We start from the raw sequence: 144,179 nt of genomic DNA on the forward strand, positions 1-144,179 counted from the left end.
CCCTTGGGACTGCATGGAAGACAAGAGGAAATTGAGACGTGAAACAGGATGTGAACCAGGAGGACAACCTTCCAGGCTCAGACTTTGTTTGCCTCCCATGCCGGCTGAACCTAGCTGATGCCGCACGCTCTGCACATGCGGGAAGCTGAGGGCAGGATGAGGTCCGTCCTTGCCTGCCCAGTCCCTCTGGCCCCTGGGTCGGTGGTGGCAGGGGAAACCGAGAGAGAGTACCACGGGACTCCCTTCCTCCTCTTCCTCCTGAAGCTCTCTCAGTCCGGGAAGCCCCTCTGAGCCTGGTGTCCTTCCAGCCCACCTCACTGGGGCTCCAGCAGGATGCTGCCGCGTCCGGGGCCATTGTACCGATGGCGGGCACAGGCTTGGGTTGTTGCGGTGGTTGGAAGGGACACTCCTGGCATTTGGTGAATGCAGAGCAGGAAAGCTGGCTGGCTAGCGCTCTGCACAATGAAGCTCGCAGATCCACCCCTGACAGTCACGGAGGAGACCTCGTTCCCCAGAACCTCCTCGAGGCCTGCTGACTGCCCTCATCTCACTTACCGCTCAACTCTGCTCTTTGATTTTCCTGTTTGGTTAGGAATTGCTCCGGTCCTCTCTCTTCCCTGAAGTCCAAACTAGAAACTCCCTGCCGACTTCGTTACAGCCCCTCACGCGGTCCTGCCTTAGCCGTCACAATTTGAAATAGGTGCAGTACAATGTTACTTTCTTCTCATTTCTCCGTTCTCTTTCAGCTGGGGCATTAAATTGCTTTTGTGTTTGTTTGTTTGTTTGTTGTTTTTAAAAACATGGTATGTAAGTGGATCATTTTGGGTCATTTTGGGATAAAAAAAAAAGGAGCCTCAAGTATGTTAAGGTTGTGGCCTACTGACCTGTACTTGCTGTTGATGTGTAAACTCTGAGAGAAAATCCAGCGGGAATAAAGTGAAGCCAAAGGGAAGCTGTTCCCGTTCAGCACCAGGGGGTCACTGGCCCCTGGGCCCTTAGTCCCTTAGGTTTTGGCAGAAATCCCAGATAAATCCTGGATCCTACAGCCATTGCATAACTCTTAATGTGTTTTTCGTTGTAGTGTTACCCATTTTTATGGACTTTGCTGCAGCCAGGATATGACTTAATTTTCTATTTCTGTCTCTTTCTATCATTCCAGGACTGAGTTGGCTGGTAGTGTGTAGCCATAAACCTAGTGGAAGTCATTGGGGGATAGAGAGTAGAACACGAGGACAGCCCTGACCCCAACACTGGCCACCATGGCCTGAGGCTCTGGTCTCAGTCCTGTTTCATTTTGAAAGAACATCGGACCCAAGTGATTCACTTTGTCTTTATTGCTCTGCCAAAGGAGAACACTAGCCGGACTCCTCACTAGTCACTGATGGTCAGTCTGCCAGGAGGCCAGAACCATGCTGGGCTTTGTGAGGGTTTCACAGAAATTGGCAGGCTCTGCCCCAAGACTACAGGATAGTAGGAGGGAATGTATGCAGAGGGAAATGAAAGTGAGAGTCAGGTAGCTTTAGAAGATGAGGATACCTAAGACCCAAATCAGTGCTGGTGATTCCAGGTGATGGAGACTCAAACTGACTTAAGGAGAAATGTGGTTTTTTTTTTTAAATTTTTTAATTTTTTATAAACATATATTTTTATCCCCAGGGGTACAGGTCACCCACAGGGTGAATCGCCAGGTTTACACACTTCACAGCACTCACCAAAGCACCTACCCTCCCCAGTGTCCATAACCCCACCCCCCTTCTCCCAACCCCCCTCCCCCCAGCAACCCTCAGTTTGTTTTGTGAGAATAAGAGTCACTTATGGTTTGTCTCCCTCCCAATCCCATCTTGTTAAGGAGAAATGGTTTTTGATTAGTTCTTATCCCTTAATAAAGTTCATCAGCTTCAGGTACAGCTGGATCCAGGGATTTGAAGGATTTCATTCAAACATGGACTCCCTGGCCCTCCTGCCCTCTGTGTTGACAATAAGACAGCTACCAGCATCCTGGAGTTTCATCATATGAATTCAGTGACCCCTGGAAAGAGGGGGCTTCAAGCTAATTGGCCAAAAAAACTCCCATAGAGATCCAGGGAAGGTTCTCAGTCACTCATTTGGGTCACATGCCCATTCTTGAACCAATCCCTGATCAACAAATGCAATGACTCAGTAGGCCAGCCTAGGTCACATGGTACCCCTCCCCTCTTGCTGGGCTCAGCCTGGAGCTATCAGAAGGGGCAAAGTGCTGAGTTTGTTCAGGGATGGTGCTCAGGAGTTTTCTATATCCTTTGCCCCAAATGACATCTTAAGCCAAAGAGGTGAGACTGGGGCTAGGTTCTTTCCCTGCCTCAGCCCTGCACCTCTCTCCCTGCTTTTGCTGGGGCTGTAGGACTGCTCCTCCTCTGCAGTTTGGCTATTAAAGTAAGAATTTGGACTGATCTTGGTGTCAGGGAAGGCATACGGTCCTGGAGTAAGAGAGGGTATATGTGTGCATCTGTGTATACATGCTCATGCATGCATGTATACGTGTGTATTGTCTGTGCATGGGGGAGTATGTACATGCGTGTGTGGATGTGTATTATGTGTGTGCACGTGTAGGTGTGAGTGTGTATCTGTGTTGTGTGCATGGGGTGTGTATTGTGTGTGTGCATGTGTATGTACATTGTGTATATGTGTGCATGGGGTGTGCATGGGATAGTGTGCACATGCTTGTGTGGATGTGTAGGTGTGTGTGTGTTTGCCAGATGGGGAGGACACTGCTTAGAAGGCAGGACGGACTTCCTCCCCTGACCTGGTTTTCTTCCCTTCACTCCAGGTCCCTGTCATTTCTCTGGAGTTCCCAATACCTGGCCTTCCTCACAGGGTTAGCTTGTTAAACCCACAGCCAACTTCAGTTTCTAGGTCCTGTGCAGCCCTTGATGTGGAGACTGAAGACAGAACCGTGTCCCTCACAGTCAGGACAGACAGCCCAAGGGGGGTTCTGTTGCTCAGCAGTGGACAGCCTTTGGGCGGCAGCAGCTGGACTCCACCAGCTCCTGGCGGAGTTCCCGGTGCCAACTGGGCACCCTGAGGGCTCAGGGATCGTGGACAGGGTATGGGATTGGGGTCCTATACCTCCAGTTGAAACTCTGGCCCTGCCTCTTCTCAGCCATGGGACTCGCCACTCTGCTAACCTGGCGGAGCCTGTTTCCTTGCCTGGGAGATGGGGACGCCACCGCTTGCTTTGCAGGGTGGTCTGGAAAGGGACGAGGTGTGCCGAGCTCAGTGGCAATAGCTGTTCAGCGCTGGGAGAGGCTGCGTCCTCCCTGAAGGAAACTCCTTTGGGGGGCGGTACTCAACCGCTTGTCACGGGACCTCTCCAGGTGCCGATGAGCCGAGCCTCAGGTGCCACAGTGATGGTGCGAGCTCTTTCCCGAAGCTCCCCCTTCCTTCATCCTTCAGCTCAGCTCCTCCACCCCTTCCGCAGGGGGGTTTCTCCTCACCCTCAGCTCAGGCCAGATCCCGCCACCCCTCCTCTTGATGCTGGGACCTCAGCAGAAATTACAAGCCTTTTCCAGGTTTTGACTTGTATCCGTCCCCACGCCGGTCCACCCAGCGATTCTGTGGGCAGGACGGGGTTTTGCTTGTCACTGGTTGTCCCAAGTGCCCTTAGTAAATACTACCAAGTGTGACTCAGTGACTGAGAGAAGGTTTAGAATACGGATGTAACACAAGGAATATTTAATTCCAGTCACCAGCAGCTGTGTGGTGCTGAGTAAGTCCTTTTCTCTCTTGGGCTTCAGTTTGCTTTTCGTACCATGGAGAGTTGGTTAGATCCCTTTTTCCTTTTCTTTTTTACGGCACCCTTTCCTTCTCCCCCAGATAAGATCTTACATGGGGCCCAGATATTTAAACTCAGCTCACACATCAAGTGGAGTTGCTGTGACTGAGGTGTGGGTCGGGACCCAGAGCCGCCCCTGGTGCCTGCCCCCTCCTCACCATGAGCCTCCAGGGCCTTGACACCCACTTGAACATGGCCAGGCCAGAGTCTCTCACGATGTTCTGGGAGATGGTCTGCATCCCTAACGGACCACAGGACACTCCTGGAAACTTTTGTTTGTTTTGTTTTTAAGAGAATTAAACCCTTGATGGGAGCTTATATTCTGATGATTTCTTGGAGTAAAAAATGTAGATAGGCAAGAAAGCACTACGAATATTCTGTCTACTGGTACTCTAGCCAGTTGATAATTCTTCTGTATTTTGTCTGGAGCAGAAGGGCCATGCGACATTCAGATTTAAGGGGTCTCCTCTATCTACCTTTGTCCCTAAGCTAGAAGAAAGGGTTGCTACTTGTCTTTATGTCTTCAAGCCTGGGGGATTCTCTGCTTTCCCCCCCATTCAGCTAACTGAGATTTTCAGTTAAAGGTGTGAGTTGGATATACAGATCTGATATTTTAGGCCAAATTTAGCCACTGTCATTTTAGTAACAATAGTTTTTGTCCCATGGTCAGAGAGTCAGGCATGATTTTCAGGGGGATGGGACACAGGGTGGGGCTCCTGTCGGGGAGATAGCACAGTGTTGACAAAGCCACATGGTGTGGCCTCTGTGGTCACAGCCTGGGATTCCCATTCTGGCTCAGCTACAGTTCATCCCTGTGGGCTTGTGGACCTTTGCTTGCCCAGAGGTCCCATGTGTCAGATGGATGCACTGGGCACTGACCGCTAGGACTGTGGGAGACAAAATGAATTGTGCATATCGTTTGTATGGCGTATGAGTCCTTAATGGTGTGAGAGGTTAGTATGAGTATATACAGGAAGAGGCAACTGTTGGGAGGAAGAGATCAGACCCTTTGCTTGCGGGGTAGATCAGAAGGAGGGTGCTATTGACTGAGTGAAGATTTGTATCCCCTCAAAATTCATACAAGATCCCTAAACCCTGAATGTGATGCTGTTTGGAGATGTGACCTTTGGAAGATAATTAGGTCCTAAGGGTAGAGCCCTCATCAATGGCAGAAGAGTGCCCTTACAGAAGAGACAGGGAGCTCCTTTGCCATGGGAGGGATATAATGAGAAGACCACTGTCTATGAGCTAAGAAGCACACTGGTCTTCCAGCCCCTTGATCTTGGACTTTCAGGCTCCAGAAATATGAGACATTACAATTTCTTTTGTTTCTAAGCCTCCCAATCTGTGGTGCTCTGTGACAGCCTCCCAGACTAAGGCAGTGGGTGTCTAAGTACAGAATCTGAGGCTGTACCCTGTGATACAGGGCAGCGATTTCCAAACGCTGGTCCGAGTGTTGGGACCTGACTGTACCAGCATCCACTAGAAAGTCTGTCAAAGATCCAGGTTCCCAGTCTCATCCCTAGATATTCAGGCTCTTGATGGCTGAGATCCTGTAGCCTTAACCAATGCCCCAGAACGATTCTTGTGCACGGTCAGAACAGGAAATTGACTTTTGGAGTAAAAATGATTGGGCTTTGGAACCAAAATTTTCCACCTTAAATTTCAGTTGTTAACTCTCTGTGGACTTACCTTTTCTAAACCTCAGCTTCTTCTGTGAAATGGGGACAGTCCATGCCCTACTTACCTCCAGTGTTGTTGGAAGGTTCATATGAGACACGGAGTGTGAATGTACTTTGCAAACAAGCACACCACATATATCTATCTCTTTTTTACCACCAGTGGAAAAGACAACTTTGATGTTTTCCAAAGCTTCGTGCTGCTCTCGACCCTGTCCACCAGGGGGCAGCAGGTGCACACACAGGAACCTTTGGAACAGTTTCCCCCAGCAGTAAGCTCCTTGTCTGGTGAAATCAGGCTCCAGGAAGACTGTTCTCAGCAGTTTCGGGGCCATGGAGATGCTTGCATGGCCCGGGCCTCAGGGAAATCAAGGTATCTCCAGAAAGTTCTTCAGAGATGCATTTAGTATATTTATACTAAATGTTCAGAGGCTCCTTCCAGAAGGACGTCGTATGACTGACATTGAGGAAGTCAGGCTTGAGATGCCAAACTGGAAGCTAATGGTCCAGGTCAACACATTAGCTCTTGAATCCAATTCATTCATTCACTCACTGACTCATCCGTTCATTCATTCAACAGACAGGAACTGACACCTGGGCTGTGCTGGGTACTAACTAGGCCAGGCACAGGGGAAACGAAGGAGAATCAGGCACTGAGCGAGCCTTGAGGACTGTTCTCAAGATAATGGTGAACATTACTGGAGCATCACCCATGTGTCACGTGCTGTCCTCGGTTCTTCCTATGTGTTAACTCATAGGAGTCCTGCCAGGGAGGTGTTCTTATTACCTCTACTGGACAGAGGAGGGAACTCAGGTCCGGAGAAATTCAATCAAGGTCCCATGGGGCACCTGGGTGGCTCAGTCAGTTCAACATCTGCCTTCGGCTCAGGTCATGATCCCAGAGTCTTGGGATGGAGCTGGCGTCAGGCTCTCTGCTCAGCGGGGAGTCTGCTTCTCCCCCCTCATGTGCTCTCTCATTCTCTCTCAAATAAACAAGTAAAATCTTAAAAAGAATAAATCAAGGTCCCACTTTGAGGGGAGGAGCAAGGATTTGAACATGGGCAGTCTGACTCCAGAGCCCATGATCCGGCTGGTTTAGCAGGGGAGGCAGACATGATGATGATTTAACAGTGAGCGCTATAAGAGACTTGTGCTTTAGTCCCTCCATGTTCCCCGGGCAGGCAGATGATGTCTCACTGAGCTAGGCAGTGGTTGGGGAGAGGATGCCCCCAGGAGGTTTGGGGATTGGAGGATAAATACCCCTGCTCCCTAGGGTGGGACAGTTCTGAGCTGTGTCTGTATCGCCCTCTGGTGCTCCCCAGTGGGACTGTGCTCAGAGTGGTCCCAGCCATAGCCGCTCAACAATGCGTGCTCCCTGCCTTCCTACCTGCTCTGTCTCATTTCTCCACACTCCTCCTGGTTGCTGGGATTGTCTTCCAACTAAACTATCTCCATTGAAGCCCTTGGCTCAGGACCTGCTCTGGAGGGAGCCCTGTCCGGGACACCTATCTCCCTGAAGTTTGCTCCTTTAAGGAGCAGAGAGTTGGATCCAGTTCACAGCTGTAGCCCCAGCCCAGAACCTGCCAGGGCCAAGTGGCGGGGACCTGGAGGCTGTGGAGACATGGCAAACATCGCTTTGGCCCCATGGGAAGCAGTAAAGGCCCCTGGGAAGAGATGACATTTGAACTGCAGAATCTGGATCCCCTCTACCCGACTTATCTCATTATTAAAGTGCATTCTCCCTCATTGATTTCCTCCTGACTTTTGGTACCCACAAGCTTCCCTGAGGTCTCCTAGAGCCGTGATCCACCCCCCCATGCCCCCAAGATTCCAGGGCCCCGCTAAGCCCTGCATTATCACCTCAAAGCATTTTCTTCCCATGGATTTATCAGCACTGTGAGCCAATCAATAGCTTCTGCTTAGCTTTCTTTAGCCATCTGGGACCCCAGGTCACTTTGGGGGCCTCAGTTTCCATATCTGTAAAATAGGGATGGTAATGCTCCCTCAGCAGGTGCTTGGGAGTCTCAGTGGGGTAAGGTGAGGACAGGCTGTTGGCTCCAGGGCTTCCCTGGGAAGTCCTAGCACAGCGCTGTCATCTTGTGCATGAAGGTGACTCAGTTCCCACCTGCTTATCTACTCCCGGGTCCCCGGATGCCAGACAGTCTTTCAGTCTGAACTTTGCCCTCCCTCATGATGTGCTGGGTTCCCGGAAGAAATCGGAAGGAGAGATGCTCTACTGCTTGCTTGTTTCTCTTGGATGCCCCCCATACTCAGTAGAAATCCAGGCATCTCCTATTAGGGACACACGGCCAAATTAGCAATCCTCCAGACTCTGTCCAGGAGACCCAGCCCTACATCTGGACCTGATTATGCTAATAGAGCCCTCATCTCCTCCCACTGAAGTATACTACCAAGCTCTGTGGGGTTCCTCTAACCTGGCCTTGGGAAGGCATCATGATTTCTTCTGATTCCTATTTCCCCTTTTCACTGAATGAAACAACTAATAACCATGGAGAACATTTATTAAGCCTTTACTAAGGGCCAGGTGCTGTTCTTACCATTTTAAGTGTGTTTGGCCCTACATCTTCTGAAGGATCTTGTGAAGGAAGGATGGTTTTTAATCCTCATTTTACAGATAAGCAGACTGAGGCCTAGAGAGTTTAAATCGCTTGTGTAAAGTCACAGAGCAGAGAAGGGCAGAGCCCTCCTGTCCGGCTATCCATCTTGGGTGGAAAGGCTGTGTGCCAGGATAGATGGTGAGCTGATGTGTGCGTGGAAGAGGGGGAGGGGTGAAGTGTGCTGAGCAGCTGACAGCCTGAGGTGGGTGGGCAGAGCAGCGTGCCCGCCCATGGGTGGCTGGAACAGCTGTGGCTTTTGGGAGGCCCCAGCCTGGCAGCTGCTGAAAGGAAGTGCATTGTTCTTCTTGGATAGAAATTTGGGGCCCAACTTTCTCTGTGGCCAAAGCTGACTTGGCCTCTTCTTGAGGTGGGTTGGTCCCAGGTCACCTCTTTAGCCACACCCGAAAGCAGGAACTTTGTTTTGGAATGCAAGTAGCTGTCCTGCCCTTGGCTTCCTGTTATGTGTCACAGTGGGTGGGTGGGTGGGGGGAGTCACGGAGCCCTGTGTGGTCCTTTTTGCTGCCAATAATGCACAGGGCTAGAGTTACTCATACATTATGTGATATATGATATATGTAGTACACACACATGACATATATATGAAAAACTGTAAAATCACCCCCACGTTTGAATCAATCCCAACTATACTCTTTCTAGCCTGAAGACCTTGGCTCATCAGTTTCTGTGAACTCAGTCTGCCCATCTGCAGAATGGGATATTAGTAGTAGCTCCTCCTCCTGGAGCTATTTGAGCACTAAGGGTATGGAATGCCTGGAAAGCCCTGAGAATGGGGTCTAGCAGCCACTCCATCACGATTACTATTATTAATCCAGTGTCCGTGATCATGATTGTTTTTCCTGTTACTTCCATGTGGAAATCATTGTGGGGCTTAAATGACTTAATGCATGGCACACCGTAAGTTCTCACTAAAGGGCAGTAATTTTTTTGTTAATTTCTTTTACTACGTTGTTTTACCCTCATTTGGTCCTCACTCTGGATCTAGGGGAAAGCCTTTACTCATTTGAAAAATATTCAAAGAGATGAGTGAAAAAGCGAAATATCTTGTTCCGGCTTTCTTAAAGAGTAAGGGTCAAAGTCATGCCTGAAATTCAAAATATTTGGGCTCAAAACCCTACATCCTTATTAGGCATCAAAGACTCCTTTAAACTATCATCTGGTTATATTGAAAACCACTGTTTAAACCAGCTCAGCTCCTACCTGTTTATTTAGGAAACACCCTCCTACCTACAGTCTCAGTGTGATGTACTTAGTCCTTTGAGGCCCATTTCTTGGGAGACCCATTTCAAAGATGGGAAAACTGAAGCTCAGAGAGGTTGCACTTCCTGCCCAAAGTCATGCGGTGGGTTGGACCAGAGTCAGGATCTTCTGGCTTCTCCATCTCCAGCACAGAATTGAAGAACATTCCTTTAAGACCAGAAGAGGCTCAGGTGTCCTAGGAAGCTCATATTAACACAGGCGTGGTCCTTCCGTCCTTGCCTATCTTGATCACCCTTGCCACTGATTCTGGCTCTATCTCCTCTTGTAACTAATGACTCCTGTGGAGCTGTGTCCTAGAACCCAAGCCTGCCCCAATTCCCACCGCACAGACCACGTTTGGACATCCCGAACCTCCTGTCCCACCATCTTATTGCTGGCCATCCTTACGTTCAGCTTCCAGGCTCTTCTCCCAGGTCTGGGAGATCTTGCTACCACCTGTCCACATGTGGCTGAGCTGGGATGCTCACCCCTCACCTACTGCCTTCCCCAGACCAAGGCAGGACACTCAAAGACAGAAGAGGAAAGGGTGTGGAGGGAAGATGTTGCTGACGCCACCAGCAGAGTGACTCAGGTCCAACAGAAAGACAGCCTGGGTGTATGTGTGGGGACCGGGACACTTAGCTGTGGGCATCAGAAGCCTGGCTCACCCTGGCAGAAGCAGCCTGTTGGCCTGCAGAATCGGAAAGCCTCAGGAGTTTTCTGGCCGGGGGGGCCTGGCTGTACCCAGAGGTTCATTTTTTTTAATGTATCTATTTGACAGAGAGAAATCACAAGTAGATAGAGAGGCAGGCAGAGAGAGAGAGGAAGGGAAGCCGGCTCCCTGCTGAGCAGAGAGCCCGATGCGGGACTCGATCCCAGGACCCTGAGATCATGACCTGAGCCGAAGGCAGCGGCTCAACCCACTGAGCCACCCAGCGCCCAGTGCCGTGGGGAACCTGTGTCTCTCCACCTCTTGTCCAGTTGGGTGGCACGCTGCCCACCTTTGTTCCAGGCTTGGGCTGACTCTCTCAGCAATTCTTGCAGCCAAAAACTCATGGGTTTCCTGGTTGCTCCAGAAAATGTTCCAGTTCTGAGACCAATGTGGCCAAATAACCCCGTTTGGGCCAGCTTAGTGCCGATGGCTGTGGCCTGGTGATGAAATGAGCTGATGAGCCAAGCCTTGATCTGGGGAGGGCACCAGCCCCATGAAGCCTGCCTGGATCCAGGAGAGAAGGAGAGAAGGCCGGTCCCATTAGTATCGTCTGGTGCTGTTCCCAGAAGGGGAGGGGACTCTGGGCAGCCAAATAAGAAATGACCAGGGCAGCATTTGTGTACACAATCTCGATGTGGGCCATTCCCCACCCAACCTCTTTCATCCTGGCGTGGTGAGGTTGGACTTGTTCAGTGCCACACGTGATAGGAACCTGGCTACACAGTTTCCTTGGAAGGTGCAGGGGCTGGGCTGGAACTCTCTGTCTCTAGCAGCCTGAGTTCAGTCTGGAGCTGGGTGGCCAAGGGGAGAGCCCCTCACTCTCCCTCCTTTGCATGGTGCACTGCTCATGAAGGACCACCCTGTCTCATAGCTGGGAGCTGGTTCAGGAGAGAAAAATCCAGTTGCTTCCAAGGGACCTACGCTGTCTTCAGATGGTACCGAATGCACCCTCCTCCCTTAGAACAATGGAGTGAATGAGCACAGGCTGGGCACCTGGGGCCGGCGCGGGCTGGCTAGGACAGCGATGGGCAGACTGGGCAGGTGGCCTTGAGTCTGTGGTGGCTGGTAAGCAGGAGGGAATTTAGTTTCTTGCAGGGGACCAGACCAGATCCCGTGATGCAGCCATGAACATCCTCCTGGCATTGACTCTTCTTTCTCATCCCTTCAGCTCAGCTCTGAGACAATTTTCTCATAGAAAGAGTCACTCAGAGGCTGCCCATACAGCTGCGGAAAAGCCTCCTTCGCTTTTGCGCTGGAGCAGAGAGCTGGAGATGCTCTGGGAGAGAGACACTCCAGCAGAGAGCTGGATCCGCGAAGGGATGAGATCTGCATGGACAGACACATGTTTATCCAGATGAATTAGGGAGGATGATTGTGTGTGTGTGTGCGCGCGCAACATTGTCCCAATAAGGTTTTGCAGCTAATAGTGAGCCGGAGGGCACAAGAGGAATGACAAAAACGTGAGCTGAGCTGAGAAACTGATCTGCCAGGCTGCTTCTGGGAGAGGGCCCTGTGCGGCCAGGAAGGAATGCTGTGATGCCCTCTTGCAACAGCGAGCGGGGCAGCTCCCCAGCAGCCCTGCGTAATTAAGGAGGGAAGAAGTTTGATGTTGAAGTTGAGGAGGGAGTGGCTAGTTTGGAAAGCTGACCGCTGGGGCAGAGGAAGGCCGACAGACAGGCAGACAGGGAGAATAGCAGCACAGAGAAGGAACTGAGGAATGCTGGGGTGTCGGGGGGGGGCTTTGCAAGGAAAACTCAGGGTGCTGACGGATGGGAGCCTTTCCTGGGAACATACACAGAGCCAAGTAGAAATTACTAAGAAGTCCCCAAATGCTTGGTGGGCTGAATCTCTTCTCTTTGCTCCTCTGGCTCTGGGAGGCCATCTGGGATAGGCTCTCTGGCCCTCTGGCTTCCTTTGGGTTTGGTCAATGGAGAGCTGCGGGTTTGGCCAATGAGGAGCTTCTCTTTACGTCTGGTCAGGGCACCGGAGGGAATGAAGAGAGTGACATGTGGGACTGCTTGTTCCCCTGCTTCCCGCTTTCATATCGCCTTCAGTTGGCTATTGCTACTGCAGGGAACCCACACCCTGCCCGCACTTTTATGGATTTTTTTCTATTAAACACTCTCTAAATTGTCCTGATTTGATTGTGCTGGCTGTTCCCCGCCAGGACCCTGACTACCCACCTGGGGTGAGTGCGTTTCTCACGGAAGCCTGAGAGGGTTGGGTCCAGTGTCCTGGGCAAGAGGCTGAGGCAGCGGTGCACTCAGACAAAAGACCCCTGACATTGGGTTGTCACAAACAGGTGCTTTCGGGGAGCTCCCGGCAGCTCTGGTGGCTCAGAAGTAACAAATGTGAGTTCCCAAAGAATCAGGCTGGTGCACCTGGGGCCATCAGGGTGTGGCCCTCTTTTGACTGAGGGTGGGGACATCCAGGATCTTGAGACACCGGGAGTGTGGAATCCGAGAATTGCTGGGTGTGATCATTTCCTTGATGTGAAAACTGAGGCTGTAGGTGACTCAAGGTTCCAAGTTAAGGTCAAGTAGAGGGCAGTGTTGAAAGAGCTGTAGGGGAGCAAAAACAGGGTTTGGTTGAAGATAAGTTCACAATGTCAAGCAGAGGATACAGAGTGGAGTTGGCCGGACCGATGAGGGGGCAGAGCTGGAGCATTTCCGTGATGGTGCTGGCAGGGCAGCTAGGACACATCTGCGTGTGGACATTGAAAAGATGCTCCCTAGTTTTGTCACTACACTTTTATAATTCAAGTTCATTGCAGGGCATTTGAAAACTACGCCATAAAATAGAAACACCCAGATTCTTCTTAGGACTTAGAACTCAGTTGCTACTCAAGCATATTTCCTTCCGAGTTGTCTTCTGCAATATAGTAGTCATTCTGTTCCTCTAGCTTTGCATTCTACTTTCTTCTCCTAGCAATAGGAGTGAACATTACAGATAAACATGATTTTAAAAACTTTCTGTTTTTTATATTATAGAGATTGTCAGTTTGTTTTTTGTAACTATTCTTAATGATAGTGAACATTTAATTTTTTTCCAATTTCTTTTGCTATTGTAGTTAAAGACACATGTATATGATATATATAATACATATATGTAATGATACATATACAATATATAATTATATAAAATGATATAATGTATATAATAATGGTATATATATATATATATATATACACACACACATATATAATGTATATTGTTCAATATATATTATATGTATGTGTGTTTCTGTCCTTTCAGGCCATGATCCCACTTTTAAAATTCTGAATGAAGGAAAGAATCAGAGATGAACATAAAATTGTGAGTACAAAGTTTGTGTGTGACATTTTATATACATACCTTTTTAAAAACTCCGGTTCTATGCAGATGGATTGCGGAAGCTGTACTGGTCCCATTTCTCCGACCAGTCACCTAGGAAAGCACAAGCGTCAACATAGCTCTGCCTGTATGGGGTTGGGTAGAGGCTCATTTAAAGGCCTTGCCCTACCCCACGTTCCACCTCCACCTCTGTTAGTCTCAAAGGTGAGCCCCCTGGTAGGGAGGCTGTGGAGTGGTTCCAAGAGTAATATATATCCACTTTCTACTTTCCAGATGTTTCTTCTCTCTGGGACCATGTCCAGAGCTCCCTGGAAGGTGATATGATGACCTTGGGCTTGAACCCAAAGAGTACAGGCAATTTTTGGCAGGTGGATGATGGGTTGGGGCCAACCTACTTAGAAGGAAAACACTGTATTTTGGGCTCATGTGGAGGAAGGCTTCTGCCTCTGCCTCCCATGGAGGCCACTGCAGGCTCCTCTAGGAGACTGCCTGAGCAGTTGGATCCCCTGGAGGGAAGCAAGCAGGATGTATTTAGAAAGGGTTTGTGTACGGGGAGTTGGTGGAAGACTAGGCATGCACTAGATGTGGAATCAGGAGACGTGAGCCTTGAGAGACCATTGGTAAAAAATCAGCAGCAGTACAAGGAGCAGATATTTAGCCTCTCTGGATCTGTTTCTTCATTGTGTGGTTAGTGTCGGAAAGATTTCAAGGGCCTTCCCCATGAGCTCATGCACACTTGAGCACATACACACACACACGTATGTACACACGCATACACAATATACATTTTATTGCATCCTCTACTGTTGGATGGTGAATCACAAATCCTTCATCTTTAATATTCAGCTTCTTCCAGCTTACCCTAATGCTGGAAATGCATTTAGTACGGTTGGGCGACTGGGTGGCTCAGTCAGTTAAGCAGCTGCCTTTGGCTCAGGTCATGATCCCAGGATCCTGGGATGGAGCCCCACATCGGACTCCCTGCTCAGCGGGGAGGCTGCTTCCCCCGTCTCCCTCTGCCTGCTGCTCCCCCTGCTTGTGCTCTCTCTTTCCCCCTCTCACTGTCAAATACATAAATCAATCTTTAAAAAAAACCCACAAAAACCTGGGGCTGCCTTGCCCCTGACAAGGCCCTCTTCCCATCACTACCATTGTGGCCCCATCATGTCCTGTGGCTGGGTAGAGTTCATTTTGTTATTAACACGCACACACAAAATGATTAAGAAGCCTGATCTGCAGAGCTTGTGTGTGGTCTTATGCAGCATGTGGACCGTCACGCTGCATCACTTTCTCCCTGAGTGTGGGTAACACAGAGATGCTGGAGTGACCGTCTTGTAGATTTAGAAGCTGAGGCTGAGAGAGCCAGCATGTGTAGCGAGAATGCCCACCCAGGGCGCCCTGGAGCCAGGATTAGAGCATCAGTCACCAGGTTCCAGGCTGGTCCTTTATTTCACCTGTCATTTTGTCAAAGTAGAACTCTTCAAGTATGAGTCTGATGCAAGTCCTCTCAATTCCTAAACAGACAGTTAGTGAGGAGGGGTTATGTGGGGCCCAGAGCCCCATCCACCAGCGGCTTTTGGAGTAATTCCATGGCTCTTTACAGCTCTACTTAGAAACCAAGCAACCTGCCCCGTTCATTTACTTAGTTTCTCATTCATCTATCTACTCCACAAACTTGAGATGAGCACTCATCATATCTTCAGCTCCATGCTTAAGTGACTTACCTCTTGTCCTTTAAATAAATTCTCTGCCCTTGCCTTTTTTATACATTAAGTTATTCAGATTTGTTTCTGTTGCTTTTCATTAATGAGCCCTAATGGGTACAAGGAGTTTCTATTATCTAGGCGGTGGGGATGCTTTGAGAGAGAGAGAGTCTCTGGGACATGTTTGAATGTTATATAGACCAAACTGGTGACTGAACAATGAATGGCTTGATTCTTGTGGGCGCTGGGGGAAGAGAGAGGCAAGAAGATTGTTTAAGCAGCAATGAAAGCCAGGAAGGAAATACTAAAAGCATAAGCTATATCAGTGTTTGCACCAAAGGCAGAAAAGTTCCTTTGATTAAGAGCTTGGACTTTGATGGTAGGTCTGGGTTTGTATCTTAACTATTCCACTTCCTTGTAAGTGTGAACATGGGCTAGTCATGTAACTTCCCCAAGGCTGTTTCATGATCCAGATCGGCTGGAAAAGAGTATTAATGCTAGTGGAGTGTTGGGAGGATTCACGGAAATAACTCAAGTGGAGCCTTCATGTTGCCTGGCCCATGGGGAGCCTTCAGTAGAGGCTGCTAACCATTGATGGTGAAGACGGTGGGGAGGTGATGGCGGTGATGACGGTGATGGTGATGATAGTGATGTCAGTGACTGTGAGGAGGAGGATGGTCGTGGTGGTGATGACGGCGATGGTGATGATCGCGATGATGATGGTGATGGTGATGATAGTGATGACAGTGACTGTGAGGAGGAGGATGGTCGTGGTGGTGATGACGGCGATGGTGACGATCGCGATGATGATGGTGATGGTGATGATAGTGAAGACAGTGACTGTGAGGAGGACGATGGTCATGGTGGTGATGACGGTGATGGTGACGATAGTGATGACAGTGACTGTGAGGAGGACGATGGTCATGGTGGTGATGATGGTGATGGTGACGATAGTGATGACAGTGACTGTGAGGAGGACGATGGTCGTGGTGGTGATGACGGTGATGGTGACGATCGCGATGATGATGGTGGTGGTGATGATAGTGATGATGGTGATGATAATCATGAAGGCGATGATGGTGATAGAGAAGATAATGATGGTGGTGATAATTATGGTGACAGCTATCAGGGATGGAGGTGACAAGTGGGATTTGAAGAAAAAAATCAAGGATGACTCCCGGAGTTCTAAGCCAGGTGACAGAGAGAGCACTTTTTAAAGAAAAAAAAAAATACCACTCAGAGTATATTCATATGGTTATATGCTTTTGTAGAATTTGAAAATTTGGGTATCAGGTGTCTTAACCCCACTTGGCTCTGACCACCTTTTCTGTCCGCTCTGACTTCCCCTCCTGTGTGTTATCTCTTGTGTTGGTAGGTTCTGGGGAAGCTTGAGGAAGCCTGTGGAAGCTTCATTAAATCGGTTTGATCATAGTTTGCAGAACACATGAATTATATTTACTTAATGTTTTTTAACCTTGTCTTCTGGCTGTACCTGGGAAGCCAGTGCCATTGCCATAAATAGAAGGTGGCTACAGAATTCAGTATGATGAAACACAATGTTAGTCAATGTTGGCTAGATGCTGCTGCCGGCAGGGACTCCAAACCCGAGGCTTATGCTCTGTTAAAAAGGGGGATCAGCCCATGAAACAAGATGGGATAGGGAGGGAGACAAACCATAAGTGACTCTTCATCTCACGAAACAAACTGTGGGTTGCTGGGGGGAAGGGGTTTGGAAGAAGGGGGGTAGGGTTATGGACATTGGGGAGGGTATGTGCTTTTGGGTAAATTGGAAGGGGTGGTGAACCATGAGAGACTATGGACTCTGAAAAACAATCTGAGGGGTTTGAAGTGGCGGAGGGGTGGGAGGTTGGGGTACCAGGTGGTGGGTATTATAGAGAGCATGGCTTGCATGGAGCACTGGGTGTGGTGAAAAAATAATGAATACTGTTTTTCTGAAAATAAATAAATTGGAAAAAAAAAAGGGGGATCAGCTTGTGTTGGAAAGGTGTTCAAGGCCCTGACATGAAAAGTGAGCCCTTGTCCTTATAGACACAGCAAGATTTAAAGAGACTTATGGCAGAACATGGTAAATTTTTTAATGTGTGTGTCAGTGTTATTTAGTCCCTGTGCTGTGGACACCCCCAGAGCCATTCCTGAGCTGCGGGTGGGACCCACTCTATACACCCTGGACAGTCCTGTCCCAAAGACAGCCTGTCACGTCACCATGTCACATGGCTGCACTACCCAGGACCTGTAGAAATTGACATCGACAGGTGCACACAGGTAAAAATTAGCTCTGGATTAATCAGCTTGGCTTTCCAGGCTGCTTTCCTCAAGCAGGCAAATGAAAGGCACCATCACACAAGACTTCTATTTAGAGAAGGCATCTGAGCAACTGGGTTTGGGATGGGCCAGGCTCTGCAGAACAGGTTGTTCAAATCTCTAAGGCAAGTTTGTTGATGACACCTCTGGAACCACGGCACGGCTGTCCAGCCTGGACACGATCATGAGTCACTGGAAGGGACCAGAAATCTTCTAGGAACTTCCCCAGGAGTACCCCCTTCCCAGGAAGGAGGCCAAAGCCAGCAAACTGATCTCCCAGAAAAGAAAAATGAGGATGAGCACTCTCTCTGCCATGTTTTTTATGAGCGTGCTTTTCTTGGTCCCTGCCCTGCTCAATAGTAATTTGCTCAAATGACTTCCAGAAAGACTAATAAGCGCTAATATAATCACGGACACCAAAACTGACCTTTGCAAACTATTTGCATCCTTTTAAAATTCTCTTTCTGGGCTGTAACCTAAGCAGGGATGCTCAAAATATTGGCAACATCTCCTTTTCAGATCTTTAATTATAGAAGATTTCAAACATACATGAGAATAGAGAGACTCGTATATATAGCGAGGCCCCTTGTACGCAGCTCCTGGGGGCAGCATTGTAAACTCACAGTCAGTCTTTTTTCATCGATGACCACCCCCCCCCATTACCCTGCTAGGGCATTTGGGAGGAAGTCCTAGAATTATGTTATCTCATCCTCAAGTGCTTCAGAGTGTGTTAGGTTGAACCTTATGCCGTTGCTAATAGACAAACATGTTTTTTTGAAGTTGGTTTTGGAGTGAAGATTCAAACGGAATCTACCCTATTCCGTTTCTTCGTGGGGCTGCTTCTCTTCCCCCCACCAACCTCCATCCTTTTCTGTCCCCTAGATGTATAGTCATCCCTTGGGGGAGCTTAGGGAGGGAGGTACATTTGTTTTTGGAACCCTTCAGCTCTTCTTGGGGTTGTCTGCTCTGTGGGGTTCCCACCCACCTCCTCTAGGCACTCAGAGATCGTCTATTTTCTACCTATTTAGGAATGTTGATTCTCCACAAATTCTGATTCCCTGAAAAAAGAAGTCCCAGAGATGAGAGAGCCAGTGGCTTGGGTGGTAGAAGGGTCTCCTTGGTACTTCTGGACCTGGTGGGGTTGGCATGTCTGTTTAAGAATTGACCGAAGCCTTACCACTGCTCTGTGACCCTGGCCTGATCACTCAACCTCTCTGGGCTTCAGTTTCTTCATATGCCACAAGAAAGGGTGTTTGTTCAGTTACCATTCCTTTCTTTTCCCGCCATTAAAATTGAGTCTGCCTTGTTCAGCACTGTAGCAAAATACCTAGCACGTTGTGAGCACTCATTCATCTGCTGGTCTAATGAATGGTGTGCTTTCAGGAACCCTTCCCCTCTGAAGCCCCAGTGTTCTCAGACACCCAGCGTGGCCGGTCCTGCCCACGTGGAGAGGTCTCCCAGCTCATCCCAGCGAGGGTGATCTTCTACCATTGTGGGCAGTGGTGAAGGAGAAATGGTCAGGGACATTGGAGGCCACTTCCCCAGTGTCCTTGACTGAATGACCCCCTCCTGGGTGACAGCCTGAGTCCCAGGGCTTAGCTCTATTTTGGTGGCCATTTGGCATGTGTCACCTTACAGAGGCCTGGGCCCTCAGGGACAAAAGGCCAAAATCTGCTACAAGAATGGTAATTTGAGGAAACTTGGCCCCCTGCCCCTGGGGCTTCGGTGTTCTTTGGGACCAGTTGAGTAATGATATCACAGACTAATTACTTTCGGGACTATGAAGGGCCTTGTTGCTGTGCTCAGCCGGAGCGAGGCCGCAGGGAGCCTAATTTAGGAAGAGGAATCAGTGGGATGGCAGCTGTTGAAAGTGCTTGGCTCTTGCCTTCAGCCAGAGAATTTAAGAAAAAGGCCGTTTGAGGCATCTCGCTCTAGGCAGGTCTTCCCCACTGAGGCCTCTCAGTTCGTTGAGATGAAAAGGCCCACAGAGGTCCTCCAGGCCCAAGAATACCTTTTCCAGCTCCCCTAAGAGGCAGTCATTCTGGCTGGGCTTGATTACTTCCAATGATGGGGAGCTCAGTCTTTTTGGAGGCCACCCATTTGATTATTGGACAGTTCTGACTGCTGGACAGTGCCAGCCTGACTTCTACATGGCCCAGTCTGCCTTGATACTCCTTCCATTACCCTGGTTTCAGCCTGTGGAGCCACAAAAAAACACATTTAAATTCAACTTCTTTGTGGCAACCCTTCAGATATTTGAAAGCAGCTCTCATGTCCTCCCTGAGTTTCTTCTCCAGGCTAAACTTAGCTCTTTCAGCCATTGCTCATATGACATGACTTCAGTCCATGCCACTGTCCTCATCACTTTCCACTGGATGGGCACCAGCTTCTCACTGTCCTTTAGTAGAGAGGAGTCAGATATTCCCTTTATTCCGACTCTCACACACCTACTATCACAGCTCTGCTTGGCAGACGCCCACACTCTTCACAGGCAACAAAACCCCCATGTCGTCCTCACACGTGCCGCCGTTAAGCCGTGCCACCCACTCTGGGATTTGGGCAGCTGCGTCTCAGGGCCCAAGCACAGGGCTTCCAACCATCTGTCCCCGTTAAAGTTTCGCCTTGTTGAATTTGTGCTATTGTTCCAGGCTGTCTGGGTATTTTTGGGTCCTAATTCTCTTCCTCACCGTTGGCAGCCCCTCCCAGCTCTGGACTGCCCGCACAGTTGACTGGGGTGCTGCCTGTGCTAGCGGGGTCACTGGGGAACACGACCAGTGGGAGTGTGCATGGGTGTCCCTTCCAGGCTCCTGCAAAGCCATTATTTAGCACCTGCTCAGGACGGGCATCAACGCCTTCCAGGTTTTAGGGTCCAATGGCTCCTTTCTTCACCCACTCCCAGGGCTGGTTAGGGAGGCCAGGGTGCAATCCTGTGTCCCAGATATTCCGTCTCTGAGCACAGTCCCTGGTAACTCGTACTGTTGAAGGCCATGAGGTGTGTCAGCAGTGTCTCCTGCACAGCAACCCCACACTGCTTCTAGTGTTCTCTACGATCTGGAGAACCCTGGAGGAACCCTCCACGCTGTCCTAGAAGCCAGAGGGAAGCAAGCATGGAGGTGGCAGACACCTATGTGGGGTCCTGGGGGCTGGTCAGTGAAGGCTTTAGGCTCCTGGCTGAGGACCACAGGAAGGACTGGGTTCTGGGTGACAGGTGCAGGGAATGGGGAGCCTCCCACCTTGCACTGGCCTACTCCCTGGGGAACCTTGTCCAGGGGCTAGGCTCAGTGGGTTTATAGCTAGAGGGACTGTAGGTCTTAACATTTCTCTAGTTTATTTTTCTTTCCATTTCCCTTCCTTTCCTTCTTTCTTACTTTCTCTGCCTTCTCCTTTTCCTCCTTTCTTTCAGCGGTGCCTCCCCACCCACTATCAGCGTCTGTCTTGGTATTCACCATTGCCTTGTGCCTCTGTCTGCCAGGTCACAGGCCAGGGGCAAGACACATGTCAATCACCAGCATCCGTCCTCCTGGTGGGAGGTGGGCCCACAGTGCACACTGGGTTCCTGGGTGAGCCCAATACTTCATGCTCTTCATAAGCCCTTGAACTCCCTGTGGAATCATCACACTTTGGGGTCCACATGACAGATGCCCAGATCAATTTTCACACTTGCATGGGAAAACTTGATATGTTTCTCTGTTAGATGTTGGGCTTATTTTTGGTTTGAAAAGTGTATCCCTGTAATAGGTGACTTTAAAGTTAGCTCAGGTTATTTTGGGATTCAGGATCCTTCTGAATTTGAGGATGGTGGTGGAAAGGCTGAGAGGGAGCACCTAACCATAGGTCAGTGTGATCTGCCGGAACCAGGACCACATGTGAGCTGGGAGCCTGGGAGAACCAGGAGCTCTTAGGACCTTCTGAAAAGTGTAGATTGTCACATCAGTCTTGGCTTTGTATGGTAGCCCTCCCTCTTGCTGTGTGTGTGATGTTGAGCCTCTTAACCCCTCTGAGCCTCACTTTTCTACATCTGTAAAATGGGGATAGTACTTTGCAGTGTCATTTGTGAGGATTCACTGAATTAGTTAAACACCTGGTAATAGCAGACATTGTATTTCTCACTGTTAGGTCTCTAAAGATACTATGAGCTCTTTTTAAAAATCTGTCACTCTTCTAAAAAGGAAAACAAACTGATGGAGAATATGAATAATGTAGTTTTCATAAGGGGCTTGAATTAGGGTTTCAAAATAGGTTCTAATATATGTCTCTCATGCATGTAATTTGGCATAAGTTTGCCTTTCTTTGCTGTTAAGTTTTGTTAGGAAGCCTTTGGAGAGGTGAAGTGCAGCTGCATTTCAAAAGAAAGATGCAGGGCTTGCCTTTGTTTGGGACAGCTGGGTCCCACAGAGCAAGGGTCTGTCCTGATGAACAATGACAGATGGGCCCAGGGCCTGCCCAGATCTATGTGGTGGGAACCCCGGGGCGCCCCCTGGGGCACTGAACTGGAAGCGCTGGCTCTTGCGTGGCTATGACAACAGGAGGGGACAGTGGCCTGGAGCATCGTTGTACAAGAGGGATGTCGGGAGGCTTGGCCACTCACTTCTCCTGGGCTCCTGGCTAGGGAATGGGGTCCAGGAGCATCAAAGTAGGGAAAATATCTCCTCCTCCCACATTTGCAAGACCAAGGTCTGAATTCCGTGTTCTCCATCTCAGCCCAGCCCTGCTGCCAGCTCCCTGCGGGTCGAACTGAACCTTGCCTGATGATCTTTCTTTACTGGGTGTGTCTCCCTTTCCCCTTCCTCCTGAGTCCCAACATAGCAGAGTGTCACTCGGATTTCCCAACTCTGAATTCTGTGACATGGCCAGCCCATGCCATTCCTCACAAAGTTAAGTCAGCAGATTTCATACTATTTATAGGATGACACAGCGGTTCAGACCTGGCGCCATGGGGGCTGGCCTGGCGGCCACAATAAACTTTATTTTCTTTTCTCTTTTTTCTTTATTCTCTAAGCTTTAAAGATAATTATTCTCGGGGTGCCTGGGTGTCGGTTAAGCAGCTGCTTTCGATTCAGGTCATGATCCCAGGGTCCTGGGATTGAGCCCCGCATCAGGCTCTCTGCTCAGTGGAGAGCTTGCTTGTTGCTCTCTCTCTGCCTCCTTGTGTTCTCTATCTCTCTGTCCAATAAATAAATAAAATCTTTTTAAAAATTTAAAGATAATTATGCTCATGGAGAAAGACTTACAAAATAGAGAAATATAGAAAGAGTGTTTAGAGTAAAATATTTATGTTCTACTTCATTCCGTTCTGACAATTAACAGCTTGGTATGTTTCTTTCCATTCTTCTCTGCATTTAAATACGTGTCTGTGTAAATATAAATGCAAACACATAGGTGTCTATGCAGTAGAGAATTTAACCTTGCTCAGAAGGACATCTGGCCTTAGCCCTCAGCTCCAGGGAGGAGACCTTCATTTGCCAAGTGGTGCTGGGCCAGCCAGATAGTAACAGTGTGCTTTAGGGTGAGGCTGACCATGCCAGAGAGACCAACAGTGTGACGTGGGGGCGGGGGGGGTGGTTTGGGTCATGCTTAGTTGACCTCCAGATGAGACCAGCCAAGTAATCAGTCATGCCTCTGTAATGAGCGCCAGTGAACACTGTGAACACTGAAACCTAGGTGAGCTTCTCTCCTTGGTGATACTCTGTGCATGTTGTCACACAAGGATGTGGGGAGATTAGCATGTCCGTGACTCGATGCGGGAGGGCGGGGGGGACAATGGGAGTTCCATGTCTGGCCCCCCTTCCTGGACTCTGCCCTCCATGCCTTTTCTCTTGGCTGCTTATAATCTGTATCCTTTCTCTGTAATAAACCGTAACCGGGAGCACAAGAGTTTTCATGAGTTCTGTGAGTTTTCCTAGCAACGTATTGACCCTGAGGGTTTGGGGGCCGCCCCCTGAATTTGCATTTGGGGTCAGAATTGAAGGTCATTTTAGGGACAGTGCCCTTTGACGTTATAGTTGGCCTAAATTCATCACTGTGTGAATTTACATGCGTGTGTGTGTGTGTGTTTAAAAATACATAATTGGGAATTCTTGTCATGGTTCTGGCACTTAAATTATTTCAACTTTCATGTTCTTGGAAACCATCTTTTAAGGTTTCTGTGCATTAGTTTCCTTGGGCATGAAATGGAGTTAGTAGTACTACCTGTATCTATAGGGTTGTTATGAGGAGTAAATGAATGGATATTTTTAAAAAGTTCTTAGTGCCTGGCATGGAGTTAGGGCTAACTAAGTGATGAGGATGATGATGGTGATTTCCACACCAGACCACCGAAGTCTTAATAGCTGATTAAAGGCTATCACTTCTGTAAGTTCCCTTTGGTTTTCCCACAAAGAGAACCGTAGGTTGGGGTCTGGAGTACTATATGGGAAATGACTCTCTGCTGCACTACAAGGTCAGATAAATTAGCCAGTGGATCTAGAACAAGCATTTATTGGGTACCGGTTATTTATTGAGGTAAACATTAATGTGGCACACACTATGTATGGAAGCCCTGTCCTGAAAACTGTGGCATTATCAAGTAAACGGACTTTCAGGGAAAGGGAAAGAAGAGAATGAGCAACCATTGGGTCACATTGTGAATCTGTTCTATCATTTTACCCGCACTGTACCTCTACAAGGGAAATATTAGGACCCCCTTTTCCAGAAGAGAAAACTGAGTCTCAGGTTCAGGAACTTGCCCACCTTGACCCTGAAAGGATGTGCTGCGGCTGACCTGAAGGCCAGATGGGCTGTTTTCCACAACGCTGCTGCACAAGGCCTGACTTTCGCCTGGGCACCTCAGGATTCTCTGGACAAGAATCCTGCCAATAGTCTTTTCTGCCAGTAGTGGCAGGAAAGACTGGGCATGACACAATGAAAGAAAGTTCCAACTCCTAGAAGCACGTCCCCGTTTGTAAAGTTACTCTGTCAACCAACGTGGCATTGGAGTTTTCAGAACGACTCTGCCATAGGCAGGCATCATCATTCCCATTTGTGGATGAGAAAACCGAGGCTCAGAGGGGCTCGGTGACTTATCCAGTGTAAACATCTAATAAGGAGCAGACTGGGGTGAAGCCACATGCTTCAGGGAGTGGGCATAATAGCAGTACTGCGAGTGATGGTCTCCGTGACCAGAGGGGATGGGCTCCTGCGGACAGGGAGCTCTTGTTCCAAACCCAGGACCTCACCCCACTGTCCCCGGAGGGTGTCTGAGTCTTCTCGGATTCCTAACTCTTTTCTTTTCTGGGCTAGCTGCGTGAGTCCCTGGGACCCTGAAAGCACATTCCTTCAGGCTCTTGGTAATGGAGCATTTCAAAATTGAACCTAAATTAAAAATAAAAGCCTTAATTAGTTTCCTTTGCAGTTTTATCTGCAAACAAATAAATGGCTGCCTCTGGAGAGGTTTCTTCATTTTTCCGGGCATGATTCATTGCCAGATACGCTTCCTCCAAGATACAGCAGAAAACTAATGAGAGTTTAATCTCTGCTGAGCAGAGGAGGAAAAGCGCAAGTCGAGTGCAGGGATGGCCACAGGGCAGGTGGTGAGTAACTTGGAATGCTCTGGCTGCTCTAGCGGGGCCTTCAAAAGGGTGGCTGAGCTCTGAACCACCAAATTAAGGTCATGAATGAAATTGGCATTTATTTTCTATGTGAGCTTCAGCTTATGAGACACTCCCAGTGCTTGACCCTCCCTGTGGCAGGGGGGCAAACCTCCCCCCTTTCCCCACCGGCCTCTGCAAAGATACCAGTTCTTCCTCCCCCTGGTCCAGCCACCCTGGAACAAAGCTGTCCCCACCCCTCCTGGAACCTGTCTGTGGATCCTCTCAGGCTCTGAGGACCACAGCATTCCTAGGATTTGGGGAATTACTCAGGAAACTTCTACTCTGAGAAACCTTTGTTCGGTGGAAGCAAAAAGCCATTCATTTGCCCATTCGTCTAGCTACTTCTGATTGAACCCTACTGTGACCCTTCTAAAGGGCGAGGAACAGAGGGCACAGCCAGGAGCAGAACAAACATAGACCTCCCCTCCCCCCCGAGAAGCTGAAATACTGTGTGGTCGTGACCAAGTGTTTTCACCCCCAGCCTCAGCTCGGACCCACCACAAGTATGCGGACGAGGCAAGGATTAGTCATTCCCACCTTCCAGGTGACGAAACCCTGGTTGGAGAAGGGAAAGTGACTGGTGACTGTTGCAAACCAGTGTTGGAACCAGGGCTTCCCAGGCACAGCTTTTTCTACCCTCCCCCTGCACTTCCAAACCAACACACTTGGCAAACTTCGGGCAAGTTACTTCCTGTTTCAGAGCCTCAGTTTCCCCTCCTTTAAGGTGGGGCTAAAGACATCTACTCTGCAGACTTGCTGAGGTGGTTGAGTAAGATGATGTAGATGAATATTAATAGGTAGATGTCTGTCTGTAGAAATAGATAAAATAGATAATAAGATGCTTAAAGCACTTGGCATTCTACCCAGAGCATGGGACCAATCACCACGACAGCATTAATACCAGCTAATCTTTACTGAGTGCTCACGATGTTTCCGGCAAGTTCTATTACTATCTCCGTTCTGTACTCGAGAAAACCTAAGCATGCAGAAGGGAGGTGATTTGCTTGGTGTTACCCAGCTTACTGCTGATGGTGATAAGGGAAGTACTCAAGGCTACAGTACAGGCACATATTCCATTATGATTCTGGGAACAATATCCCCTTTCCTTTCACTAGTGGAGACAAAAAGCGATTATTTTGGACCCCACAGAGGAGAGGCTGAAAAGCTTCCCCCACATAGCTTATACCTGGACTTTCCAGAGTTAGGTGTAGACTCCTGGAGGAAAATTGGGGCCTCACCTGACCGATGGGGATGGTGGTAATTCTCTCTAGCTTATTGTGAATACTGAATGAAGAGTCTGAAATGCGTTGCCCTTGAAGTGCTGCCCTCAATAAGAGTGGACTGTCCTGTGTGGAACTCAGAGATCCATGACATTATGTGCTCTGTGTGATGCTATGCTATTTGATACAGAGATAAATCATTTTTCTAAGTCTCCAGCCCAGAGGATGGTATATTATTGGGACAAAGGATAGACAGCCAGCTGACTCTTGGAAATTGCAAGTAAATTATTTAAATTAAGTGCCTGGATTATTAATGACCTGTTGTTTCAACTTAAAATCTGACTTCAATGTCTTTTTTTTTTTTAAGTAAGAGAGAGTGCATGCACAAGGGTAAGTAGAGGCGGAGGGGCAGGGGCAGAGGGAGAGGGAATTGCATCCTTATAAGCATGCTCCACACCCAGCATGGAGCCCAACATGGGGCTCAATCTCCACCTGAGATCATGACCTAAGCTGAAATCAAGAGTCAGATGTTTAACCAACTCAGCCAACCAGGCACCCCTAATCTCATTTTTTAATGGTCTTGTTCAGAAGCTGTTTCCTAGTTCTCATTTCTCCTTTAATAACCTGCCTCTTGTCTTAAAATAATGGTTGGTGTCACTGTATTGAGGTGCATAATTCAAAGGGGGAAAAAACACCAGAAAACTGAAACTTCTTTTATCAGTAAGTAAGAAACTAGAAATATGCTGTGCTACTCCACCAATATTTAGATGTGGCGAAGAAACTTAAGCTAATAATTTCTTTTTGTAGATTTTTCTTTGCAAAAGTATACTTTCCTATTGTGCTAAAAATATATAACAAAATGTGCTGTTTTAACCATTTTAAGGGTATAACTCAGTGGCATTAAGCACATTCACAGTGTTGTACAGCCATCACCACCATCAATTTCCAGTACTTTTTCCTCACCCCAAATAGAAACTCTATAATGCGTCAGCACTGAATTTCCATTTCCTCCTTCCTGGCCTGTTAGCCTCTATCCCACCTTCTGTCTCTATGAATTTTACTACTCTTAGTACCTCATCTGAGTGGAATCACATAATATTTGTCTTTTTGTGCCTGACTTTTTCGCTTAGCTTAATGTTTTCCAGGTTCATCCTGGAATTATGAGCTGAATTGTGTCCCCTGCCCAGCTAGAATTCATATGTTGAAGTTCTAACCCCCCAGGACCTCAAAGTATAACTGTATTTGGAGACAGGGTCTTTACAGAGGTGATTAAGTTGAAATGAGGTTGTAGGACTGGGCCCTAATCCAATACGACTTGTGTCCTTATAAGAAGAGAACGTTTGCACAGAGACACATACAGAGGGAAGACCATATAAAGACACAGGGAGAATATGACCATCTAAAAGCCAAGGGGAGAGGCCTGGAATGGATCCTTCCCTCATGGCCCTCTGAAAGAACCAACCCTACCAACATCTTGATCTTGGACTTCTAGCCTCCAGAACGGAAGAAAATAAGTTTCTGTTGTGTAAGCCATCCAGTTTGTGGTACTGTGTTATGACAGTCCTAGAAAACAGCATGTACCAGAAATTCCTTCCTTTTTATGGCTGAAAAACATTTCACTGGATGTATAGACTACATTTTTTTTATGCATCTGTCAATGGACACTTGGGTTATTTACATCTATTGCTTGTTGTGAATAATGCTGCTTTGAAAAGTGGTGTATAAGTATTTGCTTGAGTGTCTTCTTTCAGTTCTCTTGGGTATATGCCCAGAAGGAGAATTGTTGGATCTTATGGTAATTCTGTTTAACATTTTGAGGAGTTGCCAAACCATTTTCCAAAGTGGCTGCATCATTTTAATTCCTACCAGCAAAGCACAAGCATTCTAATTTCTTCACATCTTTGCCAACACTTGTTATTTTACTTTCTGGGGGGTATGTTTGTTTTTTAATATTTGTTCAACCAGAGGCGTCAAAATCAACAACAAGGAGTTACACTTCCAGGATGGCAGAGTAGGCTCCGAATAGGCTATCCTCCCTCAGAGAACAACAGTGAATGTTGGATAAAATACAAAAATCAGTACCTGGAGCCTCTGGATAGTGCACTAAAGTGAGCAGATTTTGAAGAGGGTCAAAACCTGAAAGAAGGGACCAGTATTAAGTCGTTTTCAGTTTTTGTGGCTTCAGCTTGAAGGTGCAGTGCAGTCATGGCAAAATGAATAGTAGCTAAAACTCTAGTGGAAATCCTGCCATATTTCTGGCCTGGGAACTGGAACTTAGTTCTGTGGAGCTATTATGACCACTGAAGAACAATGGTAGAGTCCCAGACAGGAAAGAGCTAGAGAAGGGGGATGCCCCCCAGTTCTTCTTATTCTCTAAAATGTCTCTGGCTGAACATAGAAAACACATGTGCAGGGCAGATGTAAGTAGCTTCCAGCTAAGGTTAAACAAAATCATATGTGTCTTTATATGTTAGAAGTAACAAATTGGAAAATAAAATTTTTAGACATTACAATATCATCAACAATTTAGGAATACACTTAATCAAGGATATCTGGGACTTTTCAATGGAGACATTTGCAGTAAGAGAAATAAGATTTACATAAATGAAATGATATACCATATTCATGGATTGGATAACTCAATATTGTTGAGATGACAATTTTCCCCAAATTGATGTACAGATTCAACACAATCCTAGTCAAATCCCAGAAGACACTTTGATAGAAACTGATGAGCTGATTCTAATGTTTATGTGGAAAAGCATATGAACTAGAGTCAACCAAAACAATTTCAAAAAAGAATAAATTTGGAAAATGTTCACTATCTTATATAGTAACTACTATTTCAAGACTTACTGTAAAATCATAGCAATCAAGAGAGGGTAGTATTGGTGAAGGACAGACATATAGATCAGTGGAACAGAAGAGAGTCCAAAATAGACTTGCGCATACATGATCAATTGATTTCTAGCAAAGGTGCTGAAGCAATTGGAAAAGGAAAGAATAGGCTTTGTGTTCTTTGGGACAAAGCTATTCCCAAAGCCATTCCAGAATCAAGGAACAGGGAAATAAACTCTACCTCTTGATGGAATGGGAGGCAAAGTCACATGGCAAGGGCTTTGGAGTTAGGGAGCCAGGGAGGACTGGGTTTATTTTGGAATCTACCACTCTAAAGCAACCTGAATGAGCCTTTGGGACCATTCATCAGACAACTCTGTTTGTCTGCCTAGGCTTCAGCTCAAAGGACACCTCCTCTGAGAGACCTGTGCAGATGGCTTGACCTCAAGGTGACCCACCCACGACTATTTATCACACTGTTCTATGCAGCTTTGTCATAGCTCTTCAACAGTCTTGTTTCTTCATTTGTTCATTGGTCTGTCTTCCCCATTAGGATACGATTATAGTTTAATATGACTTTGAATTAGGTGGAAAGAATTGAGGCTGGAAGGGTAGCCAGAGGCCAGGCTGGGGCTGCAGTATTCCAGTAGGGAGTTTGGTCATTAGGTTGTAGAAAGGGTCAGGAGTTTAGAGCAAGGGTGTAACCTGATTAAATGGATATTTTCTAACAAGACTCCTGTGGCTAGGGCACCACAGTAGAATTCCTTGCAAGGTGGGGTGAAGGGAGAATGGGAAGGGGTGAGAACAGGGGCAGAGTGTGATCTATCCAGAGGTGGCTATGTCAGTTGAAGTGAGAGTGAATGGCCTGGGCACAGGGTCAGTGGGGATGGGGAGGCAGGTCCCTGAAGGTGGATATGGCCAGGCTTTCTGATTTTTCAATAGAGTACAGGTATTTAGATGTTCTATGTGGAATCTCAACATATTTTATTGTTGGCAAAAAATAAAAACGTTTAAGCTATGTTGGATGGTGGGGTGTGGCCTGAGCCCCACTGCTAACCTCTCTGGCAGGTATCATAATTAGAATTACATGGGTATAGTTTTAATTTGAATGCCTGGAATCCAGTCATTGCTCTGAATGGCCTGCATGGGTAACCCATGATGCAGCACCTAGGAGACAAGGTCAGAAGGTGGAGGGCACAGAGCAAGGGAACATGATGAGACCCACAGGTGGAAGGAGGCTCAGTTCTCTACCATCACTGGGAAGATTCCAATACCTGATGAGTGCTCATGGACCAACTCCGCCATTTTTCTTTTTAGTTTCTTCCTCTTCAAAGTGGGAACTGCTCTGTACCTCTCAGAGTTGGTTGATGGAAAAAGCGAGATCATGTGATCACTCGTGTGATGATAACCATGCACCACCCCCAGTTCTGCACCCTTTGCCTAAATGGATTCCCATAACATGAACAGCAACTCTGTGAAGCTTTGGTATATGTATTTGATACTTTCAATACCTACCATATAGATGGGTACCCACCATTCTATAGAGGGGAGAGGGGCTGGAAATTGAGTCTGTAATGGATCATATTTACGTGATGAAGCCTCCACACACATTCCTAATGTACAGGTTTCAGAGAGCTTCCAGGTGGGTGGGCCCATATATACATGGTGGAAAATGAGCACACCCCCCCCAACTCCACGAGGATGGAAACTCCAGAACTTGGAACCCTCTCAGACCTTGCCCTATATGTCTCTTTATCATGTTCTTCCTAATGAACCTGTAAACATCAACGTTTCCCTGAGTTCTTTGAGCCATTTTGAAACCCGAGCCATTTTGAAACCCAAGCCATTTGGGTTCTGTGAGGCATTTGAAACCCAAGTTGGGGATTGTGAGAAACTGATTTATATCCAGTTGGTTGGAAGTACAGGTGACAGCCTTGGATGGATGATGATGTCTGGGTTGGGGGAAGTCTGGTGGGACTGAGCCCTTATCTTGTGAGGTCTGTACGAACTCTGGTTAGTGTCAGAACTGAGCTAAATTGTAGGATGCCCAACTGGTGTCAGAGAGTTGGTCAGTGTGGGGTAAAAGCCATCCACCTGGTCCCAGAAGCATTGTGTGAGTAATGAGCATACCGAGTTGGAGAAAAAGAGTTTTCCTTTAGTTGGTATAGAGGAGTTTATCTCTTACAGGACTATAATAACTGGGGATAATAATAACTATAATAACTACAGAATAACTGGGGATGGGCCTTTCAGATAGGGTGGTGACCACAGGTGGCCTCCATGAAGAGGTGAAAGGTGATTGGGTGCCATAGCCAGCCATGTGACCATCTGGAGAAGGAAGGAGCATCCCTTGGCACAACCAGTGCAGTTCCTGAGACTGGAATAGGCTTTGTGTGTTACATCTCAGACAGATGTGGCAAGGCCTGGATGGCTGGAGCATGGTGAGCGGGGGAGGGAGTCACATCCCAGATCTTACAGACTGGGTTTTATGCTATAGAGAGACATCATAAGGCTGTAAGTAGGGAATGACTTAAGCTGATGCATGTTGATGCTTGGGGAGACATGCGTCATGGGGGGAGGGTAGGAGTAGAGATCAGTTGGGACAGAACTGAAGTCTACCAGGTGAGCGAGGACAGAGCAACTGTCACTATGCTGGGCAAAGAAGGGGCCACAGGCTTCAGGGGCTCACAGTGTAGAGAGCAGACCACCAAGGAATAGACACTTACATATTCGGGACAAAGATGAGCAGCTCAAGTCTCCCCAAAATGCCTGTTTTGTGAGCCTTGTCTTCCTCACTGGGCCATCAGGTTGTCAAAGTGTCCAGCTTTCTCTCCCGCATTGCTCTCCTGCTGGCTGAAACCAGTAGAACCTCTTGTAAAGTAGCCACTCCCTGGAAAAGCACATAACAGGATGTTCTAGGCCCCTAACTTTCCTCTCCGCTGTGGTCTCCGGCAAGTGCCTTGCATGAGGGTGGGCTCACTGGGGTCACTGGCTGTTTTTTCTGCCTTTTGTTACATGCTCTTCTTGAAGCATATGATTTAGAAGTGTGTCCCCAGGCCAGTCAGTATTTTAGTATGGATTTAGTATGCATGCTGTGAGGGTGGAGGTCATGTTTGTCTGTCATGGTTCATTGCACTGTACTCACACTGGCTAACACAGGGAGTCTATCCACTGGCAGGGACTAGGCTCCGTGTGGATTAAACTAATTGGGGTGGCTAGATTTTTGTTTGCTTTTAAATTGAGAAGGGAGGCCCAAACTACATTACAGGGAGAGTCTAGTGAAGAATGACAATAGAACAAGAAAAACGAGTGATATTTCTTGTTTTTTGTTTTAGGGTTCATTCTTCCTTTGCCAGCCTACCCAAATTCTCTGAACTTTGGTCAAAAAAAATCATGAGGGGGCACCTGGGTGGCTCAGGAGGTTGGGTGTGACTCTTGATCTCTGCTCAGGTATTGATCTTAGAGTCGTGAGTTCAAGCTTCATGCTGGGCATGGAGCCTACTCAAAAAATAAAAAAAAAAAAATTTAAAAATGAGATAAACAGTAACAAAAATGGTGACAACAATATCCTTAATAATTGCTTCTTGTTGCCTGAGTTGCTACCACCATTTTTAAAGAGGGTAGAAAGATCTCAAGAGCAGGAACCAGGAAAATAGGTTCTAGTCCCACTTCTGCTACACTCTAGCCACACGGTTTTGATCAAGTCACATTTCTCTCAGCCTCCTCATGTGTAAAGTTCCTACGATACATTTTCTCATCTATGAAATGCAGTGATCCTATCCTGCTTTGCCAGCCATCTGCCAAGTGACCCTGGGCTTGTTCCCTAACCTTCCTGAGCAAGAGTTTCCCCATTGGCACAGAAGAATTAGTAACACCTACTCTAGTGTAGGCAAAACCCGAGGTTCATAGCTAGGGTTCCTGGACACATGATTTCTAGGCTCTATGACTGACGTAATGTCTTTCTATTCAACTGTCTGACATTTTCCGTTAAAACATTCCTTTGCTCCACACTTAATATCCTATGATCTATAAAGACACAGTCATGGAAAAACGAACACAAATGTTTTGAGCTTGTTTTTCTAGGTGCTGGAGGGTCTGTCAGTTTGGGGGAAGAACAGGACTGAGCAAGTCCTCACCAGTTACATGAGGCCGGGAGCTGGGATTGATTCTTTCTTTCTTTCATTAATTAATTAAAAATTTTTAAAAAATTAATTAAAATTAAAATTAATTAAAAATTTACAATTATTATAATGTTCAATTATGTTTTATGTGTAGGCTCTGTTATCTATTGTTCTGGGGTGGAGGTTTGTCACTCCCAGGTTAGCTCTGGGCTATGCCATTTTCAAAGCTGGTTTCCTTATTGACGCTGCCATCTTGGGTGGGATAGCAACTCCAACCCATTACCAGAAAGACCCCCAAACTGGTCTGGCAGCCAGCAGCTCCAGGGCCAAAATGTGGCTCCAACTGGTTAGTTGGTTAAGAGAAACAAATGTGGAGAAATTTCCTTTAGTTCTGCTATTCATCACCCTATGGATTGCTTGGTCAAATTGTCTTCTGTGCCTTCCACCCTCCCTCTATGTTCCTCTTCAAGAAGCTTCCAGAAGGAGCTGCAACAAGTGGCAACCCAGGACACAGGGGACTTTAGCTCCTGCCTATTTGTGAAGTGGTCACTAGCCAGGGGGGAGCCTGATGGTGAGGCCTAGTCCGTAGCTTTCCTCCTGGTTCCTGGGAACCCTGGGGTCTGTGAGGAGACCTCAGATGTGGCCATCAGTTTGAGGTCTAAGCTAAATGGGGAATAGGGGGGTCTCCATCTCCCCTTCCCCTGCTAATCCTTGTACTCCTGCTTTCATTTATTTCATATGCAAGGAGGTTGTATAAAATTTCATCAATATTAATAGTTCAAAAATGTTTGAACATGCCTGAGCTAGCCCATTGGGTGTTTCTGAAAGAGTGTTCATCTCAAACTGCATTAGGAGAAAGCTGATATTTTTTCTGGGACTATCAACTCTGCAGGCCATACACGAATTGGGCTCTTAATCATTTTTCACAAGCTCTTTCTTATCTGTTGTCCCATTCAATTCACAATAATCTCACCAGGTGGGCGGGATGGATTTTACAGGTGATCCTTGAGGTTTAGATGGATCTCATGACTTGCCAGGGAGCCGGAAAGCTCAGACCTGAGCTCGGCCTTTCTGCTTTGTTGGCCAGTGCTTCCTTTGTTTCATATCTAGAACTGGGAGCCCCAGTGCTGAAAGGGAACCCTGGTGAGGAAAAAACCTTTGGCTAGTGACCTGTACCAGCAGGGGCATCACTCAAATGAGCTATCAGCCAGTGAGAACAAGTGGATGCCTGACATGGTGTTAAAACAGGGCACGAAAGGAAATCCACTTTTATAAAGTAAATTTGTATTTGTAAATGTATCTTTCTTTCCTGTAATAGGAAGAGAAGGGCTTAATAACTCTTATCAGGGGAGAAAGAGTGGACTTAATTCTGCATAACAAACTTTGCTAAACAATCCTTATTTAGTGTACTTTTTCTGATTTTCCATAATTTGCCTCTCCCTCCCAGAAGCCCCCAACCCCTTTTCTTTTGTTTAGACTAAGATGATCTAGAAGCCTCATTCATCTTGGCCACCTCCTTGAGCCACATTTTTCTTTGAAAACTGCTATTCATAGATATGTAATTGAAACTGGTCTTATCCTGCCCTCTTCTTATTTCTTTTTTTTTTTTTTTTTCCAGTTTGATTCGTTGGCCCCAGCCAATGAACCTAAGATGTATAACGGAGAAAGAATTTCCTCCCCTGCACTAGTCTGCCAGTGGGGCCCAGATATCAGGGCAGCATTGGCAGGGGTAGAGCGAGCAGAGTGTCAGAATGGCGTGTCCTCATCATTGGAAAGATCCTCTCTCTAAGTGACGACTGGGTCTGACTCCCTTGATGCTGAGTGTCTGCCTTTTTCCTCTTCCTTAACCTTTCCCTGCAACACTGCGGGTAGTGTTCTCAGAAGGGGAGAACCCGGGTGTCTGACCTCGAGTTAAGGCAGACATGGTAACCCCTCTTCATCCTCCATAGAAAGGAAGCCCAATTTAGCACAAGTCTCTAGTGTATTTTTTAGAATAACCATCTGGACTCCTCGCTGTCCACTTGCCTGCAGATGACTTAGCCTTTTGGAAAGAAGCCATCTAATTCTAAAGAATTAGAGAAAATAGCTCTGATATGTATTATATCAGCCAAGATCCAGATGAGCTCTGTTTCTTATTATCCCTTTCCTTTTCGAGAGTTTCCTAGCATGGAGGGTGCCACCTTTGTCATAAAACCTTTGTCTGGAACTGGGATTGCCTTTCAGCTTTGGGGTGGAAAGAGGCTTCAGAGAGGGAACAATGTACCAGCTACAAAGTGAAATTGGTCCCCAGGCCACTCTTGATATGAAACGGATGGGCGATAGAGCCGAGTGTGTGTCCCCGTGCAGGGGACCCCTTACCAAGATGACAGAGAGCAGTCACGGTTTGGGCAAAACCTGGAGACTCTCCCTCTGACTGGCAGGTTGACAACCAAATAACAGCATGACCAAAAGAAGTACCCATCAGAAGGCACTTTTGACTCAGAAAACAGAAGGAAAAAACCAAAGTCAGAAGCCAGCCGTGGGGCTGCCAGACACTTTGAGACTTGGGAATGTGGCTTCTCATTAGCTTATAAGTATTTCTGGAACCATGTAAACTGCTCTTTAGTTGTTCCAGAATGAGGTGTTTTCCTTTGCAATTGTGGGCATTTCATTTAGAATATTTGGCATTTTCTTCCAGCTCCCTATTTTGATACCCTTTCATTAAAAAGAAAAAAAAAAAAAAAAGCTTCCCTTAAAATACGTGAACATTTAGGTGCAGTCTCGGCTCATTCTCTCAGACCATAAGCTAATTTAGAACTCAGGATAATTTTCCAAACTGATTTCTTTTAGTGAAGTTACACTGGTTGTATGTGGTGTGAAAACCACCTGTGGGGGTGTGAGGTAGGGGGCGGGGGTGAGAATTTAACTTGGGAAAGGAAATGATAGTTTTTAAGCTCTGGCCCCAAGCGAATCCGAATCCGTACCATTCAGGGAAGCAAGCCATGAAGTTTTTCCTAGGTGGGAAGGCATGGGTTGCCCTGATTTAGAAATTCAACTTGTATACCCTCTCACATGGTAAAATGAGAAGCCAAGAACACTGTGTCTTCTCCGTCTCTGAGGTGGATTTTTTGGTATGAGTTGTTTCCAGTTGATCTGAGGTCTCCTATTACATGCATATTACTGTCCATACCACCCAGTTAGGTAACATCTTCATAAGGGGCTGGAGGTGGAGAGAGGGAGAAACTCTATCAAATTAAACAGACACTCTAAGGTGAATCCTGATTGTAGGAATGGAGTGCTTTCATTTAATGTGTGCTTTGGAAGTAAGGATACAAGACACTCAACTTCTGTCCTCCATTTCTACACACTCACAGAGGACAGCACTTGACTGATTTTGAAAGACCCAAGTTGCATTTTATACTGTTAAATAAATCACAGATTATATAAATAAAGACCAGCCACCCCCTCCATTGTCTAATCAGTTTGGTTGGTGGGGAGGGGGGAGGGTGGAGAGGCACTGGGCAAATCAGGCCTATCTCCTGATTTTGTAAATAAACTTTCACTGAAATCCAGGCATGCTAATTTGTTTACGCACTGTCTGTGGCTCTTTTCCCACCACAAGAGCAGAACTGAGTAGTTGTAACAGAGGCCATATGGCTTGCAAAGTCTAAACTATTTGCTATCTGGCTCTTTACAGAAAAAGTTAGCTGACCCTGGTCTAAGGTTATGCAAATTGCCCACCCACAGAGCAGCCAGAGCCCACAGGTATGTTTTGATAGGGTTTTAAAAAGTGAAGCAACAAACAGGCACACCAACTGCATGGCCCCTGCTGTTGGCACTGGGCCTCCTTCCTCTGTTATGCTCACTGCCTGACACCCGTAGGCCCTAGAGGCCACCATTGGATAGCGGACTCAGGAAGGGGCTTTACTTGGAAGTCTGGAGACCCGGTGTGCTGTCTTGCTCCTCTTTGAGCGTAATTACCCTGTGATCCTTCTAAAGCTACTTCTACTCCCTAGCCTCAGTTTCCCCATGTCTTACCTGGCTTCTAAGGGGCCCTTTCAACTCTAACATGCTCCAGCCTTGCTGCTCCAAGTGTGGTCCTCAGGCCAGCAGCCGTGACGTCACCCAGTGCTTGTTAGAAATGCACGGTCTCAGGCCTCAGCCCAGACCTGCTGAAACCGAACCTACATTTTAACAAGCCCTCAGGTGATTCTCATAAACACTAGGTGAGAGAAGTTCTTCTCTAGAATGTCACCTTCCTAATGTGATGTAGCGGCAAAGTAAATTAGAGGTGGCAGGGGATTTCCATTCTTGAAGTTGCCTGCCATCCTAAGGTGAGCTAAGTGAGACATAAAATGTGTGGTCTTATGGATGCAAGGTTTCCCTGGGCACTTGCTTAAGACATTGTGGGGCCCATTGGGAGTCTGAGGGTCAACAGAAGTGCTCACCATTCTTAAAGCACACATGCAGGACAGAGGCCGCCTGGCTTTGAATGGCAGCTTGACTTCACCAGTAAAGAAATTTACTATATTCACAACTCTGTGTGTGTGTGTGTGTGTGTGTGTGTAGCAAAATGTTGAAACCACCTCTGAGTGGTACACTGATTTTTAAAAAAAAATCTCTGCTTCCAAGAGTAGAGGAGATTGCATTTGAGTCCCCTTCTTCGGGTCCGATGTCTGCTAACGCAAACGACGATGGTAATGGCGATAGTAATGGTAGCAGCCAATCCTTACTGAGTGCTTACTCCATGCCAGGAGCTGTTCTCAGTCTTTTAACGTGCATAAACCCCTTTTATCCTCAGAGTAGCCCAATAAAGTAAACGCGATTACTATCCCATTTTATAATGGAGAAATTTGGGAAGGAAGTGAAATGCTTTATCTAAGGCGACCCAGAAGAGCGGGGATCAGAATGGAGGCATCTTGCTCCACACTGTCAGTGGCAATGTTATGCTGCCAGGCACGCTGAAGCTATTTGCTGGGTGACAGGGAAGGACCAGGCTGCCAGTGGCCTATTTGCAAGGAGCCCTGGGGATATTTTGGGAAGGGACATAGGCTGGATTCTGCTTGTCTGAATAGATAATTGTCCTGTTATTTGTTACTCCTCCCTGATAAATTTAACTCCTTCACAGCAGGACCTATGCCTCCTTTGTCTGCCATTGTCTTCTAATACCTCTTAGGACCAGGCTCGGGCCATAATAAGTGCTGAGTAAATGCCTGGTGAATGAATGAAGGCTGAACTAGTGAGTGAGTGGCCTCTTGCGTGGAGGACAAATCACAGAGTTTGACATAGATGCAGTCTGGTCAAGGGCTGAATCACTTAAACAATTGGCTGAGATTCTGAACCTCTGAAGAAATCACTGAGGGCTTCCTGAAAGAAGGAGTGCTTCTGCTGAGCCTGGAAGAAGAGTGGCAGAAGGCTGGTCTTTCAGGTGGGAACAAGTATTGAAAGCACCGCTTTTGCAAGCTCTGGTCCAAGACGTCACAAACACCTCTCCCGCTGAGGTGGATCACACAGACAATGTATTGAACTATTGAACAGACACCTTCCTGCCTGGCTTGGGGCTTTGGCTGGAGCATGTTCTTCTGTCCAGCTTTGGCACCAGATGGTCCCCTTGCATTGGCCAAGGATGCCCGCCTGTCTGCTCCTTCTCCCTCCCCTGCTTATCAGCCGAAGATGAACTCCGGAGAGCTGGCCTGTCAACCGAAGCACAAACCATTCCCTTGTAGGGCAAAGGCTTGTGATTCTTTGCAACAATATTTCATAATTTATACATTTGATTAAAAACTGGAACCTGTGCCAGCAGCCTGCGTAATCTAACATATTGGGATCATTAGCTGCTTGTGTCACTCTTCTATTTTAAAACTTTCCATATTTGAACTCATGGAAGTACATCCTTCACATTTATTAAACTTTTCCCATAAAAACAGTTTAGTAAGACTCCATCATCTTTCATAGAGTTAAATAAAAAAAGACCACAATCAAACCCTTTAGACATTTCCTTTAGGGAATACCATTTTATTTAGGCCTTTACAAACATTTGTCTTTTCTTGCCAGTAATTTAAAAAAAATATCAAGACAAATGAGATTTTTAGTGGCTTGATAATTAGTTCAAGATGAGCTTTGTGACTTGGCTTCTATCCTGGTTCTTCGGGGCAGGTCCTCCTAGGCCTCTCAGGAACCTGCATTCCCCAGTCCTGGGACAATCTTAGTCTCTTTGGTTCCCTGGGGTTGGTTCTCTTCCAACTTCTCAGATCGTTCCTTTTCTGTGCATTTCTCCTGTTGTTTCACAGCCCCCCCCCCCCCCCCCCCCCCCCCCCGTAGAGAACCAAGCCAGCTCTACTTTGCCCAGCAGGCTCTTTCCCCCCCTCTACCTCCAGTTCTAACAGGGCTTCTCTCTCACTCCCCCTCCACTCCCCCCCCCCCCACCGCAGGAGAAGCCTCTTTCAGGTGATTTGCTTATGACCCCCTTTGTGAATCCCCTTTCCTCTGCCTGCAGTTCCGGTTGGCATTTGACTGAGATACTGTGAATCACAGTACCCCAGTCCTCTAGTACACTGATTGGTTGAGGGATAGGCACGTGACCCACATTGGGCCAATCAGAGTCATTCCCAGAAAGCCCCAGAAAGAACGGTCCTTTTCCTTCGGACTCATTAGCTCCAAGGGCAAAAGTGACCCTCTGGTTGATGGCTGCTACCATCTAGCTGAGCTTACCTGCTGATGAAGCCAACATGGAGAGAAATAGAGGTGAGACGTGGAGAGAGGAATCAGATTCTTAACTACGTAATTAGAGTTACTAGATCCAGTTGTTCCTGAAGCTGACCCTCCTCTTGAACTTTCTGAGAAGAAAGTGGATTCTAGAATGTGGATTCCCTGTCATTCTCGTTATTTGTTTAAATTGGTTTGAATTGGAATGCCCTCACTCGCTCAACATCGTCACAGGTAATATTTATTCTGTTCAAATCCTTTCTGTTATTCAAGAAACAGTGTTATCCCAAACTCGGACCAAAGAACCACTTTATGCTGAGTTTCTGTTATAGAACAGAGGGAATCAAATGGAGAGATCATTTTGCTTCAAATTAGTGGAATCTGACTGAGTGTAAATAGCAGTTGAGAAAAAGAGACAATGCACTTCTTCCTTCAATACCTCACCTCCAGTATAGGCCATTGTACAGTCTTGTTTTTTATGTGATTTTCTTATATTTGATTGCAAGCATTTGAAGCCAAACTCTGATAACCCATTGGGTCAAGCATTCATGACACTATCTCTTGCATCCCCATGGAACAGACTTGATTAAAAATCCCAATGAACTAAGGAGTGTCACGGCTTTAGAAGTATATAATGCCCCCAAATGTTTTGCGTATGAGTCACGTTGTTTTTGGCTAGAATCAGCAAGACCCCACTAATGAGAGACTGTATGATGAGGGAATATGTCCCACAAGGAGGAAATATCTCACCCTGCATAAAGAATAATGAAATGTATTGTCTCATGGAATAAGAAGCCCAGGGGTGTGGTCACCGGCTGGGTGATGTAACCAAGTATCTAGGTTCTCTGACTTGCATGTCCATCATCCTCAGCTTATTGGCTTGGTCAGCGGCAATTCCAACCCAACTGGACTCCGCTCCAGAAGAGGGACCTCCTTGAGAAATGGCTGACTCCAAAGCTGAAGTAAAGAAAATATCGGATGAGCTGTGAACTCCTGATTGTGCCAGAACATTAAAGCTGTGTGTAAAGAATGATGGTGACACATCAAAAGGACATAGCCAGATTGTAAGAGCTTTCTTTGGTCAAATTTGGGATAATTTGAACATCCAAATAAATAACGATAGTATTAGATTATTAGCGATTGAGCATCAGAATCAAGAATGATAGTGTTAGCTTAAATGTGATTTCATAAAATAAAAAAATGTATCTCCAAACTGATATAAGTAAGGGAATAAACAAATAGAAGAGAGAACTTTTCCTTGTAATGAATACTAACTAATAAACATAGAAGGGATGACTCAATTAGAAAAACAACATTTGGCAGCTCTCATAGTAATTAATTCAGTCAGGAAACATCAAAGGATACTTAGAAACAGTAGGTGGCATGTTGATGAGCAACAGGATATTAACATCGTATCCAATACAAGCATATCTCATCTTATTACACTTTGCTTTATTGCGTTTCACAGATATTATGGATTTTTTTGTTTTGTTTTTTATTTTATTTTATATTTTTAATTTATTTGACAGAGAGAGAGATCATAGGTAGGCAGAGAGGCAGGCAGAGAGAGAGGAGGAAGCAGGCTCCCCGCTGAGCAGAGAGCCCAATGTGGGGCTCGATCTCAGGACCCTGGAATCATCATGACCTGAGCCGAAGGCAGAGGCTTAACCCACTGAGCCACCCAGGCACCTCTTGTTTTTTGTTTTTTGTCTGTTTTTCACAAGTTAAGATTTGTGGCAACTCTACTGAGCAATCCATTGGTGCTATTTTTTCTGACAACGTTTGCTCGTGTCTTGGTGTCACCTTTTGGTAATTTCTGTAATATATCAAATTTTTTCATTATTATTATGTTTGTTACCATGATCTGTGATCATTGGTTATGACTTGCTGTAAGCTCAGATTTTTTAGCAATAAAAAATCTCATTTTTTAGCAATAAAGTATTTTTTAATGAAGGCATGTACATTGTTTTTTAGACATAATGCTATTCCACGCTTAATAGACTTAATAGATTATGGTATAGTGTAAACATAATTTTTATACGAGGAAATTTTTAAACGAGGAAAACTCGTTTTCCTCACTTTATTGGCAATATTCACTGTATTACAGTGATGTGGAACTGAACCCACAGTATCTCCAAGACTTTCCACAAATTACTCATTTAATACAAAGGGGAACAGAGTAACTTCACAAGGGAAAAAAACCTAGCTTCATCAAGTGTTGAAAATTAATATCAAAACCTAGCAGCACAAATGCAAATATTGTATCATCTGCTGGGGCACAATGAAAAGTAAACAAGCTCAGTTTCATGATATTCCCCCCCCACACACACACAAAATGCATAACTTGAATCTAACTATGAGAGACTATCAGACTAACCTGATTTGATGGACATTCTACTTAATAAGTGGCCTCCTTAGATGTTGAGGTCATAAATGTCAAGGAAGGAATGAGGAAACACTTCCAAACTACAGAACACTGAAGAGACGAGATACCTAAATGGAATGCGTCATCCCTGACTGGACCTTTTCGTAGTAAAAGATATTATTAGTACAATTGGTGGGTCTGAGGATTCAATGGTAGAGTGTTAATTTCTGATTTTGATGGTGGTTTTGTGGTTATGCAGGAGAATGCTTTTGTTCATGGGAATTATACACTAAAATACTCAGGAGTGATGGGGCATTGTGTCAGCCACCCCCTCACAAGGTTCAAGAAGAAAAGCTCTTTGTTTTTGTCTTGAAGCTTTTTTTTTTTTGTAAGTTTGAAATTATGAAAAAAAAGAAAGAAGAAAAAAAAGCAGGGCTCTTTATTCCAGAGCCTGTCTTTCCATTAAGGAAGAACAGTTTTCTTTTTTTTTTTTTTAATTTTTTAAAATTTTTTATTTCTTTTCAGCGTAACGGTATTCATTGTTTTTGCACCACACCCAGTGCTCCATGCAATCTGTGCCCTCTCCAATACCCACCACCTGGTTCCCCCAACTTCCCACCCCCCGCCCCTTCAAACTCCTCAGATTGTTTTTCAGAGTCCATAGTCTCTCATGGTTCACCTCCCCTTCCAATTTCCCCCAACTCCCTTCTCCTCTCCATCTCCCCTTGTCCTCCATGCTATTTGTTATGCTCCACAAATAAATGAAACCATACGATAATTGACTCTCTCTGCTTGACTTATTTCACTCAGCATAATCTCTTCCAGTCCTGTCCATGTTGCGACAAAAGCTGGGTATTCATCCTTTCTGATGGAGGCATAATACTCCATAGTGTATATGGACCATATCTTCCTTATCCATTCGTCCGTTGAAGGGCATCTTGGTTCTTTCCACAGTTTGGCGACCGTGGCCATTGCTGCTATGAATATTGGGATAGAGGGGAGACAAGATGGCGGGGAAGGAGGAGAAAGAACAGTTTTCTAAGCAGCTCCCCAGTGGGGTAGCCCATTTGCCAGACCTGAATTACATACTGTTTCTTTTTGGAGCCCAGGGCCATTGGCAATGGTGAGTCCCCCAAGGGCCCTCAGCTCTTTGTGCTTGCATTTAGTTGCCAGTGGCTATCTTGAGGATTGGAGAACCAAAGATAGTGAGACTATCCTCTTAAGAAGTTCACAGGGGGAGCCTTTCCCAAATGAGTAATGATAGCTCAGTAGCATCAGTCAATGATCACAGAGCACCTGGGGTACTCTGAGAGCACAAAGGAACCTGGAACTCCCCGGAGGGCAGGGTGAGGCCAGGGAAGTCTTCTAGAGAATGGGAGTTAATGGGAATGGCAGCTCCTGTTTTTGCTGAATGAGGGGTAAAATCAGCTCAAAGTAACACTGTCGGCTTTTATTTATTTATATTTAAAGATTTTATTTATTTATTTGACAGAGAGAGACAGCTAGAGAGGAACAAGAGCAGGGAGAGTGGGAGAGGGAGAAAAAAGTAGGGAGCCCAATGTAGAGCTCAATCCCAGGACCCTGGGATCATGACCTGAGCCAAAGGCAGACACTTAACCCACTGAGCTTCTCAGGCACCTTAGCACTGTAGGCATTGAAAGCATACCAGCTTGCGGTTCTGCTACAGAATGCCACTCAGCCATGGTGGTTCCACAGGTGAGGCAGTAGTGGAGCACAGTGTGGGGAACTCTGGGGAGAGGCAACAGCCTGAGCAATGGTGCAGAGGTAGGGAAATCCTGGAACATGTCTAGGGCCTGACAAGCTCTTCACCTGGCTTCTGAGCAGGGAGCAGGAAGCAAGGTGGTTTGGGGCCAGTAAATTAAGAAGCTTGATTGTAAGGTTAAAAAGTTTTGCCTTTCTTCTGGGTGTGCAACAGGGAGCCCCTGACTGTTATAGAAGAGGCCTGTGTTTCTGAGCATTTCATCTGGGCAGTGTGTGGAGGGTTCATGGTAGGGTCACACACTAGGTGACTATTGTCAGTCTGGGTAGAAAATGTTCAAGGTGAAACATGGCCCTGGGGATGGAGGGAAAGCAATGACAGAGGGAAAAGACTGTGCTGAGTGACACTGCTGACAGGAGGGGAGCGTCAGGATTTACACGTTCCATGTGGGAGCATGGGTGTCATCCTCCCACATGGAGTAGACATGGGGATGGCAGGAGCATGCTCTGGGTGGTATCTGGTGGGATCTGAAGAGGGACATCACTCCTACCCACAGTGGTGTGTACAAAAAACCCAGGACAAAAATCAGTCGAGTATCATGCTGGGTTTTCAGCAGAGGAGAGAGCATGTATTCAGTAATCTCTGTCAAGTCATTACCACCACTGCTTAAAACTCTCCGAAGGCTCCCCATTGCTCTTCGGACAGAGACTATTCTTTTCCATTGCCCATAAAATTGGTGCACCTCTTGTGTCTCACACCGATCCTCCCTTCCTCTATGCACCACACTAGCCTTCTTTCGGTCCCATTCATGGGCCACAGTCACCTCTGTATTTCCAACACTAGTGAATAGGTATTGAATAAACTGATGCTCAACCACAGGGCCTTTGCACATGACATCCGTGCATCTATCCTTAACCATTTCCTTTCCCTCTTTGCTTGCTCAGAGTTCACTCACCTCTTATATCTCAGTCCAAGTGTCACTTTTCCAGAAGCACCTCCCCTGACCTCCCTAACTAGGTCCAGTTTCTTTTACATGCTTTATAAACACATGTATCTCCCCTTTCTGTAACTTTTCAATGACTTGTAGGAGTATTTGCCTAAGGCCCATTCCCCCATAGACTATAAAATCCAGGGGGTAGGGGATACTCTTCTTTCTGTAAACTCTATCTACTATACTCAGTATGGGTAATAGAACTCTGTAATGCCCAGTGGTATTTGCAGAGTGAATTAGTGAGTGAGTGAATGAATGAGTGAGTATTCCATTGGTGCCTCTGGGAAGGGATTGAGAAGTATGTTATGCCTCAGGACAGACAGAATTTCAACAGGTGGTGTTGGTCTTCAAGAAACCAGCACAAAACTAGCAAAAGCATGGAAGAGGGCTTGATCAAAGGCAGTTGGTGACCGTCTAGATGAAATAAGGAGATGGAAATCCAGAGAAACAGAGAGTTCCAAGGCCAGAAAAAAGACAAGCCAGATTTTGGAAAGATCCAAATGTCAGGGAGGTCTTGGTTCTTAACTTGAGTCCTGGGGAGCCATGGAGGGTGGGGGAGGAAGGGGACACCCCCAAAGCTTCTCTGTGGGGAGACAGACATGACAGGGAAGCAGGTAGCTGGAGACAGGAACTGGAAACAGAAAACCACCAGGCAATTGTAATACCTTTGGTCAAACGTGCAAAGTCAGGGTGTTGTAGGTAAAGGATGAGCAGAGTGAGATTCGTATGGGGAAATGAATGAACCTTGGCAACAGATGGGAAGTTGAAGAACAAACACAAGCCGCAGGTGACTGGGCTGTGAGCTTAGAAGACTCATGTCTTTTTTGTCTTTGGATCCCTCCACACAAAAAAAGATAACTTTTCTTAGAAGTCATGGAAAGGAAACTAATCTGGGAGCTGCATATGTTCAGAGAGGCCATAAAAAGAGAGGAAATCTGGCCCAAAGACCCATTCTGTTTGGCTTATTCAGTGTCCAGTTGGCAACAATTAAAAGCACAGAGATTTCTCATAAACATCCCGTATTTCTTCAAGACTGCGCACTCTGGTCACCGTGTACCCCGGGGCACCCGTTGGCTGAGCTCCAGTGGCTCCACGTGCCTGCTCCCCAAACTCCACCTGAGGAGTTCCCTCGTTACCTGTGAGGGCAGCTGACCGGCTCCCGGACGCTGCTCTCTGGGGTAGCAGGAAACATGACACATTCCCTCATGGATCTGGGGCTTCCTAGAATGGGGGACACAGAGATTCAGCCTGGAAGACCTACACTCTCAAAGAAATCTGATGAGACACAGGTGACAAAGAGACGCGCCAGCCCTTAGGGCGCTTCCTGGCACCACGAGCACTCAGGGTCACAGGGCTCACTGGACACAATGAAATCACACCGTGGTGTGAAGAACTACACCGGGACGTATGTGGACTTCATAAAACTTTTATTGATACATTTATCATGCCGAAAAAGATTTTTATTTAAAATTCCAATTCCATTTGAAAAGGAGGCCACAAATGATTGTTGGGGTCCCAGCCTGTTCCGGGAGGAGCGCCCCTGTTCGTGAGAAAGCACGCACATTCTACAGCTACGTGATCTGATCACCCAGAACTGCATTCTGGGAAACTCCTAGAGATCCTTTGCAGGATGCCAGCTGTGTCTTTAGTTGGTAGCTGGGAAACAACAACAAAATAACTCCATTCTAAGACTCCTCAGAACATTGTTGGCTTTGAAACTATTGACCTCAAGGATCTACCAGCACCCAATCTAGAATATATGTATGCATATCTATATATATTCCCACTGAAAAAAAAATCACTGTTTTTGTTCCTTGCTGTTGGCACATCAGACCATTAGGATGGCTTTAGCACACCTGGCCTTTCTTCTTGGTGGGATCCTGTGGGTTCTGGCTATGGATGGGCAGCCCTTCAGGAGCGCTTGGACTTGCTGCAAGTTGGGCATAGAAGCTGCCCCTTGGTGACGATGTACGCCCGGCCACTCAGCTGCTGCTCACAGCCCTCACAGACAAAGTGCTTTCGGTGCCAGGCCAGGTCCTCCACACGCTGGTAGTCCTCCGAGAATATGATCTAGGGGACGGGAACAGAGGAAATGCATGACTCAAGTTCTGTGCCTACTAGAGACAGTGCGTAAAGGACAAGTTGTAGATGGTGGTTCCTCCTTCCCCATTCTCGTCTTGGCCTTTAAATGCGTCAGTGGAGGATTCTGACCTAAATCTCAGGCAGTAAGTACAATATTTGGCACAGATCATGATTGCATTTTAGCCTCTTAGATAAGTAAAACCTCTGCCACAGGCAGGTTTTACTTATCTAGCATCTGTAATACTCCTTGGCCCAAATTCAGAGCCCAGCTGTGTTCAGAGATGTGATTACATACCCCAGTGAACATGGCCCAACTAAGGACCAGTGGTCACACAGGGTCACTTGGGCTTGGAATAAAGTAACACTTTGGAATATGTATATATATATGCTAAGGAATCCTTGAAGAGAGCCAAATAGTGTACGTCTTAAATACATTTTATGACTTGGGGGTCAAACAGGAATCAGGGAACCAGCTGCATGACATTGGGCAAATTCTCTTTCTGTGCCTCGGTTTCCATCTGTGGAATGGGGACATAAAAACTACCTATCCCACAGGGTTTTATGAGTGCTACATGTGTTACTACATAAGAAGTGTTTGGCATAGTGCCCGTTTTATGACCTCTCCGAGCTGTTCTCTTTTCAAACATAAAATGTAGACAATGATGGTCTCTCCCAAAGGGACCACTGTGAGATGTAAGTGGCACATCACATATAAAGTATGGAGCAAATGACTGATCCACTGTAAGCCCTTAATGATGGAGTGTTGTGACTCTAGGTATACTACTGTCCTCACAAAAATGAGATTGTGGGTGGGCGCCTGGGTGGCTCAGTTGGTTAAGCGTCTGACTTCAGCTCAGGTCATGATCTCAGGGTCCTGGGATGGAGCCCGTGTCACAGGGCTTCATGCTCGGCAGGGAGTCTGTCTCTCCCTCTCTCTCTGCCCCTCCCCCTGCTCATGCTCTCTTTCTCTCTCTCAAATAAAATTTAAAAATCTTTAAAAAGCATGAGGTTGTGGGGCAAGCCTGCTGACAATCCTTTTCTCTCTTAACCTCTCTCGATCACAGTTACTAGGTAAGACCCTTGTAGGATTTCAACTTCTTATGGAGAGCAATACATGGAAGGTAGGGGGAGGGAGGAGGCAGATACTGGCTCAAAACGAAGAAGACATTTCTAACCCTCATATATGCCAATGATGAAGGTAGTGAGTTTCCTGTTGTCATAGGCATACAGACAGTCGTTACCATTATCATAATTATCGTTGTCATTGTTAATATACCTTAGAGTTGGGGCGCCTGGGTGGCTCAGTGGGTTAAGGCCTCTGCCTTCGGCTCAGGTCATGATCCCAGGGTTCTGGGATCGAGCCCCACATTGGGCTCTCTGCTCAGCAGGGAGCCTGCTTCCCCTTCTCTCTCTCTGCCTACTTGTGGTCTCTGTCTGTCAAATGAATGAATAAAATCTTAAAAATATATATATATACCTTAGAGTTCCTCCAGCCTGAACTCATATTGGAGAGTCAAAGCCCTTTCATGGCATCTCTACTGTGTTAAGTTAATGTTTTAGTATTATACCATATCATACTGTATTATATTGTAAGACTACTAGTAGCTCCTATTTATTAATTACTTGGTCAGGCCCTGTGCCAAGCATTTTCATGCATCATCTCATTTTATCCTCATAGTACCCCCTTGGGATGGGCCTATCTTCCTCCCATTTTATGAGTGGTAAATTGCAGCACAGGAATTATGTAGCCACACCACTAATTGTGTAGAGCCAGGTTTGAATGTGGGCGATCTGCTTTCCAGCACACACCTCCTCCCCCCGTACCCCCACAGTTTTCTTCCGAGCACTCACTAAGTGCCAGGCGTTGTGCCAGGGATAAGATCTGACAAGAACGATGTGTCCAACCCATCCTGAACAACCCCGTGAATGTGAACTGATTTCTGCCCCAGTTTGCAAATAAGGACACAGAAGTTGAGCGTAGGATTCAAGCTCTGAACCTGCGGATCATATCCTCAATGAAGCCACATTGACCTTGGCCTCCCGGTCTTCTCCCATTGTCGTGGGAGGACACTCCCCACTCCCCAGCCCCCTGCCCCCTGGCCCCGGGGCCTCTTACCTCATCGCAGCCAGAGCACCGGGGCCGCAGGCTCTCGCAGTAATGGCGGCCACACCAGGGTGCACCGTCCTTCCAGAAGTAGATGAGGTCCACCAGCGGCTCAGAGCACTTGACACACAGAAAGCAGGTGGGGTGCCATTGCTTACTGTACCCTGCCCTGTCTGCATAGACCACAGGGCTGTCGGCGGGGGCCACTTCCTTGCAGAACTCACAGACCTAGAAGGGAATGAGGACACCAGGGATACGAGGTGGTCAGGAGAACACTGTGACACGGGTTTAAGTTTCCACTCTCATCTCTTTATTTCCTGAGGGCCCTCCAGCAAGTTAATGTACCTCTCTGTTCCTCAGTGTTCGCATCCTCAGTGTGGGATAACAACATTACCTACCTAGTAGGTTGTTGTGAGGACTAAATACAGTACTTGTTAAGTTCAGGGAGCCTCAAATTTTTATCCTCCAGGACCCTTTATGTTCTTACAAATTATTAAGAACCCCAGAGTGGTTTTGCTCATATCGGTAATAGTTCTTGAGATTTACCATAAGAAAAATTAAAGCTGAATAAAAACTCAAGTAATTATTTATTAATTCATCTAAAAATAATAAGGCAACATATTAATAGACATATTCACCATTAAAAATAACTGTTTCCCCCCCCCCAAAAAAAAAACTTAGTGATAAGAGAGGCACCACTTTATATTTTTGCAAATCTCTTCACTGACTAGCTCAGTAGAGGACTGTGCCCATAATTGCTGTAGCATTTTATCTTTTGCATTATGTTGTTTTCTTTGCATTAGGAAGAAAGTCTGACCCCTCACTGGTATGAATTTGGTTAAAGGAAGGGAGGAGTATTTTAACAGCCTTTCCAGATAACTATGGAGATTCTTCCTTGATACTATATCCAAACTGGACAGTGGTAGTTTCTCAAAAGTCAATGTGGCCTCTGACCCGTATCAATCAACCTTCCATCCTGGTTGCATTAAAACCCACGGGACACCTTGCACTTTGAATGGATCTTTTACCCACATGTAATTATTCTTTAGTGAACTTTTACTTTTAGAAGAGTTCTAGATTTACAGAAAAATTGTGAAGATAGTAGAGAGAGTTCTCATAGACCCCACACCCAATTTCCTCTGTTCTTAACATTTTAGAGTAATAGGATACTTGTCACAATTAGCCAATATTGCTATGTTATTATTAACTAAAGTCCCAACTTTATTTAGATGCTTTTAGATTTTACCTAATATCCTTTTTCTATTTCCAGGATATGTTACCTTTAGTCCTCATGTTTCCTTTAGGTTCCTCTTAGGTGACTTCTCAGACTTCCCTTGTTTTTTAATTTTTGTTTTGTTTTGTTTGTTTGTTTTTTGAGAGAGAGGGAGAGCACGTGCACATGCGTGAGGGGGTTGGGGGGAGAGCGAGAGGGAGAGAGAGAAGCCCAAGGAGGCTTGGTGAGGATGTGGGACTTGATCTCATAACCCCGAGATCATGACCTGAGTTGAGAGTCAGACAATCAACAAACTGAGCTACCCAGGCGCCCCTAGACTTCCCTTGTTTTTGATGACGTTGACAGATCAGAGAAGTACCAGTCAGTTGTTTTGTAGAGTGTTACTTTCATGATTATATCAGGAGGAAAACCACAGAGGTTAACTGCCATTCTCATGACATACTATCCAGAGTACATACTTCATCCATCAGATCTTTTGAGTCATTTTGGAGTTCCTTCCTACCCCTCAGAACTCTGGTGAGGCTGATGCTAACAGTAGCTCTGTCATTTCCTTACGACAGCTCTCCTTCCGGCACTGTGCTCAGCACTGGGCACTCCTTCCAGAAATGCACCCCTTACAGAAACCCTGGAGAGTTACTTCCCCTTCTACTTTAGCTCCCTTTTAAGAAAATCATTATTTCCCTCCAGACATGGCAAAACTGAGGTTCAGAGAGATTCAGTGGTTGCTTAGTAATGTACAGCTGATAGGAGGCAAAGCTGGGATTTGAACATGGGCCAAGCCTGACCCAGAAGCCAAAGGTCTTTCTACTACAGGGTGTGTAGGTGTCGGCGAACCGCAGCCACCACCAAACCCAGCTGCTGCCTGTCCTTTTAACACCCACCAGCTAAGACTAGATTTTACGTTCACACTCCAGTTCAGTGAAATGTTTTCTCCCAAAAAAGAATTCCATTTTTCTCATTGGCGGACCTGTATCATGGACTGAATTATTCCCCCCCCCCCGCTCCCCAACTCCTATGTTCTCCTAATATGACTGCATTTGGCGTAGGGCCTTTTAGCAGGTTATTAAGGTTAAATGAGGTCATAAGGGTGGGACCCTACTTGGATAGGACTGGGGTCCTTATAAGAAGAAGAGAGACCAATCACCTTCTCTCCCATTCTGTGCACTCACAGAGGAAGTGTGAAGACACACTGGGAAGGCAGCTGTGTACATGCCAGGAGGAGAGGCTTTGTCAGAAACCTACTGCACTGGCACTTTGATCTTGGACTCGTAGCCTCCAGAACGATGAGAAAATAGATTTCTGTTATTTAAGTCACCCAGTCTGTGGCATTCTGTTATGACAGCCCGAGGTGACCAATATAACCCGTATTACAAAAGCCCATACTTAATGATATTATTAGGTTTTGAATTTCAGAAATAGAACACTTGGTTGGTGGAAATTTGTTTTCTCTCTTGTTACATAAAGTACCTACATAACATCATCAGCTTTGGCTCTTGGCCTACAGCACCTGAAATATTTACCACCTGGCCCTCCACAGAAAATGTTTGCAGAGCCTGGCTTTAGAGGAGAACTCGATCTGACTAAGCACCAATTAATTATAGGTCAGCCCCAACAGAGATATTGTTTTGCCATGCAAAGATGAGTAGGCACATTTTAAGAGTCTAAACAATTGGCATTCTTAAGTTATAGACTTGAATTACATACTTAGTATATATTCTTATATACAAAGAGGAAATAAAAGTTATGATGATGCAAAGCAGGGAAAGAAAACCAAACGACAAGGAATGCCCCATGTACTGACAGGGGTCCCTAAGCACAGCAGTTGTCGAATGAATGGCTAGATTAAAAAAAAAAAGGGTGTGAGTCCTTCACCACAATGAAAACCCTGTTCCCCTGCACATGGTTGAGTCCCAGCTCTCATGGAGCTCATCAGAGGGTCTCAACCAAAGACAAGTGATGAATCATCATTCACTTATTTTCACCATCCCGTTGGCACAGCTGGGAGGTGTAAAGTCTTTGGCAAGCACTGTATGAGTACCAAGTGAATTTTCTGGCTGGCTGGTTTTCTGTATTTCATAGGACAAAATTTCGGGACCTTTTCCTCCCTAGCAGAAGGGACTTAGTGTCCATCCACCACCCAGCTGGGTATCCCTGTGATATACTAGTGGGGTTCCTGATTCCAGGTTTCTGAGAGGTTTCTTAATGTGGAAGCAGGAGGTGGGATAAAAATGCACCTGGTTGTGTCTGGGGAACATCGGAAAGCACCCACAACCCACAGAAGGAAATGAAGGGATGGGAGGTCAGAAGGTCTGGGGGCTGTGAGCCCAGGTTATGGTTGTAACTTCTGGAGGTAATGGGGAGCCATGACTGGTTCTTGAGGCTGGGAGCACTGTGTTTGGTTCGTACCGTAGTGAGATAATTCTAGTGGCGGCAGCAGCGTGGAGGGGGAAGGAAGAGAGAATAATCCGTGCCCACAGAGCTTTGGCCCCACTACGTCTGAAAGCTCTGTCTCAAGGTCCTCCCTCAGTGAGGAGTATCTCTTCCCTCATTGTTCCCCCAGCACCCCTGGCTCATGGCCTTGTTACTACCAGTAGCCTGCCCTTTTCAAAGCAAACAGTGCCACTGCCATTTTATGAAAACAAGATGTCTGGGTAATGAGCCCTGTCAGCACGTGTCAGAAACCAATTTCCTTCTCTGGCCTCTCTGTTATTTTCTGCACGCTTTTCCCCATCATCTCAAAGGATAGAAGATCTGACAGTGTCCCAGTTATGTAAGCCTGGTGGCCCCTCAGAGACGAGGGGCAGGCTAGCAACCAAGAGTTAGAAGGCGTAGCCTGCTTGGCTCCTATGATCCCGGCCCTGCCTTTCTCTGCACAAACTTATTCTCCTACAACCTTGGTACTGAAATTGACAATTTCTGAATTACAGTGGATGGTTGAAAGTGGAGCTAGCTGTGTGACCTTATGCAAGTTACCCAACCACTCTGTGCCTTAGTTTTTTTCATCCATCAGGTGAGGACACTAATAATATTAACACCATATAGTTGTTCTTGGGATTAAATGAGATAATAGAATTAATGGACTTTATAAGGGCTCAATAACAGCTTACTAAAATCTCCTGTTGTTTCTACCCCAGCCTTCTTTATAGAGGAGGGGCCTGTAGCTCAGAGGGGTTAAATCACTTTCCCAAGATGACAAGGACATGTTGAAGGCAGGATGTGCTTTTGGTTTGAAGGCCTGGGTTTTTTTTCCGTAACACCATGATCACGCAGATTGAGAGGACGTTTTTCCTACCATCGATGAATTTTGTTTTTTCCCATCTCCAGTTTTTCCATCTGTGCTCGGCCAGAGGACAGAGTTGTATGAATTGCATTGCCAATAGCTACTCCAGACTCCGCTATAGTCAGTCCCTTCTCCCAACCCAACCCCTGTAAGACAGTGGTTCTCAGGCCTGCGTCTGCCCCAGCTGCCCCTAGAGGGCTCGTTGAGACAGACTGTTGGGTCCCATACCCAGAGTGTCTGATTCAGACAGGTCTGGGATGAAGCACAGGAATCTGCAAGGTCCCGGGGATGCTGGTGTGGCCAGGGGACCCAGTTTGAGAACCACTATCATAGAGTGTCTAAAAATGACCTTAAAAATGAGCTCGGCAAAAATGACATCACCAATTCAGTTCAGTCACAGCAAAAGCTAATTCGGATTGCTGGGATGCTTAAGTTCTGGACAATTTTTAAGAAAGCCCAGTGTGGTCATTCTCAGGCTACTTTCCCTCTGAAGGAGATACTGTGGCCAAGTAAAAGTCCCTTGGGACTATGTTAAAGGGCATAGAGAAGAAGACTCATCACTAGCATATCAACGGGTCCTTCTTCATACTGTCAACCATCTACAATCAGAGCTTGCCCTCGAGAATCTAACATCTGCCATATAGCTTAGCTTGCAGACTATTTCCCCCTGGGGGGAGGAGGTGTGGCATAAATCTTTCATTGGTGGAACAAAGGTGAAGTTTCTCCATGTGCCACTGAAGCTTGGCTCTGTCCCTGTTCAAATGGTGAAAGATTCTGAATGAAAATGGTCTAAATGAAAAGGCTTGAAAATTCTGTACTTTGGGGCTTTGTCATGTGTAAAACCACCTGCTTGGAGAAAACTGAGGAACACTTTAGATGGCACTACCTTGGGAGCTAAGACGCGGTAGGGTTGAGGTTCCCTTGGTCATGGTGTGGGAAATGATGTTGGCCAGTTCTTGGACACGCCTCCAACCAATGGGGTGTTTAAGTCCCTTCCTTTGGTTGTGGTCCCTCCTTAATGACTTGCTCTGTTGAACAGAACGTAGTGGAAGAGATAATTCCTGAGGTAGGTCATAAAAGACAACTCAGTCTCTTCCACTGGAATCTTTCTCTCTATACACACTTTGGGAGTCCTGGGCAGGCAGGAAAGGAACCCCGAGACCTCTTTGCCAGGGAAGCCCTGTGGAGAAACCACACAGAGAGAGCGACCCTCCTGGTTGCTCCATCCCAGCTGTTTGTGTCCTCCTAGCATTGAAGCCACAGACCTGTGAGACAACGAGCTTCACAAGCCTTTGGCTCCCAGCCTGCCAGCTGCTCCAAATGATGCCACACGAGCAAAGATAAAATAGCCCCACCGAACCCTGCCCAAATTGTCAATTTGTGAGGAGGACACGTGTTATTTTTTTAATCCTCTATACCTTGGGGTGTTTTGATATGCAGCAGTAGGTGACAAGAATATTTAATGTGGGCACACAGAATTATTAAGTCTTCTGAAACGGGAGTCATCAAGACACCAAGTGTTTAAGGCAACAGTAGATTAGGGACAGTGGCCAAGGGTTACGTGGCCAAAGAACTATCTCTCAGAACAGAGCTGTGTTGGCCTTCAGAGAACGATCAACAGATACGGAGAACCCTCCGAACCAGCAATAATCTCTCTCGAGGTTGCCAGAAGTTCTGTCCCAATCATTCTGTTCTTCTCTGGAAGGCTGTTCTCCAAAGGCCTACTCAGTCTAAACCCAGAGTGCCTTGTGAAAATCTTACTATTACAATATAGTAAATATTAACACAAGGGCCTTGAATTCAGGCGCTGGGTTCTTTCCAACACAAATACTCAACAATTTATTTATAAACAGCATCTCCCCATTTCCTCTTATGGTGATTATTCACCATCTTTGCTTTGGAGCCTCGTGTATCCCAGAGATTTTTTTTTTTTTCTGCCTTAGTTTCTTTCCTTTTTTGGCTCAGTGTCATTTCTGGCATCTTTTAAACTCTTGTGTTCTGTTCCCCTGCAGTCGTCTTCCTGAGACGCCCCACAGTACAGACTGGGCAGGCTGGATGCCGTGGTCAGGCTGAGGGCTTTGGAAGGAGAACCATGTCATTGCTTCATCACTGATGAGTACTTCGATAAGTCACCCACCTCTCTAAGCCTCAGTTTCCTCATCAGTAACATATGGCAGGCCCTAGCTCACGGGAGAGGCTTTACATATAGTGATCACCACTGCTGGCCAGCCGTTTCACCTCACGCTTCTCCTTGGAGCAGATCATTGAATAGGGAGCTCTCTGCTGAGCAAGGTAACATGTTAGGCATTTCTAATGGACTCTCCTTCACTGTTTTTTTCTGATAAAGGGGGATGTGGAGCCAGGAAGGTTTCATAAATGCTACCCTCTGAAGAGAGGCCGTCAGCCTGGGGTGTTCTCAAATCCAGCTTTGACAAGGGTGCAGGCAAGGACTGGCTTTCCACCGAAGGAAAAAGCCTTACATGGGGTCGTCTCTGTTGCAATGGCCATGCGTGGTTCCTGCAGCTGCATGGGAGCTGGGGAAATAGAAGCTTCCACTTGCTGGAACCCTGGTGGGGTTTGGGGTAAGGCAGGCCTTTGTTCTAATTCTGGCTTAACCACTCACAAGCTAGATGACTAGAAAAAGGGGGAAATTATATTTTGTAGGAGAATTCTTAGAATTCAGTAAAAAAAAAAAAAATTGATGTGAAGCCTTTGGCATAGTCCTGGGCACAATCTAGACAGTTAAGGGATGGCAGCCGACATCACCAGCATCATCATCCTATTAACTTATAACAGCAAAATGAAAATGGATAAAACCAAAGTAATCTTTTACAGTGGTTCTAGTTCTGGGGTTAGCAAACTACATCTGTGGGCCAAATCCAGTCCACCACTTGTTTTTGCAAATAAAGTTTTATTGGCACATGACTATAGTCCTCTGTTTAGATCCTGTCAATGGCTGTGTGAGAGCTAGAGTAGAGTAGAATAGAGCTAGGCCAGAGTAAGTAGTTGTGATAGAGACCGTATGGCTTGCAAAGCCTAAAATATTCACCATCTGCCTTTTATAGGAAAAATTTGCCAGCTCCTGTTTTAGTCAATGGAATATGATGCAGCCCAGTCCAGGAAAAAAAAAAAAAAAGATGCTTGTGAAGCCCATGTGGCAACATGGAAAAGTATTTTCTGTGGGGGAAAAAAAATCCCTTTAATGTCATTAAAATATCTCCATTGTAAAGGAGGAGGGAGGCAGATGTGGAGAAGCTTGGTAACCATGGTGATTTTCTGGGCCTTTTGGCCTGGGTCCTCCAGCTCATACAGGGCTCAGGATGTGGGGGTGGGGCGCTGGTTTCAAATTCCCGGAGAGGGGCTGGCAGGAGAGCCAGCCTGCCAGCCCACAAGCCAAACATCTGCTGCACAAAGGTTTGGAAGTCCCTTGCCCACAAATATGTCCCTTGTGGGGGCTGGAGTCAGGCTGAGCTGCCGGCTGCTGTCAGTTTCCATCAGAGAGGCAGAGCTCGGTGGGAGGGGTGCTGCAGGGAAGGGGCTGGGTGGGGGGCACCCGGCAGGGATGATAAATACTAAAGGGTGGAGATTACATCGACTGCTATGTTTTGGCTTTCTTTCTCCTTTCTTCAGTTACAAGTTTGGGGTGTAGGGAGAGGCGGAAATTCCACGCCCAGGAAATCCGTATATTTCATTTCTGAGAAAATACCAAGTGAGCATTCTCAAGGGGGGGGAAACGGTTTGGTGAGGCTGTTAACAATCAGAGCATTGAGGTCGTTGCCCTCGCGGTCCTGGCACTCATAGGTCCCATCCAGGTGGGAGAGGTGGGGTGCAGAGGGCCTGGAAAGTGGATACAGAGCCTTGCCATTCTGGAGTGAATGTTCCAAGTTGCTGGAGTTGGCAGTTCCCTGGCCATGGAGCCCTGTGAAGCCCTCCAAACCCAGGCGAACTCACGGTGGGAGGGATTGGCGTGCCGTGGGCAAGTCCTTCCATTGTTCTTGGCATGCAGAAAAGAGGCCCCCAGATTCTTCACTGGACTGGTCTGGGGGGGGACTCCCAACACTGCCACTCACCCAGCAAACCCACGTACACATGCCTTTGGTGGTGGTGTCCCCACCTACCCAGGTCCCACCCCAGGGCTACTCAGACTTATCAGGACTGGTAGCTCACAAGGATGTGGGATAGAGTCCCAGCCTCACCTATTATCAGCAAGTCTTTTAACCTCTCACTGTGTCAGGTTCCACATCTGTAAAATGGGTGTGACAACCTCAACCTCTCCCCCTAGCTGTTAGGATGGTTCCCGAAGACACAAATGAGCCTGCTGGGCAGTAACACTCTTCCACCTGCCCCCGCCACGGCCCCCCAACCCCCCGCCCCGTTCCTTGCAGCACATACACATGGGGCAAGTAGAGGAAAGAGGGAGGTGAAATACTTTGGGGTTTTAATTGGCTTCACTGATTCAATAGGGTAAGGAGGGAGAAGGACATTTCAGGAGTGACAGCGACTGAGTTAGCCCCTCAGGACAGGATTTTCTGTTGTCCTGTCTCCTCATGAACACAGATATCTCTGACAGCATTTCTCAGGTGTCCTGCCACTCCTGACCTCAGTGTAATAGTGATGCTTTCAGAGGGCTGCTCTGAGGTACTCAAGGGTAGCCACAGCTCTTGGGTTCACTCTTCAGATGTGCCTCAGCTGATGTGAGGTTGCCCTATCCCGTCGCGGGACAGCGGGGGGTGCTTGTGTGCAGGCCTGGAGCCGGAAAGATGGGATGTCCATCAGATCTGATGTTCCTCAGATCTGAGGAACCCCGCAGGCCTGGACACATGAGGGAGCTGTGCTCAGAGAGTGCTCTTCCCACAAGCGGGCTGGCCTACCCACTGTTATAGGACCTCACCCCTAACTCAGCCCATGGGGGCATTTCCACATGGGTGATTTGAAAAAGGCTTCTGACAATAGTGTTCCTCTGGTCTGGATAACACTTTCCTCTGAGCACTTTTTGGTGGAGGGGCTTGGTGAGGAGACCCCACTGTCTGACTCAGCTGGCATCTGGCCCCTCCCAGGCTCTCTGAGGAAGAACATCATGGTTGACAGGCTGACAGTAGTTTGAGGGAGCCAGGCAAGCTCACTGGAGAAGTGCCCTGCGGTGTGGGCTGACTGCAGCATGGAGGGAAGGGAGCCTGTGGCCTCAGGCTGCTGAGTAGTGCGGTTGCATGGGGCTATATGGCAATGTCTAAAGCCATTCTGTGTTTCCAGAACTCCCCGCAGACCATTCAAGGAATGGGAGAGTGTTGTGCCGTGTCCTCAAAGCTGGACTGCCTAAGCCAGCGGGCCAAAAACATCTAGAAAATGCCAGTGTTGTCATCTCTTCAATCCTCACCATAGGCCTCGTGGGTGATATCATTTTTCCTGAGCTTATATGTAAAATTATTTTTATACTCCTTAGCAGTGGGTCTCAAAGAGTGACCCCCAGACCAGCATCAGCATTAGCCTGGGTGCTCACTAGAAAAGCTGAGTCTCTGGGCCTACCTGCCCCTATTAAGCAGGGAGCTCTAGGTTAAGGCCCAGAGCTCTGAGTTTTAACCAGCCTTCTCTGTAATTTTACTTTGAGAACCACTGCCATAGCCTACCAGAGGCTTTCAGAAGTCCCACCACAAAGAAATGCATGTAGTGTTGATCATTCTACTGTTTCCTAAATTCACATGGCCATGTAATCCATTTATGACCTAATGTCATAAATTAGCTTTATGACCATTAGCTTTCCAAGCAACACTCTTTGGGCAACAGGAAAGATGGGCCTGGGATCTGACAGAAGTTGGTTCAAATCCCACAGTTTTCTTCAAGTCCTTGTGGCTGGGAGTTTGAAATCAGATACTCTAGTGCTTAGCACTACCCTTGGTTCAGGGAAAGCCTGCCACATCGTAGCAGCTAACAATAGTAATAATGATCATTCTTTGGATAAGAAACCATACTATGTCACCAATATAGTTCTAGCAAAATAGGTTTTGTGTGCCTTCCTTTGGCCTCCATTCCCCCCTGCCCCCACAAATTGCCATGTGGATTTGGGCTGTCAGTCTGAGTTCTACAGTTTCCTCATCAGGGGAGCAAAAATCAGGATTCCTGCCTGATGCTTGGCTCTGGTAAACTGTCCTCCACTGCCCATTTATTGGAGACAGAAGGCCTAGCACATGGATGGCCAGCACCCGTGTCCACTTGACTTGGCTACTCACTGGGGTAAGGCAGAGCAGTCCGGGGAGCACTCCTCTGCAACTAAGTTTGGGGCTGCTGGGGACACACTCTCTATGGTCTATGTCTATCTGGCTACCTTTGTAGGATTTGCTCTAGGGATTCAAGGAGATAGACAGGGACTTATAAATAAAAGCTCCCAGCCTCCTTTCTTCCTGGAAGACATCATAAGCAGGGTTTTATAACTCTGCATCATGTAGTAGGAAAAGTATAGGATCCAGGTCCTACTCCTTAGAAACTATGGGACCTTGGAAAAGTTACCTACCCTCTCTGAATCTCTGATTCCACACCTGTAAAATGGGGTTGGTGAAATTCACACCACTAGGTGATTGTATGAATGAAACAAAGACCCTGACAGAGAGGGCAGGGTATCTAGCACAGAGCAGGTGCTTAGTAATTGTGAACTTGAATCCCCAGGGAATATGGCCATCTAGATCGTCCTCATCATTCGAGGCTCTGTTTAATTAGAATGCTCACTTATTCATCCATTTGTTCATTCATTCATGGTTCACATATTTATTGAACACCTACTCTCTATACTGATGGCATCTGCTGAAGATACAGAGATGAAAAAGCCAAGCCAGCAGCACCTAGAGGGGTGCATGTAATACAGACCTGAATCCACTAATTACATAACTAGTTATCTAAGCAAGACTGGGTTTAGGGTAAGGAGGGAGAAGGCCGTCTTCCCCAGACAGCCCAGCCCAAATAATACCGACTTCCTTCAAATTCCCTGTTCATTGTCTGATCTTGTTGTTTATATACTTCTAAACTGTCACAACTACTTCCTAAAGTTGACGGTAGGCAGAGACCAGGGATCTCAGGCCACCTTTGCCCCACTTCCATGCTGTGCAAATATGTGGGGCTGAGTCAGGGGTAAAATATGTTCTCAGATCAGCATATCTCTCCTGGGAATGGCAATTGGGAAATGTCACAATGACTTAAAGAGATCACCTTCCAAGCTGGAATTAGGCAGTATTTACGCTTTAAGGACAGATGACTATTTGGATAGAGGGCTGGATGGAGAGGAGAATCGTTTATGAAACATGGTAACTGGATCTAAATTTTTTTTAAGTTGCTGGGACATGTGTCCTTCCTGAGCAATAGGTTTTTTCGACACCCTTTCCAAATTTGTGGTAGGGAAAATAGGTTTTTTCTTTTGTCTTAAAGTTTTCAGATTAGGGGCACCTGGGGGGCTCAGCTGGTTAAGCATCTGAGATCGTGATCTCGGGATCCCAGGATTGAGTCCCACATCGGGCTCCCTGCTCTGTGGGGAGTCTGCTTCTGTCTCTCCCTCTGCCCTGCCCTCTGCTTGTGCTCTCTCTCTCACATAAATAAATAAAATCTTTCACAAAAAGAAAAAAGTTCTCAGATTAACAGTGTGAAGCCCCAGTTCACTGGATGGCAATCCCAAATGAATGTGCCAACACAAGGGGGTTGGATATGCGGGATGCAGGTTTTGGATGACAAGTCTGAGTCACAGCAGGGAAGAAGGAGCCTGGCCCTCTCTGAGTGTAGAGACAGCATCATCGGGGCTGTCATTTCCCTGGGATGTCTGGGTTACACAGGTGACTGCCAGCTGTTACCAGCAGGACAGGTAATTGGCTTGAGGGCTCCCTGTATTGGGACATTGATCTACAAATCCCATACAGAGGCAGTTGAGGCCAACTGGCTGAAAGGGGCAGAGGACAAAAGGTAGAAGGGGGTCAGAGACCAGGAAAGAGCAGACATCAGTCCTTGGTGGCACCTGCACCAAGCTAGTCCTTTCACCTCCTGTGGGACAGATCAGACAAACCAATCCATGAGGCTTTCGCCTCCCAGACGGCTTCTTCATTTTTTCTGGCTTCTTCATTTTTTCTCAACCAGCCCCCAGGAGCTCACTCCCTTACAGCGTATCTTCCACACACTCCTCACAGATGCTTTCCAAAGCACAGCTCAGATCCTGTGACGCCTTCCACCGACAGCCTGCCATGGCTCCCCGTGGCCCTCAGAGGGATGTTCCACATCCCTGCTATTCTCCAATGGGAGGACAGTGACCTCTGCCTGTTTGATCTCCTGGGGCTTGGCGGACAGGACAGGCTAGTCAATACAAGAGTGACGAATGGATGGCTTGCTGCTTCGGGAAGCATGCCCCTGCTGACCGTGCCAGCTTTGTGTCCCCACTCCCCCAGCGCACCATGCTTTCAGACACACGGGACTCGGTTCAGCCCTCTGGCTCCATCTCGCTCTCTGGAACTCAGGCCTTTTGTACACGCTCACCTCTCAAAGGTAGCACAGGCCTTCCCTGCCAGACCTGAAGACTTCGATGCATCCTGGTTATTCTTCCCAAGCCAGGCAGGGCCTCAGCTCCTCCTCCAAGCCAACCCTCACCCCAACCAAAGTTAGATGCCCTTTCTGTGACAGTTTGGTTGTCTGTGACCTTCCCTGGATGCTGAGCCTCCCAAGCACAGGGATCGTGTTATTTTCCGCAGGACAGTGCGTGGCCTGAGTAAATGAGCACCCCATAAGCTGCTGGCGGGATGAACACATGAATGACGGCATGAACGAGGGGCAAAGCCTGGAGCTGGGGCCATGACTGCACAAGCCCTGGGGACTGGTAGCTTCAGCCACACCGGGAGGCAGGGGAGAGACTTACGTATTCTTTGGACGGGTCACCAATGCTGCCGTTGGTGGTTGGGGCACTGGTCTCCGGGCCCTCTGGCTTTTCCTGCTGCTTCCCCTCCTCCTTGGGCAAGCCCCCTTGCCCAGGGAGGGCCACCTCTCCCACGCCCAGTGCCTCGCTCTTGTATTGCTTGACAAAGTCTTCCATCACTTTCACCTCGTTCTCCAGAAGTCCACGGCAGCGAGAGGGGTCCTGGTCGTAGATGGGGAGCTGGTGCATGAGCTGGCGGCGGCGGTAGTAGGCACCCTCGGTGCCCGTCACCGGCTGCTTCTCCTTCGGGATGAGCTCCATGTACTGCAGGCCCTAGTGGGGAGGAGATAAAGCAACTGTGATTGGCACGCGCCCATGCAGAGATCTGGAACTGGCGAAGTTTCCAGCTTCTTTGGGTTTTCTGCAGAACCAGAGGGCGGTCCAGGCAGAAATGCTGGGAATCTGGCAACACCCAAGAGAGGCCTGAATGAGTTCCACTCTGCCTGCATGGTCACACATTCACATTCTAGGTGAGAATGGTGTACTTTAAGTTAGTATTCATTTTAGATTTTTTTTGGCCTGGTGATACAGGTTTGGTTTCCTTCAACCCTGAACATTTTTACTTCATTTACCTCATGGCAATGCTCCTAATTAAAAAAAAAAAAGTCAATCTAGTTTAAAATTGCTTTTCTTAGAAAAGTATAATTAAATCATTAGAGGCATAAGGTATTTCATGGTTTATTAATTTAAAAATAGGCAACGGCACCTTCTAATAGAATGAACTGACAAGGTCTCCAGATAGTAATATTTCCACATCAATATGATGGGTAACCATCTGGATATTAATATGTTCATAGATAACTGTCCAATTTGGCTTTAAAAAAAAAAAAAGAACAGTAATTTTGTACTTGGGTGGGTTCCAGGGATGGGAAGATTTGGGGGAGATAAAGGTCAAGTCCAGACAGCATGAGAAAGTGTGAAAGGCAAACTGTTTATCCTTGACAACTGTTCTCCGCCTCTGGGCTTGCCCCTGACACACCCACCAGGTTGCCTGATTCCCGCTGCCCAGGTGGCCGTTGCCATATTTACCCTCTTGGAACCTGCCTTCCCCCATGTCACATCACTTGGGGCTGGACTCATTTTGGAACTGAATTGTGTTAATCAACACGGAAAATCATGCAGCAGTTCATAACGACAACACACGTTGTGGCCCGATGTTAGGGAGTAGGGATGATGAAGCTGAGGGAGGAGTGTACTAGTCCAGAGCCTGGTTTGCTGAGTTTCATAATCAATGAATTTCAGATGAGAGCAGTTTTGGAGAAGGGAGAGGCAGGTGACCCATGTTCCTGTGGGACTCACGATGTGAGCGGCTGTGGAAGCCCCCTAGGGGGTTACGTCCTAGATCCTGGAACATCTGGCTGAGACTTCTTCTGGCTCTGTGGACTCACAACACACCCTGATACCATCCCTTCATCTGCATAGTCCCCAGCACTTTCCCAGGTGCTTTGCTGGATATAGGACCTGGCCTGGGTGGTGGACAAAGTCTACCAAAGGCTCTAGCTCCTGGCCAGCTGCTGTTCTCTGTGTAAGACTAAGCAAGCACTCAGCTTCCCGGGCCTCAGTTTCATCATCTGCAAAGTTTGGGGTAGACTGCATGATCTTCAGGGTCCTAACCCCCATGAGAAGTCTGTGGTGACCTCACTCAGTCCTTACCTCTACTAGGAGAAAGGCGTGGTAGCACCGACCTGAGTCTACAGGTCAGGAAAGTGGCTCAAAGAGCCCATGGAATCTGGTTGGCCCAAGAGGTAAATGCCCTGAATCCCCACACATGGAAGAACAAGAAGCATCGCGGGCCACACAGCTGATTGCGTGTCTGGGAAGGGCTGACTCCTGACTCTGGGGAAGAAAGGGGGGGATGCGGTTTTTCTCTGGGTCAGTATGAAATTGCAGGGACTTCCAGCATGAACATGCCAGGTAGGTGGGTGTGAAGAATCTAATATCCCACTTTGGGTGCACATGAATCCCTGGATGGCCTTTTGACTCTGACTCAGGAGTCTGTGAGTGGCTGTAAGTGAGAAGTGAGCACTTTTTCAGCTCCTCCTGGGTGAGTGTGAAACGGGTCCTCTGAGGATTGGGGGCCTCTCTGGGGACAGTGGGTTGCAGGATAGGATGTGACCATCAGAGGACAGGGAGAGCAGTGGAGTAGCAGGTTACAGGCTGGGGCAGGGCACAGCGCCCTGGGGAGACAGGTTAGGGACTGCTGTGGGGGGCAGGTACCTATGCCAGTCCTTCTGATCTTGCCTGTGGCCCAGAATCTATGGCAGGATTTTGGAGATGTAGAAACAAGAGCATTGCTCACTGTGCCAGAATGGGCACCGAGACTCGGCCAACATCTCCTTCATTCCAAGTGTTGAAGCAGTTCCAGTGTATGTTTGACGGAGCTCATGGGAGCAAAGCCTCTTCTCCCACGAAGGCTGCCGACACCCCAGGTTGAGTGGCTGAAGGCATGGTGGGAGTAGTTACCTACTCCTGCTTCCTGTGATCTGGGCACCCTTCCAGGTGCCTGACCCATGCTTACCCACTTAGTTTTCACAGAACCCCTAGGAGGAAGGAACTAATACTACCCCTCGAAACCCTGAGGCCCAGAGACGGGACCTCCTGACATGCCCACGACTCCTCTGCAGTAGAGACAGCTCGGCACTCAGCAGCCTGGGTCTCCACCATTGTCTACAACTTTTCTACAAGACGAACAATTTGCCAAGAGAAAACCATTTCCCCCAATCTCTAGGGGAGTTTCCTGTGGTCGTCATTGAGGGTGTGAAGGCTGTGTAAGCCTCCTAGGGCCATGATCCCCTGTCCCTGGATAGGTCTGTGACTCCTCCTTTATAGCAGGTGTCCCTCCCTGCTTAGCCTTGCAATAAACACTGCATAGAAATCCTGCAGCGGGGCCTTCTGCAGGTGCAGGCCACCTGCTTGTCCATCCCCATGTTCTGTGTCCTTCCTTGGCTCTGTCCTGGCTACAGGTGTTTGTGGCCTGCAGAGCTGGGGGATTCCTGGCCAGGACCCTGGAGACAGGGAATGTTCCTTCCCCAGGAATCCAGGGTTCCCATCATAGCTCAAAGCCCCAGCTGGGCACTGCAGCATCCGGCTGCCAGCACCGTGTGTTCCGTGATGGCTGGCCTTGCCTGGCTGGCCCAAGCAGCCGATCACACACCTGCGGCAGACTCTGCTTGCTGACCCTGGGGAGGGTATTAGAGTCCGCCGCGACATGCCATTCAGACAACCACATCGCTTGGCATGGGCTTGGGGAGGGGACGATGGGGACAGACGACTGGGTCAGAGTCAGCTGCCTGTGCCGCTCAGAGCTTGTAAGAGAATCTCTCCGGAATCTCTCCAGGAAGCTGATTAAGGTCATGTTCCCAAAACCTTTAGCAAGAGGCCTTTTCTCGGGGTAGCTGGAAAGGTTGGTTTAGGTTTCAAGTTTTTCACGAGGGCCTTTCTGAGTCATTTGGTGCTTTGCTGTCTGGCTGGGACATCCTGGGTGAAGAGGTTCCCAGAACTGGGCTTTATCAGGAGAGGAATCAAAGGGCAGAGAGAAAAGTGGAAAAGAAAGGTGCTTTGTTCCCAGGGTTGGGCAGTGGAAGGCACATGGACTCTGGAATTGGAAGACCCAATCCTGCCTGTTCTTTCTGTTTCTCCAGCTGTCAGGCAGGGACAGTCAATGGGCTTCATGGTACATGTCAATCCTAGTCAGTAGTAGCTACTGGGAGGGCTGTGTCGAGGAGGATTCTGAGGTCCAGTGAGGGCTCCGTGGGAGACAGTGCCCTGACTGGCCAGCAACATTTGCCATTATGGGAGTAGAGAAGGAGGTATGCGTGCCACACCTGCAGAGCCTCCTCAAAAGCCTCTGTTTGCTCTCCTGTAAAATGGGGTTATTATCCACATAGGGAGTGGTGAGGTATTGATGATATATCTGTTTGTCTATATCCATATCCATATCCATCTATCTATCTACAATGCTCAATGGATGCTGGTTCCCTTCATCTTTTCCTACTTGCCTCTTTCCAAATCCTGGCTAGCTTTCAAAGATTTGCTCAAGTCTCTCCCCATTCTAAGAAGCCTTCTCTTTAAAGTGCTAGTCCAAAATACCTGCTTCTTTCTGCCTCTCCTACCTGTCTTGTTCTCCTGGCCTGGCTTGGTAGGGAAGAGCCTAAGCTTTGGAGTCAGGGAGGCCTGAGTCCAAGGCCTGGCTCTGCCATTTAAGCCAGCTATGGGACAGCTGGCTAGTTGTGTCATTTCTCCAAGCCTCAGCCTCCCCCTCTGTGGATAGGTGTAGTCACAGTACGTCCCTAACAGTGTTGGAAAATTAGGTGAGACTGTGCATGTATAGCTCTTAGCATAGTGCCTGGCACACGTAAGTACTCAGTAAATATTAGCCATTAGGTTTATTGTGACTAGTCTTTAAAGGCTTAAGAGTTTCTCCATTTTTTATTCTGGTTGGGAGGGATGACAGCAAGGTCCAGTCCCATTTCCAAAATACAATCAGTCCCAATCACTTGGTAATTAAAAAAAAAACAAACATAAAACCATCCAGAGGGTGAATGGGAAGGGAGAACTGTCCAATCTCAGAAAGGCAACTTGCTCAGGCAAGCCAGATGCGGGGCAGACAGAGGGCTCTTTATACCATGTGGTTTTATGAGCCAGCATTAATCACAGCCTGACGATGCCTTCCTCTGATTCGTCTGGGGCCGAAGCGTTCAGGGTTTTCACCAGCCAGTTCCTGACACCCACAGCCAGCTCTTTTACGAGCTGCTTGCTTTAGTTTCCACTGACATCTTGGAGGCCTGCTTGATGGCTTACCCAGGCCTGGGTGCTGGAGGAAGTCCCGCGTTCCCAGCCGCCCGGCATGTCCCAGCACTGACTGCTGTTGTTGGACGCCATCCTCTGAGGCCCGGACGTGCCCCTGCCTAGCCCCTCCAGCCAGCGAAGGCCAGTTAACCATGCTGTGTTTCCTTACACGTAAAGTAATTCCTACTTCACAGGGGGGCTGAGCTCACAAATGCTGAATACTCTTTTAAATACATCTTCAGAAAATAGAGCTTCCAGAAAAGCATCTTGCCAGTCTTCACTTGATCTAGAAGGGGTTCCTCCCTCCTTTCCCCTACTTAAGCCACAGCTTAGAACTGCACTGCTCAGACTCTCTATGGTGAAGGATCAGGTTTTTCTCTTTGATTTTTCCACCTATTGCAGAATGGTTTGTGGGCTCACCACATGAGATGAGAATGTAGCTCATGCCACATGAGATTTCCACGTGCGTCTGGCCACAGTGGAATTCTGTTCAGTGAGAGGAGGTTTCTGATCACATGCTTGGATGTCAACTGCTACTAAATTGCCCCAACATTTCTTCTCAATTTCTGTACCTCTTGCTGTGGACCAATCACAGGATTTTGCAGCAGTTTCGGTCCATGGAGTGCATGTGGCCAGGAGGGTGACAAAGCACACATACTCATCAGACCTAGTATGTGTCCTGCATGGTGCACAGTGCTAGATAGGCTGGTACACGGGACGGACATGGTGTCTGCCTCTGTGGGCCTCGCTTCACTCCAGTGAGAGAGGTGGTAACTAAGCAAAGACGCACATTAGACAACTACCGCTTATAATCAAAGCTTCTAAAGAAACATTGGAGAACTGGAAGGAACAAAATGTAGCTGGAGGGTAAGTGGCATCTGCTGTAGATTGGGTGGTTAGGGAAGGCCTGTCTGGGACATGACTGTCAGGAAGACTCAGCCATGCAAAGAGCAGGGAAAGGACATTTCAAGTAGAGGGAACAGCAAGTGCAAAGTCCCTGAGGAGGGCAAAAGCCCAGAGAGATCCAGAGCAGGAAAGAGGAAGGTCAGGGCATTGTTAGGTAATGAGTGGGGGGTCATAGCTGGAGCTATAGGAGGAGCCTGTGGGGTATGACCATGTAAGACTCTGAAGCCTCTCCTTTCTTCCCCAGAAGAGATTGAATTAAATGCATCTTTAAAACTACAGGACTTTTTTTTTTCAAAAAAAAATTTTTTTTAAAGATTTTATTTATTTGACAGAGAGAGAGAGAGAGATCACAAGTAGGCAGAGAGGCAGGCAGTGAGGGGCGGGGGGAGGAAGGAGGCTCCCTGTGGAGCACAGAGCCGGATGCAGAGCTCTATCCCAGGACTCTGGGATCATGACCTGAGCTGAAGACAGAGGCTTTAACCCACTGAGCCACCCAGGCGCCCCCTATAGGACATTTTTAGCCTGTGGAAATCACCGAGGCCCCTGCCATTCCAGGTGTGGTCTGGGGGCCGGTAGGATCGGCATCACGGGGGAGTGTGTGAGGGGTGCAGTCTCAGCATCAGCCCCAAGCTTACGAGATGTGTTTCCGCAAGCTGTTCAGGTGAGGTATATGCCTGCTGAAATTTGAGGGGCACTGCTCTGGTCTTCAGGGCCCTGAATGTGGCTGTATCTGCGATTACCTGGGGAGTTAAATGCCCATGTCTGGTGATTCTGTGCCAGTGATCTTGAGCTTTTGATTTAATGGTCTGCACTGAGGCCTGTGCATGGGGACTTGTTAGGGGTTTTTGTAGTGGGCAGCTAGGGTGTGACCTTGTCCTTCTCTGAGTGCCTTTGCCCCGGGGTTGTGTAAAGCTAGCTTGGTTCTCCCTTCCAAGCCCAAGAGGCCTCTGCTGTTAGAGAGGGGAGAGGACTGTTTCTGTGCTCCCCTACAGTTCTGCAATAGATACATCCAAGGCCACTTTGAGGGAAAATGAACATCTCACACATGAAGACAAGAACTCTAAGAGTTTGGAATGATAAACCATCCTTTGTTCAGAAGTGGGGAGCCCAAAGGGAACCATGAACGACCCTGGGCTAGAGCTGGAAGGACCCGTAGAATTCATAGAGACACTTCTATCCATTTCATGGATGAGGAAAACCGACGCCCAGCCAGTTTTCAGCTTAAGATCACGTAACAAGACTGGAACAGGTATAGAACCAGAGCTATTCCTATCATTTCTATAATCTTGCCCTTTTCTTACCTTGTCTTTGACATTCATGCATGACTAACATTTACAAAGATAGGAAAACAACCTCTTGGTTGGAGGAGGCTGCCTTACCAGTTTCTGGGTGACTCCAGGGGGGGCCCACTCATAGGTGATGGTGTCAAAGGTGGGATCTTTCCCAGTGGCAATGGGATTGGTCATGATCATCCGATTCCTCTTGTAAATCCGGATGCCATCTCCGCCTTTCACCCGGGCCGTGAGGGTGGAATACTTGGAGTCCATCAGCAAGCGGCCAATTTTCCGATCATCTTCCAGCTCAGAGTTGAAGCAGTGGTCCTCGTGGCTGCATTTGCACGATTTGCATATTTTCCTGGGGTGAGAGGTTAATTGGGACACGTGAGATCTACCTCCAGAGAAGAAGAGCAGAGTCTCCTACTGATAGCATCTGCCTTTTTGAAAGCAGTTTCAGGGTTCAACTTTAGAAATTTGGCAGCAGACAAATGGAAACCAGAGACCAAAAGGCCTTTGGGATTGGGAACTGCATTTGGGAGACCATTAGTCTATCTGTGGGGAATGTGGGATGTGACTTTTGCTGGTTAAAAAGAACAGCACATTTTTACTCACTTTGGGTGTGACAGCAAAGGCTGGTTCATTCATTAGAGATGCTAGAAAGCAGGAGTCTTTATGACTGGTGGGCTGAACCCGGCCCATCACCTGCTTGTGTAAATAAAGTTTTACTGGAACACAGCCATGATCATTCATTTACATATTATCTGTGGATGCAGTTGGGTTACAATGGCAGGCTTGAATAATTGCAACAGAGACTGTGTGGACCAAAGAGCCTAAAATATCCACGATCTGGTCCTTTATAAAAAAAAAAAAAATTGCTGACCTCTGCTCTAAGGAATTATTGAAATTGTCTCCCAAGATTCATGAGTTTGGGGCTTCAGCAATTTTCAGCAGTTTAGCATTCATATGGAAGTTAGAATACAACTAGAACTTTTCTTCAAGGAACAGGTGGATAGGACCCAGGAGGAAGGGAATGAGCTCAGAAAACTGCTTGGGCTAAAGAGATTGATGCTCACTGGCCATGCTTTGTGGTGAGACCGAGAGAAAGAAATGCATCCTGGGGAAGCATCAAATTCCCATGAAAGCATCATGCTTCTGTGTGATAATTAAAAACTAAAACATCTGGCTGCTTTGTGCCATGCTGTTAAGGTTTCGAAATCCGGACTGTTCCCGGTGTAGTGGAAAACTGCTTCCCTCCCTTTCAGGCCTGACACCTGAGGTGCGCTGTATCTCAGTTGCTCTCACGCATGAGGTTTAAGAACTTGTTAAGCAAAATGAACAATGTCAAGACCTGCAACAGGGATGAGGCAGGCCCAAGAGAGAGGTCGCTGCAGTAGCATGAGCCCCTCACAGCCAGGCATGCCTGTAGGAATCCTCCTTTTTCCCCCATCAGGACTTTATTTTTCTTTTTTAAAGATTTCTTTATTTCGACATTTGACAGAGAGTGAGAGAGAGAGCACAAGTAGGGGAAGCAGCAGGCAGAGGCAGAGGGAGAAGCAGGCTCCCCACTTAGCAGGGGGCCCCCATGCAGGTCGATCTCAGGACACTGGGATCATGACCCAAGTGGCTGACACTTAACCCACTGAACCGACTGAGCCACGCCAGGCACCCCTTCCACCAGCAGTTCTAAAGTAAGGTCATACCCCCACGAGCCATATAGCAATGTCTGAAGACACTTTTGATTGTCATTGCCACCAGGGGGTGCTACTGGCTTCTATAGGGTAGAGGCCTGGGGTGTGGCTAAACATCCTGTAATACAGAGGACAGCCCCCTCCACAGCAAAGCATTATCCTGTCCAAAATGTCAGTAGTGCTGAGGTTGAGAAAGCCTTGTCTAATATAAAATGAAGGCGGCCCCACTGCAACCTTCCAGGAACCTATAGCTGGGGTGGAGAGGGAGAGAAAATCAGATGGACACTGTAACACGGGGTTAAGTTTGCCCCCTGTGAGGGCGGCATAGGTTTTGGCGTGGTCCTGCTGGTCTGGACCAGTTTCCCCAGCGTGGAAGTATGGGGCACATGGAAAAAGGCTCAGGGTGATAAGTGTGGGAGACAGTGGGTTACGGAAGGTTAAACACATGTCTTGTTTTTAATGCACTGATGTACCGCGTGACTTTAAGGCAGGGAGAATGCAGCCCTTCCAATGTTATTTGAAGAGAAGCTTGCAGTCCAAGTTCACATTCAGTGGGCTACAATTTGAGAAATGGTAAAATCCATGATCGCAAGGATAATTCCAGGACTCTAAAACAGAATATGACTTCGAAGATGATTCAGGGCAAAACCAAAGTCTTTTCTTTTGTTTTCATAAGAAGGGGTTGCTCATTTTACAGAATTGGGGCATCCTATTCATAATAATTATTCTCTTGCCTCTCCCTTTTATGAGCCAGGCATGAAGGAGGCTTTCTCGAAGGTAGGGGATAGCACCACTGGTTTATATGTGACAGCAGCAGAGGAGGAAGTGGAAGGAGGAAGGGGAAAGAAGTAAGGGAAAGTCTGGTGTCCTATAAGATCCTCTGAGCCCCAGTGCCTTCCATGCATAGAGCTGGGTGGGGAAGCTACCATTTGCTTTTATGATTAATGAGACTCTCAGGATGATATTAGAGATAGAGCAAATGTAAAACAGTTTGAAATGGAAAATGCTGATGGATATGAGATATTCTTCTTTCTCCTTTTCTTCATACTATCATGTTGCCAGGCACTGTCACTGGGATACTACAGATGAGGAAGACACTTTTTAGCCCCACTCCCCTCTTTCAGGCATCCAGACTGAAGGGGACACAGACACACCCAGGAAGATACTCAATGGTATTAAAATGGCTGTCCTGGGCTACCTGCAGTGGCAGAAAAGGCAGAGTCTTAGACTCTGACCCCAGCCTGAGCAGCAGCCCAACACAGGTCCATGGTTGAGTTTCTTATCTGACAGTAAAGAGCTGGTCTACATCAGGCATCAGCTAACTACATTCCATTGGCTGAATCTGGCCCATACCTGACTTTTGTACAGCCTACGAAGTAAGAACAGCTTTTACACTGTGACATGGTCGAAAAAAATTCAAAAGATGATTACAATCTTCTGACACAGGAAAATGAAATGAAATTTGAAATTCAGCATCCTGAACAAAAGGCTTATGGGAACATAATCACATCCATTCATTTACATACTGCCTATGGACGTTTTCATGCTATGAGGGCCAAGTTAACTAGTTGTACCAGAGGCCATGTGGCCTGCCAAACCAAAAATGTTTCAAACAGGCTCTTGACAGAAAGGTAGTGGACCCTTGGTCTATTTGATGAGTTTTCAAACCTTTTGTTGTGCATCTCAATCACCTGGGAAGCTTGGTAAACTTGGAGATGGCCTACCCTGGCCCCCGCTAGTCAGATTCCATGGGTCAGGAGTGGGACTGGGCAGGGGTACTTGTAATCCTGTTCAGTGGTGATCTGGATGCTCATCTAAGTGCCAGAGTCCCTAGTCCATGCCTTTTAGGAATTTAAACAGCTCTGGTCCACTTTCTCTAGATTGCCTCTCAGAAAGTATAGGAAGCCCAGCTCTTTGGGCAGAGTCGTCTCTGAAGATCCACTGCCCTGGGGAGAAGAGGCAGAGCTAACACTGTAATTCCTGGGGCAGCCGCCTATGCTGGTATACACAGAGGACCTCCTCAGAGAGGGTGCCGCAATGAGGGTGTGGGAGAATCCAAAGAACGACCCTTGAAGGATGTAAAATTGGGTGATCTGAAGAGCCAGTGATCTGTCTCCCATTTTTTATACCATGTCCCCTGCTTCCCTCAAACTGGGGTTTTTTCTACTCATTGAAGTCAGTGTGCATTTACAAAAAAATAATAAAGCAATTAGGATTATGGTACTATTTTTTTTTTTAAAAGAACTCTGCTTGCAAGGAAGAGACTTTTATTGGGCTCTCTGTGAAAAGCCTGGAGTCTTGGACATGTGTGTCCCCCTGCCTTGAAGGGCAGGTCAGCTTCTTGAGGATGGCTCAGAAGGCCAGGAAATCTGACATGTCCATCAGGAAAGCAGGAGGCTTCAGGCTGTGAGGGGAGACTTTCCTTCTGTTTTCATGAAAGATTACTCTTGCCCTTTCACTGTACCATTCTCTCCAAATAATCCTACCATCTGTGCCACTAATACTAATTACCATGCTAATTCTGCTAACCATGTCGATCACTAATTTGATTACAGACAGCTTGCCTGCAACTATGCATTGTAAAGCTAAAAGTGGAGCCAAGAGTACATGGGCTCCATCGTTCCCATTTTTCAGATGGGAAAGGTGAGGCTTACAGGAGGGAAGTGTTCATTCAAGCTGAGTCAGCACATGGATTTGTCCCGTGATTAGTAGGTGAGGAACTTGCTCATTGAAGCAGGATGGCTGTTACTTGGGTCATTCAAATATCTCTCAAACTAGTAAAAGTATGAGAACTGGAGCATGAATATGTTTTCTTGTGGTTTCCCCCTAAGGTTCTGGGACCTCCTTGCTCCAGTATGGCCTGAATTTAGGTCCCCACTAAAGTTATTCCAACCAAAGACAACACTTGTTACTTGGGATCTGAAGCTACAATCTGCATTTCTCAAGGATAAATTTACTTGATGTTCAAATCCTTTGTAGAATTGTGGGGGAACATAGGGATTGAAACAAAGCTGACACTCCTGCTTATAGCCCCGAAGAATAGGGCATCGCCCTTGTGCCATAAACAGCTAGAAAACTAGACAAAAATATGTTGAATGAACCTTTTCAGATGTCAGACAGCAGGCAGTGAGGGACTGATCCTTGAGCAGGGAAAACATTATTGAACTGAGTCAGTGGGTGCATTCAGGGAACATTAGCTCCTAATGGGGATCCTACAGGAGGTATCCAGGCTGTCTTTGGAGAGCTAATGAGGAGTTAGCATTGTTCTTTGACACCCTGATGGCAGATTCAGGACCAGGGCGTGAAAGTATAGGGAAGCTGACTCTCCTCAAGACCAAAAACAGCTCGAGGGGCTAAAATAGATATGTGGGGCATTCCCCCAATGAGGAGCATGTTCGCTGTGTGGGGGATGGAGTGGAGTTTGGATGACTTTGAAGGTCCCTCACATCCAGAAGACCACATGAACTCCCGTGAGGTTGAGGACTGGCAGGAACAGCCCTGTGCTTCAAAGGCTTTCACGACCCAAGCTTGTGGGTGTGGGTGTGGGGTTCACAAAGACCCAAGCATGAGTTCCGCCATGTACGGGTGTCTCCCCACTCTCAGTTTCCTGACCTGAAAATCAGAGGAACTATCACCTTTCTCAGGTTTACTTCAACATTTAAATGTAAAAGACTTGGTTCAGCTCAACAAACGTTTTTGCAATGGCCATCTCATGATGGAAGTCAACAACTCTGAGACAGATAGCTCCCAAATTTTGCTCCCTCATTGAGTGGCCAAAGAAACCCTATGGCAGAGGAGAAAAAACCTCCCTCTTTGCTCTTATGCCCTGCAGAGTTTAGCCTCTCTCTCCCAGGGCTGTCGGGACGGTCGCACAGGCTGTGCCCTGCACACCCCCAGCAGGCACCAACCATGTAGATGCTGATGGTAGTAGCGTCCGGGAGCTGAGCAGTGGGGCAGCCTTACCTCTGGTTTTCAGAGTCCTCAATGACAAACAAGAAAAATTCGGCAGATCCCAGTCCAGCTGGATCTTGTGGCCCTCCCTCTTGGGCATGAATGCACCACGGCCTGGTATTTAAGTCTCATGGACACAGTGACTTTTATTTCTGGCCCATGGCACTCTGAGATCAAAACAGGGGTGATGGCATAGTCTGGGGAGATCAACCACATGCATCACATCCCAGGATAGAGCAATCCAGAGAGGACCAGGCACCGACTAACAACTGCCCACATCTTCCCAGTGTGGTCCTTGGTGGGCTGAGCTTGCGGCCTCCACCTCAAAATGGTGTGTGAAGCACTAAACTCCTCTCTCATCTGGGCTCCCCAGGGCTTCTCTGTCATTTCTGAATTAGGCGAAGCAGGAGAGCATTCCCTCTGGAGCCAGCCCTCCCTAAAATGCATGCATCTTAAGCAGTCCCAGCAGAAAAGAATGGCCAGGGGTTCCCAGAAAGGACAGCCAAGAAATGAAGGCAGGCGGAGCCTCTCTTGACAAAGTCTATTACCTCCATGGATGTGGCTCGAAGCCTGAACACGTCCCCTTGCATTTCAAACAAGGCACACCTCTCGCTGACTGCTGCTGGCCCAAGGACATCTGGAAAAGGAGACAGAAAAGAGGGTGTTTTCCTTTCAAAAGTCTTGGGCCGGGGATCGCTTGACCTCTAAAAGACTTGGCATGTCAGTAAAGGAATTGTGTGGGGTTCAAAGGGCTTGAGATGAATAAGCCATCAGTTACTGTTTACCAAGACTGGAGAAGACCAGACGGGAAAGGGAACATAGGGCAGGCAAGTGTGGAAGGGTGGGGCCCTTCTCAGTAAAAATGGAACGGGGCGGGGGCTTTGGGTGCTGTTGCCAGCCAGCCACGAGGGCCCTGTTGGAAACTCCCTGCTAAAGAGGGATCATCTCTTCCTTCCTCCATATTCGCCAGCTTCCCTGGTCCACTTGTCACTGGAATGGAATCATCCAGCGAGTGCCTCCTCTCCCTCCTTTATTTGTGATTTATTGATAGGGTGTGATTAAACCAAAGCTACACGCACAAACAAATGTTCATGCTGCCAAATGTTTATGGCTCAAAGCATAACTCAAATATTTTGCTAAAACACAGAAAATCGGGGGCATTTGAAGTCTGGTGGTTCTGTGGAAGGAAAACAATGCGTAGGAATAGGCTTTATTCTTTGTCACTAGTGGCTGCTGCTACTGCTGTGTTGAGACCCCACTGGCTCTCCAATGGGGTCTTCAAATCAGCAGCTTCACAGGAAGCTCGCCAGAAACGCAGCCCTCCAGGTCCTGCCCTAGCCCTTCTGATTCAGAATCTGCACTTTCACGAAATTCCAGGAGATTTGTATTACATTAAAATTGGAAAAGCAGGGGGTTCGTGTAAGAATCTGCTGGCTGAGAAACTTAGCAGCTGGGGTGGGGATGACTTGCTACAGTTACATGAATGTTTTACGGTTTTATCAGGAAGACCTCAGCGACTGGTAAAATAAAGGGATAAGCTCCTTATTCAAGGGACCGTTGATTCATCTAAACATTTATTTATCACAGGTCAGGCACTGGGATTCATGGCAGGACTCGGTTGTGCCCTAGAGATACTCACAGACTAGAGGGAGAGGGAGAAACACATACTTTTCACCTGCTTCTGGAAGGGGCAAATTTGAGGCAGAGGAAGCTGCCTGTTGCGTAGCAGAAAGGCATGGACCTTGGAGCCTGGGAGACCTGGATTCCAACCCTAGCTTCGCGACTTAACAGCCATACTGGCCTTGGACCAACGGGGCTTCATTCTCCTTACTTGTCAAATGACTACAAAGATAATGTTTGTACAGTGTCTGTTCACACTGGGTTCTAAAAACTGGTAGCTGGTGTTGTTTTGCACACAGACTTTAGGTGCACAGAGGAGGGTGTGAGTAAACCTATACAGGAAGTTCAGGGAGGCTTCTTAGAGGAGGTGACTCTGGATGGGGGTTCTGCAAAACGAGCAGGCAGAAAGGGAGGAGGGAGAAAATGTGCAAGGGCAAAAGACACGAAAGGGCACGATGCATGGGATGTTGCAATCTGAGCATCACTCCTTTACTCTCTTTGCTCTTAAGTGGGGACAAAACAAGCAGAACTTGGGAGACTGTCCTCATGGCTACAGTTAGGATCCGAAGAAGTACATGAGAAGACACATTCTTCACAAGGTTTCTCTTCTGTACCTCAGAGCTTCCCACAAGGACACCTAGCTCCCCAGCTCCCACTTGCCAGGGCATGTTTACAGCATGCCCTCGTGAACTCCGCCGTCCCGACACACGCTCACAATCTGTGAGATTCTGACACGACTCTGTGGAGTAAACGCCACGTGGCATGGATTTGGAAGACAGCATGTTCACATCTGTGCCTGGTCAGAGCTGGATTCTTGTTAACACAGGAAAGCAAGAGGATGCTCACCCTCCACTCATCGTCTGAAGCTGGGGGGCTTTCCTTCACAGGGAGGACTTTGTTCTCGAAAACCCTGGCACTGAACACCCTGCAAACCTCCACCTCTTACTGCTTCTGCCTCTTGTCACCTTGGATTCTACTAGTTGAAACACAGCGATCCTTTCACACTTCATGTTTGAGTGATTCAGTGGTTATTTTAGAAGGTATACAACTTATGAATAAGGCTTCATTGTTGGATCATTTCAGAAAGACCCAGAGGCAGCAAAGCCTGGAAACAGAAGAGCTATGTGGAAGCATTTCATAAGTGGCAAAGCACGCTGTGTGTGAGCACTGCTGTTCTAACGAGTGGCCGATCGAACAGTCATCCTATCAGGGGATTTGGTCCTGATGCTTGGCCAGAGTGCTGAGCTGCTGGCTCAGGGTTTGCTTAGAAACAGTGATGCGAGGCCACACGGCAGAGCAAAGCACGGGCCCGTGGGGGCACGGGGCTGGCTCCGTGGTACCAGCTCTGATATTTATTAGCTGTGCAGCTAGACGCAACTCATTTCCTCCCCTGGCCTAAGCTGCTCCTCCGTAAGATGAGAGAAGTGGCCTGGATCGAGATTGCCGGAATCCCGTTCCCCAGAATCCTCGTTCTGTGAGATGTCGCAAAGGGGTCATTGATGGCTGGAAGCAGGAAGGATTTCATGATCAAATAAAAATGGTGGACACTGGACGCAAAACAGCTTTCAGAGCCCCCAAGGGGCCAGCCTATGTGAAGAGCAGGACAGGGGGGTGGGTGGAGAACAGGAAGCTCTTGCAATTAGTCCTAAGTTTGTTCCTTTCTCCTGCTGGACTTGGGCAAGTGAGTGGAGTTGGAAGAGTCTCCATTTCTCCCTCTGGGTCATGGAGATAATAAGAACCAACCTGCCTCATGGAGCTACTGGGAGGGTTAAATGGGCTGCTGCAGGCTGCAGGGAAAGGGGCTTGACAGGGACATTTTACGCCCGGGGTGTTTGTTCTCCTTGTCAGCACGCCTTGTGTAAGTGGTCTGACAGACCCTGAATCAGACATTCTAAAAAAAAAAAAAAATTTTTTTCCAGTTTCAGAATTCTAGGGAACTTCAGAGGAACTACTTTCTAACTCCACACCTCGTATACTTTCCTACTATCCCCTTTGCTTCGTGCATGTAAGCGTTGCCTCTCTGACTAAGTGCAGGAAGCAGAAAGTTGGCCTTTGTCTCCATCCTGCTAGTTGGGACAGTTTCCATGGTGACAGGAGTCCTGGGAGAGAAAAATAAATGGCCTTGCAGGGAAGAAGCAGATTCGGGCTATCAGGCCACACTTGCAGCCAGTTTCCTGGCCGACTGCTTAACACAATAAATAGCCATTTGTCCCCTGCGTGTCATTCATCCAGGAGCCAGACAGACCCGGCTGTGTGGGACTCAGAAAATGATGGTCCTGTTTATTGAGAAGAGGAAAACATCAACCAGAAACAGTGTTTCAAACAGGAGATTCTGGTTTATAAACAGTAGGTTTCTCTGATGTGGACCTTGTCTCGGATGAAAGATGGCACAGTGGCGGCTCACAGTGGCTCACAGTAGCTGAGAACAGAAGAGCTTAAAAGGAGCCATTACTTTAAAAAAATGGGTTCCTAGAATGTAGCGTCTATTCTATCATTTTTCCTGAGGGGTGATTACATGTTTTGACTATTTTCTTTGGCTTGCGAAGAGTGGGATGTTATGGGACTGAATCCCGTCGGGGACTTAAAAGGAGTTATTAGCTCAGGCCAGGAGCCCTGGGGACACAAAGGCTGGGGGACAACAGGGCCACCACCCCACTCTGAGCATCTCTGTCAGGTGACGCCCCAGGAGAAGTCTTGCAGGAGGAAGATATCACCAAGAACAAGGCAGGACGGGAACGAAGAAGGGAAGAGAAGAAATGCAATATGGAGTTTAGGAATGAGTGCAGGACTTGGTGTTAGACAATGGGAGTTCTCTTCCCATATGGAACTAGGTTTCCTCCTCTGCAAAAGGGGTTTTCCCTGCCCCTTTTTGCCTCCACGGGGCTGTTGTGAACATCGAGTCAGATTAAAAGGTTGTTCGTAAAGTAAAATATTTACTGTTGTTCAAAAATGATCCAAAACTATCCAAAATTATCCAAACATAAGGCAAAAAGTGGTGGCACGTCCTTTGAGTGTCATATGGCGGCAATAATCCCCTCAGGGATTATCTAGACATATTTATTTTGCTGTACTCCCAGATTTTGTGAAGCTACATGTTAACTTGGAGATTTTTGTCTGGCAAAAACACAAATACAAGGAGTTTTTGTCTTTTGAAGTAGATAACCTGGAAGGTTATGGTTTATTGTCCCATTGGACGTCAGCTAGTTACATACCTAACCCATCAGTCTTGTCCTAACATTAAATTGCCTATAAATACCCAACCCCCTCAAATGCTTTTTTGAACCGGTCTAAATATTTTGCTGATTACTTCATTAACTAATGAGTTGAATAAAATCTTTACTAAATTTTATTTTGCATTTGCACAAGAGTCATGATTTTATGTTTTTGGAAATTCTATCTCCACCCCATCGCATGTCCTCCTGACCATCCTTGAGTTTGCTTTCTGAGCTAGGGTGTTCTGAATATTGTCAATAAATTCTATTTCCAGGTCAATCACTCTAACTCGTCTTCTACAGGTAAACTCTACAGCCACATGTGTCATTAAAGATTATTAGCCAACATGCTTTGCTACTTGAAAACAAACCCTTTTCCCCCACCAAGGAGAGAAGGCAGAGTGAGGGCAGTGAAGGGTGGGGTGCGGTGAACTTATGAGAAGGTCGTGAAAAGAACTGCCTTCATGAACAAAAAACAATGGTCCCAGAAACTCCAAAATGTGTACAGCTTAACAATCCATGGGGTGATTTTATTTACTTAAGCATTCCCTTCCTGGACACTTGACAACCCTGTGAAGTATAATCATTATTCCTAATCAACACAGGATGCATGACAGTCTGAAAGAGAAGAAGCAACTTGTCCATTCAGAATGGTCTAGACTGGAGATCCTATAAGGAATGGGGGAGGTCTCCTCATTCTACCTTCATCTACTGGGCTTGAAGCAAAAATGTAATAGTTTTCTTAATGATTCTGACTGTAGCTAACATTTACTGAGTACACCTTATATGCTGGGCATATGCCAAGATTTCACAATATATATGCTTGATGAGAGGTACCTTTAGTGACTTCATGTTCAGACGAGGAAGCAGGCCCAGAGAGGTTAAGCCTCTTTTCCAGGATCCAATAGCTAGTGAATGGTGAAGCCAGGAAGTGAAACCAGGCTAGTCTTACTTCAGAGCTGTGCTCTCATCTAATCTGCCATGGTATTTTCCACTAAGGGTATAGCACTTGACAGTTTACAAAGTGTATTTACATTCCTTATCTCACTTGGTTTTTCCAACAACCTTAGGATGTAGGCACTTTGCATTTGGCTCATGAAAAAAAAAAACATGCTCATAGAACTGATGGGATTTGCTACGGCTCAGGACATAATTCACACTCATATCTTTGGAATCCAGATCCTATGATTCCTACCACACTGGGAGTCTCCAGACCTCAGACAGCCTCCTACGAGTCTAGCCTTGACTCTGGGCATCAGGCCATCCAAACAGATGGGACAGCATGTCTGTAGGAGTGGGAGGTACCAGGTTAGGGTTGAGGGCAGCAGGACAAGGCCATAATCACCTTGGTCCCAAGATTTCTACCATCCAACCCCGTTCTGCTAAATAAACTATAGTACAGATGTTTAAGGCAATGGACAGGCCTCAGGGGCAGCTGGAGAGGCAGTGGCCAGAGGAGAAAGTGAATCAGAACCACAGGCACTGCTGTGGCAGAAAAGCACCAAGGCACTGGCTTCCCTCCAGTGAAGGACAAGCCTAAGTGAAGGACAAGAGGTCATGAGCGTTTAGTACCAGACCAGGGAGCTGGAGCTCATGCTCCAACTCCAGGCCTGCAGATGACTAGATAGACAGTGGCTTGGGATCAGCATGCTGAAGACCATCTTCTAGAAACGCTGCCACTTAAAAAAAAAAAAAGAAGAAGAAAACCCTAATAACAAAGAAGCAAGTCATTTCTGGATTTATTCCCAACTCTTAAATGTTTATATTAAGGATACTAGCACCCATCTCATTCTGAAGTTGTACTGAGTTGCCTTTAAAGGGATAAATATTGTTGAGTGTTAGATGTCACAGGGCTCCTATGATGTGATCCACCGCACTGGGCCAAATGTATCTATTTCTACTTCCTTATCATCTACTACTTCTACCCAGATTCTCTTTCCAATCATCTGAGCCTCTTAGACTTCTCCTAAATACACACTGGGGTTTTTGCATGTGCTCCTCTAAGCCTCAGAGAGCATCACCCCCACCTTCTCCTTAAGGACCAGCTCAAGTCCCATCTTTTCCATAATAAAAATAATTAATAATAGCTGTAATGAGTACGAGGCTTGACAGTTTTCTCGTCACTGTACTGTGCCTGAGCTCAGGCAATCTTACACCTCCTCTTTGAGATCGAGGTCCTGTGGTAGTTCTCAAGGTGTGGTCCCTGAGCAGCACCTTAACAACTTGTTTGTAGTGCAAAATGCTCCGTTTTCACCTCAGCCCCCTGACACAGATACTCTGTATAGGAACCAGCCATTCCTGTTCAACCCCCCTCCCCCCCAGTGATTTGGATTGTACACCTGAAGTCTGAGAACCACTGATCTTTGTTGGCATCCCCAGGCTGTGTAGGAGGTAACCAAAGGGAAACTGATTGTCTTGGTTGACCTGAGACTGAATCAGGACTTTAGTACTGAACCAGGAAAGCTCTGGACCAACCACGATAAGCTGGTCTCCCTAATTAAGACTATTCAAAGAGGTCAAATTAAGGTGCTGGTGCTTAGATTTGAAGCCAGTTCTCTCTGAATCCTGATTCTCCATGTTAATTAAACCAGTGCACTACAGGTGATGCCAAGAAGCCTTTCTCAGACATGTCAGTGGAGCTTACGCTTCTCAAAGAACTCTTATAGCTGTAGAATTACAAATGCAATTGGCGCCAGGAATTAGAAAAAGAGTGTGCCATGAGTTTGTACTTTAGTAAGGGGATTTGGCCTGGTCTGCATCTGTTTGGAGGCAGCATTTCTCAAATTAAGCAGACACACTGATTAGCATAAAGACCAGCCAGGCTCTAGCTAATATGAAGATTCTGGTCTCGCAAGGCTGGGGTAAGCCTGATATTCGATCGTTCTATCGACCTCCCAGCAGAAGCTGCTGCTGCCAGTCTGGGGACCACACTTGAAGGAACAAGAGGCTACATCAGTGGTTCCCAAACTTGTCTGCACATTAGAATTACTGGGGAGTTTTGCCACTTCCAAAGTCCAGGCTGCATGCTGGAGCAATTTAGCCACACTCTGTGGGGATGGGCCACAGGCTGCAGTCATTTTGGAAGTTCTCTCTGCTAATGCACAGACACATTCGGGAAAAAAATGGATCTCCCCATTGTACCCTCAGCCACTACAATGTGGACCCTGAGGCTCTCAGCTCATTGGTTCGACCTCTCCTCCCACATTCTACTTCCAGACCACCATTCCCTACAAGGGGGGTTTTTAACAGCATGCCTGACTCGGTTTATTTCATTTTGGTCCCTTCTCTGGCACAAGCCCTCTTCACAGGCTTTCATGCCAAATGGAGGAACTCTCTTAACAGCCAGACAGAAGGGAGACCACAGCCCTTCCTCTGCTTCTAAATTTCACTGGCTGGCTGGCTCCCTGAGGGACTCACACTGATGCTGAGACCCTTTGCCAGGCCTGAGGTCAGTGGTGGTCCTCCCCAGCCCAAGTAGGGACCGAAAGGTCCTGTCAGACAGAGGTGCCCAACCTAGGACACCTAAGGGCCAGATGGTCACATACAGCACTATGGGAAGTTGTCTCCCCCTGCCCACTGCCCCCCACCTCCGTCACCTTAAGAAATGTGATTGATGCATTTGGAAAGTGACCCAGCTGGGAAGTATAATGAGAGTCTTACATTCCCTTTCCAAACAAAAACCCTATGGTCTTTACAAGGTCTGGACTTCTGTTTTTTGAAACTCCCCAATGATTGAAAGAATGAGTTGTCAAATAGCCTTACAAAATCTTAACAGAGGAATGAAATCAGTACACTAACCAATACAATAACGATCCATCCTTGACATCAAAATGACATGGGCTGCCCTTCCTGAACACAACCCCCCCATGTGACAAGTCCTGTACGCTACCAGAGGTGGAGATGGGGGCCCAGGAGCTTAGGGATGCTGGCTGAACGACACAGACTCTTTCCAATCTGTCTGCTCTTCCACTCAGGTGACTTTGGGCATCCCTATTCCATAATGAATATTTATTTTCTTTTCACGTAAAATAGGTGTTCCTTATCTTGCTCTCTCCAATCTCAGGCACAACTATTGCTCTGTGTTCATCTTCTGACTTCTGGCTCACTCCCCTCCCTACTGATGTTTGTACTCTTGCCAGGGAAACCTCAAGCCAGGGCGTCAGTTTGTGGCCAAGAAAAACCCTGTTTCCCCAAATAGGAGATGAAAAGTGGGGTTTGTAGCCCCAATCTTGGAGGGTTCTAACTTTTATCCTACCTGGCCTTGAGATGGCTGGCTTAGAATATGGTACGCCGGTCAGAGGAGTGAGCAGATCAGGTCACTGGCGGTCTTACTTGTTTGAATTTCCATTCTGCACTGACTGACCTGTGCTCTCTCTGATGCCATGCAAATTAGCCATGGAAACAACTTACCATAAAGTGCCTCCTAAAACCACAGCAAGTCTCGCAAAGGTGGCAACAAAGACAGGGTCCACATCAGAGGTTCTGTCTGGGGGCTCAGATATTCTTCAGGGGACTGTGTGTGGACACAGATGTGTGTGCAGATGTAGGTGTAAAGAGGTGTGGTACATGACCAAATCTACTGTTCCTATCCCAGGGCTACTCCTTGAGCATTTCTAGTCTTCTGTCTGGGCAAGCACAGATGTAAGGAAATCACTTCAACTTAGATACCCTTTTCCTGAATTGTGTAACAAGGATAAAAATGCACAGACTAAACAAATTGAGATTAGCCCAACTGATCTCGTACTCAGAATTCTATGGATGGAAAACTTGTTCTTTTCTCTTTTTGTTTTTAAAGACCAACCCTATTTAAGGCAACAAAAATGAAAACATTTGGTGGGTGATGAGCTGATGGCAGAAATGCTTGAGTTGTCAGTATTTCAGGGTACAGATTCGATTATCTTTCCTATTAAATGGTTTGTGTGTATTAAATTGATTCCACAGGCCAGCTGTGGTTGACAGAGTTAGTCTGATGGATTTAGCCCATGATGTCAGGAGTCTCTGGTGTCCCAAACAAAATCTTGAACAAATGTCCAACAAAAGAGTACTTTTTACTCTCTATAAGGAGTGTTGGGTTTTTGTTTTGTTTTGTTTTTTTGGTTGTCCCCCCCACTCTCGCCCCCCATCTTCTGTCAAGATAGTTTGTCATGCTTGACTCTAGGAGAACTTGTGTTTGGGGCAAAATACACTATGTTCTACTTATTATTCTTCCTCTCTCAACACATCATGTCTCACAGGTAAAATTAAGTTAAAATCAGGGCAGTAAACAAGGAGTAAAAATTCACAAAATCCCAGAACATGCTGTTCCATAGTGTATGAGAAGTTAGCAGAATGCCTGGTGGTCGCAGCCTCTGTGGCATGGTGAATAAGGCCTGTCACTCCTGGACCTCCCCCCAGCTGTCCCCGAAATGGGTCCCAATCCCTCTGTTCAGGCTCCTTGATGAACAATCCCTGTGGGGAAGTTCTGGAAACCACTGGTCAGTTCCTCCTACCACTTCTTTGGGAAACTCTCCCCTCCACCCTCCCCTATAAACTCCTAACCACCATGTAGGACCTGTTGCACACCCATCCACATGCATGCAAACACACAGGTGCACACATCCACACACACGTGCAAACACACGCGCACACGTCCACACATGCGTGCAAACACACGCGCACACATCCACACACATGCATGCAGGAAGGGCACACACAGTCCTCTATGGAACAATTCTATACTTGTCATCATTTGTTTGGTTCTGCCTTTCCCTTCAGGGAAGGAAATCATTGGAGGTTCCCAAGATTCACGAAAAGGGTTAATACAGCTATGGAAACCTAGTAGAAAAGCAAATCCACATGTGGAAAGGGAACTATGAAATGAAAGGTTTCTCTGTTTCAGAGCCTGCTCTACCCTCCCTCCCTACCCCTCCCCCCTCCTCTTCCAGCCAGCCTTCACGGACCTGAGGCTGGTTCCAGAAAAGCAGGAATGCCCAGACCCAGGGCCATGAACAAAGTAGGCACACAGAAGTCTGCCTTTGGGCAGGGGCTGGTCCCATCCTTAACCCGCTGCATCCTATCTCCTCCTGATTAGAACGAGCTATTGCCATCTACTTGCCCTGTTGGCAGGCCTGGCTGGCTGAGACTGTTAGTAATGTCTGCCTCCTACCGCATCAATACTTGGCATAATGGAGCAGACACCGTGAGCGCTCCACTAGCCGAGATAGGGGATTATCTACCCCTTTTTCTTTCCTTCCAGCCGCCTTTTCGTAAGTTTACTCTTGTATTTTTAGCACTTTCTTCAAAAATAGGCAAAGAAGCAATTAAGACTCAAATCAGTACATTTTCCAAGGGTTTGTGGCTCTTGGAAAGGCCTCATGTGAGGGACCTTCGGACAGAGGCGCTCATGAGACAATTCACATGTCTGGTCTCCTTTCCCACTTGGCATTGGCCAGAGCACTTGAAGGTGGGCAGCCTTGAAATAGTCATAGAATATCTCTTATAGGTGGCTCAGTGGGTTAAAGCCTCTGCCTTCGGCTTGGGTTGTGATCCCAGGGTCCTGGGATCCAGCCCTACATAGGGGTCTCTGCTCGGTGGGGAGCCTGCTTCCCCCCCTCCCCACCCCCCACCCCCCCGGCTCTACTTGCCTCTCTGCCGGCTTGTGATCTCCGTCAAATAAAAAAAAAATTTTTTTTTAATCTCTAAAAAAGAAAAAAAAAAAAAAGAATATCTCTTATCTTTTAAAGGTAAGGAGGCTGGAGTCACTTTGAGAAAGAAGATACAGAACAAGGCAGAAAGTTCCAAATCCTAAATCAAGCAATTGATGGCTGGCTGATGGCATCCTTGTGATGGCTGTGCATGGAAAATGCAGGAAATCGCCTGGCCCAGCTCGGGACTCTGACTCCTTTGTTTAACACTCCTTTGGCAGAGCAAAAATGATGGTGACCAAAGTAAAGAGGAAACCAGCCTCTGGGCCACCAGCTTCTTGCTGACAGCTACTGGGTACACATGGTTGAATCCAAAGCAGGTCCACAAATTTTACGTATAAGGGACTCTGCTAGACTGAAGTGATAGGATTTTTAGGACTGAACTAATATTTTCCTTTGACACCAGCTCCCTTCGAACTACTCACAGGCACTTCCCAGGCTACCATGAAGAGTGAACTGCACAAAAGCGAAAGACGAAAACGTCCTTTCCTGTTCTTGAGAATTACCTGCTTTCAGACAAGTCAGCCCATTGTTTGAGGGGCACCCTGCTTATTTGAAATAGGAATAGGAGGAGGGTCCTCCTACCTTCCTCCACGTGCAGACTTTTTAGAGATCTTCTGAGACCACTAGGTTCCCAAAGTGTGGGCATTGTTTTCAATGACCGTGCAAGAGATTCCCGTAGCGCAAGAGTGGGACATGGCATTTCTTGCCAAACTGTTTCCAGAGGCTCTAGTGCTATCTCTTTTAAACTTGTCTTTTTTCTTTCACGGACAGGCCCTGCCAGTTCTTGGGAAGATGTAAGTAAAACCACTAGTCTCGCTATGAGCCAGAAGTTATCCAACCCCCTCGGGAATTTTATCAGAGATTTACCAAGTGGTTTGAGGGAAGTTGAGATAAAATAAAGTCCTTGTAGGGTTTCTTGACTCTCCCCTCCCCCCATTTCCTAAATGAGAACAGGCTGTTGGTGTCCCCAGGCCTAATACCTTCAGGCCATACTTGGAAATGAAAATCCAATTGGCTTCTTGGTTCTTAGGTTTCAGTTTTTAGCAGACACCTCCTCTTGGATAAGACGGTCAGTTTGAGGTAGGCAATAATGAACTTATAAACCTCCCCAGTTTTATATGACCCTTGATTTTAGTGGCCTAATGTCTTAAGAATGTCTTCCTATAAGGATGTTAATTTGGGGTGTGTGTGTGTGTGTGAGTCTGAATTCTTGCAGCATTACTGATCTAAGGATAACACACTTTTATTGGAGTTAATTTTAGAAATGGAGAGACTTAGCAAACCGACTTGGAGAATTTTTAATCTTGCTTATCTGAATCTTAATATCATAATAGCATGTGTGCCATGTAAAAATATAGCACTGTTATTAAAAGTCTGGAGCCTTTGCTTATGCAAATGATTCCTGGTGGGAATCTCACACGTAAATTCTTAGATTAGCTTATGACAATGGAAACCTTGAGACACACACATTTCCTTCAGCCAACTTTGGTGCCTGGATATTAAGAAACCACTTGTGTTTTGCATGCCTCTAGCAAGACGGTTTCTCGGTTTAAAAAAGTACCCTTCTTATAAATGACTTCCCTCTTCTTTTTCTTCGCTATCATGTCTTTCTTTCTTTTTTTTTTTTTTTAAGATTTTATTTATTTATTTGTCAGAGAGAGAGAGGGAGAGACTGCAGAAGCAGGGGGAGGGACAGGCACAGGGATAAGCTATGGGATCCCCACTGAGCCTGATAAAGGACTCGATCCTAGGACCCTGGAATCATGACCTGAGCGGAAGGCAGATGCTTAGCCAACTGAGTCACCCAGATGTCCCTACCATCATATGTTTTTCAAATATTTCATCTTTTCCTTGATTTTCCCCCTCATGAACTAGTTGTACATAACTTTATATAGTGCGATTCTGTGTTTAAGAAAATCTGATACAAGGAAATCATAGATTCTCAGAAGTGAAAACGCCTTAAAGAGTATTTAGGTCACATTTTTCTATGCCTAGTTTTATGAATCAGAAATTAGCAGATGGTCATTCACTTGGCAAATATTTCATTTGCAAGGACTCACCTTTTGAAGCTCATCTAACACAATTAAAATGTAAAATCAGAACTCCAGAAGCCAAGTCACTTTCCAGAAAATTATCTCTTGAATAATTTTAGAATTTCATTTAACCACATGGCCCAGGAAAGATGCCATATTTCTCTGGGATATGCAGTGCTTTCTGCTTCCAACACTTCTCTCTCCCTTCACCTGACTTCTATTTGTCTTCCAGGTACCCCTCTCATGTGGTCTTAGAAAACCCTGTATTTTATACTCTTTTGTAGTACTCATCACGGTTGTAATTATCCAATCTTGAATATAACTCTTTAATGACATCCTTTCCTGCTAGACGGTAAGCTCTAGGGGGGCAGGGTCCCTGTGTATCGAGTTTATTCCTTTACCACCAGTGCCTCAGACACTGCCTTGCACATAGTAGCGCCTCAGTGAACATGTATGTGTTTGACTAGCTTCTTTTATAACATTTTCATTTTTGCCTTCAATCAATGCTTCGTCCGTTTTATGGGAAAAGCTAATGCAAAATAGGTATCCTTCATCTAAGGCCGATGCCTGCGGGAAGAGTTGGAAAAACAAGAATGGCACTGATTTCCTATAGTTTCTGGGATTTTAGCCTCCCCTGGTTGCCCAACCCTTCTTGGCCCTCCTCAGTGGCTCCCTCCTCCTCTCGAAAGTTCCAGCACTGGTTCTGACCTCCTCCTGATTCTCAACATGCTTCTCTCTTAGCATCCATCCATTCTGATGGCCTCAGCAGTTTTCTGTGGCTCTCAGTGTTATCTGCAGAAGTGTTTTCAGCTCTTGGAATCTCTTCCTGGGTAGACTGATGGAACTGTATCTCACCTTCTTCGCCACCAAACCCACTGGTTCTCCCTGGTTTATGGTATTCCTGCCCGTCCAGTCACCCAGACCTGTGGTCTGAATTCTGGTCAGTTGTTCAAGGCAAGTAGACATGGAAAGAAATGCTCTCCTCTCTGGGCAGAAGCCAGCTTTTCCTCTTTGAGGGGCCCATTTCTAGTTTGTGCCATCGCATCTGTGGTGTACCCCCGAAGGTAGGAGATGCTCCCAGTATGGGAGAGCCATTTTCTGATCCTTCTGGAAGGCGACTCACCAGAGAGAGAAAATCAGACTTCTCTAGAGCAACTCAGAATGTAGCAACCGCAGGCTTCTCCATGAAACAGAATATATATAAGCACGGGGAAACCGAAAACTTAGGCCAGCCTGAGAGTTGCTAAGCTCTGTAGACTTTCCATGGCGTTTTTAGTCTTGGCTCATTGCTTTGGAATATCCCTTTAACCACTCTTGCCCTTGAAAGGATTTGTTGGTGGGGCACTGGGGGAGAACTGTTCATGTTGGAACTGGAAGAGTTGAACCCAAGCCCTGGCCGCTTTATCATTTACCCGTGTGACCCTGGTGAGCAGTTTCTGCTCTCTGAACCTTGATTTTTTTTCACCTTTAAAATGGATCATAATTCCTACCAGCTTCATGGGAGTTTTGTGAGAATCAAATAGGACACTGCATATAAGATGTTGAGAAAACTATAAGGTGCTATAGAGATCAGGGGTAATTGAATATTAGATGTTTATGAAACCCTATGTTGCTGCTTCATGAATTCTGTCCTCAATATACCATCTGTGTGATTATATTTCTTTAAACAAATTACTTAAAAAACTTATTTCTTGGAAAAAAAAAAACCTTTACCTCTAAAATGTATTAAAACAGAAGGTAACCATAAAAAATACAACAAATATGAAACAACATCATTAAATTCTAGCTAATACCATTGTCTTTTAAAAGGTCTGAGCCTGAGGGCTACTCTCTCATGTGGCCCATCTTTCTGGAACCCTGTAAACATGTTACATATACATAAGAAATGGCATAGAGGGAAGAAGGAGAGCTATGGATTGAACTTCCTTCATTTAATTCATGTTCATCGTCTAGCTATGTCACCACGGCAATTTACACAATCTCTCTGAATCTGACTCATCTGTAAAATGAGATTTCTGTAAACATTAGGAAAACTGTGTAGCACGGTGCTTGGCTCATGGCCTGTGCTTGGTAAGTGCAGTTAATATGTCTCGTGCAAGAGCAGAGCTTCTATTTTTGTCCCTCATTTTAAGGGCAGAACTTAATGAAATTTTTTGTGTTGTTGCTTCTGAGGAGTATGGAGTGACTAATTAAACTGAAGAGAAAATTTGGGGCCATTTGTCAGCTAGCAAAGTAAAGAGGTGAGTTAAAGTGATTAACGGGACCACCCAGATTTTAGAAAGGTGGGAAAAACACCAACCAGCAAAGCAATTTCACCCAGCAAAATTTTGAAGAGACCCACCCTTTCAAATGAGTGTTCATGGTGTCCAGGACTAGGCTAAAATTATAAAGCCTATGAGAGGTGGTGATATTAAGTACTTTTTAAAAAAAAGGAGTGCCAAATCTAGGTTTTCGGGATGAGAAGAAATATGATGGGTCCAGGGCCTTCTCAGAATTTCTTGTACTTCAAAGAGCATATACTTGGCAGTGACTCCCCTACTTTCCTGAGTTTGGTCAACGTGGCTGAGGGAAGGCAAAACTCTTAAAATCCACACAGATGGAACTTTTCCACTGGCCCTATTTTGGTATAAATATTCATCAAGAACTAGAAACTTAAAGTCGATATGGGTCTGAGCTATAAGTGGTTTGGACTAAACTTCAGCCAATTTTCAGGCGTCCTGCTGGCTCTTGTCTCTCAGGAGGGCCAACTCTCCTGAGATGCGGCTGCTGTCGTCTAGAGACCTGAGCCAACTACCTCCCAAGACCATGGAAATCACTGGAGTTTGTTCTCAAGAGACTTCCAGCCAGAAAGAGGGGGGCCTCAAGGGTCGAATGAAGGTTCAAGTCAGTCGTCTGAAGGAAGGAAACAAATCAAGCCTTGGCGCATTCACTATCCTAAGGCCAATCCTTTCATAGGCAAGTCTGCAGGAGGATAATAAAACTTGGGACCAGATATTAAAAATTCAGAGTCTGGTTTGGAATAGTGCCTTCCCCAACCCTCTCACTTTCATTTCCTTTTCATCTCCCCATGCTTCCTGTATCTGCCAAAAAGTCTCCCTCCCATACCTCTGTCCCCACTCCTACTATGCCAGTTCTGATCTTGGTCTATAGGTCCAAGGTTTTAGATTAAACCACATGGGTAAGGATACCACTGAGGGGTGCTGGTCTCACTTCCTCTATTCCAGGTCTGTCTTGTGTCCTTTGCCCTCATGTTCTCTCTACCCTTTTCTACCCACTATGAGTTCTTTGTCCCTACCAGTTTCCCAAAGTGATTGTATCTAAACATTTTTTTAAAAAGATTTTTTTATTTGAGAGAAACAGAGAGAGTGTGCACACTCATGCATCCAGATGGGAGAAAGGGCAGAGGGACAGAATCCTCAAGCAGAGTCCCCACTCTGCATAGAGCCCCACATGGGGCTCAGTCTTGTGATGCAGGAGATCATGCGTCAAGCCAAACCAAGAATCCGACGTTTAACCAACGGAACCACCCACATGCCCCAGCAAAGTGGCTGTATCACTTTACATTCTTCCTGGCAATGTATGAATTCTAACTGCTCCACGTCCTTATCAACACTTGCTATTGTCAGTATTTAATTTTATTACTCTTCTGGGTGTGCAATGCTATCTTATTGTGCTTTTGTGTTTTTCTGATGAGTATTAAGGTTGAATATCTTTCCCTACACTTAGTGGCCATTTAGACATTTTCTGTGACATGGCTGTTCAAATCTCCAGCTATTTTCTTTTTAAATGGGACTGCTTTTTAAAAATTTATTTAAAGGAGTTAGTTATATATTCTGGATATAATCCTTTGTCACATATATGTACTGTGACTATTTTTGTGGATTGTCTTTTACTTTCTTAGTGGCATCTTTTAATGAAAGTAAGTTGGTTTTGGTGACCAGCCTTCATATTTATTTTTTTGAGCATTCCTTCCAGATGGAAACGTCACCAGGATATAAAGTTTACATTACTCTCTTACTGCTCTCAAATTCCACACAGTAATAAACTATGATAACTTTGTGAATATTTTTTAAAGCTTTCTCAAGACATACTACCTCTGTTTGTCACAGTTTTCTTCTTTTTCTTCTTAGTCTTCTCTAAGAAGACTAAGTCCTCCTGACTCTTGCCCTTTATAAATCAGGTGCTTTACATGTGGACAAGTGCTGATTTTTCATGAGTATTTATGATGTGGGTTTGGAATTCTTAGTGCTTTAGGATTGCCTATCCCCTTCTCTTTTTGTACTGTAGAAGCTCTCCTCTGAGAAACAGGATAGTTTGGTGGCATAGAAGTGACCTTCCCAAATGGGTGCGATTAGGAGAGGTAAATATGTTGCTCAGATGGAGAAGGTAGCAAACTCAAGTCCCCTTGGGCAAGTCCCCAAACTCACATCAAAACAAAAACTGGGAGATGTCTGTTGGCCATCTCACTCAGCTAAAAGCTGACACTAGATCTCCCAGAAGGCAGGAACTAACCCAGGAAACGATGCGTTGACCTTAATCCTGAACAATATGTAGGACTTAGTCAGTTACCAGAACTGGGACATTAGAAAAAAGTGGTCATTGTCCCCTTGAATTGAGCAGCTAGGGAAACAGAAGCAATGGGAAAAAGTTGCAGAGAGAGAGAGATAGAGAGAGAGGGGCATTTTTCCTCGTGATAAGGATGAACTTCTAATATTTAGAGGGGTTAAAAAAATAGGTCTCTTCAGGAGGTACGCATGCTGGTCAGTGGTATTCTCAGAGCATCTGGCTGTCCTGTCCAATTCACCTCATGTTTAAGGATGAGGGACGGTTGAACAGAATAAAGTTTTCAAAGTCTTTCTGAACCCGAAATGCTATGATACCTCAAATTTTTACCCCAGCTTTTCCACTAACTAGCTCTGTGACCTTGAGTAAGTCACCTGACTTGCTAGACCTGTTTCCTTGTTTGTTAAATAAGGAGAATGAACTAGGGAGAAACTCTGAGCCCTTTCTATCTCCTAAAAATTAATTGTAATTGCTGCAATATACAGTAGAAGCATTATTCAAATAAGCGTATGATGATTTTCCTTGTCAGGGCCCAGCCTGGGATGTGGAGGCTGGTGACAACAACCATTCTAGATAGTGTGACTATTATGTCTCTTCCCAAGGGCTGTTGGGGCCTGTCAGCTGTGTAGGAGGACAGACTCAAGGAAAACACAGCTTTTCCATCAAAGTTCGCCTCTTTTTAGGTCCTTGCAAACATAGGCATGATCCTCATAACTTCATTTTCCAGATAACTGACAGGGAATAATCTGGGATTTTTTTTTAACATACCATATACATATATGCTACCATATACAGCTAGCAAAAACCAAGAACAATCCCCCCAGTGGCATTTTGACATCCAAACCATGTGTTTTTTGTTCCTATGCCTCACCTGCTCTAACCCACGGCAGCGAGGAGCCCACATTGTCAGGCCAAGTGAGAACTCTGAAGAACTGTACAAGAGGAATTGTTTTGATGTAAGATTCTGGATCTCGTTAAACAAGTTCCATATTTCAAAGGGTTGACTTTCTTTCACTTATTTAATCCAAGAGTCTTAGTTGGGATTTTTCCTCTAAGTATCATTTATGGTGTCAGAGTCTAAGGGTGAATAAAACTTGGGGTGCACAAACATGCCTGGGAGGTTCTGGACCATTTTCATGTTCTGCTCATACATGCAGTGTGCTGAATTTCATAGTGTGTGCGTGTGTGTTCCTTTCTTCCCATTGATATTGCATATTCTCAGTTATGTGAACCTAAATCTTCTTGCAAAAGTTCAAACTCCAGGGGGCTTGAGTCGGCTGGATCTCCTTTGCTGGGACAGGGAGAGTCTCAAGCCACGGCCATAAAGTTTTCTGTGTGCCACTTTGGCAGGGCCTGCTACCCTAATCACTCTCAAGTGTTCTGGTTGAGAGGCAAGAGGAACAAGTCCTCAGATGAGAAAATAAAAATAAAAGACACGTATGTGGGGATGGATGGATACATGGAAATGTACTTCTCCACAGTTCAAGATGGAGGATATTCCCCAAGTTAGAAGTCAGGTAGGATGGAGACTATACGTGTCAGACTTGGAAAGCATAAAGCTGGACCATGACCTGCTCCTAACAGCTCATTTATCCTTGTCTATCAACACTCGGCTCAGATGTTGTCTCCTGGATAAGCCTTCTCTGACCTCCCGGGTGGGGTTAAGTACTGCTTCTTCTGATCTCCCTCAGTTCCACATGTACCTCTGATCAAGGTCTGCAGGCACTGTTCGCTCTCTGATGGCCGTACTGGCTGTTCCTTTTCTGAAACCATCAGCTTCTGAGATTCTTTTCCTTCTACTTTTCCACTAATCAGCTTAGTCCCTTAGTCCCTGGCATGTAATAATTGCATATATGTTTGCACAGACTAACACTTAAAGTGTGCCAAATTAGAAGTGGATAAGTTTCATCAAAGTAATGTTTTTATTTTCTCTACCATTTTGCTCTCATGAGCTCTCATGAGGTAATTCCTGTTTAACAAGCAACATTATTTCTCAAGAACTGTGCTAAGAACTTAACAGATCATTGTTGGAGACAACAACGCTCAGGCCCATTTTAATGATGAAGAGACTGAGGCTCAGAGGTAATGTGGCTTGTCCAAGGTAATAGGAAATGAGTGACTGGGCTGGGATTTAAACCCAGTTTGTCTGCTCCAAGAGCCTCAGGTCTCAGTCCACTACAGCTGGACCTATTTATGTATATGTGTATAGAATACTGCTAAGGCTTTATTTTGACAGAGGTCTTAATATATTTGGGATCTTTTGGTTGTCTGACACAAAAACATCCCTTCTCAGAATAATGTTTTAAATGCATGAAATATGTAAGATGACAGAAAAAACCACTATTACTGAAATAGTACCAATATGTAAAAACAGATCTATGATTTAGTAATATACATGCCTTTATTAAATTAATTAACAAGACTTAGCAGTGGATTTATTGTTATTTCAGGACATGAGCCAGTATAAGTGGTACATTAGACATCGATCTCAGCTGGAAAGTATTGATCTCAGGACAGGAAAGTATCAGATTTCCATTGGTATCAAGGGCACAGAGCCTATATCCAGCTATCTTTTTCTAATGTAAATGTCTTGTACAATAGCTTTTTGGTTTAAAAAAAAAAGTCAAGGGGTTGCTAAGCTGTCAGGGCTTTTGTCTTCACTCCTAATTGAAGGAAATGCTGAATCAGAGGCTGCATATATAAGGGTACAGTTTTTGTTCATTTACATTCCTTGATACCCTTAATTCTGTCCACAGATCCCTGCTTAAAAATGTCTCCCCTCTCTGCTTACAGGATTTAAAAAAAAATCCCCTTGACTTCCTCTAAAATAAGCCTCCAAATACTGGCCCCCTACCCCCTCCCCTGTTATGGCTAGATCCCTTTAACAAGGACACTGGCTGGCCACAGTGCCAGGGCTGGGAGCAGAGCACAGGAATGCCTCGGCAGGTGGACGGCTCTCCTCCAGGATGAGGGCAGGGCTGGGCTCCACTTTCCCTCCACTTTTTCCAGCCAATGGATCAGCTAGGCCAGTTACGTTGGTAGTCAGCCTCATGAATCAGTACCTGGACATGCCACTTAGTCATACAGCCCAAATAGATTGTCGTCTTAAGGGCGGGTTATGGGGTGTTAGTCAGCCAAGAGTCCTTTCTCTGTGCTCCTGTCCTTTGGTGCCCCTGCCATCAACACCACTAAGGACAGGGCCTGGGGTGTTAGGCTACCTCTGAGGACATAGGCTGGGCATAGACAGTGTGTCCACCATCATGTCTGCAAGGCAGCTGAAGGGGCTGCTGGGAGCTGCCAGGAGTTCTCCTCTGCCTCAGACTGCTCATCACTAAGTACCTTGTTTAAAATGCAATAACTGGGGTGGGGAGGTACCTGGCTCAGTTGGTTAAGTGTCTGCCTTCAACTAAGCCCACATCAGGCTCCCTGCTCAGAAGGGAATCGGCTTCTCCCTTTCCCTTTATCCCTCTCCTTACTTGTTCACTCTCTCTCTCAAATAACTAAATATATAAATCTTTTAAATATGCAAATACTGGGAGAATTATCACACTCATTCCTTTGTTACACTGTAAAAATGACTGGGGTTTGGTGTGGCTTAGAGGTGTGCAGTGCTCAGAAATATGAGGGTGGGTAGCAAAAGAGAAGAATTAACTGTGTAAGAAGAATTGTGTGTGCATGCACACACAATACAGATGGTCAAGAAATACACAGAATCAGAACGCTGACAGGATTTGGCCTTTATCTTACCTTTATGAGAAATGAATTTCATCAGACTCAAGTTTACATGGAAGGGACCAAAATTCTCTTATCCATTGTCTAGCACCCAGCACAATGGCTGACACACGATAGATGCTGAATAAATACTTGCTAAATGAAGAAATGAGTGACTATTACCTTGATTTACAAGCAAGACATCTGAGGCTTGGTGAGGGTAAGTTCCTATCTAAGATCACACGGTTGGGACCAACGTCTGGTCTCAGGCAAGGGAAGGACTGCTTTTTAGAAGTGTAGCAACAAGCCACCCAAAGCAAATTGTTGCCACTGTCACAATTTTACATATGATGCAGCTTGAGTGTATTTATGGCTAAGTCTAAGTTTAGCTACAAAGAGAAGGTCTTGCAATCTGATATCTTAGAAGCCACATGTGACATGACGTAAGCTGAACTTGGTTTTCCATGCTCCAGCACTTAACTACCTATGGGACTTCCGTGCTGTACTGAAGAGATCGGATACCAGGAAGCAAAAGGAAATATTTTTTGAGCACGTACTAGGCATCCAGGCACTTGGCATGCCTTATCTCTTCAACTGTTGTTTAGATGTAGAACCATTGTTAACTCTCTTTCTCAAACAGGGAACCAGAGGTCCAGAGAGGAAAAGCAACTTGGCAGAGGTTGCAGACCCAGTAAATGGCAGAACCATAAGTCACATCTAGATATCCATGCTTGCAAAGGCCACATATTTAACTACTTCTCAAATGGCCTCTAAGTCTTGTGGCCAAAGCTAAGTTCATAGCCAAAATGTTCACTTGACATTCTGAAGTTTGAAGATATGAAGTTGACATGAAATCAGAGTATCCTGGGCATGGAAATGGCAGAATATAGAACACACCCTTTCCTCCCACATTCATAAAAGATGCTGTGAGTCAGTGCATCTCTCAGTTATGTCTCCTGTAAATTCTGGATATGCTATTTCTCTCCCACGTCCCAACTGCAGCACAAAGGGACTGATGAAGCCAATCCCTAGACTCTGCTCAGCTCTTTTAAATAAAGATTCACTTGCATTTTTGTCCAAAGATTCATTTTATAAAGAATCTAATGTTTTAAAACAGAAGGAGGAAAAAAATCCCATAAACAGATCATGTGGATTTGAAACAGCCGCCATGGGCTGGACCCTGGTACTTCTTTGTCCTTCCAAAGGGTGAATCGCCAAATGGAGCCTTTGCTTTTTTCCCCCTCAGTGATCTTATTTCCTTTTAAAGCATGTCCTGGTGGGGGCTTGGCTATGTTTTGCTTGGTCCTGATTCACGTGTTATTGGGTAGACCATGAGTCAGGCTGACCAGGCATGTAGAGATACACATTCCAGAGGCCAAGCTTATCCTCAGGCTAAAATTTCCTGGAAGCTCTGGGACTGGGATCTCTAGGATTTTTTTATTTTTATTTATTTATTTATTTTTGGCCAAGGGTCACTGCTTCTTCAGTAATTTTAGGATACTGTTGTATGCTTCCTTAGGTTGTCTACCAGCCTCCTCCCTTCAGAATTCAATTAGACTTCTAGAAAACCAGGAACCAGGAAAAATCTAGAAAGCCCTTGTTCTCTACCTGGGAATGGCTTTGACTTATTGTAGGTGACAGCAGATACCTACTAGTGACCAAGAGATACCAGAGAGGTACAAATGCCTGGTAATAAGTGCTGGGCAGATTCTGAATCAGACTATTAATGTGTAGAGAGACCTTGATCTCTGAGTGAAGGGCACAGTGATTAATCAGAGCTCTTCTCTACCAGATGGCTACTTCTGAGGAAAGCCTTCTTATTTTTTCTTAGAGTGGAGAGAGATTAAGTTTTGGGATCAGAAAGGCTGGGTTTGAGTTCCTAACCTGCCATCGCATGATCATGTAAACTTAGTCTTAATCTACTCACATGGAGAAAGAACACTCACATCTTTGCATGGTAGTCTTTGAGGTAAAATGGGATGTGGGAAACTTCAAGCACCTCCATGCACTCAAGAGAGGTCTTTCCTCTCTCTGTTCTTTCCTTGAATTTGTCTATGCTAGCAGAGAATGGGTGAGTCTTCCTGCAGAGTTCTCAGGGGGACAAGAGTCCAAACAAATGGTGAAAGGAAGACCAACATGTCTCTCCTGAGAAAAAAAGGAAAGGGGTTTTCTTCTCATATAAAGGAGCAGACAATGAGTGAAGAGTTGATCTGGAAGTCTGACAAAGCTTTTTAATTGTTTTAGTTCTGTTTCTGTTCTTGTGAAACCACCATCAAGTTTCCACACCAGATATTTAGGCCTATGAACCAAGTTCAGGATTTGGCCACTGAAAAGAGTCTTGGTGCATACAGGAGACCCAATTTCTTATTTGACGTTTTCTTTAAAAGCTATATAGAAAACATTTCTAGAGTTTCTGCAGATCCAGACCACTGATATGTACAGAGCTCCAAGAATGGGTTTAGGACATCTTAAATGTCCCATGTGAAGTTATGGAAATAACATAATCTTGAGAGACTCCTGTAGAAGTGGTTGGTGGCCCTGTACCTACCAAGATCATGGCAGCTGCCAGCCAAATCCTCTTTCTGATAGCAACAGAAAGAGTGTGTGCGTGTTTGTGTTGCGGGAGGAGTACTTCCAAACAAAGGCACTTAAAGAACAACAGTTGTCTCTTCCTTCTGGATGTCCTGAAAAGCTGTTCCACAATTCTACTTTTAGTGGAACAGAGTTTTAGCCTGTTTTTCTGGAATTATTTGTTATTCGGGAGATAGTATGGTGTATAGGAAAGGTCACTGGGCTGGAGGAAAAAGGAAGAATGCTTCTCATCCCAGGTCTGCTACTTCCTAGGAAAAGTGACCTGTCCAAAGTCAACTGATAAATAAATGCCTACAGTTATTAGGCTGACTCAACCTCTGCCAGAAAACTTTTCTCATCATCTATGTTTAAATGGTGTTGGATGAACATTGGGGATATAAGAACTCCCAAGGTTTATACTCATCATGCCAGATTTCTACTTTGTTATTCACATACTATTTTGAATGTACAAGTTGGAAAAAATTAAAAAAAGATTCTTTCCAAAGTCAAAGTCAAATTGAATACCTCTTCTGGAGTCCTGTTGACTCCAGTGGGCTGCAGGAGGAATTATCCCCTCACTGCTCTGCTCCTTACCTTCTCCTCACCAGAAGTGGCAGGCATGGGGGTGAGAAAGAATGATGCACCTGTGAGTCTGTGTCAATGTCCTTCCTTCTTGATCCCCAGCTTTTGCTGGACTCAGCCCATTCTACTTATCCTTTGTTATCTTTGGCTAATTAATATGGAGAGAAGATCAAACCATAGGCCCTTCCGAAGGGAATACCTTTACCCACTGTCTGGTTATGGAATGGTGCATAGGTCCTGGCTAGGAGAAGGTCTTGGAGCCTAGAGGGATGAGAGTAAGCCTAGAGATGGTCTATGATTAAGTCTTTCCCTGCCTCCCATCACCCCAGGTGGTGGATGCATTGGTGAAAATCAATCCTCAGCCCCCAACCCCCCATATTCAGACATGTCTGCACAATGTGACAAGCATCTTCAATATACAAAGTAATGGCTTCAGCATTTGTTTTCAGGGACCCTTTAAGAAGGACTTGGATAATTTCTTTTTTCTTTCTTTTTTTTTTTTTAAACAAGCCTGTCTTTTGGGCCAGGTTGCTTATACACCTATGGGCATGTCTCCAATGCCTTGGCTATTACGGTCTTTAAGTGACAGCTTAATATATTTTTAAGATTGAGGGAGCCAACGACCATTCTTGAGGAGCCATGTTTACATTGGATCGGCTCGCTCAGGCAACGTGCCAGCAGTCTTACACGCTGCAGGAACTGGAGGTGAAAGCAGGAAGGGCTGAGGACAGAGGGGAGGATGAAGCTGGAGGACAGGAAAGCCAAGAGGGAGGGGATGCAGAGAAGGGTGTGGGGAGACGCCCAGCTGAGCCTGGCAATGCACTTAAAATCATCATTTAATGCTCCTTTGACATGGTGTTGAGGGGTGAAAAGAGAACCCTTTGGAGCAGGTCCACTAGCACATGCATAGTTCACAGTGGACATGCTCTTAGATCCCTTTGTTCTCGTCCTGCAAATGGCTTCTTGGCAATCAATGGGCCCATATTGTTGCAGAGCCTAAATTGGCTTCAGCCCATCTTCTCAGCAATCTCAAATATGGAGCTTGACCCCTCTGGGCTTCAGTTTCCTTGCCTAAAAAGTGAAGAGAGCTCCCTGCCCCCTTCTAAGCCCAAAATTCTATAACTCTATAGTGACTGGTAATCTCTGTTCCATGTAAGCAGATTTTGTATCTGTTGGGGTAGAATGAAGATGAGATCAATGTTTGGCTTATTGAAACTGAGCAACTTGCTTTGGTTCAGATGAATGAAAGTTAGCTGCTCTTCAGATGGGATATTCATAAAGAAAATTGTATCCTTCACCAAAAGACTCCTTTGAGCATTCACACACCCATCAAAATATACCAATAACAACAATAAAAACTAAGTCTATTTGCCAGCTTCTGGGCTGAGCCCTTTTTATGCATTATCTCATTTAATGATCACAGACAGACCCCTTGGGGGGTAGATGCGGCTACTGCCTCTCTAATCCTCAGATAAGGGCACAGACTCAGACATTAATTATGGAGTACACAAAAGCACACAGCTACTAAGTGGTAGAGCTGGGGTATGAGCCTCGCTCTGGATCCAAGAATAGTAGTAGCAGTATTCTTAAATATGCTTAATAAACAATAGAAGAACAAATCCACTGTAGTGATTGATTCCACCAAAAGAAATGGCATTTGGCCTTCCAGACCCTTTATTACCAAGGAATGTTGACTATTCTGTGGGAACTCTCTGTACTAGGAGACCTTCTCTCTCCCAGTAGAAAAACAAATGATGGCTTAAGAGCGGCATTTAACATAGCACAGATGAGAGGAGGCAGGTAGCTCTATCTAAGTTCTGCCAGTAACTAGGTATATGATCCATGGTGAGTCTCTCAGTTTGTCTGGGATTGGTTAGACGATCTCTAAAGCAACTCCAGGTTTTGGATTTTATGTTCTCTTGAAGACCTTTTTATGACTTTCCAGCTGCTAGGGATTCCTCATAACCTACTTCCCCTTGGGGTTGAGGCAGTAGAGACAGTTTGTATGCCATTTTAAACCAGTTCTCATTTTGTAAATGAGAGTCTATGAAATCACTTCAAAATGCCTAAGTGTGATTAAGCATCCTGAAGCCAAATGTTATAACCCCCCCCAACTGCTGCAGATTTAAAGAGTAAATAAGCAGTAAAAGTTTTTCAGCATGCTGTTGGTATGACACGGTGTTTAATCACTATTATAACATTCAGCAAGGAGAGTTTCTCCCCAGCTCCCTTCTCTTGACTTTTTGAGTTGAAGACATTGGTTCATCTACCTAGTGGTGACTGTCCTCCTCATTGCCATCGTCCCAAGAAGTTTAAAAAAAAAAAACAACCCTTTCATCTCTACCCACCACATTCTTTCTCTAAGCCTGTAATTGGATCTAAATGGAAAATAAACCCTTTGCAGGCCAAGGAAGTTGGCACAAGAGGGTGACAAGAAGGGGAACATGTTCCACCTCTAATCCGGATAATCACACTCACCGATGCAAAGGAAAAATAAAAACAAGGCTTCCTCCAAGGGGTGGCTTTGGCCCTCAGCAAGGAGGAGGGTTTCCATGTACTGGGTCTTCACACATCATCTATCAATCTGTTTGTAGTAAAACCACCCCAAATCACCTCAGTTTCTAGTGGACCATGGGGCTTGGCCCCTTTAGCCCCAAATTCTTTTACTTCAGCTGAATTTGGGGAGGCTGTTCAGACACACAAATATCCTGGTGCTGCCACAAGTTAAAAAACATTCACGTACAAAATGTACTGTCCGTGAAAACTATGGTCTTAGCTGGATGGATATTCAGTGGTTCACTGGTCGTTTATTGAGTCCTGCTGTGTATGGTATGCTGTGTTGGAACAGAGATGAACCAGAAAGGTCTGTCTTCAAGGAGTTTAGAAACATGTATAAAGAAATAAAAGTAGTGTATGTATGACTTGTTAGTAGGTATAAATTAACAGGTATCTTACCGAGGTCTAAAGTGTTAGGAGAATTCCATAGACGGAAAGAGGACCGGATTCTCCAAAGAGTCTGGCAAATGTGATGGGACATGGTACCTTCCAGAGAGAAGCCCTGATTAATTTTGACTTGGTGTACACATTCAGAAGGGTCTGCTGGACTGTGTGGGAATGTGGGGAGGTCAGCTGTGTAATGGTGCAGCTATAAATCAGATGCATGAACTCTGTGCTTCTAAGTTATGTGGCTTGCATTTTTATTTTGATTTTGACATATGTTCAGGGTTTTTGTCTTTTCTTCCTCTTTCCTGTCCTTTCCTTTTTTTTTGTTTGTTTTGTTTTGTTTTTCATGTCTCTCATTCTGTTCCACAGGTAATGGCAGAGGTCTGAGGAGGGCTTTGCCCTGCAAGAATTTAAAATGACTGCTTTGGGAGATTAACCCACAGTGTACTGCTGCTATTGTTGCTGCTGGGAGAGAAGCAGGGTCTACCATCCCCAAAACTGGAGACAAGGAAACGGAGGCATAGAAAAGTGAATTGGTCAAAGCAGTGCCCCTAAAAAGTGGCAGGGCCAGGGTTTCAGTGCCTTAGGCATTCCTTACGCACCACTGCCTCCTGGAAGCAATCGCTCTAAACCCTGGGCTTCAGTTCTCCGTTGGCTTAGACTGTCTGTGTCTCTGCTCGCTTCCAGCTCACTTGTCCTCTAAGCCTCTGGCCTGTGCCCTCTCCCAACTGCATCCAGGTAAGTGGGTGTTGGAGCTACAGGCACAGCTGCAGGCCCCTCCTGCAGTGAATCACCCGTGACCTTCTGGGCTCCAGGCCAGATCTTCCTGAAAGGGAAACGTGCAGACCCTGGGGACAGAAATTAGTTCCCATGTGCTGGAACTGCTGCCCTCGCCAACATCACCAACTAAAGAAACTGGTGTGTGTGTGTGTGAAAAACAAAACACTAGGATGACAGCAAGAGGGGAGATTTCCTTATGAGTAAATATTACCCTCCCCTCAACTTTCACCTCAATCCCGGGAGGGCTAAGGGAGGGGTTATTTTTCTTCCTACAGACAATAGGATTACTATTTTTTTTTAAAGTTCCACTTTATTTAAATTTTAATTAGCATCATAGAAGAACTAAGATTCTTTGCCAATACTTTACACAATGGTTTTTAAGAGTAAGTTTTGGGGTGTGTGCCTGTTAGCTCAAATATGTACTCCCAACTGTTCTATTTTCTGCGAAGTCTTGGAATTTAATGAGCTTCCTTCTTAGTCTAGGTAAGCCTCCGGGAAACCTGGGGGAGGGACATGGGGAAAAGGAAGAATGTAGGTAAGTACAGACAGATCGCAGCTCACCTTTTGAACTCCTTTCTTGAGGTCCTTAGCCACCTTTGCCATCTTCTCTGGTGCAGGAACAGCGCCTGGCTTCTCAGGCAGAGGCGCGAGGGCGCGCAGCGGGGACAGCGCTGGCTGAATGGCCAAATTCGCGGGCCCGGGGGGAGCTCTGTGCGCAGCCGGGCGCCCCGGGGTCCTTTAATTGGAGAGCGGGACTCCCTCTAAAACCGCGCCAGCCAATCCTCTCGGGCGCTCGCGCTCGGCCGGCCAATGGCAGCGCGCGGCTCCCCCCCTCCCCTCCAGGCGCCCTGGGCAGTCCAGGCGGCTGCGGCGGCGCGAGCGCTGCCCTGACGTCAGTGCGGCTGCGGCCCCTGCCTGCCCTGGCGGCTCACATCTGTCCCTCGAGCAGGCGGCAGGAATCCGTCCCCACGCCCTTCTCCTTTAAAGGACAACGAGCAGAGGGTGGGGAGGGCCGCTGGGCCCCGGCGATCCATTCAGGTCAAAAGGGAGAGTGATCAAACAGGAAGGCTGAGGTATTTTTAGTGAGCTGGGTCCAAAAATAAATGCTGAGCCGTGTTCCCCTTCCCACCCTTTCTGCCTTGTCCTAGGGGAGGTGCGGGGCGACAGGGGAGCAGGTGGTGTGCAGCCGCGTGGACTGGGCCTGCTAACTTTCCCAAACCGGGGCAAATCCTCCAATCACCAGACAGGAGGTGAGAGCCCAGTGAGTTAGGTGTTTTTTGTTTTTTTTTGTTTTTGTTTTTGTTTTTAATTAATGTTAGTAAATTATTAATCTGCCTTTTCTAACTTGCTTTGTGTAAATCCTCCCATTTCAGCGAGGAGGATACGGTCCTGATTTTATAAGCGCGGAGAGGTACATCTTCTTTCTAGTTTTGGAATTACGTCAGGTGTTGTTATCCCCGTGATGATGATGGTGGTGATTATCACTTGCATTTGGTAGATGAGGACACACTCAGAATAACCGGTCCACTGTTGAACCCTTGGCCAAGGCTTTACATCTGAGTTAGTGAGAGCGAGCAGTTACCAGGGGAGAGGGGACACATGATGGATGACAAGAAGCCATAAACTAGGAAACTCTAGTTAAACTCCATAAATTGGGGAACGGCTATCTGGACAAGCAAGATTCTATCTGTGGATGTCTCACATCCCTGGGGTGACTTGTCTGGCAACCTCTAATGTAACAAGCCTCATAAGACAATATGAGCAAGGTCTTCCCTCACTATGCTATGTTGTGAGCCTGAAAATTCATATCTCTACTGAGCCAGTTCCACAGACCTGGGATCCCAGAGGCATTTTCTTCTCTGTCAGGACAAAGGACTAAACCCCAGCCCCTTTCTACCCTGGGGAGAATATCGCTCTGTTATGACGTTTTCAGTTGTATAACTCACAGTGGCAGTACCCCCTGCCAGAAACCAGGGCTCAAGTGGGTTTCGGTAAAACTAGGTTGCAGAGGAGACTGAAGGGGGAGGGGTCTCATAGTACTTCATGTGACTAATTTGAGGGGATGGGGGAACTGCAGGCCATATTCTAGGCCTCTCTTATTGGAGGTACTTTCCCTCTTAAAGCTTCCTCCATCTTGATTCTTAACACATCATCATCTCCAGCCATCCCAAATCTTGACCAATAATCCCAAATTATGATTCCTTTTTCCCATTCCTAGAAAAGGCTGTTTGTGATCCTTCTTTTGTGGATCTGCTATAATCGATGTTTGTTTTGCTTGCTCCCAGCTGTACCCCAACACCTAGCATATGATGGACACTTGAAACATGTGTGTTAAATGAATACAGGTTGGGTTCTTGTTTTTAATCAGCAGTGAGCTGGCAGGCAGTACTAGGAAGAGATGGTGCAATGCTACATCTTAGTCTAGTATATCCAAACTTCCAAGGTGGGCTGCACGTTAAACCGGTGTGTAAATAAACGGTGGCCACCAGAAGCCTGGCCTGGAGGAGGTTTCCATGTGAACAGCCCATTCAGTAGCAAATCCTAGGAACAATGGTGCTGAACTGGGATGTTATGCCAGAAGCCTTTATATTTCAGAGTTATAGGAACAGAAGCCAGAGGAGTAACAAAGACATGCTTTATCCCTTGCAAACTGGGCAGAAGCCTTCCCAGTGAAGTCATTTCTCACTTGCTTCCCAGCCACCCTTCTTGCCCCATCTTGAGAAATTATTGTTCCATGGGATAATTCTAATTCTACTAACTTTGACACTGTATAGCTCCAAACTCATGACCCCTTTCCCCTCCTTATTTTTGCCCTTGGGCCCTGTGCCAGCTAAGGAGGCAGATATTGTGACTCTTAGAATGTGAGAATCAGGAGCTACTGCTTGGGGTGGTTCAGTCTCTTCTTTTCTGGAGAATAACCTGTTGTGGGCAGAAAGGCACCCCCCAGTCCCTTCTACTACTTACTCTTTTGCTGGCTAAAGATGCTCACACTGACTCTTTGAACCCTACTCTTGAGCCAGATGTTTAAGGGGAGCTATAGTCAGAGTCTTGGCTGGACACCTCGTTGGACTATTATAATTTGGGACGTTCTGGCCAATGGAAGCAATATGGCCATTATACCACAACCTCATTCTACTTTTGCTTCTCTTTGGAAGAAAATGGGTTATCTTTTCTAGGTTGGAACAGTGAGAGATCTGATTTTCCCAAGGCTCATTGCTTTGTGGTGGTAGGGCTTATTAGAAGCTTCATTCACTGAAGAGACAGTCTTTTTTCCACCGTATATTTTTTTCCTGTTTTGTCGAAGATTATTTAATCATAGAGTTGAGGGTCCATATCTGGGCTCTCTACTCTATTCCACTGGTCTATGTGTCTGTTTTTATGCCAGTACCATGCTGTCTTGGTGATCACAGCTTTGTAGTAAAGCTTGAAATCAGGTAACCTGATGCCCCCAGTTTTATTTTTGTTTTTCAACATTTCCTTAGAGATTCGGGGTCTCTTCTGATTCCATACAAATTTTAGGATTATTTGCTCCAGCTCTTTGAAAAATACCGGTGGAATTTTGATCAGAATGGCATTAAAAGTATAGATTGCACTAGGCAGTATAGATATTTTAACAATGTTTATTCTTCTAATCCAAGAGCATGGAATGGTCTTCCATCTTTTTGTGTCGTCTTCAATTTCTTTCAGGAGTGTTCTGTAGTTCCTCGAGTACAGATCCTTTACCTCTTTGGTTAGGTTTATTCCCAGGTATCTTATGGTTCTTGGTGCTATAGTAAATAGAATCGATTCTCTAATTTCCCTTTCTGTATTTTCATTGTTAGTGTATAAGAAAGCCACTGATTTCTGTACATTGACTTTGTATCCTGCCATGTTGCTGTATTGTTGTATGAGTTCTAGTAGTTTAGGGGTAGAGTCAGTCTCTTCAGTAAATGGTGCTGGGAAAACTGGACAACTATATGTAGAAGAATGAAACTCGACTGTTCTCTTACACCGTACACAAAGATAAACTCAAAATGGATAAAAGACCTCAATGTGAGACAGGAATCCATCAGAATCCTGAGGAGATATCAGCCACAGCAACTTCTTTCAAGATATGTCTCCAAAGGCAAAGGAAACAAAAGCAAAAATGAACTTTTGGGACTTCATCAAGATCAAAAGCAAAGGAAATAGTCAACAAAACAAAGAGGCAACCCACAGAATGGGAGAAGATATTTGCAAATGACAGCACAGACAAAAGGTTGATATCCAGGATCTATAAAGAACTCAAACTCCACACACACAGAACAGACAATCATATTAAAAAAATGGGCAAAGATATGAACAGACACTTCTCCAATGAAGACATACAAATGGCTATCAGACACATGAAAAAATGTTCATCATCACTAGCCATCAGGGAGATTCAAATTAAAACCACCTTGAGATACCACCTTACACCAGTTAGAGTGGCCAAAATTAGCAAGACAGGAAACAACATGTGTTGGAGAGGATGTGGAGAAAGGGGAACCCTCTTACACTGTTGGTGGGAATGCAAGTTGGTGCAGCCACTTTGGAAAACAGTGTGGAAATTCCTCAAGAAATGAAAAATAGAGCTTCTCTATGACCCTGCCATTGCACTCCTGGGCATTTACCCCAAAGATACAGATGTAGTGAAAAGAAGGGCCACCTGTACCCCAAAGTTTATAACGGCAATGGCCACAGTCACCAAACTGTGGAAAGAACCAAGATGCCCTTCAACGGACGAATGGATAAGGAAGATGTGGTCCATATACACTATGGAGTATTATGCCTCCATCAGAAAGGATGAATACCCAACTTTTGTAGCAACATGGACGGGACTGGAAGAGATTATGCTGAGTGAAATAAGTCAAGCAGAGAGAGTCAATTATCGTATGGTTTCATTTATTTGTGGAGCATAACAAATAGCATGGAGGACAAGGGGAGATGGAGAGGAGAAGGGAGTTGGGGGAAATTGGAAGGGGAGGTGAACCATGAGAGACTATGGACTCTGAAAAACAATCTGAGGAGTTTGAAGGGGCGGGGGGTGGGAAGTTGGGGGAACCAGGTGGTGGGTATTGGAGAGGGCACAGATTGCATGGAGCACTGGGTGTGGTGCAAAAACAATGAATACTGTTACGCTGAAAATAAATAAAAAAAATTAAAGGGGCAGGCAGAGAGAGAGGAGGATGCAGGCTCTCTGCTGAGCAGAGAGTCCGATGTGGGGCTCGATTCCAGGACCCTGGGATTATGACCTGAGCTGAAGGCAGAGGCTTAACTCACTGAGCCACCCAGGCACCCCCACACTTAGGACTTTTAACTTGAAACTGTGTCCTTTCCACTATTCCACACCACCTCCCTATGATTCTTAAGGATTGACTGCAGGGAAAAATGTAAGCACTTGAAGGAAGATAGTATTGTTGTCATTGTCATTATCAGTGGGTTTGTCCTAACTGGAATTTTTGACTGTATTCATGCTGTTTTCATTGTTCATTTATTTATTCCTTCATTCAACAAACACTGAACTAAGAACTACAGTGAATCAGGAGGCCCTGAGCTGGACTAAGACAGACCATGAATGAGACAGAGAAAGTTCCTGTTTTTATACAACTTCTATCCTAGTGGAGGGAAACAGACATTAAATAGGTGAACAGATAATTAGATAAGGTAATCGAGGATGGCAGTGAGTGCTTTGGAGGAAGTAATGGAAGAGAGATTCACTGGTTATATGGTCCATTCACATCAGGTGGTCCAGGAAAGGCTTGACTTGAAGGGATCATGTGAGCTGAGACCTGAAGGAGGAGAATGAGTCAGCTCTGACTAGAGTCTCCATGGAAAGAAATTTCAGAAGGATAGAGTCATGAGAGCAAAGACATTAAGGTGGGTACAGGCTTTCTATGTCTGAGGGTAATGATGGACAGGGAGAATGCATAAGGTGATCCGAGAAATAGACAGTGAATAGATCACATTGGACTCTGCTACGGAGGCTAAATTCTTTCCTGAGAGCACTGGGGAATTATAAATGAGTACTTCCCAGCTGAGACATAATGTGTGCCAAATATGTCATTTAAAAATTTCTAATAGCCACATTTAAAAAAGTAAAAGGAAACAGGTGAACTATTTATAATATATTTTTGTTATCCAGTATATCTCAAATTGGTCATTTCTTCCTGTGATTGATATACACCATTACTGAGATATTTTACGTTCTTTTTTTTTTTTTTGTATATTATCTCTTTGAAATCTGGTGTGTGCTTTACACTTGCACTACACCTCTGCTGAGATCAACCACATTGCAAATGCTTACTAGTTACTTATGGCCAGTGGCTACCATATTAGAGCAGTTATAGAGTTCTAAGCAGTGGGGGATGACAGTACCTGATTTACCATTTAATTCACAGCCAGGACACCCAAAAGGTCTTAATAGATACTTGCCTGGTAACTAACAACCTCTCATCATCAGGTGGAAAGACTGAGGGTCTGAGAACCAATAACTACATGTCTGGTCTACTGTTTGAGGCACAGCACTGGAAGGATAAGCTATTTACCCAAAGCCACAAAGCTAGAAATAAGCCAAGCAAACCTTGAACCCAGATTTTTTGGCTTCATGTCAGGCACTTTGGGAAATCTCCAATAATCATGGCTCCCGATGATGATGCTTTTGTGTTACATTGTCATAGGTGTAGCGTGGTTGTTTTAATATGCAAATATGAGTGATGGCTTCTATTTGGTTATGACCTTTTAGTCATATTTTATTCATTAAGATACTCGACACTTAATAGTAGGTATATGTGAATAACCCATGAATCACCTAATATATTTTGATGTATATTAACTGATACGAATAATCCCTGAGCCAAATAGTATATTTTAATGTATATTAATTGATACAAATATGTCCCAAAGCACTTATATGTTTTAATTTGTATCAACTGGGGCCATCATTCATACCATGTATATGTGAATTGTTCACAACTTACATTTTTTTGGTTTCTTTCCTGTCATTCTTACAGTAACTTTAATTTTAGAATAACTATCTAATTTTCTCCAGATTTTTGGATGGCTTCCTAGATCACAAAAGGCTTTGCCTATAAGGCCAAAACATCTGGATAGAAACAAAATGTGGTTTTTGGACCCAAGCATTCTCCTGCCTTATAGGCTGGCTCTGACAGAGACTATGAAGGACATAAGGAGAATCTATCCATCGTGAAGGAGCATTGGCTCAGGAGTCCAGAGCCCAATATTCTGATTCTAGCTATGTCAAAATGTTGCAGCTGGCTATCATGTCTAAGGCCACCTACAACACAAATGTATTTTTATTTACTAGGAGCAAGTGATCAATTTTTTCTGAGTATCAGATATATATCCCACTTGATGGTGCAGTGGACCCCATTCCCTTCTTTGCCAGGTGAACAAGAGTTCACCTTAGTTAGGCTCCTTAGTTAGGATCCAAACCAGATGGGATCACTCATGAGCTGCCTGGCTTTACAGTAAGGACTTAGCTTGGACCAGAAGGGAAGACAGGGTTTCTTACCTTTTGGGATTGTTCTGGATGTTTTCTGTGTTTCCCTCCTGATCCACTCTTTGCTCTCCTCCTCCAGCTCTGTGCCTGGTAGGCTGACACATGGACTCCTTGCTGGTGCCACTTTGCTGTCTTCCTGGGAACAGGAGACACTGGTAGGAGATTGGGGTGAGTATATTTAATCTTTCCTCTTCTTCTCTATTAGCCTGAATCTTGGAGGTGGTATTCATGCTCTTCTACCTCTAGCTTTAGCTCCTGTGATCCTGGGAACAGCTCTCTCCCATGGCGCCTGGAGGATGGTCTCTGCTTCTTGCTGTTACTGGCCTTCATTGATGGTGCCTTTATTAAACTTCCCTCAATTACCCCTTCAAGTGTTTCTACCCAGGACCCTGACCCATACAGAAGCAAAGTGGGTTTTAGAGATGATCTCAGTGTGGCCTTTGCTGGATTGGTGAGATAGAGGGCCCTGTGTGTTTCTCATGTAGTTTTTCTCTTTATGCATGTGAAGTAGTTGAAATGATTTGGGATTTGGCCCATTAATTAGAATAAGAAAACCAGTTAGAGGTACTTGGAGAAACAAGACAGAAATTTAGGGACCTTTCCTAGGGTAGGTCTGCTGACGACCATGGATTCCTTCAGACATTGTAAGTGACTTTGGATATACAACTCCCCTTGCCTTGGTCTTATTCTGTGTCAAAGTGGGGATCACTGTGAGAAGTGAATATGGGGTTATGTGCAAAGTTTGGCCTAAGCTTGATGGCCCTTCCAAATGTTCTGTTCCCATGCCAGGATTCCAGCTGTCATGAATCTAGTCTTGCATCTTTGGGGATGATGCTTGAATGTGAGACACTGGGGAACTTGAAGCAATTTGCTGAGGTAGACTCTCTTGAATCATGGTAATTTGCTGACCTGCATGTACTTTGCAGCCAAGATGTACGAAAATACATGTGTTCTACATGGCCCACTGGGAGTGAGGTGTTGCTATGGCTCACTAAAGAGAAAATATCTTAAATAGGATAAAGGGGTAATATTGCAGCTCTAAGTTCCTACTGTAAGAATGGTCTTGATCTGTGGAGAAGGGGGGGTGGGGAAGGTGGTGGGGGAGGGGTGGACTAACTTGGACAGGTTGAGTGGTGGGTTGACAGTGGCCTATCCAAGGGGGGATTGCCAATTTCAAGGGACATGCTCAGGATAATTTGTACCAAGTGCCACTTCTGATCTACCACCAACATGATTGCCTGGCTCTTTCCAGTGGCAATTTTATTGCATCCTTCCAGCATCTTCCTGAGGCAAGTGGTTTTATTCTCATTTTACGGAACAGCAGACTGACCCTTATGGATATTAAATAATGTTCCCAAGGTCACATAGCTGGTCACGGAGCAGGAATTTGGACCCATATGTGTCAGACAGCAGAGATGGTAGTGATGAGAAGTACAGGGAACCAACTGAAGCCCCAGCAAGCCGCAGCCTTGGCATCGTGTGCCAGGCCATACTGATCATATTTAATTCTTATAGCGTAGGATCTGGATCACTATAATAGAAATAAACCGCTGCCCCCCTCACTACACATACACAGACACTTAACACTTGTGGTCTAATTGTAGGTGTTCCTCAACAATCTAATTATGGGAACCATTTAGAATAAAATTCTACTTTGGAATAAAATGGGGGAAAATCAGGCCTGTTCAACTCATTAGGGTTGACTAGCCAGGGATTGACGAGAGCACTGTAGCACCCCTGTTTCCCAGGAGACCGAAGATAAAAATTAACAGTTAAAGGCATCATCATCATCCTCTTTCATTATCACATTTTCCATTCTTTTTGCCATCTTGTCATTTTAATTTTCCAAAGCCTTATGAACTTGCTTTACCTGGTAACATCTCCCCATTGGGTATTGAAATCACAGGGAAGTGGTTTCTGTATATTACCTGTAGGGGCAAAGCTGACATATGTGGGTTGTGTTTAGATTGAAAGTCTGAGGTCCTATTTATGAACTTGTATCTCTTGTAGTTTGGAACCAGTCCTGTGGCTTGGGTTCAAGTCTAAAAGTAGAATGCATTGTGAAGGAGGTGATGTCTGGCTTGATCCATTTCCTTTCTGTTACCTGCCTTTGCTCAGTGATTAAATTGCCTGTCTGAGCAGTCCATTCTGATCTACACTCCTGTGTTTTACTTCATGCTGCTGCCTTCTTACTCCTCTTCTACCCATCAAAATCCACCTGTCCTAAGCACCTTCTCTCAGCACCTTGCCCAACTTCCCTCACTGGGTTTGGCAGCAAACTGTTAAGCAAAGAGTGAGGGTTTTGAAGTTAGACATATCTGGGTTTGAGCCCTGGTTATACTACTTGTTAGCTTTGTGGCCACGGGCAAATTAACTTTTCTCTTAGACTATTTTAGCCATAAAATGGAAATGATTAGCCCTACTTGCAGAGGGTGGCCCCACACTTAAAGAGAGAGCATGTTTGAAGCACGTGACCCATTACTTGGCACAAAGGAATACCCTGGTTTCCTCCGTCTAGAAGATTTCTCTCCCTTCCAATGTCGCCCCAATTCTTCCTTGTTTGTCACAAAGAGATTCAGAGTAACAGTTCCCCACCATTCCTTCTCTAGCCTCAGGGAAATGAAACTTGCATGAGACTGTTTCTGCAGACATTGTTTCACTTGCATGCTTGTGGCAGATGGTGAGTAGGTACAAGCAGGGGTAAATTTCTCTGATAATTAGTGGGCATCTACCCAAAGCAGACAGAGGGCCAGGACCTCAAAGACCTCAAAGGTACACCACCCACTGCTGTGGCATCTACCCCCTGCTTAGACACTTTCCATGTTCAAGAATTCATTCTCACCAGACCAATCTAGCAGTTTGGGACCTTTCTCATTATTAGAAGGCTCTGTGTTACTTTGGCTGACATCTGCCTTCCTAGGGCTGTCACCTACCTGTTCTTTCCAGCTTCTGCAATCTATTTAAAGGGCTCTCCCTTTCTCACATGATGACAGTTGATCTAATAGAAAACTATTGGTCATGTATTCACAAGGTCTTCTCTCCTCTAGACTTTAGGTGCTATTTTATTCTGCCCAAGTTATTCCATTATTCCATTCTGCTTGGTCATCAGTCATGCTTTCCCTTTTCTCAGGAGCTGTGTTGCAACTTGTGGAGAGGTAGGAGCATCAGCTTTGAAGGAAGGCACATTTGGTTCCAATCCCTCCATGGGCACCTACTGGGAACCTCAACTTACCTATCTATAAAATGGAAGCAGTAATACCAATATCCTAGTACCCACAGGGAGATTAAACGTGCTCATGTATAGAAAGTACGCAGTTTCTTGTCTGGAGTGGAAAAGAGGCAGTAGCTGTGTAATTATTATTTACTAGTTTCCAGGCAAGTAGCCACCATGCTTGGTTCTCTTAGAAAATCTTCCTAGTGACCTTTAAGGATTTCATTAGCCTGGAAATGGGAGCTTTTCCCCCCACCACTTACACAAGGAAAATGGCATTAACTGAGTGTTCCATTTATTTTGTTACAGCCACAGGATTCTTAAGAGGAGGATAGGATATTCAAAATACCGCTCCACGGTCATTTTAAGTATGTTCATTTGAGGCAGGTTTTAATTTAAAAAGAGTTTGGATATTCTGTGGCTAAACATGTACATTCTAAGAGATCCTTTGGGATTGCAGCAGAATGTTCAGACATTCATGGGCAGAATTCCAGAACGCTTGAAAGATGAGTGTGTCCTGTGGCGGATGAACAAGGTATGAAGACACCAAATCCCCCTGACAAAGTCCAGCAATGCCTTGTCACTGATCGGCCTTTCTGGAAAGACTAGATGAGCTCACCAAGAAGACAGGGGTGGGTGGGAGATTTCAGGAAAAATTCTTAGTTATCAGAAATTAGGCATTGAAAGATCTGGGGCTTCCTGTTGATTTCCTAAGTTGTTCTCACAGCCCAAGACACATGGTTGGGCCATGATGTCATCTGACATAGATAGACACACTGAGGCCTGAAACTGTCAAGCAGATTCCGGATCATGATGGAGGGTGGAAGGGATGTGCAGTTTGAGGGCCATGTGAGTGCGGAATGAGTAATGTTTTCCAATAGGATATTATCACCCATCCTATCATTGATGGGGATGGGAGAAGAACTGAACTCTAAGATACTAGAAAACAAGTATTATATATCCCCCTGAAGACCCTACTTTTCCAAGTTAAAATCTTGTATTTAGTAGTCTTGTCTATTGTCATGCTAGGATAATATTTTCATATCCAGTTGAATGTAGATGACCAATCTGAACCCCTCATTCATGCGTTTGTTCCTTCATTCATTGAATCCCTCAGTTGGTCATTCAGTCCTCTGGTCTGTGGTTCTAGCTGTTCAGTCTTTCAGTCATTCAATGAATACCTATTGAATGTCTTTTTCTGTACCAAGGGCTCTGCTGGGTGTGAGACATGCAGCAGTGAAAAAAAAAAGATTCACAGAATCTACTCTCCTAGGAAAAGCAGATGTTAAATAAGCAATTACAACAAAAGGCGATGAATGGGAAGCATTATGATAGGAAAAGTACCTGCCCTGAGGCAAAAGAAGTTCAGTTTGGCTGGAGAGCCCGGTTTTCTATTACCTAAAACATCAGATCCCAGTGGCTTCACTTCCTGGGTGTCTAAATACAGAACCCCAAACACTCATCCATTAGGAAGAATAAGAGCTAACATCTGTAGAGCTCTTGCCATGTAGCCAGCCACTGAGCCAGATCCTTTACAAAGATAGTCACACTTAATCTTTCCTGAGTTAGGGACTCTTAAGTATCCCCATTTCACAGACGAGGAAGTTGAGGCTCAAAAAGGATAAACAGCTTGTCTGTAGTCACATAAAGTGAAATGGCAGAGCCAGGAGTTGAACCCTGGTCTGATTCTATTGCTTGCAGTAATAATCATGAACATTTTCCCCCATGTGTCTAGGAAGTGGAAAACTGTAACAAAAGACATTGAGAAGTCAGGCCAAAGGGAGCCTTTGGACCTTCCTAGTGTACTCCCAAAGAATCAAGAGCTCTGCAGTGAGCCTCATAGCTCATGGGAAAAAGAGCAAGAACTTGGGGTGATCGGGTCAGAGAGCATCATGGGGCAAACTATGTTCCTGCATCCCAGAAGGCATGAGAAAGCTTTGCGGGAATTTATTTCTAACTGTAGAATGAGCTTAGGCAATCCACCCGAGAAACAAATCAATCTTCTGCTCGCACGTACGTTTTAAATGCAGTTAGAATCATATAAAACCAAATTAGAAAGCCTAATGTCCACGTGATGTCTTTATTTAGTGTAAAGTAATCCATTACACACACTTTCTTTCCTTTTCGGTGATTAAAAAAATAAAGTGAGTCAGTCATTTTTGCAAAAATAGTTGTATATTTCAAAAGAAAATAGTTTTCTTAGAGAACATAGCCTTCTCTCTATTTTTTCTCTCTTTCTGGCCCCTCCTCCAGCTCCGTAATAAATATCTCCTGCCCAGATGTTAGATCATGTTGAGATAATTTGGAAGTCTTTGTGCTTAATTTAGACATGATTCATGTACGCATTGAGTAGTACCTAAGTTTGGCCGGGGATGAGGATAGTTGCTTGTGGTGATGATTCAGGCTTGCCCGTGAGTGATCCGTCTTCTATCAGTTGAGATATTACTCAGTTGCTGTGATGACTCAGCTTGAGTCTGCGCAAGTATGAGTGCAGCGGTGAGCTCCCTCAGCCGCTGCCCTTGGTGTCCCCCACATGGCTGGGGATGACTCCGTGCTCACTGGCACTTGCTGAGTTTGTGCCCTGTATTCTCAATGAAGGCACGAGTGAGTCATGTCTCCATGTGTCTCGCTGTCAGTTCTGGTTGGTATTCTGCAGTTACCACGGGTCTCGTCCATGCATCATCTTCTTATTCAAAGGCATTCTTTCACCTGATGTCTTCGTTATCATCAAAGACTCTCCTTTCTAGACTCGAGAACCACGAGTCTCAGAATCCAGCAAATCTGCCTGTATCCCATATTGGTATACGATGGTATTACTTCTTCTTGACACCAAGTAGTACTACTACCCTGCTAGTGCAGCTCTGCAACGGCCATCAGCACCACCACGACCAGCATTTCTCCTCCCATGAAGAAGCAGGATTTGGGAATACTTAAAATGTTACAAATACTGGTTGAATTCCTTATATGCGTTATCTCAATTATTCTGCATACCACTCACATGTAGTATTTATTTCCATATTATTTATTTATTTTTAAAAAATTTATTTATTTATTTGAGAGCATGAACAAGAGAGAAAGGACAAAAAGGGGTAGGAGCAGACGGTGAGGGATAGAGGTAGAGGGAGAGGGAGAAGCAGGTTCCCCGCTGAGCAGGGAGCCCAATATGGGGCTGGATCTCAGGACCCTGGGATCATGACCTGAGCTAAAGGTCTATGTTTAACCAACTGTGCCACCCAGTTACCCCCACCTATAATATTTAGATCCCAATTATGCTTAGAAATTAAAGCCAAGGCTTAAATATGTGAAGTAACTCACCTATGGTGTCACTGTTAGTAAATCGCAGGGGTATTACCTAAACCCCTGATCTGATGTGATGCTTCTAACCAAGACATCCTGATCTTTTTCTCCATCTCATATCATCATATTACCTCCACGCTGTTCATTAGGTAACACCGGCTGCCGAGTACTCACTACACTCAGGTGACCTTGGCTGCAAGAGCAGATGAGTCTTTTGCAGCCTGCAGTACTTATAAGCTACTGAGACTGGGACCATAATCTGCACCATCTATCAAAGTAAATCCCCTGAAGGAAAGCAGAAATCCTGCATTAGCATGGACTCTGGAGGATGACATTCAAGCTCCCAGTCTCTCTCTGGCAGACAATTTTCTTTCTTTCTTTTTTTTTTCTTTTAAAGAATTTATTTATTTGACAGAGAGAGAGAGATCACAAGTAGGCAGAGAGGCAGGCAGAGAGAGGGGGAAGCAGGCTCTCTGCTGAGCAGAGAGCCCAATGCGGGGTTCAGACCCAGGACCCTGAGATCATGACCTGAGCAGAAGGTAGAGGCCTAACCCACTGAGCCACCCGGATGCCCCGGCAGACGATTTTCTTATCAACCTCTAGGTAAGAGAGAGTGCTCTTTGCTACATGACTTCTTTACTCTGCTGTACTATAATTTTGTTTTCTCTAGTGAGGACCTCAGTTCTTTCTAGTCTCAGGGTATCTTTAACACTTTTTTCAGATTTTTATCTCTCTGGGTTGAACAACTCTAACCTCTGCCCACAAGGACCTGGTGGTGTATTTGGAAATTGGCAATTACCCTATTGTTTCTAACTTCATGGGGACTCTAGAGAGTGGTGACTCCTGGTGCTGCCTTTAGACGCAGGCAAGAGTGGCTCCTACCCTGTGGATTCTACTCTGGTCCTTGTCCCCTGGCCATCCATCCCTTCCAGGCTAGGCTTAGGCTCCATGGACTGCAGAACTCTCTTCTTGAAGGACTCTAATCCCATTTCCAGAACAGAGTGGAACTCTGCCCTAGGGCCATTCTCCTCCAGAAATGGACTTTGTGACAGTTTACCCCTAGGCCCCAGGAGGTGGTTGCTAATGGGGTGTGGATGGAGTTTGAATATCTGCACGGGTAAGACCCCTTGGGGTGTGGGGCAGAGCTAAGAGTGGGAAGAGAAGGTGGAGACAGACCAGAAGCCAGAGGGGAGTCCAAAAGGTTGGAACTCAAACCAGGCTTCCAGGTTGTTTTGAAGACTTTTGTCATGGTAGGGGAGAAGAATATATTTTTATTAGGCAGTGTGTTAGCTTGATTTATAACTTCTGTATATTTAGACACATATCTCATGGGCCTCCACTTCAACCCTTTTGCCCTGGCTCCCTGAAGTGTTAGGGATAGTCCTGTTATCAACCACTAGGGCAATCAGCATTTCCAGTGTATCTGAGACTAAGGGGTTTCCTGAAATTCAGGATTTAAAGTGCTTGTGGGAAAAGACGTGGGAAAACTGGAAGGAAGTGTGTTGATCACTCTAGACCACCTACTCCCTGTAAAGTAATGACCGTTGTTGATTTATATAACTGTATAGAACTCAGGCTCCTTCTCCCTGGGGCAGAGAGAACTTCAATTTACATGTTCATCATAATAGCGTGCAAGAAATTCCATTTAATGATAGATCTTCTCTCAGAGTCAGGAGATAATTAAAGGTCATTTAACCCCTGGCAGGCATACTATCTCCAGGGCAGGGTGTAGCCATTAGCAGGGGCCTTTGTAAACTTGCCACTAAAATCAACAATGAGCATTCACTGACTACTGGAAGAAGAAACACCATCAAAATTGTTGCTGGAAGTTAAAATTGCTTTGTATACCTTGGACTGTCCTATTTCTTCAAGAACGAGTAGAGACGGGATGTGTTTCCATGTGGCATTAGTCCTATCGATACCCAGTTCCAACTTTTCAACTTGACTACAACTGCCTGAAACAAATCCTTTCTGGGGACCCTCCAGGTGCCTAAGAACTAGGGCTATTTTGAGGTGTTTGGCAACTGGGAAAAGGTGAGGTGGAAGCATATCTAGCCAAATGACTTTCTGGGCCAAATTGAAAGGTAAGTGCGGTTAATTTCTACCCAGGCTTCTGTTTCTACTTTTCCACTATCTTGTTTCCGAAGTTTTTAGGAATAAGACATTCATTCATTATTTCATCCATTCATTCAGCCAGAGGGCAAGAGCAGTAGCACCGCATGCAAAAGAAATAGCAGGAGCAAAGGCTCTGTGGCAGGAACATACTTGAAGATCTGAAAGCAGACTGGAGGGGCAGGCTGGAAAAGGAAGAAAGGGGAGTAGAATAGGATCCAAAAGTGGGGTAGAGGCCAGGTTGATGAGGGAGCAGGAGGCTGGCTGAAGACAAAGCAAAAGCTGGCACCTTCACCCCCTCTCCACCTGCTATATTCCTCTGGCACCCCTGACCACCATAAGAAACAAATAGTTAACTTGCAGAGATCACAATCCTGCAAGACAGAGTCTCCTTTGGTTTACAGATGTCCTAGAGATCTACAAACAAAGAAGTTACCTTATCAATAGCCCAATTTCCAGAGGCACATAACTCAGTTCCTTAAGCCCTAATGTCGCCCTCCCCTCCATAAAAACTGAAGGAGGTTGAGGCAGAAGGAAAAGTAAATAAAGTTAAATTTCTTCTAAACCTAAATCTCACTAACAAGGACACTTGATAGCAGGAATGTGACATTCCACCAGGAGACTCCCAATTGTCTTTATGTTAGTGCCTCATTAGAGGGAAAGCGGGCTTGGCTTGATAGTAACCAGGCCTTCAATATCCTGACAGTCTTCTTTACCCCAATAGCCCTTCTGAACACCCCTTTGTCCTCACCTACCCAACTCCTATGTATATAACCAGCCACTCCTCACATGCCGGGCCCAGCAGCTCTTCCTGCCCCCGGGTCCTGTCCCCGTGCTTTAATAAACCACCATTTTGCACCAAAGATGTCTCAAGAATTCTTTCTTGGTCATTGGCTCCGGACCTCTGCCCACCGAACCTCACCTAGGTTCTAGAACTTCATCAAGGTCACATGGGACCTTAGGGGCTACGTACAGACTTCGGATTTTATCAAGTGCAGTGGATTAAAGACCCCCAGAGATAGACGCATTTTCATCCAGGAACTGTCCAAATTTTACAGATGAGATTAAATCAGAATCTTGAGATGGGGAGATTATCCTGGACTATCCAGGTGGGTCCTAGGTACCATCACATGTATGCCTATAAAGAGGGAGGCAGTGGAAGAGTGGACAGACAGGAGGACAAGGCAGTATGACCATGGAGGCAGAGGATGGAGCGATGCGGCCAGAAGCTGAAGCCTTGCAGCCTCTGGGCTGAGCTGGAAGAGGCAAAGAACAGATTGTCCTCTAGAACCTCCAGGGATAGTGTGGCCCTGCTGATGGGCCGATTTTAACCCAGCGATCCAGATTCTGGACTTCTGGTCTCCAGAGCTGTGAGATAATAAATGTTTGTTGTTTTAAGCCACCATGTTTGTGGTAATTTGTTACAGAAGCCAAAGGAAACTGATAGAGGCAGTTTTTGACTTTAGGCTGGGATACGACCTGATAAGATTTCCACCACTCCGTGACTGCTTTGAGAGCCAGGTGGAACAGAGATCAGAGGGGACAGAAGTTGGAACAGAGAGACCGTCTGGGAAGTTCTTGGCAGCCATGCAAATGAGACATAATGCCCCCCACCAAGGTAGAGAGAAGTAGAACATTGGAGATTTTCTTTGGAGGTAGAATGCTGGGACTTGCTGACAGATTGCTGTCAGGAAAGCAGGTTTCGAAAAGTCATCAACAATTTAGTCTGAATGCGAGTAGGTCTTTTCTTCCAAGGGAACTTGTAATTTTAAAAGGAAGCAGGGGAATAACCCAGCAGTGGGATTTAAGGCTTTGTAATACCCCAAATGTGGGGAAAGGGGCTTCGTGGGTTATGGGTTTGTGGAGTTTCCCTGCAGTCCTTTCTGTTATGCTGCTTTGCTGACCACCTGCTCTGTTCATAATCTGTCACGAATCCTTTTTTAGAAGTAGATGGACTGAAAATCAGCGGATGATATTTTTCATGCTGCCTCAGAGGGGATTTTCTGGGTTGGGGAAGGCACCTCAAAGATGTGATGTCCTTATTGACATTTCTCTATTGGTTCTTCAGTCTGTATCTGATTCACCTGGGGGAGCCTCTATGTCAGGCAGATTTGAGAAATGTGGCTTCAGAGATTCTGATCCCAGGTCAGAGCAGAATCTAGGACAGACCTTTTCAGCTTTAAAGTTTCTGACTCGGCTGGCTGGGGTGGAGCCTGAGATTCTGCATTTCTGATGAGCTCCCAGGTGATGCTGTCACAGCCAGTCTCTGGACCACACTTGGAGTAACAAGATCCACAGAAATAATTTTCAGAGCTTTAAGCCCACATGTGCCAAGGGTGAGCCTGACTCTAGTTTGGATGTGATACCACACGTGTCAGAAACAAAGGTAGCGAGACACACTGCCAAGCCCTTCTGTGCAATGGCCCAGCTGTCATCTTGGTGCAGCAGATTCTTTTCCTCTCGAAATCAGTGACACTCTGCATTCTCTCCTGCTGAGCTCATAAATGCCTCCTTGCCAAACCCAGCAGGGGCCAGCTTCCCAGACTGGGTTACGAGGTTGAGGTTTGCCAGGTTCGCCCCTTCCGGGAATGCGATGGGCCAGACGGCTTCCTTAACGCAGCACTGTCTTGCTTGGGGCCCATGAGGGTTGGCACGCCACAATCATTGTGCTGTTTCCAGCACATAGTCCTGGCCACGTTCTTCCTCCACTTCAAACCCTGCCCTGGCCTTGGTCAAGTTCACTGGCCTGCCTACAAAGTTCCTCCTCCATCTCTAGCTTTTACAATCTACAACCCACCCAGATAGAACCACCATGAATTCCTTGTTTCACAGGCTTGATTTCTCTTCTTCCCAGGCCCGAGTCACAGTTTAACTCCAACCATCCCCACATTGGTGGTGAAGGATAATACACGGGAGCGAGAAAGAGGAACAGAGTTGTGACATAAAGAGAAGCAGTGCAAACCAGTCGTTAAGCACAGGTTTTAGTATAAATCCCAGCTCAGTCACACCTCAGCTGTGTGATCTTGGACAAATCTCTGGGCCTTGGTTTTCCCCTCTTTAAAATGGGACAAATAGGGACACCTGGGTGGCTCAGTCAGTTAAGCGTCCGACTCTTGATTTCAGCTCAGGTCATAATGTCAGGGTCATGAGATCGAGCCCCACATCTGGCTTGCACTCACTGCACTGAGTCTGCTTGAGATTCTTTCTCCCTTTCCCTTTATCCCTCCCCACCACTCCACCCTGCACTCACATACCCGGGCGCTCTCTCTCTCTCACAAACAAACAAATAAATAAATAAATCCTTAAAAAAAAATGGGATAAATAAAATCTCACAGGGCTGTCAAAAAGGCTTAATGAGCTAATGCACTTAAAAGGCTGAATTTTGTGACAGGTGGTAATAAGGATGGAGACTGACAATTCAGATTAGCCACTGCTGTTTGTCACACTCTCTTCCTTTCTAACCTTACCATTTTTTCCCCTTCTCCCCTTGTTTTTCCCCTCAAGATCTTGGGACCTCTATAGAGGTGCAATTCTTGGCATTTCCTCTAGGCGAAATTCCACAGGGGTGGGAAGTATCAATTGTATTTCGGAAACAGTTTTTGGTAACTAACCAATAGGATTGGTTTGGGACTGTCCACTTATCTACATTATCAGCGGTACTTTAAAAGGAAATGAATGGAAATGCTCATTATTCCGGCCATTAGTCCAAACTTGGAGCAAACAGGAATCTCTAGGTCCAAACATTTCCCCTCTAAAGCTCTGTTTACCTTAGAGACCGAAATCAACACAATGAGGTCGAGGTATCAGCAACACGGAAAGGCTTGAAGTCAAGGGCCACAGAAGACTTTTATGAAGCTGGTGTCCAAGGCCACAGTGAACACCTTTCTCTCTAGGATAGCAACGTGGTGGGGGAGCATCTCAGGGTTGCCCCATCAGACTGAGTAATCAGGAGCTGACATTAGATTCCAGATGAAATTATCACTAGAATTATGGGGGAGACTCTGTACAGATAACGTCCAAAGATGAGCATTTGCTGAGGCCCAGCCACTCCCACTGCCAGCCAGATGAGATCTAATTTGCGCAGCAGTCACTAAGGAAAAGAAGTAGAGGCTTTGACTAGGGTTCATTCACACACATTAATCAACAGATGTTTCCCAAGTATGTACCAGCCACTGCTGCAGATGCTGGTGGTGCAATGCAGTGACGGAAATACACAGAACTCCTTGCCTGCATGCAACCCACATGCTACTTAGGGAACAACTTCAAGTCTTATAGAATATGTGCCATAGTCTGGATTCAGAGATGTAAGGGACCCTAGATCCCTTAAAGATCATCTAATCTGTTGGTTCATTATCTTTCTTAGGGTCACATGTTTCTTTGAGAATTCTTATGGAAGCCGTGAACCCATGAACTTCTTACCTCTTTAGTTATGCTGACTTCTGCGTTTCGTTTCAGAGGGTTTCCATCCTGTCTTCGTTCCCTGCCCAGCTTCAACTTTCTGATCTGGTTCTGCCATCTGGAGAATGTTCCTCAGCATCCTTGGATGCTGGGTATGGATTTTTTTTTTTTTTTTTAAGAGATGGCCAACTTGTTACTTCTCCAGGCAGCCATTCCCACCTAAGTAGTAAACAGAGGCAGCTCTACAGACTACGGACTCTACCTACTTCCTTTGCTACCCTGTTCCTTGCCTCTAAACCCAGAAACTGGGATCTGGTGCAAGGATGTGTGGCACCCTATACACTGGTATTCTGGTTTTTTCTTGAAGGTCCAGAGAGAAGTGCCTACTTCTCCCACCCTCCTAGGTTTGGGGGCTATTCAGGCTTTGGCTACTATCCTTTTCCCTGAAAGGGAGAGACTCCAGTAAGGTTTCTTCTCACAGTCTCTCCATAAAGATACTAGCCTAAGACAGGCCTCCTTAATCTACTCCACCCTCTGTTTACCTTCTTATCTGAAAATATGACTGGATTTGCAGATTAGCCAAAGGAAACAGAGACTTGTTTTTAAGACTGGCGACTTGCTTTTTGAGCCTGCCAGTATTTATAAGGCTTAAATGACTTCTCTGTTCCTTGTGTTGTGTGGGAGGAAAAAGAAAACTCTTACCTACAGCCAGGGGAGAAAGCAGTGTCAACAAGGTACCCCCACCCCACCCTCTGCCAAAAGCCAGTTTTTCCTTTAAACCAAAGCCCGGGCCACGTGAAATCCTTCAGGAGGACAGGGCCAGAGACCCGAGTCTGAGAGTTCCTTCTGAAGGGAAGGTAGGGCAAGCACGTGCCAGCTCTCTGAGGAGGTTGCTCTTCCAAGAACCGGTTGGCTGAAGATTGGGAAGTGGCGGGATCTCCTTATCCACCGTGATCTGAGATGCCCAGAGGGCGGAGAGATCGCATTGATTCACAAAACCAGTGGAGCAGGGTGAGGCAGAGGGAGTCAGAAGGAAAGGAATTTGGTTTTCTTTAGCTCCCTCCACGCTGTGTTTGTGCCACGTGCACCGAGAACCGGCACATCCCAGGAGCTGAACGTTACTGCGTGTGTGCCCAGCAGCTGGGCCGCACATCCGGAACCCTCACTGCAACTCTGCCAAGAAGGAATCCTTGTCGTCACCCTTGCTCTCGAGGTTCACAGAATTAAATGGACAGACAGTGACTCTGGGTTCATGACCCACGCTCAGAATGACATATTTTAATAATGCCATGAACACTCGTGACCCTGGACTTAGCACGAAGGCTCAGACATTGACACAGACACACATCTAGGCGTATAGCTCCCTCTCCTGTTCCATCCCTGCCACCCAGTCAGAGGCAACCATCGTCCTGAACCCCATTGCTACCACTCTCTGGCTTTCCTCTATATAATTGTATTGTATCTGTGCGTATTATAAAGATATATGTGTCTACTTCACTTTAGTAGTTTTCACTTTATGTAAAAGGCTACTTATCATACTTGGCACAGTTTCAGTGTGATACCTTGCTGAGACCCAGTCACATTGTGCACTTCTGTGCAGTTTATCCGAAGTGAAGGCTCTGGAAGATCGCACCGTGGGAATGTCCCACAGTTTATTCATTCACTCTTCTACTCATGAGTGGTTTGGGTGGTTGCCAATGTTCTGCTCTTGTTAACAGTGTGGCCTTTGAACAATCTTATGTGTCTCAGTTTTTCCGAACGGTTGCACCAATTTGCACACTTACTGGCAATGCATGAGACAGCCTTAAAGTCTGTCCCATGCAGTGTTTGGAATGGCCAGATTTAAGATTTTTTTTTTCCAGGCTAACAGGCATAAAAAAATTTGTCTCCTATTATGGCTTTGATTTGTGTTTCCTTGATCACTAACAATATTGAACATCAATTCATACATCTTTTTTTTTTCTTGGCTCTGTTTCCTCTTGTGAATTATTTGTTTCTTATGCCTACCTTTTCTATTGCATTGGCTGTATTTTGCTTACTTAATTTTTTCCCCTTATGGTTTTATTACTGATCCAAATAAAGGAATTAATGTTTGCATTTTATCAGTGGAGAAACTGAGTCCGAGAGACTCAAGACCACATAACTATTCATAGCTGACCAGTTTGACATGGTATATATTGAGGGTTCCAGGTCTCCTTTGTCTTCCTGTTGCTGAGTCTGTGGATGTGGAATGTGAGGTCTGGTTCTGGTCCCTGCTATACCACCAGTGGGCTAGAGGGCATTGAATTAGTCCCTATGTCTTAGGCCTTACTTTCTTCATCATTTCTTTCCCTAAAACTCTGTGGACTATCTCCATCTTTTTTTTTTTTTTTTTTTTTTAATTTTTTTATTTGAGAGAGGGATGAGGGAAGGAGTAGAGGGAGAGGGAGAGAGAATCTCAAGCAGACTTCCTGGTGAGTGTGGAACCCGTCACAGGGCTTGATCCCATGACCCCAAGATCATGACCTGAGCTGAAACCAAGAGTTGGGTGCTCAAGCGACAGAACCATCCAGGTACCCCTTCATCTTTTTTGATCCTCACTGCTTTTAAGAAACCATGTGGCTGATGTACTGGGGAGGGACTGCCCCTCACTGCCCTCACTCCACTTTGTGTTGTCCACAGTGTGGTGTGAGTGGTCTCAGGAAATTCTGTTGGACTGGCAGGTCCAAGGATTTCACTTGCTTTGGGGTTTGTGGATCCCTGGAGTGAACAAGGATAGCACTAACATCTTTCTTGCTCTTCCTTGATTATCATTGGTCATCTCTGTCTCCAAGAAGCCATGATTAAACATAGCAGAAGGGAAAATTAAGGATATCATCATGATAGCTTTCTATTATCTTGTCCATCCAACAAATAGTTATTAGACACTTAAAATGCACCAGACACACTGGGTAGACAGTGTCCTTAGGTGTCAGACAGGCTTGAGTTCAATGCCTTTAACTAGTTGTGGGAACTTCAATAAAGTTTTTCCACATTTTGGGTTCCTTCCATGTTTTGGCCCTAGTGAATAATGCTATTTCAAATGCTGATGAGTACTTTTTAAAATAGGAATATTGGGAGGGTAAGATGAGATAAGATATGCCCTGACCCATAATCCAAACTCAATAAATAGTGGTGGTGATGAGGCTGGGTCCTAGGAAGGGGAGGAAATGTCAGTGAGAAAGTGCCAGAAACCTTACTGAGGAACACTGTGCCGAACGACTAAAGTCCATCTAACTGTGTCTATACTGCAGAGAAATGCATCTTTACTCAGAACTTTTTGTTTAGGGCTAGGCACTGGAGATAGAGATCAGCTGTAGAACTGGCTCACATTTACACAGCACTCACCATGTGCCAGCCCTATTCTAAGTGCTTTAAATTTATTAACTCAATGCTCACAAGAATGCAGTGAGATAGATGGCAGCTGTAAGTTCCACTTTACAGATGAGGAAAGCGACATGTAGAGAGTTGAACTAAGTTGTCCCAAATCACAGACTAGTAGATGTTTGAGCCAGGGCTGGAAGTCAGGCCAAATGGCCTCACAGTACCACTAGCAGAACGAGTGAAGTGGAATCCCTGTCCTAGGAGAGTTCGTGTGTCCTGAGATGGACCTTTTATTGTAGTGCAATCAAAAGTGTCTGAATGGATTCACAAGTGTTCATGAGGTTTACTTTCAGGAGAGACCCTAGAATTTATCTCATTTTTTAAATCTCATTTTTATCTCATTCTTTCATGTAGTATTGGGATTTTTTTTTTAAACATTAGACATCTCTTAATTTGGTAATAAAAAAAAAATCACCATATGGGCAAATACAAAACAAGAAAGTATGGTAGAGGTGTCCACAGAGATGTGGGCTGGTTTTGTGGGAGCCCTGAGGAGACAACTCCTAACTCTGGAGGAGGAGCTGGGCTTTGCAAGGTGGGTAGGAGTACACACAATAGAAATGAGCAGAGAGATGTATTCCAGGAAGAAGGACCACTTGGATAGAAGCAAGTATCGTTGCCCTCAAAATAAGAAAAGTGTTGGCCCAGAGTATGGGACCTAGGAGGTTCATGGTTAATATACTCCCAGTCCAGTGCCTTGGGATATAGGGAGTGTCCATTTGGGCCTCTCTCCTGGATTCTACTCATTAATATTATATTAGTTAGTATTACAATTTCTTGGTAGCCATTTTCAAAGAACCAGACTGTGTTACAGCACCAATCTGGCCACACAGGGAAAACTGAGGTTATACCTGTTCCTCTTGCAAAAGAGGTCAGGAGTCAGTGTCCCCACACCCCACCTAGCTTCCCTCTCAGGCAGGGTCCTTGTCACAGCCTTCCCATAACCCCTCCTGCAGATGCAGACCTGGGGGGCGGGGAGGGCTACCCTTCTTAGTAGTTGCCCCAGAAGCCTCTGACTCTCTTTGAGTGGCCCAGACTGAGCTGTGAGCAGGTCCTGAACAAAACATGCCCACTGGTGAGATCCGGGTTACATACATCAGATGTCCTTGGGACTGAGACTAGAGTTCTCCTCTCTTGAACCTTGGAACACAAGTGGGAGATGATAGTTCTCCTCTAGGAACATCAGGATGATATTTCCAGAATAGAGGACAGATGCTAGCAGGTAAAACCAACCCAAACCAAACAGAAGAAATAGGTTTTTAGAAATAAAACATGGTTTATTAGGGGACGCCTGGGTGGCTCAGTGGGTTAAGCCGCTACCTTCGGCTCAGGTCATGATCTCAGGGTCCTGGGATCGAGTCCCGCATCGGGCTCTCTGCTCAGCAGGGAGCCTGCTCCCTCTCTCTCTCTCTGCCTGCCTCTCTGTCTACTTGTGATCTCTCTCTGTCAAGTAAATAAATAAAATCTTTAAAAAAAAATAAAAAAGATTTAAAAAAAACAAACAAACATGGTTTATTAGGATATGAGCTCAGGTAGGGAGCCCCTTATCCATCCACATGGAAACTCCTCCTATGTCTCTCCGAGCTCATGAAGAATTAGAATTAATGAGGGAAAACTATCATAGAATATGTTCTTTCTGTTTCTTCCAACTTATCTCTCTTATCTCCATTTTTGGATATTTTCAGGCTGGGGAAATGTGACCCTTTGGAATACATTTTTAATATTGTTTCTCATCCAAGAAGTGACTTACTTTTATAAATGTTCATTCAGATCCACTGTTGTCATTGTTTTCATTCTTGGTGTTTCCAAAGGTGAGCTCCAGAGGCTGGGTCAGGGCAGTTGTGTGAGGGGGAAGAGTTGGTTACCAAAGTATTTTTAAAGCTTCAGTGTTGCCATGGATGCAGATGTTAGCAAGGTCATATGTCTCAAAGAGGTCTTGGGTGTCTCCTGTGGCTTTGAGAAGTCTATGTTCTTCAGAGAGCTCTTTTCCTGACTGATTATTGCTTCTCAGCTGGCATGATTGGGCTATAATGTATAGACAGACATAACCTAAACATTTCGGCCCCTGATAAAGGATTCAGACTCTGCAGTCCGACGTGTGCTCAAATCTTGGCTCTACCACTTGTTAGTTGTGTGATCTTAGGCAAATTCCTTAACCTCTCTGAGCTTTACTCTTTCATCTGTAAACGAGGATAACATTAACATTGAGAAGACTGGACGACACACTGCCAGGAAACAGAGCCCAGGGAGAGGACCGACTGAGTCTTTATCCTCAGGAAGTTAATAATAAAGTGACAGTTAATAAAAATGAATAAGATCCTATAGTGTGTTACAGCAAGAAAAGCAAATGTTGGCTTCTAAGACTGGATGCTGTCCACTCAACAACTGTGGGGACTTGACTCCCTGAGTTTTACTATTCTTATCTGCAAAATGGGGATGAGGAGACCACCTCTAGGTGAATTAAGGTGATTTATGTAAACCATTTGGCACAACGTCTGGCGTAAACCAAGTGCCCAGGTTGGGGCACGAGCTTCTCCCTCCCTTTCTGTGTGAGAAGCTGGGCCCAGCCCACATCTCTGTGTGGGGGAGGGATGCACGATACAGGTGTGGTGCCACCCACCCGAATTCACTGGGGTTGAGAAGAGAGGGTACTTCACAACAGAAGCTGCCATTCAGTGCTGAGAACTGCCAGATCCCTACTGCTGAGTACCCAGAAAGTGCTCATTAAATTATTTCCCCTTGTGACAGGATTTGACACGTAGAACAAATGCTTCTGTCATGCCTGTAGCAAGTGTCACCCACCACCGAGGGAAGCTGCGTGCCCACTCCCAGGGTAACCCCGGCTTTCCCTGCATGGCCGAGCTGCCTATGGTAGCTAGCACCGTACACAGCTGCCTCTCTCAACGGTCTCAGTTCCCAGGCAGCTCCGAGGGCAAAGCCTGGGTGGCATTTCGCTGCCATGACCCCTCCTAGGAGAGCACTCTGGGGATAATTAATTGCAGTGTGAGAGTCTGAGGGGAAGTATTTGGCTTCCAGAGTGAATAATTCACTCAACGCAAACAGTCCTCAGCTGCCTCCCACCGAGAGGATGCTGCTTCTCCTCCTGGCGCTGCTGCCTCTCCAGCTTGCTGAGTGAGAGGCAGACGGCGGGACAGCAGAATCAGAAGCAAGAATGAGTGAAGATAGGTTTGCCTGGAGCTGAGACTTGCAGATTTCCTCTGGAGGCCTCAGGAGTGGGAGACAGTGAGGAGACAACATGATACTTAATGCTGACTACTTCCTTCTCTTCTAATCTGATGTCTCTTGTCCATTCAAACTTGTTCTTGTCGGTCCTTTCTATCTTGTTTCAGAACACACTGTCCTCTGTGTCTCTCTCATTGTCTGACCCAGTAGTGTCATAGCCCTGTTCACGGTCAGCATTGGAGAAGCAGAGAGCTTCCCACCCCCAAAGTAATGCCCCTTAAAATATATAGCAGTCTCCTCTTATCTGCGGGGCATATGTTCTAAGACCCCCAGTGGATTCCTGAAACTGGAGATAGCAGATGTAGGGTTCAATACTATGTGTTTTCCTATACATACATACTTGTGATAAATTTAATTTATGAATTAGGCACAGTAAGAGATTTATAATAAGAATTCATAATACAGGAGAACAATTAAAGTAATAAAAGGTATGTGACTGTGGTCTCTTTTTCTCTCGTTATCTTTTATTGTACTTACTCTTCTTTGTGATGATTTGAAATGGTAAGATGTCTATATGATGAAATGAAGTGAATGATGTAGACATTGTGATGTCGCCTTAGGCTGCTATTGACTTTCTGATGATACATGGGAAAGAGGATCATCTGCTTCCATACCGCAGTCTACCATGAGTAACTCAAACTGTGGACGAGAGGGGATGAGTGTATTTCTTGCTGTCTTCTTACAAGGCTTATCTGCCATAAGACACTGGGATTTCAGGAGGCTTGAGTTGCCAGGAAAATAGATCACACAGGAGACTAGCACCCAAATCCACTGATGCCCAATGTACAGGTTAGCTATCACTGGGTAACAAATAAACCCAGAATCTTATGGTGTACAACAATGAGTATTTATTTTGCTCATAGATCTGTGCATTGGCTTAGGTCACTGGTTTGGCTCTGCTCCTCATGGTTTCTTTCTGGAAATAGGCTGAGGGGATGGTGTGTTCCTCAGAAAGCTCATTTCATGGGGGTGGCAGAGCTGTCAGAGGGTAAGCTCAACTGCACAAACCGATTTCAAGCCCCTACATGCATCGTGTCTGCTAACATCCTGTTGGCCAGAGAAAATCTGTGACCAAGCCTAAAGAAAAGGGATAGGGTTATACTGTCTTGTGTGTGTGTGTGTGTGGGGAAACTGCATGGTTTCATGGCAGAGGGTACCATGGAAATATACAAGGAAAGGTGAAGAACTATTGGGACCAGTAGTTCAATCTATGACAACACTTGACACCTCTTGTGATGATGTGAAATGAATGAGTATGAATTAGGTGGCTTAGTGCTGGGAGAGCAGTAATGGGAAGGCCTAGCCAATAGGGCTCATACAATTCCATGACGGAAGGTGAGAAGAATATAGACAAAGACCAGTTATGGTGTAGATGAGTGATTTGAAACCTGGAGACAATGTGAGGGCACTGGATGCCCAATAGCAGTGGTTCTCAAGATTTAGCTTATCATAATTACCTGGGTAGCTTGTTAATACAGATTTCTAGGCTCTACTCCCAGAATTTCTGATGCAGTAGGTCTGGGGCAGGGTCCAAGAATTTGTACTTTCAACAAATTCTAGACAATGCTGATGCTGTTCCTATAGGAACCATACTTTGTGACCCACTACCCAAAGGAAATTGATTTTACCGAAGGCAAGCCAATATTCATTAGTGACAATCTTGCCTAAGCTTGGCCTAGCTTGCTCTCTCGATCCCATGCCAATCCCATTCCATCACCTTTGTTCCTTTATTCCCATTTATTTCCCTCTTGACTCTACACTCCATTTTTCTTCACAGACAGCTCCTCAATCCTTCTCTTGCTCTGTTGCAACTTCACCCATGTTTCCTGTCTCCTTGCTCCTAGATGAGAAAAACCAGGGTGTGAGGGGCTGGAGTATGCAAACCAGACACAGCAGTCAGGGCCTAGTCCCTGGGCCATAATCTCCAGGAGAAAAGTACTCTGTGTTTTAGATGGAGATCACCAGTTGATATGAAAAGATATTCCAGGAAGTATAGGATCCCTTAACAATATTCTTTGGTGGTTTATTTATTTATTTATTTAACATATGTTCAACACCTTGTACTTACGCTTCATTTTTAAAAAAATTTTTTCATTATGTTCAGTTAGCCAACATGTAGTACATCATATGTTTTTGTTGTAGTGTTCAGTGATTCATTAGTTGTATATAACACCCAGGGCTCATCCCAACATGTGCTCTCCTTAATACAAAGATGTGTTTTGTGTCTGGTGGCAGCCATCACAATGCACTGACTTTAACAACTTGTGAGGGACAAAGTTGTTCCCTTTGGGACCATAACTGATCTGTCATGCAGCTCACCCAGGAGTTTGGGAAGTGGTTGGACTTAAAACCCAGCTCACTCTCAGAATTCAACCCAGGGCTAGTACTGTCCAGAATCATCATAAACTCCCAGTAGGCCCAGCTCAATTAGTGGACTAGAGTGCCAGGAGATCAAGGTTATGGGTGTTCCAGCATGCCCTTTAAGTCCTGCTTGAGTAAATTAATGGTTCAGAGATATTTATAGCTGGGCCCCAGAGAGAGACAGAGAGAAATGAATGAGAAGGGAGCTGCTACACTGGGGCCATTGGTGGCTCCTTTATTACTAAACCCTCTTTACATCTGGGGGTCGATGTTGTACAGGTGCCAGGGGCTTAGCCTGTTAACGTTCTCTTCTCAGTCCTATACACTGTATCCCTTGAGACTTTTTCCCCCAGGCCTGGCTCTGGAGTATTGCATGTATTCCTGACTCTTTTTTCTCCTGGCTCTCCAGAAGACAAGTCCCAAGGGACATTTCGCTGAGCTTAATGCTGATATCACAACCATATTGACCACTGGTTAACAAACCTTAATTGCCTCTGAATGGCAAATGAAAACATCAGGTTCTTTATTTTCTTGATTACAGGGCTCTATAAATTCTATTGCTTCTGACCTGGCCTTAGTATAGATATCTTTAGTGAAGGGGTCTTTCTGTAAATGAATGAATGACTTTAATCTCCTCTCTATTAGTTTTCTGTTGCTATGTAATAATTTACCACAAACTTAGTGACTTAAACAACATAAATGTTAATTATTTCATTGTTTCTGTGGTTTAGAGTTTGGGCACAGCTTAGCTGGATCCTCTGCTCAGAGTCTTATCAGCTAGAAATCCAGGTATTAGCTAGGGCTGTGGCCTCATCAGAGGCTCAACTGTGGAAATAACCACTTATGACTTCCTATAGGTTGTTGGCAGAACTCAGCTGCTATGTTTGTAGCTCTGGGGTTCCATTTTTCTCACTGGTTTTCAACTGGGGCCACAGAGCTCCAGAAGCCTGAAGGTGCTTGCCAGATGGTCCTCCCCATAGGCATTCTTACAACGTGGCAACCAGCAATATAGAGAGAACCTTTCCCACTCAGGTATGCTCAGATGGAGTCTTATATAATGCAGTGCAGTTAGAGGCATGAGGCCCCACTGCCTTTGACATATTCAGTTGGTTAGAATCAAGTTCCATGTCTCACCACAATTACACAAAGGCCTGACTAGAAGGAGTATCTGTCTTTCATAACCTCTTGCCAATCTGAAGATATAGTACAGGCAGAATGATAGGTACTTCTTGGTCTTCGAAATCACTTCGTTTTTCTGAGGACCTTTGATGGGATGTCATTCAGTTCTGGAAATCTCTTCCTCTATTCATTTCTGTCACCTCAGGACATTTTTCCAACAACCCTCTTATTCAAGAAAGAACTCCAAGACTGTCCGACTCTGAGTGGCTGCCATCATCATTGCATAATTCATTTTCATCACTTATTATTAGTTTACTCAACAAATACTGTCTCAACACCTGAAAAGTGCTGGGCACTGTTTCAGGCACTTGACAGAGTCCCTGTTCTCATCCAAATTACATTTTAGCTAAGAGAAAGAGACAATAACAATTAAATAAAGAAATGCATAGGCTAGGTACAGGGGTTATGAAGGAAATAAAATGTGAACAGAACATGCCAGAATAGTGCTTTATACAGGGCAATCCAGGGAGGCTTTCTGAGGAAGTGATATTGAGTTGAGCCTGTAGTGATGGCAAAGGGGCAGCCATATTACCATTTGGGAAGAAAAAAATTCAAGGTGGGGGAACAGCATGAGCAAAGGCCAAGAGGTTAAATATAATTTGGCCTATCTGAGCAACCGCAGGAAAGCCCATTGGCTGGAGATGGTAGGAAGAGGTTGAGGACGTAGTTTGCGCACTGATCTTTCAGGGTCTTCTTGGTCATGGCAAGTTTGGGTTTGGTTTTTATGTGATGGGAAGCCACTGGGGGGCTTCACCAGAGATGTTACCTAATGTAATTTATACTTTATGAGGTTCACTGTGGTTGCTTTATAGAGAATAAAGTTTAGGACGGCCTGGGTGGAAGCAAGGAGACCCGTCAGGAGTCTGCCACAGTTTTCCAGGAAGTGATACCATCAGTTTGGTCTAAGGTCACAGCAGTGGGATTGTAAAGTGATTGGAATTGTAACATATATGGACTTGCCTCATTTACGTCCTAAATGTGGGAGTCCAACACCCTTTACTTGTTCCCTAGGGAAAAAAAAAAGTCCTTGAATAAAAAATGATCCATTTCTTTTGTTTTGCAAATGTTTGAAAATTTCTATAATGAAAAGTTAAAAAGGTAATATAGATCTTTCTGATGTACCACCTCAGGCCACCCTCTTAGGGCCTCCAGTCACCAATTCTCAGCAGCACGAGGGATTGCTCCAAAGCAGAGCCTCATGAAATAATTATAATTTCGCAGGCTAGGACTTTGTGCAAAATCACTTCTGCCCCCCTGGTGCGATTGTAGGACATCCATAAATATTTTCTCTGTGAATCTAGGAGTTAAAAAAAAAAAAAAAGTTACTAAGTTCCCAGAGCAAAGGCAAAGGAGGAGTGGAGCAGATTTTGTGCTGAAGCACGAAACCGAGGCTTCTTGTTAACATAGACGTACAGCTTAGCATTGTAGCTAAGAACACAGATAACAGTGTATTTGCATTTGAATCTGCTGCATTTGAATCATGCTGCAATTTTGCTGCATGACCCGGAACAAGTTACTTAGCTTACCACTGCCTCAGTTACCTCATCTGTAAAGTGGGGATGACAATAAAAGTGATCTACTAAGCTGTTATTAGGATTTAATGAATTAATACTTGTGAAGTGCTGTGAGAGAATAAAAGTAAATAAAAATAAAAGTAAATGCCATAAAAGATGATAACATAAAAAATTGATAATTTAAAAATGATAGGTATTTTGATTTTAAGGCCCTCATGTTGTATAAGGAACCTGTTAAAAATCAGTATTGTTTCCTCTTCCTTTACTTTATTTTTTTTTCCCTCTTCCTTTACTTTAAATGTCAGCACATTTATTATGGAAAAAAAAAAAAAAACCCAAAGACATGGGAATTGGTCTCTGATGGAGCTGATTTAACCCTCAGCTCTGCTATTTAATGACTGTGTGGTCTTGGGTAAGTCTTAACCCCTCAAGAAGCATCATGTCCTTCATGAGTGAAATATAAAGAATGATTGGAGTGGCATGCTGGTAAATAGATAATAACTAAATCTGAAAATAAGCAGCCATTATTTGTAGTGTTTTCTGGTATTATTTATAGTGTTTTCTGTTTTAAATATGTCCACTATAGCTGATTTCAAGCTATCTATGTGATATCCCTAAGCTCAGAGTTGGGAAGAAATGCAGATAGTCTGCCCTTGGGAGAGAGCACGATTGTCTCCAGAAGGCTCATGAATGAAAGCAATATCTATCATTTACTGAACACTTAATATGCATACAGTCCCAAGTTATTCAAAGTGAAACAGAGTATTTTACTTAATCTTCAAAACCACCCTATAATGGAAGTGTTAATATTATCCTTATTCCACAGTAAACACAGTAGAGGCATGGCTAGATGATTTCCCCACGCTCACATGGCTAACAGGGATGCAGATCCCTCACTTCAGTGCCTGGCTTCTGAGAGGCACCCAAGAAGAGGCAGACATTGATAGTGCTGCTTCTGTGCAACAGAAGGAGAGAGATTTCTTAGTATTTATATATAATGTCATATAATAATATAATAATGTTCCATTGGTTTTCACAGTTTACCCCCAATTGTCATACTTCCAAAGGCAGTAAAATATTTTGTCCTTTCCATTAAAGCGAGGATGAGAGTATGAGGTTGAGAATCACTCTTAGATTATTAAGATAAAAGCTGAGGATTTGATTCTGAACATACTTGAAGGAAGGATCAATGATTGAGAGAACACGTGGATGTTTGTTGAGTACTTACTCTATGCTAGGTGCTTCATAAGCATTGTATCATTTAATCCTCCAGAGGGAGAAAGAATTCTATCTCCTCTGCTCCCCATTTGACAAATGAAGAGCAATGCAGTGACTTGCCCAATTCTACATCACTAGTAAGAGGCTATGCTGGGATTTGAACCCAAGAGAATGAGCCAGACTTGGTTTCTTTTCACTGTACCATGCTGCTCATACTTGGACTCCATTGTCCTGTGAATGTCAGTGAGGCTGTTTTCTAGAACGCAGGTTAGAACTCTGTGAAATAACAAACAGAGTTTTGCCAGTCACAGAGCATCTCTTGTCAGCTGGCCCAGCCCTTTTCTCTCTGACCACCATCAGTGAGAGCAGTGGCAGAGCCAGTGTCATGATCAGTGGCCTAGAAAAACACAGGGGCCTCACTATGGGCCTCTGGTACTATTTATATGAAATTGCTCAGACCATTGCCCCTGGGATGCCCAAAGCCCTGGCCAGTTGCTAAGGGAAAATGTCAGCCAGTGCTCCATTCTGGTCACCATCTGTACACATTCCAAAAACAAATGGTCCATTTTAGCTGACAACTTAACTTTGAGAGCCCAGTGTCCAAACCCTATTTGTTAGTACTCACATTCATTTTATTTGCTTTAGGTCCAGGGCCCGAGTCCAGAGCAATCCTGAATTTAACTTTTTATCTGCATGGCAGGGTATCCAAGTGGATGAGATTACATGTGAAATTACCTTTGTAAACACTGACAAAAATATTACTATTCTGTTATCTTGAGTTTTCTGACCCAACAAATTGAATGGAGAGGGTTGTATTTAATTCTTACTGAAGGATATAGCAAGCCAATGTATTTTATTATGGAGGAGAAATATGTGGGCCAATGAAACCATTTAATGATGGGGCTTGACTCAACTATGGGGTTCATGTCAGGCTTCTCCAGGGAAGTGGCATTTGAGTAGTGAGATGGAGAATGATGGTGGTTAGTGAAGAGAGAACTCAAGGTAGAAGGAACAGCATATGCAAGGCCTGAAGGCTGAAAATAACAGGGCTTATTTAAGAGTGGAAAGAAGATCAGAGTAGTTGGATCACTGAGTTTAAGTGAGGGTAGGATAAGATGATACTGGAGAGCTGAGCAAGAACCAGATCATGGAGGGACTTGATGCCAAGTTAAAGATATCGCTCAATTTCCTGAGAACAATGGGAAAGCACTGAAGATTTTAAGCACCATGGTAATATGATCAATGTTGTCACTGTAACAGAGCATTTGCGGAGGAAAGAATGGAGGGAGGAAAAGGCACGTGTGTGGGGTTGGGGAATTCAGATATATCAGATATATCATTTAAGCTGACAAGGGGAGAGATGATGGTGGCTTGGCCTAAGATGGTGATATTGCAGATGAAGAGAGCACTGGCGGCAACTCCATTCCAGGGAGATTTAGGAAGGTTCATTGGCAGGACCTAGAAATTTTAAAAGATTTTAATTTTATTCTTTTGGAGAGAAGGTGCCAGAGATGAATTCCAGATTCATGGCTTGTGTGAATAGATGGATGTTAATCTCATTCACTACTGTGAGAACATTGAAAAAAGTCAGGTTTGTGGACTTCATTAATAGCTTAAGCTAGGTTATTCTGAGGTAATCAAATAACCCTCAAATCTCAGTGGGTTCTAAGAATCAAGTTTTATTTATTGCTGTGCTGTATGGCTATATAGGCCAACTGCACTTCTGTTCCATATCATCTTTACTCTAGGACCCAGAGTGATTGAGCAAAAGCTGCTCCTAGGGCACAGGGAAAAGAGATGAGGCAAACTTTGTGCTGGTTCTTAAAGCATTGGAAATGACACACATCAACTTCTTACTTTTCATAGGACAAAGCAAATCACACAGCCATACCTGAGTATACAATTCATCTACAGGGAGAACACCTCAGGGTAGAAAACAACTATTTTGCACAATAAAATCTACTGAAGGGAAATTTAAATTTCAATATCTGAAAAATACAGATGACAATATTAAATTTACTTCATAGGATTCTCATGATGATTGAATGAGTTAATGTACAGAAAGCTGTTAGAACATACATACAACACAACCTGTGGTTCAGAAAGGAAAAGGAGTTTCCCCAGTGATACTTGCTAATATGTATACCCACTCTAACTAACTCTCAGGTGTGTGGTAAAAATAAAATTCCATCTGGCAAACATTTACTGACTTTTATACTATGTACCAGGCACTATGCTGAGCTGAGACTCAGATAGGAAGACTTCCCCTTTAAGGAATTTATGGTATAATAGGGCAAAGGGATGTGCCAGCAAGTATAGAACCCAGGGATCATGTAACAGTGGTAAGTCAGAGTGGTCAGTTTTGGACTTTCATTTTTCCAAATGAAAGGAAGCATGTCCAGAATAACCAAGATTTCTCATCAGTGGGGATTCTTGACTTGGGTCCTTAAAGCCTTAAGAGGTTTATCAGATAGGCAATGTGGGAAGGGCATTCCAGGAAAGGGTAGCAGCATGTGCACTCAGGGATTCAGAGCTGTGTGGATCATTTGTAAACTCTCTATATAGTGAGTGAATTAGGCATCAGCAAACACCCAACTCTTTCATTCTGGGACTCATCAAGCCTGCTGGGTTATCAGGGTTTGTCTAAGATCTGGCTTCACTGAAACCTCTCAGCTAGCTGCCTGGCTCTTATTTTGTTCAGTAGATATTTGAGCTGAGTTTGGGGTAAGGAGAAGGAATTAACCTTAATTGGAGAACAGTTTTTGCATAAAGTAGAGATATTGTTGACAGTTATAATGGGGAAAGGATTTATGAGAGGGAGTTATTTTGAAAGGAATTTTAAGGGCCAAATAATGCATAGTAATCCTTTTTTCAATCTTTCTGTACAGACTTTCAGTGTAATTTGGCTTTATTGTTTAAATGCTGTAGGGAACAGATTGGAGTGTCTATGTATTTATGTTTATGTGCATGTAAGTATGTGTGTTTTGGGATGAAGTGATATGTTGAACTTGGCTGTGATATAATGGCAGGGTGGTCGTGAAAGTTCAGGTGCATTTGGATTCCAGATTATCACCTCCGTATTGTTAGCATGTAATATAAAATGTAGGCAGTGTTAGGATATGAAAATGTAGAAGCAGGCAGGGCCAATTGTGAAAATGGCCTTGAACATCAAACTAAGAACTTGGACTTCAGCACTCAAAGTTAAAAACTATTTATAAGTGTAAAGGATTAATGTCCTGTGGGGGACTAGGGAAAGAACTGCAATCCCTTGGTAAAGATGGCTAAGGTGTCCTCATATGCCCTAAAGCGAGCCTGCTAACACTGGTGTATTTGTAGAGTGAGAGAAAAAGGAGAATTCTGTTCAGTTTCAAGAAAAACAATATTTGCTTAAAAAAACAAAACAAAACAAAACCCTACCATATCTCTCTATGTGGTGTTGCCATGGAAAGAACTATTTTCATCAGATGTGAGAACAGGAAGCCACATAAAACAGAGAAAGGCCAGAATGCAGGCTTGAAATATCCCTGGGCTGCCCTAACTTAGCAGCATTTTTAGAGAGGGCAGTTTCTTCATGTTTATATGACAAGAATGAGAAAAATGAAAGGTCTCAATGACCTATTCCTTCCATTTTCCCATTGAACAAGAAAGCATGCCTAAAATCTATGGAATGGAGGAAATATTCCAAGTAAATGACAACTTGCTGAATGAAGAATGGTCCCAGATGGCATATCTGTGACCTCACTTCCACGACTGCCTTCCCCTCCCAATACCAGTACCATCTTTGAATAATATAGCATTTTTCATTGTCTTCGTGTTAAATGTATGCATTAAAACCATTTAATCTGTTGTGGTTGACTTTTCAAGGGGCATATTATGCTCCAGCAAAGTATGAAAGACGGTAATAGGACATACAGATCTTTCCAAGAAAAATATGTTTTAAAAAAGAAGCACATTCACAATGTTGGAAAAAAGAAAGCACAGTCAGAACTTGGAATGAGGTGCTGGAGCCACCTTATGTGTCTGAGAAAATGATTGGTGCCAGGATAAGTAGTGAAGTTATGGGTTGGGACAGGAATTTGCAGTCTTGGGACTTTGGGAGCTAAAGGCTCCTGTCGAATGCACCAGAAACCAGGGAAGCAAATAATATTTTGTTGGTATGTCTGGCTCCTCTGTGGCCCTGTGGGCAGGATTTTGGCACCATCTCTAAGGTTGAATAATGGAAGTGTTGGCAATTTTAGGCAGCAGAAGTTTAGGATAGTAAGTCTCGTGTTTTCTGAACAACTGTTGGGGGAAACAGACCTCCATTTGAGAACTGTATGTGAAGAAGCACCCATTTCAAGACCAGACACTCAGATACCAACCAAATGTTACTTCCTGCTTGTTCCATGCAGTTACTCTTAGTAACTTCTTGATTGCTCACACTAATAAACATGGGTTAGAAGGGTAGAGTGCAGACTAGACAGTTGACTGAAAACAATTCTGTTTGGTGTGGGAATGTGAGGAATGACTATTTTCTCAGGCTGGTGATGTTTTTTCTTAAAGTTTTGCTTAACACATGAGGCATATGGGTTTGCTTTCTCTAGATAGCTGCAGGTCAAGGAGAAAGGGGTATAAAAGCCACCTGAAGGCCTGGGTCATGTTGGAATAGTATCCAATTTAATTGGACAAATATTAATTGAGCAACTACTATGTTTAAGGCAACATGCAGGACAAAAGAATACAAAGAATAGCAGCGTGTCATCCCTCCCCTGAAGATTTCACAACCTATGGTATACACAGATCCACAAATAGTTGTGATTATTGCTAGAACTTTAAAACAGTGATGTGAGGTGCTGGGGCTGGACATTGTTTATGTAAGTGATCTCATTTAGTTTTTCCAGGGATTGTGTTAGTTAATGCTATTAGGATCTCTATTTTTCAGATGAGGAGACTGAGGCTCAGGAAAGCTAAATATTTCCTGAACACCATAGCCAGCTAGTATTGGAGCCAGGATTCAAGCAGTCTGAGTCTGAGTTGTTTCTCTTTTTATAACCTCATCTTCTGCAGTGAGGTCAGAGAGGAGCAGGGACCCTCATGGTAGGGTGGGGGAGGAACAGAATTGACTCTGTCATGGGCTAAGGTAGGGGTTGAGGCAAGCTACAGAAAGAAGGTGACACTAGCTGAGACCATGAAGAATGAATGGGGCTCATTAGGTTATATGTGGGTATAATAATGGGGAAAGGCATGATTCCACTGGAAGAAAACTCTGCAAGGGTTTGGAGGCATGCAAGGATAGAGTGGGAGGGGGTCTGTTATGGCCCTTATCTGGACTAAGTTTTGGGGGAAGGGGACAGAGATAACTATTTCATCCTTTTAACAAATATTTGAGTGCCAGGCCACTTGGGTGTCTCAGTTGTTAAGTGTCTGGCTTCAGCTCGGGTCATGATCCCAGAGTTCTGGGATCTAGTCCCATGCCAGGGTCCTTGCTCGGTGGAAAGCCTACTTCTCCCTCCCTCACTCTTCCTGCTTGTGTTCCCTCTCTTGCTGTGTCTCTCTCTGTCAAATAAATAAATAAAATATTTAAAAAAAGTAGTTGAGTGCCAGTCTTGTGCCAGTGTCTGGTGGAGGCATGGGCCATATACTGACAACCCAAATAGGCAGGGGCCCTGTCTATATCTATCCTTGAGCCAGAACATAAATGAATCTGTGACTATCCCAACAAACCACATACATATCATGAGACATATACATAGCAGATGTTGAGAATTTAAATAGGACCATGAGAAGTAGGTCATGGGTCAGGACCCTCTGATAAGATGACCTTTACATTGATATCTGAAGACCAAACATGAACCAAAGGGAAGGGCATTCCAGGTGGGGAGAAAAGCAAGGGCAAAGGCCTATGGTATACATCCCAACCAAACCTACATTGCAATGTGTGCTCATGTTTGTCATGTGATCACTTTAGAGGGCTGTGATGTTTGCTTCCAACAGGCTCACGCAGAAAGGTCCCATTTTGGAAATCTAATTTTTGCACTAATTTAAAAATTAGCATATGTATTGTGGGTTCTAGATTACATAGAAACCACTCACATGCTCAACCCAACTTCTTTCCCAAATGGATAGGCAGCCTGGATTGTTACTTAGGCTGTGAATTGTTAAGATCTGCTTGCCCTGTTGGTTCTGCCCTGGCCCTGGCCCCACCCTTTCCCATCTGAACAATTCTTCCAGTGAGTAAATTGCCAAATTTTAACCAAATGACACCAATTATGCTTTATTTTCTCTGTAGCCATGAAAAACAAAACTCCATTAATAATCTCCAGAGTGTTCCCTTTCTAAACCTATGTTAAATGAGGTTTTACCACTGAGGTCATTTGAAGACTGTCTGTTTCCATTAATTAAACATGAACTTCTTTTCCCATCTACCCACCCTGATTTTGGTTTGGAATGTTTCTTGGAAGTAATTTTTGTTGTTTAGCAGGAAGAGGAGAGTATTGAAATGTACAGACTGTTCATTTCCTATTTACCCAAGAGAAAGCAGGTAGAAGCTGTGAGGTAACCATGGAAAGGGGTCCAAGTCACAAGCCTCCATTCCTTTCCTTGTCCTGTGCCTTCTCTGCTTCCATGTCTCCTTCTGGTCTTAATTCTGAGTAAGTGCCCTCTTCTTCCTTCCCCTGCCCATGGGGTGGACATGTGACTCATACCTGATGTCCATGTGACCCAGAGCCAACCAATCACACCCTTACAACGACACAATTGGGACAGGTATGGACGTGTGATCTGAGCCAGGTCACACTGAAT

The 144,179-nt window shown here is 45.6% G+C and overlaps 1 protein-coding gene across 1 annotated transcript; it reads right to left on the reverse strand.

Moving 5' to 3' along the window:
- Positions 1–46,412: 46,412 nt before the first annotated feature.
- On the reverse strand, positions 46,413–104,649 carry LMCD1 (LIM and cysteine rich domains 1). The gene is made up of 6 exons (XM_044253105.1): positions 104,507–104,649; positions 75,793–75,881; positions 69,708–69,963; positions 62,578–62,907; positions 49,201–49,416; positions 46,413–47,072 (listed from the first exon to the last, which is right to left on the reverse strand). The coding sequence occupies exons 1-6, from the start codon at positions 104,546–104,548 to the stop codon at positions 46,914–46,916; spliced, it is 1,092 nt and encodes a 363-aa protein (XP_044109040.1). The 5' UTR covers positions 104,549–104,649; the 3' UTR covers positions 46,413–46,913.
- Between the last annotated feature and the right edge of the window lie 39,530 nt (positions 104,650–144,179).

This window comes from Neovison vison, chromosome 6 (assembly GCF_020171115.1).
Source record: "Neovison vison isolate M4711 chromosome 6, ASM_NN_V1, whole genome shotgun sequence".
Lineage (NCBI taxonomy): Eukaryota > Metazoa > Chordata > Mammalia > Carnivora > Mustelidae > Neogale > Neogale vison.

What these genes read in the sequence shown, in the direction of transcription:
- LMCD1 (XM_044253105.1), bottom strand. Translation starts at nt 104,548, where the DNA reads ATGGCAAAGGTGGCTAAGGACCTCAAGAAAGGAGTTCAAAAG. An exon ending in TTCGAGCCACATCCATGGAG is followed by an intron (nt 69,964 to 75,792) that starts GTAATAGACTTT and finishes CTCTCACCCCAG; the next exon opens with GAAAATATGCAAATCGTGCA. An exon ending in GGTGCTCTGGCTGCGATGAG is followed by an intron (nt 47,073 to 49,200) that starts GTAAGAGGCCCC and finishes CCCGTCCCCTAG; the next exon opens with ATCATATTCTCGGAGGACTA.